Source organism: Amblyomma maculatum, chromosome 1 (assembly GCF_055883805.1).
Source record: "Amblyomma maculatum isolate TAMU_Amacu chromosome 1, ASM5588380v1, whole genome shotgun sequence".
Taxonomy (NCBI): Eukaryota; Metazoa; Arthropoda; class Arachnida; order Ixodida; family Ixodidae; genus Amblyomma; species Amblyomma maculatum.
The window spans coordinates 184,486,458-184,608,212 of NC_139344.1; the positions used below are offsets into that span (position 1 = coordinate 184,486,458).

Here is a 121,755-nt window from a genome sequence, read left to right on the forward strand (position 1 = left end):
CAGAAGAAAAGCCAAGCACTCACCCACACATGCGATCGATGTTCCGAGCTGCTCTCTTGTTGGCCGATTGTTGCTCCTGCTTGTTGCTTGAGATGCCACCTCCGATCACCAGATGTTGTGGCTTGTAGATTCTGATCCACCTCGAATCACCAGATGTTGTAGCTTGTAGATGCAGATCCCAACGCTGGTCACCAGTGTTGGGGCTTGTAGATTCAGATCCCACCGCTGATCACCAGTCGTTGTGCTTGTAGATTCAGATCCCACCGCTGCCACCAGTTGTCGTGACGCTGGGGCTATGGCGACCCGGCCTTCACTTGGTAGCGTGCAGAGACTCGGGGTTGAAGAAGGACTGAATCTTCGTAGTTGGTAAAATATGTACAAGCAGGTTTACTGGCACTTTGAGAAATCTTATTTACATGAATATTTACATGAAGAAGAAGGGTACATCAGCAAAATGACAAGCGTTAAGAGTTCATAGCGAGAAGCGACTGGATGAGCCGTTTACCCAGGGCCCAGAGCGACATTTCGTGCTCTGCAGCGTCCTTAAAAACCCCCTATGTCCAGCCCCTCTCTGAAGATGCTGACCAACCAAATCCGGGGCACGCCCCTCAGGTATCGGCATCCAATCGAACACATCACTGCACTGATGGTCTGAAGCACTGACTGGTCCGGCATTCATTCGTTGGGCGTGATCACTTGTTGGCGGGAAAAGCTTGGGAACGGCGAGGAGAGGAGGTACATTTCTATTCTTCAGCAAAGAAACCACAGGCTGGTTCTGACAAGGGGTTTTACTTCTCAGAAACCCGAGTGCACGTGGCGCCGCATAGGGCTCCCAACATGGTCCCTTTTCGACAATTGCAAATCTTTCCTGCATTCCCGGGAAATCACTTAATGGCCGTATGAGTCATGCTCCTTTCTTGTCCTGCACGCCAGCGGACATGTCACTCTGTCGTCTCCTTTGGATAGGAGGCATTCATCACTGGAGGATAGCACTTCTCGACTGGAAGGGTGAACAAAAGAAAGAAAGCACTTCCTGCTATTTCCCGCAGGGGGACGTTTCTTTGTGTTTTTCCAGACGTTCTCTTGACAGGGTCAATTTGGCATTTGCAGGTTATCCACAAAGCAAAACATGCTTACAAAACAGGATTCCTGGAAACAGGCTCACTTAGAGCCATTGGACCATCACCACATATTCACAAAACTTATCCATGCCCACAGGCGAACAATAGAGCGCGCAATTGCGGATGCTTGGTCGTAACAATACATTATGTCAGCAAATTTGGACAACCCTGCAGTGGCCACAGGATTGGAGGAGGTCAGTTTACATCCCCATTCCAAAGAAAGACAGTGACAAAGATTGTTCCAACTACCGCACGATCGCGCTTATTCCGCATGCTAGCAAGGTGATGTTGAAAACCCTCCAAGGTAGGCTGCAGCAGTATGTGGATCGGGAGCTTCCGGACGTGCAAGCTGGGTTTCGCAAGGGCAGAGGAACCAGAGACCAGATTGCCAACCTTGGCTGGATCATGGAAAAAGCAAGAGTTCCAGAAACCCATCTACTTCTGCTTTATTGATTTTGCGGAAGTGTTTGACTGCGTATAGAGCACAACAGATTGTGGCAAGCTCTCCAAGAGATGGGAGTTCCAATTCACCTCATCTGTCTCCTCAGGAACCTGTATGAAGGGCAAGAGGCCACTGTCAGAACTGGGCATGGTCTTACCGATTGGTTTCCGATTGAGAAAGGAGTGAGACAAGGCTGCATACTGTCGCCCTGCCTATTTAACCTATATGCTGAGTGCATCATGAGGAAGGCTGGTCTGGATGAGTCTTCAGCTGGAGTGGAGGTTGCTGGAAAACGTATCAACAACCTTAGATATGCGGATGATACCACTTTAATGGCAGAAAGCAAAGTGGAACTCAAGAGACTTCTGATGCGCGTACAAGAAGAGAGTGAGATGTTTGGGCTTAAACTGAACATTAAAAAGACAAAGATCATGGCGTCTTGCCCTATCAAGTCCTGTAGCATCAAGGGACAAGAAGTGGAAGCTGTGACAGATTTTCTCTTCTTGGGCTCCAAGATTACCCCGGAAAGAGACTGCAGCCATGAAATTAGGAGACGCCTGCTTCTGGGAAAGAGATCCATGGCTAGCCTTGACCGCCTAGTAAAGAGCAGACACGTTAAACTGCCAACCAAGATCCGTGTAACTCGTGCTATGGTATTTCCAGTTGTGATGTATGGATGCGAGAGTTGGACTGTGAAGAAGGCTGACTGCCGAAGAATTGACGCATTTGAACTGTGGTGCTGGCGGAGACTCGAGAGTTCCTTGGACTGCCAGAAGATCAAATCAGTCGATATTGTCGACCATAAACCCTGCCTGCTCATTGGGGGGTCAAATTCTAAAGTTTAAGCTCAGTTACTTTGGTCGTCTGATGAGAAGAGAAGAGTTGCTGGAGAAAGATTTGATGTTGGGAAAGGTTGAGGGTTACCGGAGAAGGGGTAGGCAGCGAACGCGATGGTTAGATGACATCCTCGAGGCGCTGCAGATGAAGTTATATTAGGAAGATAGTGAGAGACCGGAAAGCGTGGCGTGATATGGTCCATAGGGTCACGAAGAGTCGGACACGACTCAACTGAAGTGGGAATATGCTTGAAATTAAAGTTTAGTAGCACTGGGCCTGTATTCCGAGTTAGCGTCGTCATCAAGTGTCGTTATGTCACGTGACCTCAAGTCATCTGACTGGTCGAAACGCCGGAATGTGTTGCCACTACAGAACCAGAAGAGGTGGCATCATGTTCCGGCGTTTCCACCAATCAGATGACCCGAGGTCGAGGAGATAGCGACCCTTTCGATAATAACGCATACTCGGAATACGGGCCCTGGTCCTATCAGGATCTCCCCCTCGGGAACCAGACATGAGTGCAAGCGGTAGCACTGCTGAGTGTTCTATCAGAATCTGCCAGCAGTACCACCCTAGGGGTCGCGATTCACCAAACACCTAGAAACAACATAGTGCGCTGATCCAAATGAGCGCAATTGTTTTTCTTCCGTTTTCTGGGGCTTGAAATAGACACGGCCTATGGGACCGCCATGGTGGAAGGCTCCGGAAAATTTCGGTCCCGTGGGGTTAGCATGCACAGACATCACACTGTACGCGGGGGACTTGTGCTTCGCCTCCATCGAAACCTTCTACGAAACAGCCCAGGGTGATAGTAAAGGCAAGGATATTCAGGCTTGAAACTTCGGCCAGTGAAAGGTACTTGTTGCGCTGAATACAATACCTGACATGTCATGGCACTAAACCCACGTTCTTTAAAGGTGTATCTAGACGACGGACCTGCTTTGGTCCGCGGACCGAGCGTCACGCGACGTTCTACTTCCTGGTTGAGGTCCGTGCTAGGGCCCGTACGAGTTTGCGTCGTTATCGAAAGTTTCGCTATCTCCCTGGCCTCGATTCATTTGATTGGTGGTAACGCCGGAACCGGATGTTTGGTTGCCACCAATTCCGCTTCCACCAATCAGATGACTCAAGGCCGGGGGATAGTGACACTTTCGATAAGGACGTACACGAATACGGACCCAGGTCCGCAGCAGGCGACAAATGGCTGGACATTTTTTTTCTCAGGCACACCAAACTGAGTCTATGAATAGAAGAGGCGCGTTTGTGCCCGATTGAAGCGCATGAGCTAGCCCACATCAACAAAGTGTACTTTGAGAGTTTTTTTAAGAGCACTAAGTAACATAGGCAGTGTCGACATGGCGGCGTGTCCAGAGTGGCGTCCGACGGAGTATTTATGCAGCACCGTCAAAAGGTACTGCAGCCCTGCTTCCCCGTCGCGTACTGCACGAGTCTTTTCAGCGGCGTGTTTAGTGAAAAATGTCCAAAAAGATAGGCTGCAGCTACCTTACAAAAGAAGAGACTTTCGCAAACGAACACGTATGCATTACGCAGAATGCCGCGAGCGCGGCAGACGCCTGCCCGCGCGCTAGATTGTTTCGCATCTAAGTCACAGCGAATGATGTTCGTACTCCATTAAAAAAAAAAAAAAAAAAGCACCCACTGTCACGAAGAAAAGATATGGTCAATTCTGAGAGACCTTGGAAGCGAAGCTAGCGTACAAAACCGGGTACACTGCACAGGCGGCTTGCCATGTATGAGTTAGTGATCCTCACGAAGCAGTCAAATCGGCTACACTAGAGAAAAACTTCCACTAGGTATGCCTGCAAAGAGATGTTCCTCGCTGCCGTACTGTTGGAGACAGGCGCTGTGGTAGCGACAATGCATCGGACGTTGCTTGAGCGCGCTATTGACGCCTGGCGGAAGCCACACACGCTATTGTAAAAACTTCGTATTTGTAAATGAACCTTCTTTATGCCGATCCCACATGGGGTTATGATTGCAGGCAGTGCAACAACCGCGAGCTGCTATCCGCGTAACCATGGTTAACCCGGCACCTTTATCTTCACCTTTGCGTCTAGAAGAAGAGAAGTGGAGCGCCGTCATATGTCGGCATCTCAAAAGTGCAGAGCCCAGGGGGTCTGCTTCTGAGCCACTTCGTGCAGCTTGTAATGCATGACGGGTTCCGAATCCCTTGATGGCAAAATTTTGTCCTACCCTTTCCAATGAGTAGGACCTCCACAAATACTGAATCAGAGCCACTACACGACTCGGAATCGGGCCTCCTGGGCTCTACACTTTTGCCAAAGCTGCAAGGCTGCATACTTGGTCAAGAATGGGAAGCAGTGTGCCACAAGCTTATCAAGAAACCGCGAGGTCAACAGTGCAATACTTCGGCCCAACAATTTCGACAATTTGGAGACCTGCAACGCGCAGGCATCGCACAGCACACGAGCGCGTTCTGCTTCGCCTCCATTGAAATGAGGGCGGGAATGAACCTGGGTCCACCAACTGTTAACCCGCAGATTCATGGCAGGAGGAAACAACTTTTAGCCTTGAATTTGTGCACAGCTGGATACGACAGCATACGAATAGTTAGCCACCATGTGCAATTTCACACACAGCAATCACACTTGCATTCTTTTTTTCTCCTGCTAGGATTCAACAGAATTTGTCCAGTCAAACTTCATTTCCATTTAACAAACTGCTGGTAAATTAAACTGCCAGAATGTACCAAATGTTGGCAGCAAGCACACTTTTCGCATCTTGCCCTTCTTCCTAATATTATGTGCAACCCTTCTATCTCCAATACAATTGTTTTAAAGAATGGCAGTCACAAACTTCCTATTGGAGAGTTTAAAAGGGTCAAATGGCATGTCCCACACGTTTCCAAACAAACAGGGCTATTAACCCTAAAACTTCCGCCAATAACCATGTGCACTCGCCTTGCTGGCCCTGACACACTAGTGACATGCAACATGCAAGATTAACCAATCACATTTTAAATAGTGAAAACCAAGAAAAGCTTTCTGAGCAGAAAAACCTAGATTACTCAACTGCAATTTAATAAAGGCAGGTACAAACCAGACAGGACTCTTGCAGGGTACGAATGTCCTCAATTTCACATGAGTTCTCAACTCTGCTATTCCACTACACCACAAGGGTGATGACTTGGTCCTGTTCAGCTTGTCAATGCCAGTCTCCGTTCACAATTTCATGAGCCAAGCGCAAATGTTTGCAGATAGCAAATTATATCCACATCACAATCGCTGAGATTGTTCTTTAGAAAAGTCTAAACAATTGTCAGCTGCCCATTGACTTTACAATGGCATCTGCATAGCTGTGGGAGGGGGGTGGGGGTTAAGCATAGGCAGAAGCTCGAGCTTGTCGGCACTTTTCAAGAAACTCTTTGGAACTGGCCTGGCAAGACACTTTGCCCACAAAAAGCATTTCACAACACTTGCAATCCCTGTGTAACACACACACACGCAAATAAAATAAATCAGACATGGGAAATGTTAAAACCTACAACCCGTGACCAGGAAAAAAAATGAAGGAAGAGTTTATTTGATGTTGCTTGCTTCATTCCTCCCACCATGTGAAGCCAGTATCACACTCCAGCCGGCAGATGCCCATTGCAATCAAAGCACACACCAAAATGAAATGAATCAAGTCATTCAGTGGCAGGGAAAACAAAATTTGCACTTGGAAAAATCAGTCACACGCAATTCTGAACACTGTGCTGCACAACAAGGCTAAGCATTTCAGGATGGCAGCCATGAAAATTGGGAGCAAAGGGGGAAGGGGGGGGGGGGGGGGGGGGGGCGAGGGGGAAGGGGCAGCCAGCAGCAAAAAAGGCAGCAGTACGTTCTGTGTGTACACAGCCATGCAGCGGATGCACTGTGGAAAAAAAGGAAGGGGAGTACCACACATGTATGGTTGCAAAACTCACAACAAAATCAGATGTGCACAAACTAATTGGGAGAGGAAGGAGAGGGGAAACTCATGACAGTAAAAAGGACAAGAACAAGAAAACAACAAAAAGTAATGAATGAGTCCTGCATCTAGGCTCTAGTTGCACTCTCGCATACCGCTTGAAACAGCTAGTTTTCTTGCTCCATATGGAGGTTGATCACATGTGCAAACACGAGACACAAAAGGGACATAACAGGTTTGGATTGACAGGGTAGCAGCAAATGGACGAAAACCAAAGGAAAGGTGGTGAGGCAGTTGATGGAAGAAAAAAGGGAGGGAAGTAATGGTGCCTAGCCCACACCCTGGTCCTGACAGACTACGGTATTTTTTCATCAGTTAGAGGGCTGCTTCTGGCTGCAGTCCGTACTGGGACTGGTCTGTTGACATGGGTGGTGGGAAGAAGGGAAGGAAGGAAGCCATCATAAATGGCGAATGCTGGGCGGCCGGCACAGGTGTGCCGGGTGCTCCCTTCCGCCTTCCCAGGCAGGCGCCCACTCTCCAGGGGCAGTCTGCTTTGGTGAACCCTGCCCCTATGTTGAGGTGGTACTGCCCAGGGCAGCTACGCTGGGAGACGTGACCGGCGATGTGGGCAGCACGCCAAGGGCATTGGAGCCTACAGGAGCCCCACCTGCAAATAAAAAAAAAAATAGGCTACTCAAGCCACTCCCACATAGACAAATGCACAGCGCTAAAAACACCATACTTATTTCAAAAGGATCTCAACACGAGCCAAGCTCATCTCCCAATAAAACAAGTCTTTTTCAAATTGCAACAATGCCAAGGGTAGGAAACTCCAGTTTAAACTGCTTCAGCATACCTAGTGCTGAAAGAACTGATGCTGTGTTGTGCATGCACGCACAGCACTCTCTCAATGTTGATTCCTCTTGGAACAAAAAGCCGTGAATGGTGAGGGCCATCTTCACAGACTGGCTGCGCACACTATACAGAAATTTAGTGGCACAGAACCGGACTGTTCTATGTTCATTAACAACTGTTCGGCACATTGTAACATCAGCTGACTGAAGGCGACCTGCATGGCATTTCTGACAAAAAAACTGCTGTGCTGCAGGCTATGGACCTCAAGGTTCTTAAAAATCTAAAGCCACTTTCTAAAGCAGATTCTTGTGTGTATGGTCAGCCGGAAGTTGCACAATGTCAACCTGCAGCACAGCAGACTTAGATGTTCAATGTGATAACTCCATTGTGCTGGACCCTGCCTATGCTGTTTTATCGGAGGGTGTTGAGCTTTGTGGACGTAGACAGCAGCATAAAGATATCGAGGCGTTTAATTGACCCCAAGATTATTGAGGGTTCATGCAGACAGCAGACACTGCACTACTCAAGCGGTGAGCACAGCTGATGGAGGAGTTTGACAGAGATGATGATCCATTGCCACCTCTGAGTGCACGTGAAGCAGCATCGGCACTCGATCTGGCTGCACGCTATTTCTCCACCAATGAGAATTCGGACGTTGTGCTGAAGATGTTGGGCAAGAAGCAGACGCTTGTCGAGTCGTGCCGAAAAAGGCGTAAACAAATGCCCATCACCGCCATCACCGATTAGTTTTCACTATGATACGCTTCAGCACACTACTGTTAATAAACAAATTTTTGAGACAGAAATAGTGCCTTATTTCATGACTAAGCTTGACGCTCATGCGGGTACATTTTGGCATTAGTTCTAGGAGCATAAACTCGCTGGTTATTTTTAATTCCTTCAGTGTTCAGACATACATAATTTTAATAGTGTAATCACCCACTAAAACTGTGTAGTAATGTGTAGTGTGCTATTATGATCCCAGATATGGCTGTTATGGATTCAGCCGTGGAGCTGGACGTGACGACAGCCTTTTTTAGCCTGCTCGTTCATTCAAACTTCTCAAACACTTCTCCGCTATGCTTTAGATGAATTCATGTCACAAGAATTACAGGAATCGGTGCACCAGAACAGGAGTTTAAGAAATGAATTTTCAAAATACAAGAAAATGAAAAATTGCCTCCAACTTAATTTTCCCGGTCTTTCGCTTTCCCATTTCGTTCACTCACTGACGACACACTGTGGGACTGACCAAAACAGCTACCGTATATTGCCGCATATAAGTCGACCCTTCTTTTTTAATGTCCTTCCAAAAGTTGGGGGGTCGACTTATAATCGGGGTCGACTTATATGCGGAGTCTTAAAGTAGGCTTATATGCAGGGTCAAAAGTAATTTCGACCGAGTCGCAGAAAATATCCCGCCCCGTGCGCTCGTAATTCCATAAAAGTTGTCAGGCACAATGCAAAAGTGGATCTGCTTATAAAAAAAAAAAAAAAAAATTAATCGAGATTTGCACCAAAGGTTTGTTTTAATGTGATAACTTATCGAGAAACCGTGGGTGTTCCACGGAAAAATGGCCAAAGCCGGGCGGGCTGGCAATTTCTGATACAAATGGAACAGCTACAAATCCAATCCAATCCAAAACGACCACACACGACCAGTCACATGAGCCGAGAAGCATTTTCGTGTGTTGTGTAACGTGTGCATTTCGCCATTTTTTCTCGTCGCACCGCCTGGACTCTAGCCGACGTGATAGCTAACAGCGGTGTATGTGGTTTGTGCCGCAACCTCGGCAACAGTACAACGCCGTTTTCAAGCAGCAAGTCATTCTCTACGCCGAGCTGGAAAACAATGTCGAAGCAGGGCGGAAGTTCGACGTCTCAAAAAAGTGCGTGAGAGGCTGGAGAAAACAAAATAAGCTTTTTGCGTGTCCTGCTACACGGTGTTCCTTTCGCGGCCCAAGGTCAGAACAATACCCTGCCGTTGAGGCGATTCGAGATTGGGTTCACGACCAGAGAAGCAAGAGACTGAGTGTTTGCTACAATGACACTGAAACAAAGGCATGTGCTGTCGCGGAGGAGATGTGCATCCTGCATACTGAGTTTAAAGTGTCTAAGAAATGGGCGACGAATTTCATGAAGAGGAACGGCCTAAGCCTAAAGCGATGAACGACCGTATGCCAACGGTTACCCGAAGCCTATGAAGAAAAACGGAGCGCCTTTCTGCGCTACGTGAGTGACCTGCGGGCAACACATTCATTCCTGCTTGGTCAATTGGCAACGGTGACCAGACTCCAGTCTGGTTTGATATGCCTAACAATAGGACCGCATCCGCAAAAGGGGAGCACCAGGTCAGCCTGCTGACATCGAACAACACGCACAACCGTTTCACGGTCATGTTATGCTGTACGGCAGATGGGCACAAGTTACCACCATTCCTTCTGTTCAAGAGGAAAACAATTCCGACGAAGGAAACGTTCCCGCCAAAAGTCACCGTGCGGGTGAATGACAAGAGATTTTTTAATGATGAAATGGTCCTCGAATGGTTTCCTCTCGTGTGGTGCAGGCGTCCGGGGGCACTGCTGAAGCCCCGCAGCATGCTCATCCTGGACTCTTTCCGCAGCCACATAACCAACCGTGTGAAAAAAGCGGTAGCGGACGTGGCATGAGACCTGCTCATCATTCCAGGCGGATTGAAACCTATTCTTCAGCCACTAAATGTGGCTCTGAACAAGCCATTCAAAGACCGCATCAGTGCATTCTGTCCTTTTAAATGTCTAAACATTTGGCTTTAGCTCAACCACCACGATCTCCTTTTCCCAGGGCACAGCCAAGCACGACTTGATGTGAGCAGGCCGCGCCAACATGTGCCCGGGACCTCATTGTGTTGAAACTGACCATTATCAGTCTGTTACAGTTGCCCCTGCAGCATCAAGTGAAAGCAAATGAAGCAAAGCAGGAATCTCACCTGAAGATACAGGAGGAGGTGAGCCACTGTGAGCTGTCCTGCGATCCATGAACTTTTGTTGCTGCTCTTTTGAAACAGGGTCTGTAATGTACAAACCGCGTGACAGATAATTACTACAGCTATTGCTAGGGATGTAATGAAAGAAAGCCAGAAAGCTCAGATTCTAGAGACAGCACACTGAATAAACAACAAGAAAGCACCTTGAAAAATTGTGTGCCGCAAAATGAAAAACTTGGAACAGGCTACAGTTGAAGATGACCATAAAAATACTGGCATATTCTCATAGGTCATTCCCTATAGTAACGATAACAGAACTTGCGGCCTTGGCAAGACTGCTTTAAATTGGCAAAAAAAAAAAGTACCGTCTGTGGCAATGTTTATATCTTTCGAATGTTTCAATCGTGTTGGCCATCCCAAACGATTCTTTTTTTCATCACGGCCAACAATGTCTTGGGGAATGCTAGCCCATGTGTCCGCGATCCAACTGCACAGCATAGCTATAGAGTCTACTTCCAGCTAATTTGGCGACAGCATCGTAAGCACTTACTCCATTCTAATGTGCACATGGTTTGCGCTGCAAAAAAAATAAAATGCAACACCCTTGAACTCTAACACACACCAGATTTTCAAACATGTAAAAAACAAATCTTCCTCTCACTTGGAACAAACAACCTTTAATGCAAATGCTCTAATGTTACGTCACGAAGCAAACAGCACCCCCATATTCTGGAAGATGCCAGTCAATTTTCAAAGCAAGAATCGAAGGCTTTGAATTTGAACTGTCCACATTAGGCATTTCTGCTTTTACCAGCAGCATAGTTCTAACTCTCAACACCTATGCCAACTCACTGCTGTAGCATGAAGTCTGAAAGCTCTTCTTTTTCTGAAAACCAGCCCTTCATCAGCTCGTTAAAACCCTTTAGAGTCAATTTATTCCACCAATTGCACACAAACGTTTCAGAAATCTGCAACACACCTGAGTCAGCAAAATTTTAACTTGCCTCCTATCAACCCGGGTTCGGAAAGAACCCAGTGTGCCTTCACAACCAGTGACACCATGTTGGCTATAGTCCTAGTCAGTGCATTGATGGCAGGATACTTCAGATCACAAAAACTATCGGTACCTATGACTGCGGCAGGCCAGGTAGACAACATCGGTGCGCAAATACCAAGTCATAATTTTGTGATGCCGATGAAATGGGTGTTGCTGGCATCAGTCCATTTTTGTACTAGATTCCAACACAATCATATTCAGGTAATTTTCTTAAGGCAAAAAAGGTGTGCGTTAGAAACGAGTCAATACAGCACTACAGGGTAAAAAACGTCCTTGAAACACATGAAAGCTAATGGCCAGTAGTTTCGAACCAAAGTTGTAGATATGAAAGTTGGACTGGCATTTTCTCACCTGTGCAGCAGAAATAAAGCCACCATCGATTCATATGCACTCCTAGTCATATCCCCAGCTGTGTCATAGACACAGTTGCTCAACCCATAACCTCATACATAGGCCCAACCTTATACAGTCGATGTAGCAGCATTTTATGTTGTGCCAATGCTATCTGCAACTATGATTACTTTCTTTAAAAAGCAGTTTTCATGGTGGTCTCAAAATCGCAAGAGGTGGAAACGTCCTGCTGCCAATAGCATCAGTGTTGCGAGGCTGCCATGGTAAGATGACAACTGCAGCAACAGATCAACACCATCACTAAATAGTCCAAAATAATAGCGGCATGTGAATTTCGGAACATTAAATTAGCCAACCAGACATCCTCTTATTTGAACGAATCAAATAAGAGAATTTCCACCCAACAAGTTATGTTCTCAATTTTTAAAATACATTTTCCAAAACAGTAGAGACTACTTACAATGTAACCGCATACTGTGTGGGACTGGTATAACAGGGCTTTGGCAGGCCACCGCTCTGCCCCTCATGAAACTCAATGTAGAGTCGACCGCTCATGAGGTCGCGTGGAGTGAAATACCAGGGATGCAACAGCTCAAGTAGGATTTGTACCATTTTTTTGGAACAGCAAAACCTCAGTTTTGGAGCAGTAAAATCTGTTTGAATATTTGGAGCAGTTCAGAGGAAAAAAGAAGTGCACTTTGGAGCATTAATTCAAATTTTGGAGCCGTTAAAAAAGGAAAAAAACCTTACTGTCAGCACAAAAAATGGAAATGTGAATGTGTTCCAAAGGAAGTCTAGCAATGACCACCTATCACCAGCACTGTGTGCACCTATTTTTGTAAATAAGAGTTTTGCATTGCAAGGCATGCTATCACACTAGAAAAAAAAAAAAAAGGTCAGCCATAAAACAGAGGAGGTTAATTTTTCAAATGGGAAAAGCTAGAGAATATGCATTTCTTTTTTTTTTTTTTTTGCATCTACCGCAGTTTGACAATCTCAAACAGCCAAATAACGTTTTACTGCCCGTGAAACCCAGAGCTCGTGTCCTGCGAGGGCAGCTCCAGAAGAGCCCAATTCGAAGCGGTGACTGCGATAAGCCTCTGCCCCCAAACCAGCACAGTAGGTACAAAAACAAACAAAAAAAAATCTTACAAAAGCATACACAGTAAAAAAAAAAAAAGAAAAGAGACCAAAAGAAAAGAAAAACAGCGACCAAATGGCAAAAGGGAAAATGCCGAAAGCAGATAAGAAAGCAAGTTGTAAGAAAATTGACCATCGAGTGCATCTTGGGCCCATGATTTGCGTTTTCTCAGGGCTGGTGATGACTGTGTGGTTTTGGCTGGATACTTTAAGGGGAGGTGGGTGATGACTGGGATATTAGGTCATACAGTTCCTGCACAGAGCAGACATTATAGTATTTTGATGTTACAGCATCCATAAATGTTAATTTTGGCAGTCTTGGGCTCCACTGCAGTATTATGAAATTCAATAAGGCTGCTGCGTGTTTCCCGACCTGCTGACATTCGAAATAAATATCACATGTACCACCTCAAGTTATATTAGCACAAACACAGAAGCCCTAACTGACGCACCTCCTACACTATCTGACGACGGGAAAGCGAGTATATCAACGAGACAACCTCCAAGGGCCGCATAAAAGGCGGCTTCAATGCGCACTATGATGATCGGTTCGTGGAGATAGGCAGAGTCCTATTTTCGCTCATGGAACGGTCGTCAGTTTCGTATTTTCTAAAGAAATAATAGTAAAATGTGGCTTTTGCCACCTCGTTCGGATCTCTCTTCGATCACGTGGTGCGATTCAGACTCCGCCATTGGCTATGGGCAGCCGGTTTGTGAGGCAAACCTTATTTGCAGGATATCAGGGTGCTCTTTCGCTGTCGTGCTTTGCAAGCGTTCGGCCGTGGTCACTTCTGCACATTTTTTTGTGCCTCATGGTCAGCCTTAGAAAGTGTTATGTGCATGTTCAAAAGTTGCTCACAAAGTTTAAATTCAAGGAGGTGGAATTTAGCACCAAGGACGTCTTGTGATAAAACGTTCAGAGCAGAGCCCGCCCAGCTTTTCCTGAACCGCCAGGAAAAGCTGAAGAAGAGTAACCCGTTTGAATGCCAGGTTTCACATAGGTCGTGATTAGTAGATTGCGCCTGCGCTGTCATGTACGAAATTCCACTGTCATGCAATAAGGTATACATAGGTCAAATGAGTCTGTGCATAAATATTCGTCTGCGTGAACACCTCAATTCACTGTCGGACACATGATATTCTCACTTGAAAGATCATTGTAGGGCTTGTGGGAAAGAAGGAAAGCAGAAAAACAAAAGTTGTCACCCCTTGGTTTCAAAAACAAAGATTTTGTTTCGCCATAGGGACAAAACGACGAGAGAAATTACTGAGGCATATTACATTAGTAAGAAGCAGTCGCACCGTGTCAGCCAGCCTTCAATGGTGCTTATCGAAAAAGAGGTTTCTTTCCTGGATAATGTTTGGTGATAATTTATAATTTGTAAAAAACGGGCCGTTGGGGAGAAGGGGAGGGGGGGCTTGTATGTTTGGTCTTGCTTGATAGGGTTTTCCACGTGGCTGATGAAGGAAGAAGATATCTCTTGAATTTGCCTGGTCAAGGGTTTCGTTCTTTGTAACATCATGTGACATATTTTTTGTATAAGAATCCGCTTTCTTCCTAATAAAAAATTATTTGCGAGTCAGCGCTCGTCTGTTGTGCATCTCTTCTTGTGTGTTTCATCTTTTCGCACTGTTCATATATCGAACTTAATTTCACCGGTCGTTCGACATATCGAACTCCGCACCACGCACTGGAAAGTGTGCCTCCCCCTTTGCCGCGTGACGTTTTCAAGCCAGCCACACGCAGAAGGAATGAGAGGGGACAGTTCGGCGATGGCTGGTCTGGGCAGCGCCGTGCCCATTCCCTGAAGGCGCGTGCATCTGCAGTAATCGTTTCCCCCGCGCCAACACATGAGGTTTGCAAGCCATAAGCGTGGGTGTGCCCATCCTTTGGCGGAGCTATCTATCTCCCGTAGCGCTACGCATGCGCCAAGCCACTCAGCCCGTTTTCAGACAGACCGCTTTCTCCAGGGTGTGTTGAACCCTCTGCGCGCCGCCGCCTCTGACTATGGCGCCTGCGGACATTAAAAAGCCACAGCTGTTTTTTTTTTTGTTTTTTTTTTTGTGAGTCATCCTTTATCGTTGCGCTGTTCGGACGTTAAGAGGCGGCAGGATTTTTTTTTTTTTTTTGCGGGAGTCGTTTATCCTTGCATGTATGAATCAACGAAAGCACGCGGTCAGCAGCTGCGATCATGACGCCCCCGCCCAGGGTGATAAATCAAACCAGGCTTATGCAATCAAGCCATCACGGGCACTCTGCCAAGTAGCTTCCCACCCACCACAGGAGCTATAAAAAGATAAACACCCACGTTATCGCTGCGCAGCATCTTGGCACGCTGCCAAGAAATGAGCTCTGGATGAGACCTCCAAACCAAGTGACGCGCGCCATGGACATGCAAGCGAAAACGCTGGCGATTTCTGCCCCCAATTTCTGCCGCCACGGACACAGAAACCTTGTTTCGAGCTACCGCCCTGGCTCGAGCAGCAGCGAGAGGGACGCAGTTCCAACGAGTTTGAAACTTTTCGCTCTGTCGCTGCCGCTTGTCGCAGGGATCGCTTGCATGTGAGCGAGCTGGCCTTAACGCATTTGTTTTTTTAATTCTCGGTGCAAAAGTGGAGGGTGGGTTCATTATGCGAGTGGGTTGATTACGCGACAAATACGGTATCGTTTTTTCGCATCGTAAGTGCCATCACAAGCCAATTTCTGTATATCGAATTATCGATATATCGAACTATTTCGCAATCCCCCCCCGAGTTCGATATATCCGGGTTAGACTGTATACAAGCACAGAGCGACGCTACGAACGGGAGCTCACGTGACTGTGAAGGCAGCGGTAGCCACTCATGCAATTGGTGCGAGCTATGATAAGCTTGCGCGGTTATGCACTTTTAGGGAGAGTTCTATGTCTCTGAATGCCAAATTTTACGCAATTTCATCTGCATCTTGTAAGATAAAGGATGAAGAGGTTTCAACTTAATGCATTTTTCAGCGAATTTTCAAGATTGTGCACACAGCTTTTTGTGCTTGTACTTTCCATACCGCAATAAAATTTGGCACATGCGTTCTTTAGAATGTATAGTTTGCAGATATCTATTCAGAACTGCAGTATCTCTCGTGCAATTTATAAACATTTGCTAGAACAATAATGGTTCCCTAATATAGAAGGGTAACACCTTTACTCTTTTTTTTAACACAAGTAATTTTCACTACCAAATTTGGGCTAGTTATTTGCATTCTACACTTCGAAGCTACAAAATGAGCTTTAAAGGGGTCATGACAGCTAACATTTGAGCATAAACTGCATTTCACTCCACGTACGTTACATGATAAATCCTCGAAATTTGAGCTCATTTGATGCAGCAGATAAGTTTGAAATCAATTAATATTAACATCAAAAGCAGCTTCCTGGTCTGGAAACCACTGGGTGCTGACGCCACAACCAGACATCATCCGCATGTCGTCTGCTATTCACGGTGTCGGCTGCACTCTTGCATGCACGCTGTGGAGAATGGTCACCGAGAGCTTTTTTTGTTTTTCTAGAGAAAAAATATTTTATTTGCATATATTCTTTTTCTTTAGCAGCCTCCACTATAATATGTGGCCTTATGATCCTCGGACTTGCTTTAGGCTTCGTCTAGAGAATGTCGAGGAGGCCGAAATTGATGGCCTCATGCTGTATTTAAGCATGTTCAACGTTTCCTTCCGCTGTGTGTGCCGCAAAAAGGAGGAGGGGTTTGGGCTGCAGCGTTTGTCCCAAAGCAACTCAGGCTATGAGAGACGGCGCAGTGGAAGGCTCCGGTAATTTCGACCACCTGGGGTTCTTTAACGTGCACTGACATCACACAGCACACGGGCGCCTTGCTTTTCGCCTCCATCGAAAAGCGACCGCCGTAACCACTGCGCCACCCCGGTGGGGTGAAAAGGAGGAGGGGTCAGCACTGTGTTATTGTTTGCTGAGCTATTGCCCGTCGCTCTTTCGGTCCAAAAACTAAGAGGAAATCCCAAACAAGCATACGTTGACGCAAGAGCCTACCTTGCGACATTGAGGAGCAGACAAAACTTGAACAAAGCGGTACCCCTTGACTTGCTGCTACAGTTAAACCTCTATGTAACGAACCTCCATGTAGCGAATTCGATATCACGAATTTTTTAATTCCCCAAAGCCGCCCCCACTGAAGTGAATGTATTTGAAAACTCCATGTAACGAACATGTCGCGACGGTAGACCTTGATATAATGAACTCACAGCACCGACTGTTTCTTAGCTAGTGCAGAGTTAGTGGAAATTTGGCAGAACATTACAAGCAACGAATGACCGCAGTTGATACAGCACGCCGTATTTCAGTGCCAGCACCAACGCCGCATCCCCGTGGCAGACACAGCAGTCTCCGCTGCTTTCAGAAAATAGAACAACAGAAAAAAGACACGGGGCAAGCAGCACGCATACATCGCTACCATGCGGTTGCTCACGGGCGACGGTAGAGGAAACAGCAGAGCGCGCTGGTGACACGAGGCGGAATGTTTCCTTGGGCAACAGTGGTAGGCGAGCACGCACGGCATGCATGGCACGCGGGGCGACGGTGCCACTGCGCCATAGAATTAATACAACTAAGACCAATGTGCGCGCTCTCCCCCAGTCTGATTCCTCTTCCACCCCCTTTCCCGCTCCCTCGTAGACGCGTCGCGCAAGCCGCAGAGAAGGTGGAGGTGGCTGCCGCAGGCTTAACTGTAAATGCGCGTGTAAGTCAAACTTAATTATTTTCGGCTGGTAAAGCATTTTTCCAGAACTATGTTCAGTCTGGCCACGGTGTGAGCACGAAAGCATGCGCCAGACTGCTTCAGTGCTGTAATCACAAAACTCAAACGCGACTCGAATGCGCTTCCCTGCCCGCACCGAACAAGAGCCTCCTATCTTCCACCTCCTCCGTTGCCGCGCGCGCGACTGCAGCAGACTTTCGAGCCTAACCTTGCGTTTAACTAGTGCTTACCCAGCAAATGACTCATGACAGCTTCAACGTAAATATACACCACTTAGTATTTAGTGTGTGAGCCCTAAACTCCCGCAGGAATGCGCCGATTCGCAGATTACTGTTGCGCCCCAGCGTGTTTGTTATGCTGGATGTATACTGCTCATTCGCATGAGATAAAATGCAAGCTAAGCTAGCAATACCAAAACTATACACCGAGGAGAGCCGCGTCCCCATAGCCTTGGCTGCATAGCCACAGAAAGCTGTCCCAAAAGTGCAAAGGCCAAAGCATCAAAGACAATATGGTAGCATGAGAGCGCTGTTCCTGCAGGCTCAACATAAATAGGAGAAATGAACAACGGCTTCACACTGCCTACGGGCATGAGGGGCGCTGCATCTGACGAACACAGCATAAGAGCAAGAACGCAACAACAGACAGCCACTGCAACAGCTTCTCCACAGTGCAATGGCGTAAGGGAAAAAAAAAAAGCACCTGGGAAAACAACAGTAAACGATCCTAGCTCGCCACTGCCATCAACAAACCAATTGTGCTGCAAAATTGCTTCTGCACTAAAGACAATGTAAATGCAAACTGAATTCTGCGAGAACTAAAAAAGGAGCTGTGAACACCTTGTACTAAGAAAGGAGAATAGGCATTTTTATAAGTAAAAACTGTCAATAAATGCCTGTGCACCTCCTTAAACAGCTAATGCAATTTTTTCCGCCCTTTTAAGGATGTATCAAGACTTTACACTACTTTTTCCCAAAACTGAGAAAACATGAGGCTGTGCCTAACTTTCCAGCAAACGCACACACATACAAAACAGCTCTAGAATAAAAAAAAGGAATGCTCATTACAGAAATAAGGGTGCTCCATGGCTTCTCGGGCAGTTAGGCGCTCCTGGTGGTCATAGCGGAGAAGTTTATCAAGGAAGTCTAGAGCCTCTGGAGTCACCAAATGCTGGTTTTCACTATGCACAAAACGTTCCCACCGCTTGCGAGAATGCCTGCAATGCCAGCAAGAGAAGTCATTAGGGACATCAAACAACTCTGTCCTCCAACAGTCAAAAAGAGCACATTAACCAGACCCACCTTCCTAGAATGTCATTGAAACGAGGATCAAGCTCTGCTTGGTATTTCTCGAGGTACTCAAAAAGCTCTTCTGTGCCCAGTACTTTGGCGATGCGCACCAATTGGTCATAGTTGTCATGACCATGAAAGAAGGGCTCTCTGCGAAAGATCATTGAAGCCAGCATGCAGCCGAGACTCCACATATCTAGGGAGTAGTCATACATCTGGTAGTCCACCAGCAGCTCCGGACCCTGGAAGGTTATATTGTGTATTAAACAAGTGAAAACACTGGCTTGACCATTTTGCATTTGCAAAATAAGAAAACTTCCCATTCCAAAAACAGAAACTTCAAAACTCAACAATTCAAGTTCTAAAGTAGGCACAACAATAATTTTACCTTTACTCCCTTCATTTACATCACGAAAAACCAATAGCAGCCATTTTTGCAAGCTTTCTGCAGCGAAGTTCCTTAGACAGAAGGAATATATGCTAACTCAATTTGAAAAATCTTTTGCCCTTGGAGTTTTTGTTGACTTCTCAACCACATACTTCTAGTGCATTACAATATTTGTGGACAGACTCGCATGGTTCTCAAATCTTATTTATCCCATAGAAAAGAGGTTTACTGCGACAATGCTCACTATGAAATCAAACCTGTACTTCGCGGTGTTCCATGGGACAGTAGAGAAATTTAGCTTACCGTGATCCGCGATACGCCACCGTGACCCTCTACCGCGCGTGGGCGGGATGCACAAGCTGATTGGTCTCAACGCGGCAAGTCTATGTGCAGACATCCAGTATGTAGAGCCATCTATCGGCATCAAGGGGATCCGAACATGCGCAGTAGAACACGCGGTGGCGGATCACGGTAAGCTAAAACTCTCTAGTATATTCATATTTAATCAATAGACCATTTTACCAAAAGCAAACAAAGATAAGGGCGGGGGGGGGGGAATACTCTAACCACATTTGTTGTGCCGGTTACACTTCATAACTGAACATCGCTTAATTTTAAACCAGCCAAAAGACAACACAGAGAACACAGTGCAAGCAACGAAGACGAAGCTGGCACGATAACAAACTTACCCAGTCGCCAACCTTGTTACTTCATCAAGTTTAACTAAAAGATTCTCACTATTTCGACTTCATAGAGTCAGAGAGGGAGCCCACTTTGATGTGCTCAAGCACAGCTAGTTTGGAGTTCACATCAATGAGTAGCACATTTCCACTCCCTACCTTGTGCATATGCCATGTGCTTTTGATCCTGTGTCTTCAGGAAGGATAGTCTGCACTGAAAGATAGCCTCTTCCCCCTTCAGATTCCTTACTGGACGGCCTTATGACAGTGGCTTAAGCTACGCTGGGGCTTCCTTAATTTCAACATATTGGCAGTAAGTCCTCTATAGCTTTCCAACACTATTGAGAACACTTTTAGTGATTGGCACTTAAGTAGCACTACTCCCATAGTAGTTCAAATATGCATTTGTCTAGCATAAGCACGAAAGCCTCTATGATAAAATACCTGCTTGTTTTTACAGCAGAACCATTAGAACAACTCGTGTAGTGCTTTGCACCCAGACAAGTTTCCTAAAGGCTTGTGGTAGCTGAGAGAAAGTGCTATGTCACATGCACAGACCACTTCTTTGGCAATAGATTCCTGCCAATCAGTTCATTTGAAATGAGGCTCCATGCTCTCCTATTTTATGAAAAATGTATTAGGTTCAGCGAGAGATACCACTGCCCCTGGTGTGCTGCCATCATGTTTACTAGGGAGGCCCCTATACCGTGTACGCGCAACTCACAACATGCCATCATCATGCTGTGCTTCTCGCAGTCTAATAAAATTGCATCGAATCGCATTTTTCATAGGAAATGCCATAATTAATGACCCACCACTGTTTCACTAAATTTGATGGCAAAACATCGAGGCAGCCCACTTGGAGCAGTTTTGGAGCAAAATTGAGTTACGGAGCAAAATGAAGCAGGAAAAGCAGTTTGCAGCAAATGGAGCAGCACTTCCGCCCCGAATCTGTTGTCATTTAAAGGCTTAAATCCTTTAATCAATGTCATTCTTTGTGGTAATATTGCCAGAACAGCAATATGTGATCGTGGACCGCACAAACAGTCATAGAAGTTGGCGGCTGATTGCCCTGGCGTATATCGGAAGCACGCAATGACAGTCTGAGTGTGGCTGCAATGGTTCTGCTCCACCGCTTTCCAGTAATCTCGATTTAAGGGGAGACGCAGGCCTTAAACGGCCGGAAATTGTCAAAAAAATCAACTTTGAAAAAAACTAATTTTCAAAACATTTACCCTTGAATTCAGTTGAAAAATGCGATAAAATCTGCTTTAAAAACATCACAGCAGCCATGAAATGGCCCCCTGAAAAGAAGAAATTAGCTGAAAGTTCCCGCGCGTGCCGCAGGCGTTGCAGCCGGCCAATCGCCACCATCTTGGACTTTGTTTGAAGCTGGCTTCTTTGTGCGCAGTCCGCGCTATCCCAAAATAATGTCGCTGAAGCGGAGCAGCTGCGCGCGCAAGTCTTCTGAAGGTTGTTTATGGTCTCTGGTTGGCTTTCACGTGGCGCGCTGTTCTGCACCTCTCATTGGCTCGCATGACCAGCGTTTTGTTTTTTTTTTGTTTTTTTTTTTTTTGTTTTTTTCGTGCGCTATCGTGGTTGCCGCTTTTTGCGCGTCTGCGTTAGTGCTCGTGTTTCTCGACGCATCTCTTTGTGCAGTATTTTTTTTTTTCCCGTGATCGAGATGCCGGAAAACAGTAGATTGTAACCATGCATACGAGCCCTTGGAAGCCGCAAGAAACGAGCGTGGCACAAAAATTAGAAGGCGCCGGCTACAAGCGTGCCATAGGGACCTCTGTTACAGCTGGTGCCAGACTTGTTAGATGTGCAGGGAACATTAACCATGACGACACCACGGGTTCAAATTACAGCGCAAATTGCATCCCGGATCACGGTACGCTTTGTGTTGATGCCACTATACAGCCGGCGTTACTGTGTTAAGCGGTCGGCGCAAAGTTGGGAAATTCATTGGCCAAACACGAGTTTCACCTCAGGTCAGTGCGGAATGCGATGCCGGTACTAAGTTCTCGATTGTGGACATGAAAGTGTTAAACAACTTTACCGCGCACACTAAGCGTGGAACCTGTGTGAAGATCGCAAAGACGTGAGCGGTCAACCACTCATCATCACAACAGACCTTTTCAGGGCCACCCAACTATTTGCCAAAGGGGCTCGGGCCTCCTTGGCTCCAGACCGCTAGTTCCCTTAAGGGGGGACACGGCTCTTTGGCACCGAAAATCGGCCTGAAAATCGGATTTTCAATTTTTTCATTTTCGTATTCCTCGCACCATTCCGCATCTGCACGCAAATTTTCATCCTTATACCCCGCTTATTTATGAAGTTATAGCGATTAAAAAATGCAGTACCACACCCACTGCCCATTAAATTGTGGACAAACGACACCCAATTTCGATCGCCCGGCGCATGAGAACTACGCGCTCCACCGCGGCGATTTTGGTCGGAAAGCAACCCTGTGCGCTCCGCCTTCCCCATAAAAAACAAGCAAAAAGATAGCATGCAGCGCGCGCTACTATTGGCCGGTTAAGGCACGTGATCAAAATGGCGTCGTTTGGTTGGTTCCAGCAAGCTAGCCCTGAAATGCGGACTCCCAGTGACGCCATTTTGTCTTTCTGCCGACCACGCTAGTGCAACGCGAGAGTCATGCCAGGCGCGAAGAAGTACCGCTCTTTGCACAAGTTCGGGCGAAAGCAACCAAAGAAACGCGTTAAGAATGCGACTTCGTTGCATACTGTGCAAGAAGCAAGTGCCAGTGCTGCGGGATTGTGTGACGATCACGTTGCGGGCGGCGACGCTTCTCCGATTCCGCTGGACAACGGCGCCGTTCTTCGTGCCGACTGCAGTCGTGTACGTATTGATACCGCGCCTGTCACTAACAGTGACATAACTCAAGTGAGTGCCCGTGAGCAGGCTGCGCTTGATAGACTGGTATCGACGCCGGCGACGGCACGAAAGACCGCGCTGTTCGCCGATGCAAGTGGTGCGTCCGCAGAGTCAGATGCGGACGGAACAGCCTCCTATGCGGTAATTGACCTCAGCATTGTGAATATCCTTCTGGATGCCGTGCGGTGCAAAACGTGTCGTGGATGCGTGCGTTTAATTACCAGCGACCGGAGCTATGGCCTCGCCGTAAAACTGATCGTGCTGTGCGACAACTGCAGTGAGATTGCGGCCGAGTGGAACTCGCGGAGGATTGACGGCGAGAAAAGGTGCAATCCTTTTGAGCTGAATATTCTGGCTAGTCGAGCAATGCTGTCGACCGGTAACGGCCAGACAGCAATGAACGATATCTTTTCGGCGATGGGGTTGTCGCGGCGTGGGATGCACAACAAGACGTTTCAACGGCATCTGAAGAACACACTGCAACCCGCTGCTACCCGAGCCGCCACGACCGCTATGGCACAAGCCGCGCAGGCAGTGGCGAAGGTCTACGATGACTTGTGTTTTGGGCATAGGGGGAACATTGCCGTGTGCTACGACGGCACATGGATGACGCGCGGACACTCATCACATATAGGCGTCGGTGCCGTGGTGGAACTCTTCACTGGTTACGTGCTTGATTATGTGGTGTTGTCAAACTTTTGTCTGGGCTGCGAAATTGGTCCTAAGCCAAACACTGACGGCTACGAACTTTGGAAATCACGCCACCAGTGCCAAAAAAACACCAACTCCAAGGCTGGTCAAATGGAGGTAGAGGCTGGCAAAATTCTGTTTGAAAGATCTCTGCAGCGCCACAACATGCGCTACACAACCATGCTATGCGATGGGGACAGTCGCACGTTCAGTGCTCTTAAAGATGCTGCAATCTATGGCTACATTGAAATAGTCAAAGAGGACTGCATAAATCACGTGCACAAGCGTATGGGAGCAGCTTTGCGCAACCTCTTGCAGAGACACAAGGGTGCAGGGAAGCAAAGTCTTGGCGGCAGAGGAAGGCTGACAGCTGATCTAGTTGACAAGCTGGCAATATATTATGGCCGAGCGCTTCGATCAAATGTAGGTGATGTGGATGCCATGCAGCGAGCTGTGATGGCGACATATTACCACATCACATCTACTGATGACTGCCCCAAACACAGTTTGTGTCCTACCGGTGAGAAGTCATGGTGCCGCCACAACGCTGCAAAGGCAAAGAGGAGCCTGCACCAAAGCACAATTACAGTCTGCCAAGAGATGTGGCTGATGCTCTTTTGCCTGTTTATAGTCGTTTATCAGAGAAGAGCCTGCTGCAGAGGTGCATTCGGGGGAAGACCCAGAACTCGAACGAAAGCTTCCACTCGGTCATCTGGACCTTGATCCACAAAGAGCGGCACTCATCACTGTTTGCTGTGGAAGCAGCCACAGCAGAAGCTGTGCTGCGCTTCAATGCCGGCTGCAAGCATACAGCAGCAGCAATTCTGCAAGAATGCAGTACAAATGTGACAGCAACTGGGTCCAGGAGAGCTGAAGAAAAGGACTTGCACCGTAGCGTACGTTCTGCAAAGAAGCGGGCGGCTTCGCTTGGCGTTGCTAAAACAGAAAAAAGAAAACACCGCGACAGCATGCACCCCGACTATGCTCCTGGTGCATTTTAATAGCATGAGGTCTTTGGGGTTGCCCTTCCTGATTAAATGCCGTGAGGCTTGAGTGCTTCCGACAATCCCCCAATTTTGGTAGTGTTGCATTTTTTAAAGATCAATATCTCTGGTCCTGTTCTTGCTATTGCTTTAAAAAATTTTTTTCTAGAAAGGGAATCCTGCGAGTCTCATGAAACCAAGGTAAATGCAGTGACGACAAAAGAAAATTTGCTGAGAAGGTTATGTTGTCTTCGGTACCCAAATGGAATTTTCCTTTCAAGCGTTTCCTATTGCGTAACTTTGGCTCAAATTGGCATAGGCCATTAATTTTCGCTTCAGATCACTTTCCACCTGTTTCTGATCTTGTTGACATATCAATCATTGACATAATTTACACCTACATGCTGTGAAGTGTTTTTCCTCGTTTTCTCAAAACTGCAATTTTGAGGGTGCTGCAATTTTGGAGGAGAGATATCTCTTAGTCTATTTGTGCTATAGCTCTCATTCTTGTCTTGTTAGAAAGAGAAAACCTTCGACAGTGCCGTAGGACAAAAATATGTACAGTTATTATGCGGCAACATTTACAGAATTAATTATCAATCTTAGGTGCCAACCTGGGCTTTTATTCATAAAAGTTTGACTTATTGTAACTTTGGTTCAAATTCTTCTACCACGTTAATTCATGACTAGCGGCACTCTATGATCCTTCTAGATCACTCTGGCAGGGCTATTCTCCTCATGCCATAAAGTGTTTAGTAATTAACTCACCTCCAAACGAAGAACATGAATTAGGGATTATTTTGAAAGCTATTTCATCTACAAGAAAACTAATCAGATATTTGAAATCAGCATGCAAAAGTACATTAATGGTGCGAGTTTCAGTCAGATCCACCCATAAATAAGGAAAAAAGTTTTAAGAGGGGTGTCCCCCCTTAAGAAACCATTTTCAGGGCTCGAAATACTGTCCTTGGGTCTGACACCCTAGCCTCTCGTCACTAGCTCTCGTCGGTTAAAAACGTCAACCCATAACTTCATGAAAATATTTTTTTTTTTTTTACAATTTCATCGTGTATACATCTTCAACATTTAAAGAAAAATGTTTCCTTGGATGGAAAGAGACACTTTTTGTTTTGCAGGGGAACAGATTTTTTTGCCCATATGACTAGCCTTACGGAACTTTTCATTACGTTCTTGAGGCACAATTTTAACAAGCCTTATACTGTTGAATTCAGGAAGAACTTAACAATGAAGCTATGCTATTTTTAAGTTGCTAGGTTGAACGTATCAAATTTTGGGAAGAGTAATGTCAATTATATTTTAACATTATGGGACATCAGCATAATTGGACATTTTTATATGAGAATGCACCTCAATGACAATATAAATATAGCATAACACCACATGGCAGGTCTTTGGCTATAGCTACATTTTAATCGAAACCAAATAATATTGAGGGAAAGTGAATGACCATAAGATATTAGCTAATTAGGCGTCAGCTATGCCTTCATAGTATGACAACTAATTGAGACATAGGGAAACAAATTATATTTTTGAAAGCAGCAGGAAGAAATGCATCTACACAACGAATTTTGTTACAATATCTCTAATAATAAGATATTTTGTTTTAAGACCAGTGTCCCCCCTTAAATGACAGATTCACGAATATGCTCTATTGCACTTTCTCCATCCCCATCTGTGCCAACAACACTGTGGACCCTTTGCGTCAACGTCAGAAGAGTGCGTAGTAAAATTTTTCTTTTTCAATACAGTGCAGTCCAGTTATAACGATACTGAAAAAACCGGAAAATTCGACCGTTTAACCTATTATCATTATATCTGGACCGGCAAGAAAAAAAAAAGGGAAAACAAAGATAAAAAGAACACCCCACATATTTCCCCATGCATGTAGGCTTGCCTACTTACCAACTCATCTGGCTGCACAACACTGATCATCGTAAAGAGCACTAAACACTTTATTACAGGATGTATCAATAGCCATAAAAATAAATTAAGCCTACTTAAAAAAAATAATCAGAAATTCACACTCGCTTGAGTGGCATCTATAATCTGAAAATTGCTGTGAACATCGCTTCCAGTAGCGCGTACGCTGCGGCCGTCCTTTTTACGTGCACAAAACCGATGAGTGACTGGATAAACTGCAGGACATCACTAGACTTGATGATCGTTAAAATCGTAGAGTGCAAATGCCCATATTTTTTCACGAGGCTTCCAACCTTGAAACCCTGCTAGAAATCCTGATGAATCTGCTGTTTTATCTCGAGAGCTATTGCTTCCATGGATGCACAATCGGAGATGGCAATGATTATACAGCCGCACCCTTTGCACGGCTACAGAAAGTGATTGCGATGGCGATAGTGCTCATTTCCTAACCACACGCAATGGCCCTCACGGATTTCTCCCCACCATTCCGCTCTCACCGTTTATGTCCAGATTTCACATCAGTATCTTCTTAATATTTTATTTTTTTTATCAAACGTTTTTCAGGGTAGAGATCTACCGGGCAGCGATAAAGCTATCGTATCTGATATACTGCCCATAATCGATTGTTATACCTGGTTTATTTTTATATAGGTGCAATGAGAAAACTGATAATGCCCAATAATTTTATCTTTATAAGCGATATATCATTATATCTGGTATCGTTATAACTGGACTGCACTGTAACGAGCAGACTGTCAAAACCAAACCTTCCTTGAGGATCGCTGGCCTGTACAGTGTTAGTACAGGAGTGATAACTGCAAGACCAGCAAGTTTCTGCTCATAGCCAGCTGCCACTGGTGCGGCTCGTTGCTTGCTTGTATAGTGGCTCCGCTACTAAAGCGTTACCGAAATTAATCATCTTTCTTTTACTATGAGAGAATGGGATTGGCAGTAATACTGCTTTCACATGGGCACGGCTGAACTTTTAACTCCCTTCAACCAAGGTAGTCTATCTCAATGGAGATATGTGCAGTGTCAAATGGCAGTCATTTAGGAAAGGAAGTTTAAGGAAGTTCCTAGCGTAAGGAGTTCCGATCATCTCCCTCAAGCAGGTAAAGGGAGTACTCTCGTTCCCCGTGAGCTTCAGTGCAAGTTTAAAAATAAAAAAAAACATGCATTAATTTTGTGTTTATAACTAATTTTAGCACTGTAACAATGCAAAGCATGGAAAAAAGAAAACGCAGATATCCAGGCATGCACGCAAGAATTTCGCAAGCACATTGTTGCCAGCAGAACGGACAAACCCACTATGCTAGTAAAAGTAACAGCGCATTCTTTTCCATGAATGAAGAATACATTTATATTTTAAATAATTCAAACTGTTGAAAAGAAAGCAGCTAAAAATAATTTTATGTTTTAGCTTGATTATTTTATATGCATACACAAAACGAACAGCACCTAATGGGACCCCAGACATGTGACAGAAGTATAAGACATTTCCACAAGAAACCATTTACTCCTGCGCTGAACAATTTAGGCTAAGTGACGACTGGGGAGTAGCGCGCGGCCAGAGTCGTCATCCTCCGCACTAGTGTGGGGTACATGAAAACGTAAATGTGGCGTTTTTGAAATATAGTTCAGCATGAAAAATAAGTCGTTGAAGCAGGCCACCTCGATCGTATGCGTCTAGCACTCTGGCACTAGTGCACCAGACTCCTACATGTCTCGGTCAACTACGTAAACTGAGGTAGCCAAGCTCAGTTCACAACAGAAGTCAGCGGTATAAATGCGGTGAATGCCCTTGCAACAAGGTATTATAGGTGCCTTTCGAGTCTCACTTGCGTTGAAGCCGAATCGCTGGAACCAGTATTGAACCAGGGCCCTACTACTCAGCAGTTAAGCACCCCAATTATACTCAGCCACCGCGGCGGGTCCACATGATATGATTTAAGGGGGAACGCGACCTTTGAAAACCGAAAAATCGCGAAACAGTCGATTTTTGGAAGGTTATATATTCTGGTAGTATGTCTTATAAACTACCATTTCTGTAATTATCAATGCCCAACTCGCCGTAGAAATACTTGAAATTAATTATTTAACAAGCAGCGGCAGCCGCGGAGCAGCGAGCAAGCGCCGAAAATTCCCAAACTTCACGCGCGCGCCATTCCTTTCCCGCCGAACTAAGCGCCGCCATCTTGGTCTTGTTTTGTTTGTGAATTCTTGTGCTTTCTTCTGCCACCCTCGGCGGCGGCAACGGTGGCGCGGTCGAGGCGTGGCTTGCTACCGATTGAGAGCCTCGTGGCGGCTTTCAAGTTTCCCGCGCTCGAATTCAAGGCTGTGATTGGGCAAAGCGCGCGCTCCGCGAGAACGCGGGGGATCGGGCGACTACTATTGGCTGCTGCGGCCGCTGACGCGTCGGTCTCCGCCTCCCCGCGTCGTCTGCTATGGCTCTAAGCTTGCTGTCGTTGTTGGCTGTCTTTGTACTTCGTACGTTCTGTTCGCCTTTCGCCATTTTTGCGATCGCCGGATTTACGATATCTCGTCGTGCCCTCTGAACGGTTTCGTGCAACGTGTTAAACGTTGCGTGGTCACTCACAATGCCTCGAGGTGCGACACGCATTCAGTGCAGACTTGGCTAATGGCTCTTTTCTTTTTTTTCGTTTCGGCGCTTATGCCGCGGAAGATAACCCGGGAAGTCGCTTGTCGTGTTTGGGCCGCTCCTCGTTCCTCCGGCGAGATGCCACGATAGATACACCGGGAAACCACTTGCTGCGTCTATACCACCCATCATGCTAGGGCGAAATGCCGCGGGGGAATCTGGAATGCCGATTGTCGCGGCCTGCAGAGCACAGGATCGACAGATCTCAGCATGTGGAAAGTGGTCTGCGGCACCAAGGCGTTCGCTGTAGCCGATCGGCTAGTCGCACAGATGTTCGCTGTAGCCGAGATCGACGGAGCGCCATAGTCCTAATGTATATTTTGACGGTCGCACCGGACTTGTTCGTGATAATTGCGAGTGTTCGTCTTAAGTGGGGCCGTTATAAGTGGGCTCGACCTTACCTGAATAAATTTTTGAGGGCAAGGCAAGCCCATGTATTCAAAATATTATGTCTGGAATTTGTCATAATTAATTTGGTTAATCACCATAGGTCTAATTGATAACAAAAAAATCCAATTCTATGCTATTTTTCAGCAAGAAAATTTAGAAAAAGGGCTTTGTCTTGCCCTGAGGAACCTATCTAGGAATCAGCATGACAAATTGCACAATGCCAGTGCCTTTCACAATTTCTCCAGGCTTGATATAAAGGACCTATTCGAACCAGTTTGATATGCTTCTGTAACTTGAGAACTAGCGTGCACAATTCTATGAAACTTAGTGGTTTTTCATTTGTTAATGTCATGCGCCTGTCTTGAAAATTTTATCATGATAACTTGAGAAACAAAAGAGTTATTGTTCTCTCAACCTTTGAGAGCCGTTTTCTCAGAATCAATTTTTTGCACGGTGTGGCTGCTAGGGAAAGTCATAGCTCAAGAACCGCTTATTGGATTTTCATGAGGTTTTTTTTGTTATATACCTAAGTAAAATTCTGAGGGCAAGACAATGTTTTTTTTTTAAATACTTTATGTGTAATTAGGGGCAGTCAATTAAAATATTGTTAAGTCAGGCATAAATTTGAATACTAAATTTGGGGCTGTATTAAAATTTTTCAGAGAGGAAATTTGGAAAAAGGAAATTGTCTTGCCCTGGGGAAGCTATCCAGGAATGACCATAACAAATTTCACACTGCTAGCACATTTTGCAAATTCTCCAGGCCCGCCCCTAGGGATCTATGTAAACTATCTTGATATACTCCTCTAACTTGAGAACCGATGAGCCCAGCTCCATGAAACTTGGTAGTTCTTTAAATGTATGTACTATGAGCATACCCTGAAAATTTCATTCAAATACCTAAAGAAATAAAAAAGTTGGTGTTCAAGGGTAGCCTCCCCCCTTAACCTCAAATCGAATATGAAGGCAGTGCAATATTAAATACAAACAGGCGATGTCTAGAGAAAATACACGACATAAAATGGGCCGGATGGCACGGTAAATCAGTGTGGCAACGAATGGAAAGCACCTTTTCGTAGTAAACCTGCATTCCGTAGTCGCCCACACAGTTCCTTTGTTATACACTTATGTCCACAGTTAAAACTGACTCACTGCTAGGAGGCCCTCTAGCCAATGACACTGACAGATTCTCACAATAGGTTTAATCCCCTCGCACCTGCTACTGTGACATTGCTGGGGGTGATAGATGAAAGGGGATTAAACAAGCTCAACGGTGACGTGAAAATTAGTGAGTGCCATTAGCTGGAAGGCATGCTCTATGGGGCACCTGCCGCTTCATTCTCAAGTAATATATGACCATAGTACAGTAAAACAGTGCTAATTTGAACTTCAAAGCAGTGAAAAGACAAAAATAAAGTTATACAAATACTGAAACATCCAAGTGTTAATTTACTGAAACGAACAAGAAAAGAAAGACACAACAAAATACAACTGGGCCAATGGTAATTTCCAGTTTGAAAAAATAGCCGGTAAAATTTACGCTGCGAAATAAGGGACCACAGAAATTTTATGAATTATCCAAGATTTCGAAATAACAGATTGGATTACCAAGGCCTCTAAGGTCACACAAATGCCGCATCTCAAACTAAGAGAGTTGCACCTACTGTAACAATGCCTACAATCATAAGTGCTGTAAATCCAATAACTTACAATAACAAGTCCAATACACAAGCCATAGAATTAACTGAAAACTTGCAACAAAAAAAATGGCACTTTCGAGTAAGTCACCACGGTCAGTTCACATGTTCACGAATGTTAAAATATGAAATGAGAACAAAATTGACTCAGGGTAAAGCTCGGCAAGGCACAATAGAACTTTAAATGCAGAGGAATGGCCCTACCTTGAAGTACCGGGATGCCACACGGACATTGTACTCTTGGCCAGGATGATAGAACTCGGCAAGACCCCAGTCTATCAAGCGTAGACGCCGGCATTCATGGTCAATCATTACATTGTGCGGTTTCACATCACGATGCATGATGCCCATAGAATGAGAGTAGTCCAATGCCTTGAGCAGCTCATACAAGTAGTAGCGAATGTCGTAGTCTGTCAGTGTCTGATACAGCTGCTGCAGAGCCAAAAAAATGAAGGGATAATGTTAGCCTCCCCCCACCAAAAATAAAGTCAGGAAACTCAAGGTAAACATCCACATGGTGGATTAGGATAATGCAGCATACGATGTTAAAGGGACTACGAAATGCCTAAAATGAGGCAAAGCAAACCGGTCGAGAGATAGCTACTCCTTCACAGCTTTCATGATGGTTGGCGAGAGGCATCTCTTGTGGTGCATAACAAATGGAGTGTGAGCATGGACTGACCATTTCAAGAGATCACTACAAAGTTTGGATACCGGATTATATGTGAGCACGAATTACTCGTCCGTGAATCTTAAGAACTGAGATTACCAAAAGGGTAGTGTAGTGTGTGTGTGTGTGCATGTTTTTTTTAAGTCTTTTCGCACATTATTTAGGAAGTTCCAATGCGCAAAATGTGCACAAGTTTGATCTCGTGTGTATGCATCGTCCGAGCCAGAATCGACGATGCAAAACATCAACAAAGCAGCTCGGTACATTCAGACCGGCAGCGCAGGTTCTCACCGATTTCCTCACTACACGCAAGAATCGCGCACAGGAGCACGAGAGCGGCTACACTAGAAAGGCAGCAAAGCGGCCACCGTGGCTCCGATGCCAAACAAACAAGGACTAAGAACGACCAGGGAGCAGCGCACAACCAGTGTGCAGTTGGCCGCAGCGCTCGCGGACGGCATCTCTGCGGTAACCTGGCGGCATCCAGTGCTGCACTTAACCGGTGCAAATTTGTGTACTTTCGCGATGAAGCTGAGGGTAGACATTTTTTGACACCACACAAATATCGATGCTGCAAAGACTAGACGGGACTACAGTACACTGTTGCTGCGCTGTCGGTCGGTACATGAAGGTTGACACTGCCTATTTTATGTGCGGCCCGTGAATTATGATCTGAAGCAGACGTGTACAATCGGTACGGTGTTGAATCGGATCAGCTCGTGCTCTTTTCGCACTCCGGCGCCGACGCACACTTTCAGTCAGACGCCCCCCCCTTCTTGGTTAACATCGCGAACCGAAGCGCCAAGCTCAGGGGTTCATGCATGCAGTGCATGCAGCACTCAAGCAGACGACTTTCGCAGCTACCGGAAGTGTGTCCGTGACGTAGTGGCCGTCGCGACTGCAGCCAATGGCAGCCTGTCACTTCCTGTGGTTGTGACGTATGTACTCACGGCAGAATAGTTCCAGATCTCACCACCACGTGAAAACCAAGCAGCTCACGAATTTCAAAAAACGCTGCTTTAAAAAAATTGCTGCCTTTGTTCCAAGGAGTTGTACTTTGAGCGAATGCTCCGAAGAATTTGTTCTACACATTCAAAACGTTTATCAGTGGTCTTTCTAGCCATTTTGTAGTCCCTTTAAGCACTTCTCAAACACAATGTAGTTTGGGCAATGCAAAATTAACTAATTCTGACCCAAGGGGTGCATGAAGCACTGCTATTTTCTTGTCAAAGAACTACAGCACCTTCAACACTTACACCAGTGGTTCTCATATGGGGGCCCGTGGCCCCTGAGATGTTGAAAAGTTTATGGAGCTTGAGGAAAACAGAGATGAAGGCAAAGTTTACCACCGTATGCTTTGAGGCATTCCGGTTTTTGTACTGCAAAAATGTTTTCCCTTCTCCACGAGATGACTAAAGCATTTGCACTTTTTCTACAGTATATTCATGCGAGCATGCTTTTTCCAAGCTTGAATACTTGAAAACCAAGTAGAAAATCACGATGAATGTGGCTACAGATATGGAGCTCTGTTTAAATATGAAAGCACCATATGTTGATAAGCAGTCCGGACCGAAGTAGCGAGACGCTTGTCTGACCATTCTTTGCCAGGCAGCAACAAAAGACACCCGTTTACATGTTGTGCTATTTATGCACTCCCATCATTACAAAGGGCCCTTGACGCATCCATGGTCAAGAACCAATGACCTAGAAAATCGCAGCGCTTATACTACACTGCACTAACAATCGAAACAAAAATCAAAACAGTGACTCTTCCTGAATGTAGAACAAATACGCTTTGCCAGTTTTCAAATTAAATCCAGGGCAATATTTTTTAAGTGATTCCATCGATCTTTCATACCTTGCTAGAACACTACAGTCATACTTGCTAGAACACTACAGTCAAAAACTGGACACAGAAATTTAGGAGTCGGCAGTATTTCCTTACATGCCGTTTTCAAGAGGACTAAACAAAAATGCAGATATACACAACAAAAATTAAATATACAGTCAAACCTCGACATAACGAAGTCATACTTGCAGGCTAAAATTTCATTAAATCACGAATTTCATTCTGTCGAGGTTCCCATGTTCTAGCTGCTCAAATAAAGTAACAGGTTAGTGGAACACTGCTAGCAGACGGGAACTTGTAAATAATGAATTCAGGAAATAAGCAAGAACGTCTAGCAATAACAGCGCTAACAAGGATACCGGATGTTTTGTATATCAGGAGGATAATAAATAGGCGATAGCAAACGGATGCAAATGCATCGTTTTTCTTCATGTGAGCAAAGAGCGGGCGCATCGCACACGCAGGTAGAGCTACCTTTGCGGGGCAATCTTGTTTAGGCCTCATGTACCGGTACCGTATTTACACACGTAATAAACTTGCTTTTCACTTTTGCCACCTCCCACCCAAAAAAAGAAAGCACTTGTCATTAGCGCGTCCTCCTTTGCACGTGCCGTCGCAGTCTTTTCCTGACAGGAGGCCGATTCTGCGCAGGGAGAACTTTACGTGTGCTATTAGCTGCAGTGGTGGGGTGAATGAAAGGAGGGGATTCAACCTAGAAATTAACTTGCACAGTTACCAGCCCACAACACATTACATATGTTTGTTTAGGATTGTTGCAAGTAATGTGTAGGCATGTCAGCTTATGCATCATGCGCACACCAGTCTGCCTTTGTGTAGTTTTTAGCTAACTGAAGCGATGAAATAATAACCAGAAGCTCACCTTGAAATCTGTGTTGTTGACATGTTCAAAGATCAGGGCAGGTGTCCTCGACTGTCATAAGAAAAAACAAACGGGACAGGGAATGTAAAACCAGGTAAGCAATAAGGCAGGCAAACATTTGAGATGCTTTCTAGGTACATATAGGCAAATCCACTTATAGAGCAATTAAAATAAAGATTACTTAAATGCGGGCTCGACCTCGCTTGAGGCTCAATTGCCAGTTTCCGCGTGTGCTAGTCCCTTGGCATCCTGCGTGCGTGCGCAATGGATGACATAGCTATATACTTGTCCACAAAGCTGTGGTCAGATAAAGGAGAACAAAGTTTTAATTAAGCTTGTATTTTTATATATGTTACAAACGAATCACTATGCTCATCATGCGTGCAGTGCCATCTCTCGTGTAGCGATTTAACTTCTCAATCGGAATTGAGTCTGTACATGTAGCCCAGTGCATCGCGACCGAGCTTGAAGCTCCAATCACAATAGTTACCGATCGCAATCCGAAGTGCCCGTGTGACAGAGGTATAAGGCATATTTTGCACAGCCTTTTTATCATCATCCCTGTGCATCATCAACGTGCAAGAATTGAAGTCTCAACATGCCACCATTATCATTCCATGGTTGAGAGCTTCACAAACCTACGTGTCACTGGCATTCCGAATGAAGCCCGCTTTCCCGAAGAAATTCGACGCGAAACCCGATGATCTTGCAGGACTGAAGAAATAGTGACGGCAGAAAGCAAAGCGTTCACATTATGCGTGAGGTTCGGCTAGTGTGATAGCAGCAGCTAGTGTGACAAAGTTGGTTTCTGGTGACCAGATTTACTTGTTATAACCAGTAATTTGCTAAGCAGCATTGTTATAACCAGTTTATTTTACTATAGAAAACATCAAGAGCTGACTGTTCCAAGTTGGTCCACTGTTATAAGTGTGGTTGACTGTATACTAAACATTTTCCAAAAAACAATAACGTTTTGAACACCATGTATGGTGGACTAAGCCAAGAAACTGAAATTTTTATTTTCCTTGCAAGGTACAAGGCATAAAGAAAAACTGGATTAAATCTGCAAACTTCTTTCCACAAATGCAATGCATTTTCAGACAGCATCAGCAACTGTTTTGATCGCAGGAAGAAATGGCGCAGGGACAACAAAAAGCAAAAAGAGCAAATAATGGCACTGCACCTGTACTCTTTCCGTTTGTCTTGTGACCCTCATTTGTTCTCTTCCCTGAGTTACCCCTCAGCTTTCTTCCCATGACCTAGGCCACCACATGGCAACCAAATTACACCAAAACTCTTTAAAGCACTAGCCAAGTATTCTGCTTCAGCAGCACACTGTCCGCGTTCTAAGTAACGAAAATCAAAAAAGCCAACTCACAACAAGGTCTTTAACGACAGCTTGCAATGTGACAATGTTTGGCCCCCCACGAAGATTTTCCAAGATCTTGATCTCTCTCTTTATCTTTTTCTTCTTCACAGGCTGCAATTTCAAGAAGCAGGATAAGCAACAACAACAAAAAAAAAAAAAAAAGTTTAAAAAGATGCACTTCGTTTTTAATCCTTGTACAGTACTAAAGCTCAAGTATTACGGAACCGGAAAGAAAGTTCAAATTACCTTATGATCAAATTACTGAATGGTATTAGAAAACTGGAAAAGAACTACCTGTAGTATGGTAAATATGCTTGACAATAGACTACAATAAGCACCTGCTACTATTTTGACCAGAACAGTGCAACAATGACTATTTTTGCCTTTCCATCGTTGTTTTACTGCATGCACAATGTCAACAGCGTCAAGTCAGAACTGCTCATAAATTGTATGGGCACCCTACAGGGCATGTCGTAGTAGACAGGATACCCCACTCACAAGCAGCTTGCGTCGTGCATGAGGAAGCTTCATCACACAATGTACTCAATGACACTTAACAAACATATATTTTCAAAGCAAATGAAGCACCGGAAAAGTGCAACGGCGGCAATGAGCTTCCGATAGCCACCGTCACTGCAGGCTGGTGCAAAAGGTGCGAAGCTGGTAAAGGCAAAACCGAAACTATGTCTTATTCTTGGAGGTGAGGCTGTCCATTTTTTGCCGCACCTTCTGCTGTGCGCACATCAGGGGTGGGCAGTCTCATGTAGTTCAGGTTTGAGTATCGCTATTTTGACGATGACTTACCATAGGACCTTTTTTTTTTATCTCACCAGTGTAGCGAAACTCCAATACCTCCAATAAAGTTTTACTGCACTAGTGCAGCTGGTGTAGATAAAACGAATGGTGGGGCTTAACACGATCAAAACCTAGTCTGTCGAACGTAAGCTCAGTTTTGCATTGTTGGCAATGTCAATAGCTATCCAACGATATACTGCATAATCATAGCCTCATATATTATCCATGTCCGATCATAGGTGCCGAGATTGAAGGATGTCGACTAATGCACTCGAGACCATGGCAGCAAAATAAAATGTTCCATCAGCATGCCTGCACTGCGGCACGATAGTAGCTGCTAGTGTGTGCCACGGGGAACAGATATTTCTAGGATGGCTATGCTTTGTGCAGACTCTGCTTTCATTCCTACAGAGAAGCGGTGCGCGTGCTGAAATTTTGCGACCACTGTCAGCAATAAAACATTCGAACGCTGAAATACGCCTGTTTTACATATTTCAATATGTAATTCTAAGCAAGTAGAAGCTTTCGGTCAGTTTCTTGTTGCCTAAATTACACAATTTTCTCACACAGAGACACAAGTCGCTTGCTCGAGCAGCTTTGGAAGACACCACAGGAGACTTCAATGGTAGGTTGCCTCGCCAGATAGAGCAGTTAAGCAACTAATGTCGCCAACACTTCCTGGCTGCACGATGAAAGGGTTATGGTGATGTGCAGGACTGACTAGCCCATTCTCTTACATTGCAACTCTCTTGAATATGTTGTACACTTGGCTACACTAATATTTATCCGCTCACTGGTAGAAATGCTTTACACATTGCTCTATGCACACTGCAAGGATAAGGTATTGTTCCCCAGCGGAATAAGTGCAGGGCTATAAATGAACGCCCCCAGCCTAAAAAGAGTTGTTCAAAACACGCTGACATACATATACATGTATAGAAGTTAAGTACATACATATATATATATATATATATATATATATATTAGGGGGGTTCAAAGCTGCTGAACCGAATGTGGAGCAAAAGCTTTGGCTGTGGATGACCGAGCGTTGCATAGAACACAACTAGCATTCAGTTGAACGCATGCATCAAAGTTCACCAGTATTCTAGGCAGAATCCACTTTCATGCCTTGCACATGCGATGCAGGCAGACGCTTTCCAGCACCACTCAGCTCTCCGAAGCGGCGCACGCATATGCAGTGCGGAAACTACCCTTCTCCTCTCCACGCCGGTGCGCGCATCTGCTGGGATGTCGCTACCATCTTGCTCCTCTCTCTAGCAAAGCGCAGTGGCGGAACGCCTGTAGAATAGTGAGGCTTTTTGCCATGGTAATGGCACATGCGCAGTAGTGACCTCCATCCAGCTCCGTGAAATGCACTTCTGCTAGCCTAGTGCAGCTTTCGCTACAAAAAAAACTCCTGTACTGGTGCTGCTCCTTGCGGTCGTGCCATGTATAGAAAACTAACTGAATGCGCCTCACAGCACTGTCGAATCATTTGTTCTATCGCGCATTGAGCAGCCTCAGTGGGTGGCTCATTAATCAAAAAACCTTTCTGATTAATGAGCCGCCAAATGAAGGGTGATGGTGTGTGTATTTCACACCTTTAATATATCGTTCAGCACATTTCAAAGCATATTTGCCTTTCTACTGAGCAGAAACAAAGAAGACCATGTCCTCTCATTGTGCTTCACATGATGCATACGCATGCACTGTACCACATAGCGTACAGTATGCGATCATAAGAAGCAACCACTGAATGCATCAGACCTAAACGGCCTGGTGTAAGACTTGCATAAATACCACTTACAATAGCTTATTGAACTCAACGTGCACTATGCTCATGCTTTCTAGCCATAGCAGAAATGGCGAGCATGCCCAGAAACTTCCCGCTGGTAATCCATGCAAGTCGCTCAAAAGCACGCTAAGAAACTTTGCCTTATGTGAGAACAATACCTAGTGCTCAGTATAATAGCACATCTTGCACAATGGTAGTATTGGTTAGGTGCGCACAACAGTAAAACTGCACACACAAAACTGAATTTTTCAAAGTACTAGTTGCATTAAAATGCCACATAAAAACAAGAACAACTTACCTTTAATATTTTAACTACACATTTCTCGTTGTTAGTGATGTTAATGGCCTCAAACACCTCACTGTACTTCCCACGCCCAAGCTTGCGGACAAGCTGGTAGTCGTCTTGAACTCTGAAAGTGAAATAAGCTTTATGAGACAAACAATAACGAATTCCATGTACTGCCTGTGCACAGAGTAGGACAAGGTTCTATGAAGTACTACAGTTGTGCACTATCGATGTGGAAAGTTTGCAAGATTATTTATAAAGTGAAAAATATGTATTAAGCGTGAAGAAAGATGAAAGAAATATTACTGACACAAAAAGAAGGCTCTGAGATTGAGGTCTGCTACTCAGCACTGTGCTGCGTGCTGAAGCGGAAACAAAAAAATGTTGCCATCTGGGAGTATGATGAAACAGCGTCAATGGCCCCCGTTTGCCTGCTACTCTTGTAGACCCTCATTTGTGCCCATTTACTCTGCTGCTTGCTTAATAAGTTACCCTTTACTTGTGTAAAGGATAACCCTTACATACTCATAAGCATGGAGCCACAAGGTATGTACCACATTATGTGAATGACTAGCAGACAAATTCCCACTATGTGGCCTAGGGGCAGCATATTTAATCCAGGATCCACAGTCCTGGGAGGCTGGATTCCAAATTCAACCTCCCAACTCAAAGGCGAAGCACGAGTTCCCAACTCTGCCATGTCAAGTGCTTTCATGACGTCACACAAACCATCAACCACCCAGTCCACAGTCATGCCACCTGCCAGTTATGACCATGAACTTTTCGTTCATGCCGATGCCAACAACACTGACACTGGATTTCTTGAGGAATGGGGCCTTTGAGGCTATCCCAATAGAAATGCAGTGCTGCAATAAGGAACCATAACACAGCTTCCCATGGAATGACAGTACCTTCCTTTTCACAGCTATTAGAACCACATTAACTGCCATTATATGTCAGTACAAAGACAACTAACGGCAGCCAAGTTATGTTTGCTGAACTACCAGACGCTACTGAAGGAGCTTTCTTCACAGGCGCTAGTAGAATGTAGGAAATAAATGACACCTTGATCTCATACCAAGCCAGCTGCAAATAATGAGATCACCACTGGTCTATTCCAACTTTCACATTGCCAATAACTGGCGCTGTACAGTCAAAATGCCAGAATTAAATATCTGGCTGGGGCAGTGAAGGTTTCATTACCATCATCCTCCACATAGGTGACAAAAATATGCAGTATTGACCGGTGCCTTAAAGTTAACAGAAATGCATAATGGTAGCTTTTTTTCGTCTTTCATTTAGAGGAACCAGCAGACAAAGGCACCAGGTGTACAAAATTTAAAGACGAAAAGCCACTCTTTCAAACGGCACAAAGATCACGATGAGTGTTGTCGTCAGCATACTTTTTTTGAAAATACACCCTTTTAGCTTAAACACCACCTCAAAATGAACCTACCAACTTGTTATAGCTTAGTTTCATAGCTGATGAAATAAATACAGTTGTCCAAAACCTGACCTCTTAGCAATTTTTCTGTCTCTAAGACCATAGTCTCTCATAGTCTCTGTTTATGGGGAGCAAATAAGTAAGTGCATGGGGATAGGGTGTTTGAGGCTGAAAAGATGTTTTCAGAAATAGAGTTCGAAATTTGCAGCCCATACTTCACCTATCAATAGAGTTTTGCATTTCTCAACGAAATATTAGCTGTGCTCTGATTAATTATTGTTTTCTTTTGTCATATTTTCAAACAAATTTTCAACTGTTATGAGACTACTTAAGCATCAGGTGCAGATAGTCATTTTTGTTAGAATGCAGCCGAGTAATGGATTAAAGTATGCAATTTGAGGAAAATTTCCCAATTTAGGTTAAATTTATTTTTTTTACACTCTAAGCTGCTCACTAGCTGCAACTACCAACTCTACGAACACAACATAATAAATATTGGCTCAATCTGAACATTCCTCGTGCTTTGCATTATCAAGCCACATGTCAATAGTTTTTCTGCCAAGTGCTTCTTTGGCTTTTCAAACAAAAGAATTTAAATATGCAACAGCCTGAGAAATAACTGACATAATTAAAGGTAAGCTAAAAAAATCAATGACAGTATAGCTTCATTACGCCTCAGCCTAAAATAAGTTGCTACCCCCTGGGACTCTGCACTGACATTGCAGAGCACACGACCGCCTAACTTTTCATCTCCATTGAAAAGCAGCTACCGTGGCCAGGATTTAGTCCCGTAAGCCAAGGATGCGAGATCAAATCCTGGCTGTGGCACTCAAAGTTTCCAGAGCCCGCCACTGTGGCAGCCCTCGTAGCCCGAGTTGCTTTGGGGCATTAAGCCCTAAAAACCAAGCTTAAACCCATCTCTATCCTCTCTGAGGTAAGGAGATAACCCTCATATTTGTACACAGAGGTGCCACAGAGGTGTGCTGTGTACACAGAGGTGCCAGTTTTGGTACCCTGAAGCATGGAATATACAAACTGCAAAAGACAAATACTAATACATCTATAAGCAAGCTGGCCGTAATTTGCAAATAGATGGCAGTGCCATATGAAACGCTGTTTGCAACAAGAATCACAGCAGGACTTCTGGGAGCATTATGTATAATAAATAGCACCATTAATAATTATACTCCTCTACTATTCACAAGTCCATTTCCAAACACGCCAAGAGGCCCTCGAGGTCTGCTTTTTGTTTCAGAAGCCAACCACCACACATAAAGAGTGAAGTTCCTTATTTTAGAGCGCAGCTCTTTGGCGTCCGTTCCTGGGTTTCGCGTCGGCGTCGTCCTCGTAACCAGCTCCGCCCCCCTTTCATCCCCCCAGCGCTAGCAGCGACCAACTGATACCGCTGGATGCCGCTGACGCCGCTAGAGAGTCAAGATAACGTGACTGCATAGAACACCGTCGCCGCCATGCAGAAAGAGGAGGGGAGGGTCCCCTCCCCCCCTTTTCCTGTGTGGCGGATAGGGTGCTCTTCAGTTGCCGACGCGCCGGTTATTTCACGTAGGCCCCGGCACGTCGACGAATATGTGACCACCTTCCCACGGCTAGACCTGGTTCTTGGCGCTGCGGAAGCGAGGGTATCATATTGTTTGCGTCGGCATCGGCGGCGTTTTCCCTGAAACCAACTCCGCAGCTGGGGTTGACTCACTATCGGCGTCAGCAGCATCAGTCAGTCGCTGCTATCTCTTCCCTCCTCCCTTTATCGCGTTGTCCGCTTGCTGCGCGCGCTTCTGCCCCCATCGTTTGCCGCTGGGTGTACACGCCGCCCCCCTCCCCCCTCTTCCTGCGAGTCTCCGGTTGTCAAAGCGCCGGCTCGAACTTAATTCCTTTCTTCGCTCCTCCTCCAATGCAACCCCTGTGCGGTGGCAATCAGAGAGCCAGATCGGTGGCGGCGGATCTGTATATGTGCACCGCCCGAGCCGAAATTGCCGCTGCCGTTCGCCACTGCGAAATTATCTGCCAGTTCTTTGAGCCATGCTGACAAAGACAAACAGGAATTTCTTCACACTTATGCGGGAGAACATCCCGTTCCTCTCGCTCGTAACGCGTCCCACGGCTGTGACAACCTCGCGAGGCACTTGTATAAATCTCGTCTTTGAGAATCAAGCATTGGTGTACCAAGTCGAACATATATCAGTCTATTTCTCCGACCACAAAGCTTCCTTCATGGCTGTCAAGAACTGTTAGTGGAGTCTTTGTTAAAGGAATATGTGTGAAAAATAAAAAAAAAATTCTGTGATAGCGCATACATGTGTTGCTCGATTTCTTTGCCTCAATCTATCGAAAAAGTGAAACAGCTTATTTTCTGCGCTCAAATTTCGCATTAGGAAGTAACGTAATCGTCGGTAATTTTTTTTTTTATACATAGCTGCTTAAGGGAAAAAAAAAAAAAAACAAAAATTCTTGCATACAACAGCCCTTTCCAAGTACACTGACATTTTGCTTGCTTGACTAACTAAAGTAGATACATACTTGTTTGATGGTGACTTCAAAAAATACATGATATATCAAATTTACTTCTCAGCAGATATCAACACAACTATCCATACAACAAATGACAGCACTGTATGCATGAGCAGCCAAATAGTTTCACCAACTGTACCTTAGGCAGTCTGTGTAGAAGAATACACCAAGTGCTCAAATATGGGTGCACAGTGACAATCCTGGCTGCTCATCTCTGATACTTGTTCAAGCATTTGCTACTAGTATTCTGACTATTTCAGCCAGAGCAGGCATCGGAAACCTGGCACTAAGATTCGAAACATTATGAATGGCAAGAATGAGCCACTGTGATCTATTTTTAACCTCTTATACAAGAGCGGAATGCAATTGTGTCACTAGCTTTAAATGCTTGAAAACGGAAAATAGTGCACATATGTGCCACGTTTTCTGCATGTTGAATTCTACCGAACTATTAGACGACCTATTAGAACCATTCAGTGCATTTGTTTTTATATGTTCAGAAGTGCAGGAGTATATTTCGAAGAGGGCCATTTTGGCAGCAAGAAATTTGGGATACCGATGCCTAGCAAATTTAAGGTCTTTTTACGAAGTGTTTAACCTTTTTCTATAAACCAAATGGTCAAAATAACTTTGATGGAAGTGATGCCATTGTTTCTCGTGCCAGAATAAAATTTCTTCCATTTGCATGCACGCGAGATATGCATGCAACTTATGACACAAAGAGGGTGAAACTGCAATACTGTATACAACAGACAAAATTTTAACGAATTCTTTAACCATACCCCCATTCAACAACATGTGACTCATAGTCCCAGTAGTCTCTGGGTCTGTGGGAGTTGACATCTGGATACACGCGTGACCTGCTGGGCAAAGGCATTTGGCGGCCCCTGCTGCTTCCAAACTGCTTTCTTCGTGGCCCTGAACTGTTGCACAAGCTGCCTTTGCCTCCCCAAACCTGAAACAGAAAGTAACACACCTTTAGTGCACATTGCTATGGCTCCAAGTAAATGAGAACAGCCACCAGAAGCAACAATAAAAGTATGAAAAGGCCAGTATACAAGGTGAGTGGCAGACAGCATTTCAAGATTAATTTTGAGGCTCAATTTCCTAATAGTTAAGCCAGCTTAGCTCCAAATGTTGCACTCAGACTAGAACAGAAACTTTCTGAAATAATCAAAAATCATTTTGCTGCTGTCCAGTGATGCCATTTTCATGCTTAAGTACAACATGAAGGGGTCTATGACTATTACCCAGAAAAAGGGAGCAGTAGCTTCAAATAGAAAGGAGTATCAAACTTTAAGTAGAGAGGAGGAGAACAATGATTCTAGATCCTCCTCCTGCCATGTTTATCAAATAAAAAGTAATTGAGAGCAAAACATGATGGTATGGTAATGAGGTTCAACAAACTAAGGCACTAGGGTCTCCTAAGAGGCCCTGCAGTTGGGGGCTCAGGGTTTATTTCAACCAACTAGCAGTGACACCACACAGCACATTGCTTTTCTGCATTTTGCCTCTGTTGAAATATTGCACAGCAGCCAGGATTCAATCTCAACCTTGAGATTAGCAGCCATATTCACAGAGCCATTATGGCAGCTTGCTACTAAGTATGAATTTGCACCTAGACTTTTAACCATCGAAGCTGCATTCTGGAGCAGGCAATATATAAATACTCATATTATGGTATCAGTGCATGCTCCCCAAAAGCTCAATTAGTCCAGAACCTCGCCCCTCCCCCTCCAACCAGTGCTCCACAAAAACTATGGATTAGAAGTTTTTGGTTTTGACAAAAAAAAATGCAACAAAAGTACATCACATTAACTTCCTATCATAAAAGATTCACTCCTGTGTTGTGGTTTGCTACTGGCTTCAAGACAGCCTTGGTAGAGTGGTACAAAGCACCTAGTCAAAGCATTAGTGATGCTTGAGTTGCCTCTTGTTTCCCAGCCCAGACAATGCAGTGGAAGTGCCTTGCTGACTGTGAAAGCACACGTGAAAAGCACATTGTGAGCTAGTCGAGCTCACTGAGCACTTGGCTACAGAATCAAAAATGATTTTGTGCCGGAAGAGGTAACATATTAGAAGGCAGCGGTCGTACAATCTGAAAGTTCAATAAAAAAAAATCTGGAGTCCCGTAGGCAAATCAGGAGGTTTGGTAGATATGCAAACCACATAAAAGTCCCAGCTTTTGGAACTGTAACAAGCAACCATCAACTAACAACCAGGCATAAATGGCACAAAATTGCCATGAGCAGACTTAACAACAATTAAGCAGAAGTTGCATTCCTGCTGCCTGTAAGCTTGTAGACAACAATGCACAATCCCCTCGTTTAATGAAAAGTGCAATTAAAACACGACAACAGTTTTTCAAACCAAACTTCCATTTACTGCCTCACAACCTGATCGTTTTACTCTGACACTCATTTTCTGTTATGGCAGTACAGCCTCCATCGGCAAGGATAGCTTTTAATACGTCCACTCACATGCAAATTATGCGACATCAGCTGCTCATATGAAAATAATGCCATGATAAACTCCCTTTTGACCACACAAGGACATCATAACTTATCAAAATACCGAAGTATTGAAGTGCAACAAAAGCATTAAGGCCATCGATAGCAACACACCGCTGTGACCTTCTATTGCATACAAACTGCAACAAAAAAATTGACACCTGCATCAATCAGCAGGTGACAGCAAAATAAATGGGGCATTTGCCACATCCTACACAATAGACAGCTAAGACAACAAGGAAAGAATGTAAAATATAGGCATTTAAAATTTTCTAAAGGAGCCTTAAGATACATATTTGAGCAACAAAATTATGCGACATCAGCTGCTCATATGAAGATAGTTTAACTATCAATGAGGTAAAAGCGTCTGACTGCAGTAGGCAATTTCCTCTGGAGTCGAGGGCACTGATACAAGCAAAAATGTATGCAAAAAAAAAAAAAAGAAAACACTGTGGGCCTTAGGTTTTTCACGTGTTGTAATTTTCCAATTCAAGTGAGAAGGAAATGAAGTGGAGAAAATTACTGCAGCCGTGCCCGGCCAAGCACACTAAAAAATCCAAATTACATATGAAATACATCCTGACACTCGTGACACCATAACATTCTGCTTTCATGGTAGTCACATTCGGTTTCTTCTCGTAGCACCATCCTCAGGTTTTATATTCTTCAGCCCTCATCATAGCCTCCCCCTTCCAGGGTAGCCACCATCCAGGTTCTTCCCATGGCACCCCGATTCCGACTACATATTCCTTCACTTTTACCGCACAGCCCAAACCACTAGGCCACCTGCAGACTCTCACCCTCACCATAAGTGAGGGAGGAGAATTTCCACCTCTCCATTCTACCACCTGCTAGCAATGCTACCTGCTATGGCTGGCAGGTGGCATGTCCCGCCAAAGTGAATAACTACACCAATGACTACAAGCAATCCAGGAATGGGGGTCAAACAGCAGACCTCTAAAATTTGATTTCGCACTTCCTTTACCCTCTTCTTTTGTATCAAAACAGTGGAAAAAAACATAATCCTAAAATTTCCTTTCTGCAAGGTTATATGAACTTTCCCTTTTGTTTACTAAACTAAAATCAGCCTTTGTTGTAGACATCTCTCCACCATGCTGCAAATCTCCTTATATGACTGCAGATGTGAATTTCAAGAGGGTATAGCATGGACCGATCTATGCACCCACTCAACATATGCTTCGCTGACAAAGTAACAGGCAGTCCCAATAGGTCAAAATTTTCTCATTTAAACCTTTTTTTTTTACTTACTGCATTAATGCCACTGAAATATGTTTGCAGCCTTATCCTTTCTCCATGCATGAAGCCACGAGTCAAGAAGAGATCTATAAAAGGCATTTCCTATTCAGGATATTAGTAGTTTTCTGATCTGTTACATTCTAGGTTACATTACTAAGGCAACTTCTTATGCTACTATCATAAGGAAAGACTGAGCATATCAGCTCAATCAATATGCTGAAAAGCTTAAATGACATCCCGTAAAGGCTGGCATGAAGTCAAAGCAGAATATGCAGCAAGCATCATTAAGAACTCCGAATTAATTTTGACATCCAAGGATTAGAGAATGTGCACTGATATGGCATGGTCTTTCTGCATTTTATCTCCCATGCAACCGCGACTCAGATTGGGCCCACAAACCCAAGCTAAGCAAATGAGTGCCAGACTTGTTGAGTCACCACAACAGGCAACTCAATAAATTCAGCTTAAGAGCAAAGCCAAAGAAGCACAAAGCTGATCAAATTAACTTACCTAAAGAATATTCAAAATTAGATCTGCAGTATGGCACCCAGCCTTTGCTTCAGCCTTGAGGATTCCATAGCTTATCACCCCAAGGAAGCAATGACACCATTAGCTGAAGGCCCAACTTTACATGCCCTGAGCATCATGGAGGTTGCACTGCCTGTCGTCAGCACCACAAAACTCAGACGGAGCTTCCAGCAGCCTATATCCTCGCATTAAAACGCAGCTAAACGTTGTGGCACATGAAAATCTCAATCATTGAAATATTTTGCTTCACGTCAAACGAAAAAAAAAAAAAATACTTTTGAAGTATTCGACCAGCTACTAAAGGCTCTTCAGAATGCGCTTCTGCAAGGTTTCTGGCCGCTATTACAAACAAGGGTGAAGACAACAATGGATTGCCTTTATTCAGAGAAAAGTAAAAGCTACATGCATCTCATTACTTTCTTTAATATTTAATGCATCGCTTTATGGCGATGCTGTGGCATATCAATACCCATGTTATGTGTACCAGTCAAGCATCATCAGTGCATTTTGAGTGCTGCCTTCATAGTTGTATGTGAAAGGAAGTTTACATATTTCTTTTACTCATCATAACCAATAAGTGCCCACCTTTACCACAGTGCTAATTTGCCAGAGTGAACACAACATGAATGGCATCCTGTACCACACATGGCTTTGGACAGTTTGTAAACTCTGCACCCAGCGTGCCCACGAAGCATTGCTATTGTGTTCCTAGATTTTGCGCAGGTGGCTCTCCAGTTTTCAATTACAGAATATCATATGCTGCGTGTATTGCAAAATGGGCATGCTGCAGCTCTTAATTTCCAAATTATGTTATTTTTAGCCAGCATGAAGTTGAAATATTAGTACACGTGTAACAGATTTGTAATGGTTTGACGCTAACATGAAACACGTGTCCAGACTGTGGCTTTCACTAAAGGCCACCTCCTCATTTGTAATTGGCAAGTATTTGGTTGGAAAGTTCTTAATTTTGATATTTAACCCTTTCGCTATCACAAACATACTGGTACGATTTCGCAGATAGCAATCATAATCAAAAATAAATCGCTATGCTCGTTTCCTGAAACCAAGCCAACACTGGGGGTGCGTCACGGCCAGAAGCGCCAGACAGCGAAAGGGTTAATTCACCTGGGATCATTTACTCAACACTTGCAGCTTGTTTACTGGCACACGTCTGCTTTGCTTGCTCAAAAATTTAGTAAAAACAGTTCTCCATGAAGCCAACAAAACAGAGCAGACTCTGCAGCCATCATTTCAGTAATGGCGAGAAATCAAATGACCCGAGGAGCCCAGCATATTTACCCACAGTATTTTTAGCAGTTCACAGATGCTTTAAGCCACGAACATATGAGAAGCATCAAATGCAATTTTATCTTTGTTTTTAGCCTTCTTGCTTTTCATTTCAACCTGGGTAATGCAAGTCAGGCATGGTACAAAGTTTTCAAATGAAGCTTCTCGCCAGTTGAAGAATGAGGCCAAAAAATGGTGAAAAACAAACAAACCAACAAAATAAACTAAAATGAAAATTTAATGCATAGGTTGAAGAGGTAAATAACACTTACTGAATGCACTAGGAGTTCTTATTGTTTAAGACCAAGTGAGGCTTGCATTATGTTCCTACTACATGTGTAGGTATTTCGAAAAAGCAAGATTAACAGAGTTCCTGACAACACAAGGAGGTACCTTTTACAGCAGACAATTGGTTGCCACATTAGCTTCTTACATTTACATTTAAAAGTAGCAATGGATAATCCGACAACAATGATGAGTGCAATTTTCATGCGTCGCACTGGCAAGCCAATTATATGAAGAGCTCTCGACAATACAGGTCTCTAACACTACATTTGGAACAGTGCTCGATAGGCAATCTGTTTGAAACAAAATTTTGCATGTCCAGTTTGTTCTCCTGAAATGCAACTGGTGCCTGTTTCACTTGCCCGACCAAGCAGCTATCGAGAGAGGCATGCAACTGTCCCGCCTGTAAACAGACAGACGACTGTGCTGCACTCTACTTAGCAATAATTTGCACCATCTTTATTCAATCCAACAAGGTTTCAAAACGTCGTTCAAGTAGCAAGCACCAAGAACATAACAGGGCTGTTCAATGCCCATTTTCAGCAGCTACCAGGAACCTTAGAGGGCCAAACACGAGGTTATCAGCGAAGGTAGGAAATGTCAGAATACAGACAGGTATTGAACCACCCAAGAGGTATTGGAATAAAATTACCTTCTGCCAGATGGAACTATAAAATACGAGATTGTGAGCTAGGCCAACACTTTGCACATAAATATATCACCCTGTGCATGGCTCAATCTCAGCAATAAAAAGCGATCCTGGCATTAATTGCTGGACTCACTGGACTCCCCAAACGATGGCAGTGATGAAGTAATGCTAGACCTCCACAGCTGAAATATACTATTGGGGACAGCCAGAGCAGGCTAAACTGCCCCACTCTGCCATCCAGCAATGACTCATCTGGTTCGAGATCAAGGAGGAGCATATGCGTGCAAGTGTTGGCACCTGTGTGAGTTGCCGAGGCACCTCCTGCAAGGTGCCACTACATGGGCATCGGCTGCTTGTAATCTAATTCATAACTGTGAATGAAGGGCAAAGTAACTGGGAACCTGAATAGTGTTAGCGGTGGCCCAGCATGTGCATTTTCATTTCAGCATTTCCAACTCCAATAAGTGGCTGCAGAGGAAGGATGAACGCGTTACTAGGACGGATATGTCATCGACTGTCTTTCTGCTCCCAGAAATGATACATTACATCTGCCCTGCTGCAATTTTTGCTTTTAGATTTCGGCATGCATTAATTTTATGGGAGTCTTTTTCTCAATTATGCAGTGAGGTGTGCTGTGTTGTGTACATGGGCAAATAATCAGACTATATGTACTAGAGCAATGTACAGATCTAGTACCATCTCCCTCGTTGGAAGCCTGGGAAGCTGTTCTCGCCAGCCGGGACCCGGATGTCCAGTCCCGGACCTCGGCAAGAGTGCAAGAGGTCGCTGACAGACTTAAACTGCCAGCCACCTGGAGCAGCTGAATGCGACCCAAGGCAAAAACCATCCAACGCTGGCAAATAAAGTTTTCTCTCTCTCCTCTACAGAAAGTTTTAATTAAGGGTGTACAAATAGCAAGCCCATACGATGTGCCACATAGGAGGTTTGCGCATGGGGATGTGTTGTCCCAACAAGTCGCGAGTGGTAGCCAGGACCGCATTTTAAAAATTATATGCTCCATGCAAAGCTTTCACATTTGACTCATTCTCATAAGAATTTTTCGCATTAGAATATTATGTCATATACCCTGAAAAATGACCTATCGTTGCTGATGACAGTGAACAAGGTAGCACCACATCTCAGTCGAGAGGGACGACAGTTACAAGGGCGGCCGTAAGGCAAGGAGGCAGCTGGGGTTTGCTGGACATCGCTGAACCTTGCTGCATCACCCAGTATGTTTCAGCATCATGAACGCCGCTGCACGAATGGACCCTAACGCAGCTCTCAACGCACAGACCAAATGTGACAACATGCCCTCTAACACCCAAGGGCATACTAATTTTTTAAACAGCTATCAAAGAAAAAAAACTATGCCGTACATGATTCAAATCATGTCTTATCTGAGAACTAACACATAAGATTGTATTTGATTCGTTTAGAATATTTTTGAACATGGACTATTTGATACAGTATTCAAAAATTTTTAATAATCGCACAAGCCTAGTTTTAGTGCACAGTGGTTATCACTTCAACAAAGAATTAAATACACTGCAGTGTCATACATGAAAAAAAAAGATTAAAGCACTTTCATCAGTTATTTGAAGGGTGCATTGATTTTGATCGAAAGCACAGTAGAGAACACAAAGGACAAACCTTGAAGCAAATGACTGAAAGTAGAAATACAAGGCACTTAATTTACCGAGTAGTGGCAGAATACAAAAACAATAGCACAGTTTCATTGCGAGATTTGTTTTACAATTGTCAATGCCAAATTCAAATTACAAATCCTCACTTCTTTGACACTTAAGTTTTTAATGTTTGCACTACGAGACAAGATCTTTTTATTTCCACAGTAATCTTGCAACCAGTTTTGGTTGGTCGTCCCTTTTATCATGCCATCATAATGCCCTGCAGAGAAATCTATCATTACTACATTTAAAAATATAAGCACAAAATCAGATAACAGCCTTCAGCAAATCAATCAGCCACCAGAAACCTTTTATAGGTAACCTAGTTACAAAAACAATGGTATACCACAAATATATTAACCACAGCAAGAGTACAAGAGTAAACCTTTCCAACAAGCTGTTAACTTTGCAGGCATGAAACCACATATTTAAAAAAATTCCAGCTGATTTAGCTAAGCTGGCCAACTTGTCAAGTATGTGCAAAAGCATGTCGCGTTTAATTTTGCTTCTGGATCTAGGGCTTCAAGGTCAGGCTTCAGGCAAAAATAGTGAAATCAGTATGAGGGAGTCTTAGTGACAGCACACTATAAACTTTTGGGGTTCAGTGCGTTTGATCTGCTGCGCACGAATGGAAGTTAATGAAGATGACAAGCACAGCGCGAGTGAGCAACAGTTACACATGCACGGTAATCAGCTGCAGCCATAGCCATGAGGTTCCGTACTCGCTTCCCATGAGGAAGTCCTGGGTTTGAATTTGCTCACACAGATTTTTCCTTCTTTTTTCCTGGGAACGTGAAAGGTCGAGGCTTTCCGGATATATTGCGGTTTCCCAATTTACCCTGTTAAGTATTGTTCTCGAACTAAAAAAAGATCTAACACCCCAAAGTTGTACCATCCAACAGTGACCTTATACCTAAAGGTTGCACTTTTCACAGTTAAAATAGAAAACTTTCTTTTTAAATCCGTTTTAACTGAAAAAGATCAGAATCCTTCAGATGTATACTATGGCTTGCTGCTGCTGGCTATTGAGAAAAAGTTGCGATCATTCAGAAGAGAGAATTGACAAAGTGCAGAACAGGAGAGCAAGCCAGCCAAGACCGTTGGACCAAGCACTGAAGTGTGTTTTGAGGCACTGCTCTGCTACTTTAGACAGACATACGGAGCACACTAAGATGCTCTGCCTTAGAGTCTACTAGCTAATTACTTCTGCTGACAGGCTGTCATCACCTTACTACAGCCTTTAGTTGGCTAAAAGAATTTACGTGGCATGTAAGTATACTGACGTCTGTGACCGAGCAAGACCTCGAAATCATGCAATTAGAGTGACAGAAATGTAATGGCCCAGCTAGTACAGCAGTTCTGTAGTGGCATTTCTATTGCTACCATCTTGCTCCTGAATTTCAGCAATATAAGACCTTGGTTCGGGCTAAGTCAGTTTTAGAGCACTACCTGGAAGGCTTCCACTCCACCAAAAGCCCACTGAGACTATTTTGGTCCCTCTGATCTTGAAAGAAATAAACTAAATATGGCTACAGCCAGGTTTCGATCCTACAGCAGCATGAACAAAGTTTAACTAGCCACTGCCCAAGAGCACTACACTGCCACTGCAACCACTCACCTCCTGTGCCAGTCGAGTTGCACACTGTTAGTCTTCAACTTGCATCCATGTGAAATGGTTTAAGGTTAATGGGGTTTAACATCCCAACGTGACTCAGGCTATGAGCACTGCCCTTACATGTTGAGCGGTCAAAAATTTCATAACAGAAAAAGGCCTCAAATCACAGATTTCGCTGCACTTTGCCTGTATCCTGACCTTGAAACCCTGGCCTCCAACTAAAAGCAAAACAAAACCCTACATTCCATTCTAGTGCATATATATTACATTTAGCCAACTTAGCTAAATTGGCTCAAATATTTTTCTTTTCTATCGAAAACAGCATTCCTATGAAGCAATTGCTATTATTAGTCTGTTCCATGATTGAACTGAGCATTGTGGCAATCAAAAGCAACTAATACACGAGCATTTATCACTATCAGAAAAAGCATTTGCCAAATGAAAGCGACGACAAAGAAAGGCGTGGTTACACTTGCCTAAAAGAAGAAAGTCTACGTGCGCATTGATGCAAGCTGTTGTACCCAGTTTTATTTATTTTAGATCAGTTTCTGCACAACCCAGGATTTATACATAAGCTTTGTTTTTATCTTATAGCTTGATCACTAAACCTCCCATTACTTTCTTTTACAACAATAGTATTTCATATACCAATTATTACTCTTTTAAACATCGCTAAATGTACATTAATTACTTGTGCATAAACTGCCCTTGCTAGAAGACAACTCAAGATAAGCTAAACTTACTATTGACTTATGGCTTGTGGGGTTTAACGTCTAAAAGCGACTTAGGCTACAAGAGACAGCGTCAATTTCTCCGTAAATTTCAACCACCTGTGGTTCTTTAACGTGCACTGACATGACTGACGTGTGAAAGGTTGCCACAGATATCAGCCAAACATTCTCCCTAGCAAATAATATTCACTGAAAAATAAAAACTAACAGTGCTTATGAACACAGACCTTATGAAACTTGTCCAGTCGACTGTTCTTAAATTCATTTCCATGACAGTTCTATGCACCAAACAAGAATCGAATCTGAATGCAATTATTATAGACTCCACCAACAATAAAAACTTCAAGCCTCGTGCTTAGTAGCAAGACAGTACAGCACAATCAGAAAAGCTATTTGGAGAGGAGGATTATCTTCAAAGGTTCCATCAGTAGCCTGCACCAATAGTTCATAATGCGCTTGAAACCCCCTGATATTGAAATGTGCTGAATCATGTATTATTAAGCTTTCCTCAAAATAATTCAGATCCAGCACCTTGACGGGCACACTGTTTCCAAGAGCTCAAGCAGCACAGTTCATCTCACAAGCAGCTTGCAGCACTGTTACACCTACAGCTCTCTCATCCAGCCAAGGCACAAAAACTCAAATACTTTAGCAGTGCTGAACCATTTTTCAAACAATTGTTGCTGTAATTGAAAAGTTCTGCGTTTTTGCTAGGAAATGACAGTGAGCGTTTCATTCACTGGTTAAGTTAGCAGAGAGTCTACGAAAACTGCGCTGCAAAGTGGCGCACTGCCATTCACTAACACTGGATCTGCAGTCAGCCAATCTTAAGGGAATATGCGGGGCTAAATGGTCAACCTTCGAACTTTTGTCCCAATTTCGACAAAATTTTCAGGGATCGCTCATCTTCTTCCTATTAGAGTATATTCTGTTCCATCACCTTAGCACGAATAGAATAGAAAGTTGTAGCTGCCACAAAAAATAATTGTGTCATCTTTGGAAAACTATAATTTCAAAACTAATGAAGATGTACTAACAGTTTCTGCTTAGATAGCTCCTAGGTAGTTTGTTGTGCAGGATAAGGGCAATTGTGGGAAGCTTAAAATTTTTCTAAAGATCTGAGCACTTTAAAAATGAACTTCATTTTTCTGTTGTCATTACACGTCACATATATTTGATACTTTTTTCTCTTCAAGAATAAGAATTCGAAAAGTACCTTATCTTGTTACCAACAAAATTTTAGTCCAGAAACCACTTTGAAACCTGCCTTTGGCAAGAGTGTTTGGAAATTGTAGCTTTTCTAACGGTTGCGCTCTTGCATTAAGCGCGAACTGAGAAAAATGGGTTCAAAAATTTCTGAACATGCTATTCAAATTTATTGCCTAAATAAATGAATCAGAGTAGTGCATATATTGTGCCATCCTTTTTTTAACACGACGCTGCTCTGCAGCAACTGCTTCGAGTTGTCTTTTTTTTTTTTTTAGCTTTAGAGCTGTCTAACGACCTTGCCTGCGCTTGTGAAATGCTTTCCTTGGCCTTTTCGTCTAGGCTCCATATTCTATCTCCAGCTTGTCGAGCACTTTAGTTAGCTAGCCTCCCCGTGGTGCAAAACGGCACTGGAAGGATATGTGCTGCGTTTTAGTCAATCCAAGCTTCGATTTCAGTTCACCAGCCAATCTGCTGTTGCCTAAAATCTGCCTATTCTTTCTGTTCCTTTTTAGCTATCTCATATTCTTTTGATAGCAGATCTTTTTTGTTTAGAGAGCACGAAGAACAAGCAAGAAACAAGTGGAGAAGGCAACTGCGTCTTGAAATCAACGTTCATATGCGCTGTCGGTGGTGAGCGCATCCATCTCGCAAAAATATTAATTTAAATTTTTCTACTGATCAGATCACCAAACTTGGTGACAAGTTTCTTTAATACATGCGCAATCCAAAACAACAAAACTTTTATGAACACATTTTCCAGGTGAAAATTCTGATTTTAGCCCCGCATGCCCCCTTAACAAAAGTATGGTTTAGTCTCCTGCATGAAGCTTTTTCTTTCTCAGTGATGGAGCCACCAGTTGTAGGATGACAAGCACAGAGAAATGGAATTTTTCAGTGTACACCGTTCTAACTGGCCAAATCACCATAGGGTCCACAGTGCTGGAAACTACTCATGACAGAGCACAGGTGCTCATTTGACGTTTAATGCAGCCATCGCATCATGAACTAGTTCAAGAGGGACAAGGCTCTTGGTACTTCATTTATATTTGAAAAAAAAAAATGCAATTAAAATGTACAGCGTTCTTTACGTTCATTTCAAATATGCAACCACATTTCTGTTATTAGTTTTGATATTAGACATTTTCACTTTGCAAAAAAGAATCAATGATAGAAAACTATCATTAACATGTGACTAGGCTGTATACAGTACAAAAAATACTGTGCAGTGAGTACTCTTTAGATTATGTCGATATTAGTTACTTTATAACTTGTTGAAGTTCAATGCAGAGGGAGTGCTTGACTAGCTTTTTAATTTACAGTGCAGAAAAAAATTTCTAAGCACAAATGAGAAACTGGTTCCCAATATTGTATACTGTGATGACATCAGAATTATCTCTCTAGACACGAAAATATCCTCCTTGTAAACTGGAAAATAAAAAAAATTATTCTAATAAAACAGAGACAACAGTTATTCAGCTCGTTTGCACACTAAAAGCTGGAGTGAACGACCCAGGGAGTGAGAAAATTGGAGAGTATGTAAGAGTAGGCTATACATTTTCAAATTGTCATTTTCACAAACTTGATTTCTTTGAGGCTTTTCGAGCCCTCAAAAGCCCTGTTGCCCCCCACTCCGGTCCCCTAAACGGGTTCTCAAATTAGGTTCTGCAAAAACCTTTATTCATTGCAATACTTTCGTGTTCCTTGAACACTTATATCCTTATGCGACCCCTTCAATCCCCACTCACTTTCCTCTCTCAAACTGTCTTGGAATTGGTCACACTGAAATTCCTTATAGCAGACTTACTAACTGCAGAGCCAGTCACTCATTGAATCACCGTTTTATTTTTTAGATTGTGAACCTCCATCCTCATTTCTGCATGCACGCCAGGAATGAAAGAAAGGCAGCAGCTAAAACACTGGTATAACACGGGTATCTTCAAAGCACTATGAAAGCCACTGGAGTTCCTTGACAGGAAAGCAGGACAGTGCCAACCCAAATGGCAAATCAAACTGCCTTAACGCTTTCCTGTCCGCGCCTATTCCCATAGATAGCCCGTTATCGATGGTTTCACGATTCGAATTTTCCCGCTTTCGAAGCCCTCTTTGACAAGTGGCGGCATTCAGTGGGTAATAGAACAATCCTTTTTTCATTTTCGCTTTCAGTTTTATTTTTTTGTCGCGTTGCGTCCGTTCTTGTAGTTTCAGAGTGACATAACCAACGCTCTTTGCTTGCAAAGCGGCATCGACGCGCTCTGCTGCTACTCGGAAGCGGCCAGTTTCCACGGATACTGGTGCATCTGAGGACTCGTCTGTGGATGCTAACAGCAACAGTGATGACTCGGAAGATGAATTGAGCTCTTCAGCTCTTCAGACTTCAGCACTGACAACGAAACTGCGTCATACCGACCAGGAATGTCAACGGCCATGCTCCGGTAAGCTTTGTTTCCTCTTTCGAAAAGTTCAGTTTCTTACTGCGCGCTGATGGGTAGAAGTGTTCTGAAGGTCACAACTGTTATCTGCAGGGTGTCAACGTCATTCGGGTGGGACTACTTGCCACCTGCAGCGCAGAGAGTCCTGTTTTCTCCTAGGAGACTGCCAAGGGTCGACTTCGGCATTGCGCGCCACAGCACCGCACGGCGCTACTGCAGAGCCATCTATTTCTTTCTGCTATACTTCACCACGGAGATCATCAAGGAGATATGCATAAACACGAGCAAATATGCGTGGATGCATATTTTGGAAAAACCTTCCGACGGCGAAAAAGACTGATCTTGGCGAGATGTCACTCCAGAAGAGATGAAAAAAAATATATATAAAAAATTGGCCGAGCAAGTGCTTGGATTTGGTGAGCCACAACCTGGAGATCCCGATGCTCGCTCTGTTTCCACCTCATGATCAACTTCAGGGGCTGCAGCACAAGCCCCAAAAAATAGATTTGCACAAGAACTGAAAATTGTGCTATGAAGAAAGAAAGGTGGAACAAAAAACAAATGTTTTCTGTGAGACATGTGCAGCAAACCTGTTTCACGGCAACAAGGAACTGTTTCGCGCAGTGGCATGATATGGTCTAATATTGTGTTTCCTAACTTGAGAAATACTGTACTTAGAAAGCTAGAATTTGCAGCATTGTTACCTCGGTCCCTGTTTTAAAAAGCGTATATCTCAATTTCTGTTTTATTTGTGTGAAGAAATTTTGCTGTTTTTATGAATTTTATTTTAACTCTTTTATTTTAATTTCTTTTCCAATAATTTTTTTTTTCATCACTTGTGCAATAAAGATGTTAATCGTGACTAATACCATTGCGAAGAGAATTTCCTTCTCTACAATTTGCTACCATGCATACATTCCCGTAGCAAACAAGCTTATGTAAAAAAAAAAAAAGATTTATGACACCATTCAAAAACCCCTACTTTTTTTTAAAGTGCTAGTGCTAAGTGTTAAGTGCTAGTAAACAGGAAAAAAAAATTATCTCTATTTCTACAATCAGGTGCCAAAATAACCAAAAAGTATACTTATAACACAGGAAATAATACTAGATGGGAAGATTATCAGTCTTGAAGAATGGAACGAAGCCTGCCCATCCATCCCTCCCAAATGGACCAATGATACTGTGTGGTATGCACTCTTCAGTGTTTGAGGCACCACCAAGATCACATGTCCCACACAGCACCTTAGCAAAGAATGTATCAAAGCTAACCCACACTGCCAAGTGATGAAAGCCACACAGCAGCTGTGCAAAAAAAAGAAAAAGTGGTATGAAAAACACATTTAACAAAAATAGGAGCTTAGCACTGTGCTAACAAACAGCAAACCAGAAATAAGTACCAGAACAATGCACACACACACCACACAGGTGGCTGTGTGAGTAGGGTCATTAGACACATACCATACACAAAGGAGTGCATTCCCAGTCTGCTATAACAATTAATGTTTCAACAAATGACTTCATCATTATTACGGAAACAGCAGTGACCTTCCAATGCCAACAATGAACATAAGACTCAAGCAAGGCTTCCTGTTTGTCACCAAGGCTTGTACCAAAGCTTAGCCCCAAGAGCTGTCAGTTATCTGGGAGATGGCAGCAATAAGCTATGCTACCTTCTTCCATGAGCACTAAATATGAGGCAACAAGATGCTACAGTATAAACACAATTCACAAACGAGACATACCAATCTGGAGAAGCAGCAGGTTAGTGGAGATCTTGGGGCAAGCGTTCCTGTAGGGTAGACAATAAGCAGGGTAAGCAAGGGTGTTGAGCAAGCATGTTTCATAATGGCAAATCGTTCAGCGAAGACAATTCTGCAAGTTAAGCCGCATGCAACGCACGCTGGGCACACAAGAACAAAGGTAAAATTGAAATGCCGATGGGGCGGGGAGGAGATCACTGTTAGATTACACACTGGACTACAGTGAATGAGCACGCCGGTAAACGATGGAGCACATCAAGCAAGGAGTTTTGAGCAACAACGGCGTGCCACGGTGAGCACAGCAAAAAGAAAAAAAAAAAAGACCTGAAACAAAATTTGGTAGTAGATTCAACGCTACATCAGTGCTGTTCTCGATGGGAGAAATCTGAAAACGTGATCGGCATGAAATGCGCACAGTGACACCACAACCGGCACTCACAATGTGTGGCACAATAACCACCAAATTTTTTTTGTTTTCACTATGAGGCCGGCGCTATGAACAAATTAATAACCAGATTTCGGTGACTTAACTTGATTTTACGCAAGGAAATCTGAAAACGTAACCGGCATGAAATGCACCCAATGACACCACAACCGGCACTCACAATGCGTGGCCAAATAACCTCCCAAGTTTTTTTCCTTGTTTTTTTTTTTTTTTTTCACTAAAAGACCGGCGCTTTGAACAAATTAATAACCAGATTTCAGTGACTTATCAACTTGATTTCACGCTAGACGTTTACACACAAAGAAAACTACACTACTCAACACTGACCTCTGCCATTTTTAACTAAGTCCGTTCACATAAGCACAAGACAAAAACAACGCATGCAAAAAACCACAACAAAAGTTAATGCACTTCAGCCCCGACTGTGAAGGTTAACAACGCTGAATGAATCGCCGCTAAGCGAGGCTTAGAAAATGACTAAAAAGCACATGCTAACTTACGGACGTTAGGGCTAGAAGGCTGGTTCTAGACAGCGTCCCTGGGCACCTCGACGACACTTGCGAGGCGTAAAACGCCAATTCAGCGCATAAATACACACTCAGCGACAACGCGAGAACTGGAGCCACGCGGACCATTCGAGGAATATTTCCGAATGTCTGTAAAAATGTCGCCCTTGCACTTTAAAGACGTCACACAGGACACCGGCTTTGGTGTGGCATCGGACGCCGGACTACGAAATCTGGATTTATTCGATAATCTACACAGAGGGCTGCGCTTCACAACAGTTGACTAGGACACATCGGAACATAAAACCTAAAACGTACCGTCTAGTGCGTGAACTGTTTCGCGTACGACGACATAACAGCGCACGGAGTAGTAGTACTTCTTTGTAAAATTGACTGTTAAGACGATGGGAAGCCGCACAGCATTGCAATATGGCGGACAGCCCGCCGAGATCAAATCGAGGCCAAAGAACATGAAACGGCCCGAAGCGCCGCCTAATCGTTGTTTGAACAAACCGTAAATGCACGTAAATGCAAGTGACCAGTCTTGAGTCATTTGATTCCTCTATTTTTCCACACCAGCTGCAGATCATCTTTCTCAAATTACTTTTGACGAGATCCAAAGGGACAATGCGTAAATACAAGCAATTACGAACTTACTGGTGCTGCCATTTTCACTGGTAGTCAACCAGGCGCGGCAAATACAAATTGACTGAGCGCAAATTCAAAAACTAATCCCCTTGATCAAATTGCCTGGGAGTCCTACATCCGCAGCCCAAATGTGGATGAACAAAAGATCGTCCTAAGCCGGGAGGAGGAGGCTTACTCCAAGACCTTCTCTGCGGCCACGGCGCAGGAAAGCCGGCAAGGATACCCTCCCCCTGGCTGAGCCCCTGCCCCGAGGTCCATATGTCGGTATAAATAAAGTCTTCTCACTCACAATCGCTAACGTGAGACCTCTACTAGCCTTCCTTCCTTCGTGTCAGCTAGACCATATCTAGCCTCAATATCCTTTCTTGTCCATTATTATCATATCAAACTATCACTGAACTACCTCGATGTATTCACATGCGTGGTTCAGACTAAACGAGCGTCTGAAGGCACTTTGCTGAACCACGCTAGCAAAACAAACTTCGCTCGCAACAAAGCCAAGACGAAAGTACCCGCAAAATATTTCTGCGATTGGCTGCCTCATGAGCTGCTTCCCAGCGATGAACGAAATTTTCTACCAACCCAGAGCCTGAGCGACGCAATGAGCTGCAGTCTTCGGCGGCCCACAGCTTATGGCGCAGTCATCGCTTGGAGTACGTGTATCAACGAATTATTGCCGCATGCAGTTAACGCTTTAAAGTCAGACATGAAGCGACAGCGTTAAAGGCTCCAATCTGTGGCTCCTCTTGCGGATCCTCATTCGTTCGCTTATATGCGCCTGCTACTTGCTTAACGGTATAACCCCCTAATTGCCTCACAAATACTCATTAACATACGGTCGCAAGGTGCCACGTTATATAACAGATCACCCGGGCATATAAATATTAAACCCCGCTTTAACCAAGCCGTACGAGGGTGCCTGCGTGACCTAGGAGTAGAGCCCCTGGCTCAGAATCCAGAGGTACCAGAGGTTGGTTCCTACCTGTTTTCCCCCTTGGAGCGGAGTGGGACAGTCTGTCTCCCGTTAGCGATGTGTGCAGTTCGCTTGCTGGGCGTTCCTTTCCGCTCCCTCCTCGAGGCACGGTGGTGACCCGTTCAGGCTGTAGGGAATAGAAGCGGAGTACAAGAACAAGCGACCAGCGTGGCATGCTTCTAGAACGGATTTGTCTGGGTCATGCTTGCGCACGTAGCACACGCGCCCCAACTTCATTATTTTCTTTGAGCCGGCACCAAGGCTGCCTGTGAGCGTCGACCTTAAAACATCCACGACACAGCGTAGGAGGGCGGTGCAGAGCCCCCGCCCAAAAGGAACGACGAAACGAACACTCTGTGGAGGGACTGTTAAGGCTTCTTTGATGGCGGGCACATCAGCGGATAGGCCTTCGACATCTGTGGGAAGCTCCTTGGGAGAAATCTCGATGTAGGCGGGTTTGAGACTGTCCAAGGTGACCTTTAAAGACCTGGTGAATGCCTCTGATTCCAGCACGGCCGCCAGTCGCCCGATTCTTTCTTGGACATCAAATAGAGACGCGAGACAAGGTGCCGACCGAAAGTGGTATATGCCCAGCTGGAGCATGCGGTCGAATTCCCGCTTAGCTATTGCCAAATGCTCACCGAAGGGGAGACGCGGACGAGCTGTGACGGGTGGACAGCATGTGACGACAGTGTGGTGGGTCAAGCTTTTTTTGTGGCTGTCTAAGATTGTAGGGCTTCGTATAAATCTGAGATCTTGGCGTACGGGCATGGTTGAATCAGGGTGCGGATCCCAGGAGTAGCGACAGGCGACATCATGCCTAAAATGAAAAGGCGCATCTTGATGTCGATGGGACGATGCTGCGCATGCTCCAAGTCGAAGTGGGTCAAAAAGTCAGAAATGAGGATGGGCTGCTTTATGTCGGCTAGCACGAAAATGCACCGCAACATGCGCCGCAGTCTAATGTCGAGAGTACAAGAACGCAAGCCGTACATAGTGATGGATGTAGAAATCGCCGCACGGAGCGTAGGTCGTGATCTCAGCCCCTGTGTCCACAAGGGAACGCAGTCCGACATACGCACCATTGCAGCCGACGTTGCTGTTTCCCACAAGGTGCGTCGTACTGATGAGGAGAAGGGAAAGACGCCGATCATTAAGTTCTTCACTGGTGAACAGATGCCAAGGTGCGCTATCCGACAGCGTAGTGAGTTCCAAAATTTCCTGCTTGGGATGCTGGCATACGACGAATTGCTGGCTGGAAAAGAAATGATGAAACCGCGATGTTTCAGAGGTGATGTGATGAGGATAGAAGATTATTCCCAACTGGACGAAACATACCTGCGTGTTCTTGTGCCAGAACGATGGCTGCGAGATCCCTTGGGCGCGAGGTAAAGTCAGGCGGGAGATCGCCTGAACTCGACAGGTTGTTGGGGAGGGTCATTTCTTAGGCCGGCGTAATCACGTCGGGAATCGCAGAGGAGAAGCAGAACAAGAGACCAACGTGTCAGGCTTTAGAACGGGGCTGCCCGTGCCATGCTTGCGCGCAGAGCACGTGCAGCTGAACGTTATTCTTCTTTTCTTTCAGCTCTGATCGCCGAACTTAAAACCTCCGCGGTGCAACGTAGAAGGGCGCTACAAGGTGTTCGCGAGGCTCAACGTGCATATACAGCCCACCCTCCTATAACGCTTGGTTTCCGCATGGAACAGGAGAATACGAGCAAGCGGCCACCCGCACAGACCCCGATGACAATTCTAATTTATTCGTGCTCATGCATTTCTCGAAGTGCGCTGGTAGTACATGATGATGATGGCGGTGGTGTATTGTTGACCGGCCCCTTTACAACGGGTGGACGCAAACGACATGCCCTAGCCTGAATAAATAAATATTACAAAAAAATAAAATACCAAAGGAAAGAAAACAGAACAGTACAAGAAGGGCGGTGCTGGCATCTGTTCATTTCTTCATGAAACACGATGGCCAAACAACCCACGAAACACATAACTTCTAATAAACTTCTTTAAACAGCTCTGGAAGGCTACAAATATCTTGTTCTAGAACAAAACCTCTCGCAGACGTCGACGGAAGGAAGTTTCCTGGAAAACTTCGTTAGCACGTCTATACTAAGACGCCTTTTCAAAGACGTCTCATATATGTTTTTTTGGAGTCATCAATTAGATATTTTTCCAAAGACCGAGATCTCAGCGATGTTTATTCAGAAACGTTTCACAAATACTATTGTACAGGGTCTTGAATATTTGGGGGCTGTAATTTTAAAAAAATCCTATGCAAAATATACTACCCCATTCGAGCTGAAATAACGTTCACAAAGTAGCAAAATATAGTCTACGTTATCTGATAAATTATTCAGCATCGGTACTTGCCTAGATTTTCCGAAATCGAGAAAAAACTGCTCTCGGTGGCGTGCACAATTTTCGCAGAAGAAAGTCGAAAAGCTATTTTGACATGATGCGTCATCTGTCGAGCATTGAGACAAGCTCCATCCCGGCTGTTGGCGCGCTTGCCTCGCTGCCCGACAGATGACGCACCATGTCAAAACAGCTTTTCGACTCTCTTCTGCGAAAATTGTGCACGCCGCCGAGAGCCGTTTTTTCTCGATTTCGGAAAATCTGGGCAAGTACCGATGTTGAATCACTTATCAGATAACGTAGACGATATTTTGCTACTTTGTGAACGTTATTTCAGCTCGAATGGGGCAGTAGATTTTGCATAGGAATTTTTTAAATCCCAGCCCCCAAATATTCAAAACGCTGTAGAAAGGGTTTAGTAACTTCTAAAAGTCCACAAAAAAATACTCCATGTTTCCCCTGTTCAGAATGTTGAATCCCTATTCAAAGAATGTTCACGAATCAAAGCGAACATTTTCTACGCATGGTTTATTGCAGCCACGGAATTAAGCAATAATTACGGCACATAAATTGTTAGACAGCTTTGCATTACTGCAATGTCTCAACTTGATTATTTGATAATCAGAAACAGAAGGTAAGAGACCGCTTTAAAATAACCTCGAACTTTGAAACTGCGGTTCGTTCTAGCGGGAACCAAAGCCCCGTCATTTACGGTCCAGCTAACCTACCGCTCGTAAGGCTGCACTGGGTTGCACACCGGTCCTGAAAGACGAGGGGAGGCACGCGAATGACAACACTTTTTTATGCTGCGAATGCCTCTTCATTCCAGCTTGCCTGGCCAACACCAGAAAACCACCGTATTGCCGCTCGTACGGCCGCACTGGGGTAGCATACGGGTCCTGAAAGAAGACGGGAGGCACGCGAATGACATGCTTCTACTCTGGCTTGCTTGGGAGCACGAGAAAATCACCACACTGCCGGAAAATGCATAGCAAAGAATGTTTGTTGCTTGGGCAAGAGAACAGTCAGCAGGAGAGCCGATCGTACGCTCAAACATCGTTCCGCACGCTGAAGCCTGCTGCTTGGTGGCGCTCTGCTCGATGCCGATGCAATTTAGGATTTGTCAAGATTGGTTTATTATTTAAGGTTTTATTTTTATTGTTTCTTTGCAAAGCATAAGGTTAAATTGAAAACAAAATAAAATAAACTCGTAATTGTTTTTGTAATAGTTGGGTTTTGTAGGCAGGCATTGCTTTATTAGCAATTTGGCAATGCAGTCACTAGCGACTGTTTGCTACCCGCGCTCACCAATCGTTCAACTCATCTTTCCTCGTCTTTCGACATGCTCAACGGGTGCTCAACGTGCTCTCGCTTGATGGTGTGTGTTCGGTGTGCTGTCTTTGTTTCCCGCGCTTGGACATTTACGCTGATTTTGCAGCTTTCCCGCGCTGTATTTTACAACCACTGCTGTGCTGTGATATGGAGCTCATATTTCTCAACAGTAAGTAACTTTCCACCTCTCTTGTACGGTGAATGCAGCGCGCCGAAGTTGAACCGCAGATGCGTCTGACTAGCGCGCTAGAAACACGGGTAGATAGCAATGCGTGTTTGTCTTTCTATCTGTCCCTGTTTCTAGCGCTGTTTTAACGTACTGTCCAACCAACTCGCCCAACAAGCAACTTAGCTGTATTGTATTGGCTTTGTTAACTTCACTGTTGCGTGCTAAGTATGTGCGGTAGCAAATGTAGAACTGAAGTAATATATCTTGAGGAGTTATTTTGTTGCTAATGGTCGTGTTGAAGATGTGGAATTATACGAGTATTTTTGAAAAAGTTCCGGCACTTCACTGGCATCAGGTGTAGAATATTCGTGTTTTCTTCCAATAAATAGTTGGAAGTTGTGCGCATATGGTGTCTTATTCGTTTTTGTTGTCATCTTTGCACCGTAGCGTTTTCAAATCAGTAACCTCAGCTCACTAAGTTTTTCTGTGTATGTACAGGGTGAATAAAACTTTCTTCTCTTAAAACACACTAGAAAAGATTGTTCTTTAAGTTCACGGTAGGTTAGTGCCCGAAGCATAAGGCGACTGCCTCGACCTCGTTTTGTGGTGCGAGCTATAAGGGATTTTTTTTTTCATGCATGGCCTACTAGGTGAATGATTTCAATGGCGTTCATGGTAGGTCCGGGTATTTTGAATAGATGGTAGTGGTATCACCGTATTTTGGTGTTTCCTTTCTCCGTGCATATTTTTCTTTTCTTAAAAACTCCCCAAAACTCAGGCACGTAGCTCAACTGCCACTGCCTTTGGCTCGTTTGATTATTTCGAGCTTTTTTTGTCTTTGCAGGTTGCTGGAATCTTGTTTGGCTTAAAGACCCCTGGAAAAGGCAGAACCTGGAGCTTACAATATGTCATTGAATTTAGCTCATCAGCCAATGCCTTCAGTGTGCATTATAGTTCTATATATCTATGCAAGTTATAAAAAAAAAATATTTTTATGCAGAACCTTCTGGGCGGATGGTTCCAGTGAGTTTACACCAGTGCATTTGCATGCATGCCTGTAACTTACCTGTTTTTTGCCAGTGCAGGTTGTTTGGAATTTACTTTTGCAGAAGAACCTTCACAAAAGGCTTCTCAAATCCATATTGTCAACAAGTTTATTTGCTGATTGCTTTTACTTTTGTAGATGGAGTGCAATAAAAATTCGGACTGGAGAAGCATGTGTTCTTCATACATTCAGCATGTGCATTCACTATTGAGTGTAGTGACTTGTACTTTGTGCTCATTGTTCTCAATTCTGCATGTGAGATCACACAATAGTCTGCTTTGAGAGCATTTCTTTTCTAAATTTTAAATTACAGTTAACTGGGGAGAGGGTGAATTGTTGAAGGCTTGCATTTTCTACAGCACTATAAGAAACAGCTAGAGATGGCACATAATCGGTGGGGTGGTAAAGGAGTAAAATTGAAAATTCTATAAAAAATTTAAATTTTAATTCTCTTCAGCCCAACTGATTTTGCGCCATCTCTAGCTGTGTCTTATTGTGTTGTACAAAGTGCAAGCCTTCATCAATTCGCCTTCTCCCCAGTTAACTGTGTCATTTCATTAAATTTAGAAAAAAAAAATGCTCTCAAAGCAGAGCACTTTGACCTCACTTGCAGAATTGAGGACAATGAGCACAAACTGCAAATCGTTACACATCTAAAACAAAAATAGAAACGTTCTAGCCAAGAGGGTTTAAAAATGTCTACTAGCACAGCTATAGCAGAGCTACAGCTAGAAGCAATGTCTAGAACAAGTATAAAAATTTTCTAGGCGAGAAGTTTTCAAGACTTCTACTGGCGTAGCGTTAGCAGAGCTAAATCGGACCTACAGGAAGGCTTGTAGCTCTTGGGTCTACAGAACGACTCACATGAGTCTTCTTTTAGAAGTGCCCATTTCTTGGCCTAGACATATTCTAGATGTCAATTAGCTCTTTTTGTGTTTCGTGGGAATGACACCTCCCACCTCAAACGAGCTACCCGAGTAGCCGGCTACTCCCAGCTTGGCCATATTTTGACAGCCTGAAAAAGTACGAGGACGAAAAAGGACAATGGCGAGAAAGGGACGAAGAAACAGCTCGCGCTGAAAACTAGAAAGCGGACTCAGCTGGCTTCGAACGCTCCTCCTACGGGCAGTAGCTCCTAACGTCTTGCTGAAAGTGGGGGGTGCGCGTTCATCGATACCCTGAAGACGGATCTCCAGCTTGAACTGAGCTGGAGTCGTAATCTTGTTGGCCTGCCGCTATATGGTCTCGCGATGTGGTGGTGGTGAAAAACATTTATTGGTATGAAGGTCAAAAGTAAAGAAAATTAAATAGCAGATCTGTGGGTGGCTTCGAGCACCTGGTTCTGGCGTCCAGGCCGGGCCTAGTCGCGACTTCCTCTGCCCAGGTCGCCAGCCGAAGTTGGAGATCCGGCGGCTCTGTGCTAGACAAATCAGGCTCCTACTGCTGCAGACTGGTAAGGTGCCAAGAGGCAAGGGGAAATTGTGCCTTGCAGGAGCGCAGGTAATGAGCGTGTGATGGCTAAATTGCCTGTGCCGGAACTTGGGTCGGGTTTCGCGTGTGTTCCGGGAACCACCGACCTCTCCACAATTTTACCTGCTCGCGTCGCCTTTTGTCCGAAAACCGGATCGAGAAGGGTCGCTGGACGACACCCTGGAATGCGGGGAAGACGCCCTAATGACGGCTACACGTGCGCTGTTGCGGGAATGGCGAGGGTTCCGGGAACGGGAACAAAGGACCCGAGGTGACAAGAAAAGCAACAGAAGGACGGTGGGGCAGAGATGAACGAGAGACCCTCTAGAGTTGGTCAACCCAGCCTCGTCTCCCGATGGATCTTGGATCTGCAAAAGTGCCGAATTCCTATTAAAAACTGGCGAGCTGAATCCATGAGAGAGGTCCCTCAAGCGCTAGCTGTCCTAGATGATGCGGCCGAACGTATATCCATGAGGCTGACGTGCCCTTGCACTGTACCGGCCTTGTCGCAAATTGTTTGCTGGGCAAAGCTGCAAACTTCACTAAAGAGGCAATAATTTTGCCCCGAAATAAGAACATTGCTACATATATGTGCGCTGTGGAGGAACCAAAAGACGAAAAAGTGCTTGCGGTCTCAGATCATTGCCAGGTATTGACAGATGATGAGATCACGTCTGTCTTTGATGTGTCTCACATACCTGAGGAGGATTTGGCCCAACTGAGGAAGGTAATTAAGGCATACACTGAAGTGTTTTCTCGAGGCAACTTTGACCTCGGGCAATGTGGGGCAATCAAACACCACATAGACACACGGGGCGCATCTCCTGTGTATCAGAGGGCCTACCGCATTCCGTATGCGCAGCGCGAGGAGATGGTCAAGCAAGTGCAGGATAATCTGAAAGCCGGAATCATAGAGCATTCCAAGTCCCCGTGGGGTTCGCCTGCACTATTGGTTGAAAAGCCAGATGGGTCATTCCGCTTTGTAGTTGATCACAGGAAGCTAAACAGTGTCACCAGAGGGGACCTGTATCCCCTGCCAGATATCCAAGAGACCTTGTCACAGTTGGGATCGGCCAAGTACTTCTCGGTTGTGGACTTGGCCTTTGGCAAATTGAGATGGATCCTTCTGATAAGGAAAAAACGGCGTTTAACACGACCAGTGGTCATTATTTGTGGTAGACGTAGCCGTATAAAAAGAAAAACTTTATTTATACATCAGGTAATGGCGCCCGTTTTCGCTCTGCTTGGCGCGGTCGCCCATGCCGGGGTCTCCCAGCGGTCCGCCTGGTTAGCTTGCCGCTTGGGGCGCTGTCGTCAGTGGCGCCCACAGCACCCCCCCTTTCTTGAAAGGTTTGATCTCACAGGTCCAGACGTTCTGGTCGCTTACAAACACATCCACTTCTTGTGGTGCTCGTGTCCTGCAACGGCTGCAGGTGTCTTGCTGTACGTCTTGCTTGTCCTCTGTCGGTTTGTACAACGTAGGACGTTGGTTCTGATGTTGGCTGTGTTACCACGCCGTGTGATGCAGCTCCAGCGAGGATGCGCACCGCTGTGCCTGGTGGTAAGCGCTCTCGGCTCCGTACCTTGTGCCGGGTGTCGTATGATCGTTTTGCGCGAGCTCTGTAGGCTTCATTATTTTGCCTGAATTCGCTGTCGTCCCACTTCGGGGCTAGCAGCTTCGAAGTGGTTGGTACTGCGGTGCTCAGACGACGACCCATTAAGAGTTCTCCTGGTGAAAACCCTTCCACGCTGGGTGTGGCCCTGTAGGCAAGCAGCGCTTCGTGTATATTGGAAGACTTCCTCAAAAGCTGCTTTGCTGTCTGCACAGCCCACTCAGCCATACCGTTGCTCTGCGGGTAGTAAGGGCTTGAGGTTGTGTGTGAGTCTGCCCAGTGATGGACTAGTTCTTTGAACTTTGTAGAAGTCAACAGCGGCCCGTTGTCTGTGCGTATTGTCCGTAGAACACCGTACCGTGCAAACATTGGCTCCAAGACTAGGGCTATGTTTTTTGTAGCTGTCCTCGGCAGCTGTTCTAGTTCGAAAAATCGGGAGTAGTAGTCTACTACTACAACATACTCTTTTCCCTCCAGTGTGAAATTATCCATGCCGACTGTTTCCCAATGGTGTGCTGGCAATGGGGTTAGAAGCAGGGGTTCTGTTTCTGGCTTTCTGTGCTCTCTGCAAGTTGGACACTTTTCCACGTAGTTTTTCAATATGCTTGCCTATGCCTGGCCACCATGTGCATTCTCTTGCCTTCGCTCGGCACCTCGTTGTGCCCAAGTGGCCTGCATTGAGTTTTTCCAGAACCTCTACTCTGCTGTCTGGCGGGATGATTATTTTGTCGCCTTTGAATAGCAGACCATAAACGAGCGAAATCTCACTCGCCACCTCGACGTACCTTTTCAGGTCAGGTGACAGCCCGTGAACAGTTAGCCATGATGTAGTGAAGAAGGTAGCCACCCTGGAAAGTGTTTCGTCTGACTGGATGCTTGCCCTGATTCTGTCCAGCATTTGGTTTGAAGCAGGGAGCTGTTCAAGTGCTAATTCTTCAAACTCGCGTACTGCACTCTCGAGAGTTCTTTCTTTGTCTGCTGGTTTCCCAGATGGCTTCCGGGACAGAGGGTCAGCTGTGTACAGCTTTTTGCCGGGAGTGTGGGACATGGTGTAGTCGTACTCCAAAAGGCGCATCCTGAAACGTTGAAGGCGAGGACTCAGCTCGTCAAGTCGTTTAGTCGTCAGCAGCGGTATTAACGGCTCGTGGTCCGTTTCCTCGTGAAAGGATGATCCCAGCAGGTATTTGCGGAAATGTTCGCACGCCCATGTGATTGACAGTGCCTCCTTTTCGATTTGGGCATATCTTTGTTCTGTATCCGCAAGGGTGTGTGATGCATATGCTATAAGTAGGAGCTTTTCGTGCGACTGCTGTAGAAGTACAGCCCCAAGACCGTATGAGGAAGCATCCACAGACACTGTGTGAAGCGGCTGAGCATCGTAGTGAGTAAGAATCGGCGTCCTGCTTAAAGCTTGCTTGAGTTTGTCAAACCTCTGCTGCTGAGCTGGGCCCCAGTGCCAGTCGGCGTCTTGGTGGAGCAAGTCTTTGAGAGGCTTCGTAAAGTCTGCTAACTCTGGAAGAAATTTCGCTAGGTGGTTTGGAGAGCCCAACAAAGACCTGACTTCTGACAAATCACATGGTGGGTCGAGCTGGACTATGGTCCTGACCTTTTCCGGGTCGGCGCTGACTCCTGTTGAGTTTACGACGTGTCCTAAGAATGTTACTTCTGTTTGTCGAAAGGAGCACTTGTCGACGTTGAGGGTAACACCTGCATCTTTTAGCTTCCTCAGCACCAGCAGTAGCTTTGTGTCATGTTCCTCAGTTGTCTTCCCTGAGACAATGATGTCATCTTGTAGACAACTCACACCATCTAGTCCTTCGAGCACACGGAGCATTTCTCGTTGGTAGAACTCTGGCGCTGTGGAGATTCCGAAGGGAAGCCTCAGGAACTGGAACCTGCCAACTGGTGTGATGAAGGTTGTGTATTCGCGAGAGTCCTTGGACAGTGGCACCTGCAAGTACCCTGCTCGTGCATTTAGGCGGCTGAAAACTTGCACCTGCTAATTTTGCAAGACACTCGTCCACCGTAGGCATGAGCACACGTTCGCGTATTATTTGTTGGTTGAGTTGACCATAGCCCACGCAGATGCGCCGCTCAATGTTCTTTTTTCGTGGGACAACCATTGGAAAACACCACTCGGTTGCTCGCTCGATCTTCTGGATGACTCCCAAGTCTTCCATCCTTTCTAGTTCTTTCTTCACAAGTGGAAGCAGTGGAAGAGACACGCGCTTAGGATAACTGACTGCGTATGGCTCAGCATCCGTTTTGACTTTGATGCGGTACTCAGTCTTTATGACTCCAAGCCCAGACGTATGCTTTGGGTATGACGCCAAGAAGTTGGGGACATCGGTTGATTGTGCGAGGGTTTCGTCTAGCTCAAGAGGGCGCTGTAGAATCTCAAGTGATTTTATAGCTGGTCGACTGAGCAGCGGTTCTTTTAATTCTTTGATGATGAAAACTGCTTGGACTTTAGTGTTGCGCCAGGTGACTGTTGCATCGATGTAGCCAACAGTGGCTATCGCTGTCTGGCCTGAGCCTACTTGATGGGTCCCATGACGGTACTGTCGTACTGGTCGTATGCGATTGTAGTCACATCCGCGCCGGTGTCGACCTTGAAGGTAAAATACAAGTTGTTCACGGTAGCAGTAATCCTCCACGGCGTGTTCACTTCCACTTTGATCTCGCCTAGATATAGCTCTCCGAGATCTTTTGGTCGTTGTCGGATACTCGGGGTCTCCTCCTTCGGCTTAGACATGCAGACACGGGCGTAGTGGCCTTTTTTCCCACACTGGTTGCACGTCTTGTCTATCGCGGGACACTGTGTCTTCGTGTGGTCACACACACCACCACACCACTTGCAGCGTTCGTCTCCCGCCTTGTGTGTACGTTGAGGGCGCGACTTGAAAGGCACCTTCGCTTCGTTCCGGCGAGTTTTGACGTTTGTCTGGCCGCGAACTTCTCCCATGTCGAGAGCTGGCTGTTCGATGGAGCGAATTTTCTTGTGTTGAAGTTTCACGCTCTCTGAATTGCGGGCAGCTGTGATTGCTTTTTCGAGAGTGAGTTCTGTGTCAAGCTGCAGGCTCTCGCTGAGGTTTACGTCTCGCAAGCCTACCACGAGCCTGTCCCGAATCAGTTCGTTTTTGAGAGTTCCATAATCGCATCTTTCGGCCATCTTGAACAGTTCAGTCGCAAATGCGTCGACGTTTTCATGCTGCTCTTGTTTCCGAGAGTTAAATCGCGCTCTCTCATAGATGACATTCTTTCGAGGTAGGAAATGCTTTTCAAAAGCACTCACCACGGCGGAGTATGATGCCATCTGTTCGTCTGACAGTTTCAAAGCAGCGAGCACGCCCGCCGCTTCTTCGCCCATGGCGTAGAGTAATGTGTTGATTTGCGCCGTCTCGTCCTGTCCTGTCAGACCGGAGATGAGTCGGTAGCGTTCCCACCTGCGGTGCCATCGTGTCCAATCTTCGGGCTTGCGGAAATCGAGCTTTGTCGGCAGTTCCACGGCGAGCGGGTTGAACGTCATTCTCGGAGTGCCGCTCGCGTGCTCTTCGTTCGCGCCGCGAGTGTCTGGCATGACGCTGCGACCGCTTACGTTGGGCTCGCTGTCCTTCTGGGTGTCACACTGCGTTGGTTATCCCGCCGCTGCCACCATGTGGTAGACGTAGCCGATATAACAAGCAAAACTGTTTATTTATACATCAGGTAATGGCGCCGGTTTTCGCTCTGCTTGGCGCGGTCGCCCCTGCCGGTCTCCCGGCGGTCCGCCTGGTTAGCTTGCCGCTTGGGGCGCTATCGTCAGTGGCGCCCACAACATTATCAATGGACGAGAGTGCCCATGGGATTAGTAAACAGTCCTGCTGTCTGGCAGTGAACCGCCGACGTTGTGGTCGATGGGTTGACTGGCCACACATGTCACGTGTACATGGATGACATAATCATCTATAGTTCTATGATCGAGCAGCACATGATAGATATTGAGGCAGTGCTGAGGAGACTGAAAGGCGCCGGGCTGAAGTTGAAGCCGAGAAAGTGCCAATTTTTGAAGGTGAAAGTAAAGTACCTCGGGCATGTAGTGTGTGCCAACGGCGTGCAACCAGATGAGGAGAAAGTTGAGGCTGTTCTTCGCTTTCCCAACCCAAGCGGTGTTAGACAGGTGCGAGAGTTTCTGGGCTTAGTAGGGTATTATCGACGTCACATCGCAAACTTTGCGCAAATGGCTAAGCCACTGACATTGCTAACAGCAAAGCACACACATTTCGAATGGACGGCTGAGGCACAAGCTGCTTTCGAGAATCTGAAAAGAATTAGTTCGTTGAAGCGCCAATACTGAAGTACCCTGACTTTAGGAAGGAGTTTATCTTTCAAGCCGATGCGTCACAGAGCACGCGGTTCAAGCAGTCCTGTCGCAAAGGTTAGAACAAAATGAACATCCGGTGGCTTTCGCAAGTCGTCAGCTAAATAAGGCGGAACAAAATTATAGCGCAACAGAAAAAGAATGCTTGGCTGTTGTATGGGCGGTCCACCACTTTCGCTGTTACTTGTATGGTCGCAAGTTTAAAATAGTGACAGACTGTCAACCGCTTAAGTGACTTATGAACATCAGGGTTCCTAGCTCGCGATTGGCACGCTGGAACCTTCAGCTTCAAGGCTATGACTTTGAAATAGAGCATAGAGCGGGAAAAGTGCACGCAAACGCGGATGCCTTGAGTCGGGTGCGCTCAGAACCAGTCTCTGAAGTGGGGACCACAGCTTTTATTTCAGTTATTGCTCAGGAAACGCTTAAACAGGAGCAGCAGAAGGATGCGAAACTTCAAGAATTGAGGGATAAACTAGCTGACGATCCGGAATATTGAAGGGGATACGCATTGAGCGCACCTGGCTTGCTCTTAAAGATGTGTCCGCACCCGACGCAAAGGCCAGACGCGGCTACCAGAGAAAGATACATTGTACTGCGCAGCCTGGTTAGAGACGTGTTACGTGCATACCATGACGCACCATACTCTGGTCATTTCGGGGCCGAGAAAATGAGACAGAAAATTGAATTGAAGTACTAACCTTGTACTAAAATGTACTAACCTTCCCCGCACCGCCAAGTGCTGCTGTCTACGACCTTGCCAGAAAATTCCAGCAGTTCACATCTTTCACCCTCAGCATTACCTTGTTCAGACAATTCACAAAGTTTCGAATACAAATATGCTGTAAGCCTGAAAAAACCTGAAAAACGTACGTTCACGTTGAAGCCTGCATAGCATTTATTTCTAGACGAAAATGTAATTAACACTTATTAACGGTGAAGACAAATCCCCTTGTCGAACGTTGGCTCCGCTTGGGAACTGAGGCTCCCCCTCTACCCTTGTTCAGTGCTCTTTGATACTGCTTAGCCATCTTCGTTCTCTCGCTCTACCCTAACACTCATTAAAATATCCGTAGCCGCAATTCACAATAGTTTCAATGCAAATATGATTCGCTCGTTATGCGCGTCCTTATAGCTTGGGTTGCTTTGTGACGTTAATTCCTATAAACCAACCAACCTTATTATGCTATGTTATCGGATTGTCAGTTTGCTGGAATGCGCAAAATATTCACTGATATTCCTATCTATCACACAACATCAGGAATATTTATTTCGTGCTCAAGTACACAACATTCAGGTTGATTAACAGTTACATCGCTGTGAAAATAGTCAAAGCTCCATTTAACGAAAACCGATTTAACGAAACTCCCGATCAAACAAATATATGTCGATTCCCCCTCCGAAGCGCATAAGATCGAATGCTTTGACAAACACGAAATAACGAAATCCATTTCATGATCATCCCAATTTAACGAAGCTTTCTAAAGAAATAAAAAATAAAGGTGACAAAGTTTTATTTTTTGGTCCGTTTTGTAGATAACGCCCTAAAGCTTATTGACTGTGAGCCAACGGTAACATCACAGAGTGCCTTATTTTTGCCAAACTGTGCCGTGCAAATTGAGATTTATATTTTTGAATTCACCAGCAGGCGAGTGAAGTGGTGGACGCCCTTTATGTTCCGCTACAGTTTTCTGGAGCCCACCAGGGGGCTAAAGATGTGTTGAACGCACTTCAAGCTTAAGAGGAATTCGTGGGGTCGTTGCTTACAAAGCGCAAGAAAGCAGATTTGGCAGCCGCTTCTTTGCTGGGAGATAAATTTGTAGTCCCCTGTGGCTCTTCTTGTTGAGGTAACAAGCGGCGCCACGCGCTAGTGGTATAGGGGGTATTCACTGGCGCGCTGTGCGCGGTGCACTGTGGGTAACTGAGGCGCAGTCAGCCATTTTTGTGTCCACCGAACGAGCAGGGCGAACGTATGTATCAAATACTGCCGTGCGGTTCCACGAGTGGTGGCATCCGCCGCTATGGTTTATTTAGCTATCGTAAACAGTTGTAGCCGTGCACAGTGCAAGCAACGGAAGCTGAAGAGCTGCGCGAACGACCTCGACATTTTCCGGTTCTGAAAATACAGATGAACGACTCCGCCCAAACGAAAGAACTCACCGAGATGCGACGTCATGCACGTATGGCTCGCACGGCTCAACCGCGCAAGTAGTACCACGAAAAATGCGAAATATATGTCGAAAATCGGCTGGGCTGGAACCTTTCGGATGTTATCTGGCAGCGAGCTGTTGCCACAATCCGGGCATGGTTGCTTTTCTCGCACTCGCAAGTCATATTCCAGGTAAAATGCAGTGCGCCGCCAACACCTCCTCGTCGTATTTTGTGACAATCCAAGCCTTCAGAGGGCTCGACAAACTCTGGCGTACCCGACTCATTTGATCAGAAGTCGGACGATCGCATCGTCTGTGTCGTCTGCGAAGCAGTATTCGCTGAAGGAACGTAGGCGGGCAAAGTTGTTTTGCGGAAGGTTTAAAGAGCTTTATAAAGTTATTTAGAAATAATGAGCGAAACTTAGTTTGGCAAAAAACAGCACGGTATTTGAAGAGATTTTTGCTGCAAAAAATCATTTCGAGTCTGCAACGCAACGAGGGGGGGCCACCGGGGCCATCGCTGTGGCAGCGGTTTCGTTTGCTTCGTTACCGCCACAGACGATGGAAACATCCGACTTCTTCTGATCGAATGAGGCAAGTACACCAAACAAGTTCCGTACAAAAAATACTGACTACAAAAAGCTATTTCTGTGCTAATTTAAGCTAGAAGGACTCAGCGGTTTAGCTGGGATAAGTATTGTACGGCACGAATGCAACTGCACAAAGCGCGAGTTCGTCTGCTTAAACCGCGGCTCAGCCGCTTGTAACGTAGTTGTGTTCTTCGAGTGGTCTGTAGCCTTTCAGTTGGTTTCTTGTGACGAAGTTCGTTCGTATAGCGCAAGGAACACATGAATGTTGCACATATTTATGCGCGGCCGCCGGTCGACGCTTACCGTACAGTTGCGCTCATCGACTGCAAATGGGTCGGTGCCGATTTTTTTTTTTTTTTTACAGGTCTCTGTCTGCATCAAGCAGACGACAGATAATTCGAACTGTTACTCATGATGCCGAGTGAGTTTTGATTAAAAACGTGCTAGCATAAGGTAGAGCGGCACAGCAAACGGACGCATACCAGCTAACCTAAGCCGCCGACCATACTAGTCAGAACAGGACGCAAAGATGGCGTCGACTGCATACTGACGTCAGCTGTGACGTCACGTGAATACCCCCTATAGGTTGTTCCCGCGGACCGCAATTTCATTTTCGGAGCAATTATGTGTTGCCAAAATGATGCCATGGTAGGTTTCTGGATTCCGCTACACAGTATAATCGAATATATTGAATTAAGTAATGGAAAAAGGCCTCACCCAATTGCACAAAACTCTCGATTTAACGAAATAATTTCTGGCTCCCCCAACTTCATTAAATCGAGTTACATGGCCTGCACAACATTAAAGCAAGAGAAATGGCAAATCAAAAGAGAAAGCCCAGCATACCGATCGTCTCGCAGGATGCGGAAGGTTTTTTCGGGCTTTTTGCACGTATGCTGAAATTGTTGCAACGCGACATACAGCAGAAGTTGCCGATTCCTGGCATTACCTGAAAAATTTACATTGGAAGTATTTGCCACTATGATGCACATTATACTGAAACTGTAAACAGGCGAAGCACAAGAAAGCTGTAAAGGAATGAAGTTACTACGACGAGTTTGGTTTGGTTTGTGGGGTTTAACGTCCCAAGGCGACTCAGGCTAGGAGAGACGCCGTAGTGGAGGACTCTGGAAATTTCGACCACCTAGGGTTCTTTAACGTGCACTGACATCGCACAGCACACGGGAGCCTTGCTTTTCGCCTCCCGAGGCCGAGATTCGATCTCGCATCCTTGAGAACAGTAGTCGAGCGCCATAACCACTGCGCCACCCCGGCTGGGTGAAATTACTATAAGTGTTAATATGCTTTTCCGAACCTCGCGTGCTGAGAATTTTTACCCCATATACTATAGACCAACACCGTGTTTACAAACAAAGGAAGCGCTCGCGGCGTTGCAGCCGACTGGGGGGGAAAAATAGGGTTAGCGCCCATAGGAATACATGGAACCGAAAGATTTCAAAGCAGTTTTCTCTTTTCGCGGGGCACCTATGATGTCGTTATTCGACACAGAACAACCATGAACATCCTAGAATAGATCGTTAAAATATGAAATCTCATTAGCGAGGCGAACTATTTTTAAAACACCGCGAAACGTATGGGGGTGCGAGTTGGGAGGGCGACCCATAGAAACACGTGTAAGCAAAACTTACCGCAACATTTTTCTCGTTTCGCAGAGCACCAGAAGTGGTGGCCGGTCGTTAAACGTTGGCCAGCGCTTTGAAGAAGTGTGTGACAAAGTATGCTGTGTCATTGCGGAGGCACTCGACTTTTAAAACTCCTCAAAAAATTTATGTTGGGAATCCGGACACCCCCAAAAGGCTCATGCGAATCGCGCAGTTTTGTTTACAGTCTGCTATGTTGCTGCATGATAATACTGTTGCTCAAATGATACATCCTAGACAGAATTACGTTTAAAAAACAAATGTCAAATGCCATACGACAATATGACGTACCGAACGTGAATCGCGCATTGCAGCAGACGACGGCGCCGCAGGCGATACCCGCCGCCTCCAGCTCCGCAGCGTCTGCTAGGGACAGCTCCGGTGGTGCATTGCCGTCTGCAACTGTGCGCGGTCAGTTTATCGTGCTGTGAACGATCCCAGAAGTTGTCAGACTTGCAGTACTTGCAAGGGAATGTAGGGTGCCATGCAACGTCATGTCGGGACTTGATACAAGACGTTCACCAAAAAATGAGAAGGGTTCGACGCTGCTGAACCGAGTAAAATGTTGCGGTAAGTTGTGTTTACATGTGTTTCTATGGGTCACTCTCCCAACTCGCACCCGCGTACGTTTCGCGGTATTTTAAAAATACTTCGCCTCGTTAATGAGATTTCATATTTTCATGATCTGTTCTAGGATGCTCACGGTTGCTCTGTGCCGAACAACGAGATCATAGGTGGTGAAAATAGAAAATACAGGGGGTAATGCATGGCTTCAGAAGCGGAAAAGACGGAATTATCGGCGCGCCACGTCCTGGATTTAAAGCTTTTTAGGAAGACCTTAGCGTTGCCTATCTCCTGGACATTTTTTAAAGCGCATTCCTACGTTGTCACTGCGCGTGTGCAATGCCCGTTTTCACTGGCGCGGATGACTCGAGTCTTCAGCTCACAAGTTTGATTTTTCAGCCTATTGTGCACCACGTTTTCCCTGGCCGTTTTAAAAATCGCGGTCCAGCATACTTACTAAGCGAGAACGCTTGTCTTCAACATTCTTTCAAAGTTGACAACATTTTACTGGAGCAACAAATATCACCCAAAAGGAGTTGTGCATTCGTGGGGGCCACAAAAAACGCCAGACCCTGTAAATCTCAACGTGAAACCACGCAAAACAAACCGCTGGGCAAAGCAAGTAAAATAAATTAATTGTGGTTTAACTCTGGTTAACCCTAGTTGAATTTCGATAGCAAACAGGCCCTGTCACGCCCTATCAGTGTAAGGTGCTACATTATTGGGGACACTTCAGCTCATCCTTTCAGAGTATGACGTGAGAGCGTGTTACCAGTCTTCGTCTTCTTCTGCTCCTCCTCCTCCTCCCCGGCTGTTCAAAGTCAAGCGTGGCCTCCGCCGGGACTAAGCGATGGCTCGAAACCTGGCGCAGTATTGCTATTGCAATAAAGCTTCAGACGTGGCAGCGCTCTTGTCTAACTGAGCACAGATCGGCGAATACGTGCTTGCATCATGTAGGCCTGCCCGTACCAACTGCGCCAGCCGGCGTGCTTAATCAAACTGCTTGAAGTGCAGCGTAGTTTAGTAAGAAGAAAACATTTCTTACTTTGCCGTTGTTGGAAACTGCCGGAGTGCCATGAACTGGTCCAGAACAGCCAGCTGGCCATAAAGAGTGCGCGCCCGCGCCTGTTCATGAGCTATGAAATTCAAGGCACCGGTCGGCGTGATCAGTCTAAACTGCTTGAAGTGCAGCGTAGTTCTGCAAAGAAAAACGTTTCTCACCTTGCCGTCGGCATAAACTGCATTAGTTCCGCTTTAAAGGCCAAGACAGACATAAAAAAAAATGCGGTCCGTGCTTACGAACTGAAGACGCCGCCGGCGACGCCGACCGTCTACTCGGGCAATTTGCTTTCGTTTGCTCCAACGGTACCCGTGGGCCGCGCGTGTGACAATTAGGCGCCACCGCGCTTGTTGTTGTTGCCGTTGAAAGCATTTATTCTCCAAAGGAGAAAGTGGATGGATATACAGAAAGGTGGTGTCGTCAGCTCAGGACCCTAGCGGCTATGGCTGCCGCCCTCCTGAGAGACAAGCTGACTCTGATCCTCCAGGGTTGAGCTGAGCAGGGTCGCCTCCCACTTTTCCTTTGGTTTAGTTATGCATAGCTTGAAGGGTTTGTCTCCGGTACAGCCCCAATTAGTGTGGTATAGCGGAGTGTTTCCGCACCGAGGCCACGGCTCCTCGCATTCGCCTGGAAAAATCTAGCTGTATAGCGGAAAAAATTTGGCAAGGTGTTGGCTTGAAGGTTCCTCCGGTCCCTGGTCTGCTGGGCCGTTAGTTTGCAGTGTGGGGGTGGGAAGGATTGTCGTTGTTGTCTTAATGAGTGAAGTCATTCTCCACACGGCTGGGTGCCTGTGGCCTTGTCAAGCTGCCCAAGAGGCATCATTTACTGTAGGCATCCTGCCACGATGTACTTTGCGGTGGTGAAATGAAGTTATTATTATTATTATTATTATTATTATTATTATTATTATTATTATTATTATTATTATTATTATTATTATTATTATTATTATTATTATTATTATTATTATTATTATTATTATTATTATATAGACTGTATAGAGGGGGATGAGATCTGAGAGAATAGCCGCTCGGTTTGTGAACCCTCAAGCTAGGCAAGTCGTACGCTGCCTCGGACCCTCTAAACCTTCATGAGCTGGCTTACAGGTAATCTGGCATTTCCGATCTGGACTGAAAGTCGGGCGAGTTGGATATAGTTCGTTTTGGAAATACTCAGCGCACACGGGCGAGGACAAAGACGAGTGGACACATGAGGGTGTTTCCGATCAGATTTGGGGTTTTCGTTCTGGTAGAGAACTTTTGACGCTTGTCTAGGTATTTGCCCTGCAAGGAATAACCTGCACGCTGCCTATGAGTCGGTGACTACATCCAAGTGTGTGTCGGATTTTTTACCATGCTGAATGTCCAGCTTAATGGCTACCGCTTCTGATACAGTAGGGTTGGATGTCGGCATTGCAGCACTAATTGTGATATCTCGGGATTCATGATCAAGGACAACTGATACTGAGTATGGAGAGCGGGCATAGCTGGATGCGTCAACGTAAATAGCACTTCGGGTTTTGAGGTGTGTGCACTATATGTGGTCAGTGCAGGCTTTTTGGCGACTTTCGTCTGTTTCTCTTCGCATGTTTTTTGGCAGTGCGGACACATTATACGTGGATCCTATCGCGAAGGGTTGGTGGAAATTCTTCGGTATCTTAGAGTTTGGCTGTGTCAGCCGGCGCGCCTATTCTTTCTAGAATTTTCCTGCCCGCTGGTGTAATGTAAAGGCGTTCTTTTTGGGCTAGAAGTACCGTTTCCTGGATCTCCTTGAAGGTGTTGTGGAAGTGCCTCTAGGTAGTTGTTGACCGTGAAAGAGGGCAGACCGATGGCCTGTTTATATGCCATCCGACAGATAGCATTCACCTTGTCTTTCTCTTTCTTGATCATTTTGATGTATGAGAGTCCGTACGTTAGCCGGCTGATAATGAGGGCCTGTGCCAGTCTAATGGTCTCTTCCTCTCTCATACATTTGCGATTGGTAATAACTCGCTTCATCATTCTAGCGATCTGTTGGATGGTTGTCTTAAGTTTTCGAGGGCAAATATAACTCTCCATTCGCTTTGAGCCAAAGCCTGAGAATTCTTATCTTTTCCACCTCTTTGATGCAAGTGCCATTCACGGTAATTTTGAGAGGTTCCGGAGATTGATAGGCATACCCGTAAATGCGCATGTTCTCCGACTTCTCCGGGGAGCCGCTCAGCTCGCATTTGCCTGCCTGGGCTTCGATGCAGGTAGCGGCTTTTTGTGGTGCGTTCTCTTTGTCTGTCAGTGACCCCTTTGTGACTGTGAGATCGTCCGATATCAAGGGCTCGCGCCATCGCTATCATAACAATGTTGAAGATGAGGGGATATAATGAGCCCTGGGGCGTGCTTTGTTTGGCATGTGTAGTGTCCTTGTACGATTCTCTCCCAATCAAACTGTCGCCGTGCCATGCGACCGTGCTGGTGGCGCCACCTTTCGGAGGCGCTGAAGCTGGCGGTATTAGTCGCACGTCTTTTCCTGCATGGACCAGATTTCACCCAATGTCCGCTCTTTACTAATGTCTTTTATTGCAATAGCAATACTGCGCTAGATTTCGGCCCGTCGCGTCGTCCCGGAAAGGCCACCGTTTGACCTTGAACAGTCGCGAAAAAGAAGAGGAAGAAGAAGAACGCTCCGTCACCAACACCTAATGGTATGTGCCAGTGGGTATGTGCCATAAGTTATTTGGACAACAACAACAACAGCTAATGTTTTCGCTGCACATTCGGTTCAGAAGCATTGAACCCTTCTCATTTATATGTGGGCTGGTAGCTTATGCTCTCGCGTCATGCTCTTAAAGGGTGAGCTTAAGTATCCCCAATAATGTAGCACCTTACATTGATAGGGCGTGATAGGGGAATAATGTAGCAGGAAAAAGAAGCGTCCGCTCTTGCTATCGCAATTCAACTGGGGTTAATCAGAGTTAAACCACAACTATTTTTTTCTATGTGTTCAATGCGAAAATGGTGGTGCTTTCCGGATCAAAGCACGACGTCATCCTTAGCTTGACTTTTTGAAAATGTGTGGTGCCAATGCAATTTCACTAAGGGGTGAAGAGCAGTATCATATTGTGTAGGGCTGCGCTCGTAGGACAGGGAAGAGTTGACTGCCCACTTTAAAGGGGTAGGGATACCAAATTTTTGTTCTGTGCTTTTGCGTTGTAAATAGTGCGTAGCGATTCTGTACGCATAGAGCGTGGTGTTAGAAGCTCTAAATCGCATTAATAATTAATTATCGTTTTAATAGTATGCAGCAGTTTCAATTCGTAGTTGCCAGGTTTTTACTTGACGTCAAGAAACAGAAGACATAACATTTAAATGTCACGTGGGCCAAAAACTCGTAACGTCAAGGAGCAGGCGTGTCGTCTGCTCTCTTTGCAGCGTGACTCCGCCATATGCTCTCATGGTACTCCATCACACTGCGGAAAGAGTTGGTCAACTGTATCTAGTCCAGGATCGTCGTCTAGCTGTGGAAAACGGGAGGATGGTGTCGAGGGTGTGTCGAGGAGACCGGGCGTAGAGGAAAAAGCAGCGACTGTAACTTGTTGTTTCCTGTTGGGCGGTATTGTATGCGTATGTTTTAAATGGTAGCACAGAGTCCCAGTTCTCGTGGTCGGCGGCGACGTACATTGAAAACATGTTTTTGAGTATCCGGTTGGCTAGTTCGGTCAACCCACTTGTTTGCGGATGATAAGGGGTAGAACGTCGGAAATGCGTTTGGCACAAACAAAAGTTCTTCGACAACATCAGCGGTGAACTGACGGCCGCGGTCGCTGATCAACACTCGGGGAGGCCCTCGGCGCAGTATAACAGAGTGCAGCAGGAAGAGGGTGACTTGGTGTGCAGTAGCCGATGGAAGAGCTGCCGTCTCACAGTAACGAGTGTGGTAATCAGTGCTGATGGCGATCCAGCGGTTGCAAGAATGAGACTTGGGAAAGGGTCCCAAGAGGTCTAACCCGACCTTTTCAAAGGGGGATTTTGAAGGCGTAACAGGATGAAGGCGTTTGTGGGGCGTTTGCGACTCGCACACTGAGCACAGCCAGCCACATACTTCTCAGTGGTTTCACACATCCGTGGTCAGTAGAAACGTTCTTGGATGCGATAGAGCGCCCGCGCAGATCCCAGGTGTCCCGAAGTGGGGTCGCTGAAGGGCACCACCAGAAGGTAGCGGAGACCAGTGGCAGAATAGTCCTTTGTGTACAAAATACCACCCCGTATACAATAGGGACTGAAAGCTGTAGGGTTTCCTGCAGCGGTAAAGAATGGTTGGAGATTCGTGTCCTTCCTCTGCTCAGTGCGGAACGTAGGGGTATCGGGGAATGGAGGTAAAACCGCAGCGATGTAATGACCAAAATTGTCGGCGTCACATTCTGTCGTGGGAAGCGGTAAACGTGAAAGACAGTCCGCGTCAGCGGGCCGGCGTCCACTCTTGTACGAAACTATGTAATCGAACTCTTGTAAACGGATTGCCCACCGTGCAAGACGGCCAGATGCGTCACGGAGGTTTATCAGCCAGCACAGGGAATGATGATCAGTAACCACTGTGAAAGGTCGCCCGTATAGATAACAGCGAAACCACTGAACGGCGAAAACTACAGCGAGGTATTCCTGCTCAGTGATTGTGTAATTGCGTTTAGGTTTGCTCAAGGAATTAACGACTGGCGTAAGCGATAACATGTTCCTTGTGGCCGTAACGCTTAATCAGCACAGCACCAATGATAACACCACTGGTGTCCGTGTGCAGTTCCGTTGGAGAAGAAGGGCTGAAATGCCGGAGAATCGGATGCGATTTTAGTAAAAACTTGAGCTGGCGAAAAGAAGAGTCACACTCTGATGTCCACTCGAAGGGAGCGTCTGTGTGAAGAAAGCACGTGAGCGGGTTAGCTATGTCATCAAAACGAGGAATGAAGCGGCGAAAATATGAACACAGTCCTAGGAAACTTCGGAGTTCCTTCACGTTCTGAGGTGTTGGTAACGATGCAACGGCCGCGGTCTTTTGAGGGTCAGGTCTGACGCCTTCACGATCGACGAGGTGTCGTACCAAAATCTGACGCTCACCGAAGCAACACTTCTTCGAATTAAGTACTGGACCGGCGTTTTTGAAGCAGTCCAGCACGAGAGCGAGGCGTTCATTATGCTCATTGAATGTTCGGCCAAGAATGATGACATCATCGAGGCAGCACATACATATTTGCGATTTTAGCACACGTAGGATAGCGTCTATAAATCTCTCGAAAGTTGCAGGGGCATTGCAGAGTCCGAAAGGCATTACATTAAATTTCAACAGGCCATCGGGTGTGATAAAAGCCGTTTTCTCCTTGTCGTCAGGGTGCGTAGGGATCTGCCAATATCCCGATCGCAGATCGACGGATGAAAAGTATGATGCGGAGAACAGACAATCTATGGCGTCATCGATCCGGGGAAGGGGATACACGTCTTTCATTGTTGCAGCATTAAGGTGGCGATAGTCGACGCAAAAGCGCCATGTACTATTTTTCTTCTTGGCCCAGGGACTGCATGACTCTTGAATAACAGCCTTTTCCAGCATATCCCGAATCTGCGAACTGATGACCTGGCGTTCTGTTGGCGAAACTCTGTACGGCTTCTGTCGACTTGGGTGGGAGTAGCCTGTGTCAATGCAATGCCGGGTACGTGTCACGGGAATGCACCGTGAACCACTGGGCTCCGAAAAATCAAATATGGAGGAATACTTGACCAGTAAGGCATCCAAAGCGCCACGCTGATCTCTGGTTAGAGAGCGGCTGATCGTCCGATGCAGTTGTGAGTCAGGGGCTGGAGCGGAAGCTACTTCGCCAGGTGCATCAGTAACCAAAGCCACTGACGGAGCGTCGTCTTGGCTGCACGTCGCAATCTTCATATTCACAGGCAAAACTACAAGTTGCGAAGAACAATTGATGGCTCACAGCCGTGAGCAGCCCTTGACCACTGACAGTAGGCAATGGGGAACCAGAATTTATTTTTTTTGCACAGTTAGAATGAAGCGGTGCTACCGTAGCGTCGAAGGTGTCGGAGGCACGGCTGGGGCCCAAAACTGGGACGCACACCATAGACAGGGCTGGCACATTGGTATCCTCTGTTACGCAGAACACATCATCACGCACATGTGGCTCCTCTAAAAGTCCAGAAGGAAGGGAACCATCAACACAGAGTTCCCAGAGCGGCAGTCGACTGTAGCGCCACACATTCCCAAAAACTCAATACCTAGAATTACGTCATGCGTGCATCGCGGGAGCACTGCAAACTCCGTTGCGAATACCGTTCCATCCAGGGACATCAAAGCATTATACATTCCCAGGGTACATAACACCTCACCACCCGCGCCATGAAGATTCACATTTCTGTCCCAAACAAACATAACTTTGCGTCCTAACCGCTTCTTAAACGATAAACGCATTATTGAAATGGTTGCCCCGTATCCACTAAAGCCATTGTCGCCACATCATCCACAAGCACATAGACCGTGTTCTTCAACATAACAACAGATGGAGGAATTTCTACAGGCAGCGCAGTCTCCGGTGGTCTGACCTCCAGCGGCCGCGCTGACTAGTTTCAAGCAAAGGCGGTGGAGACCGCCGCCGTGGCTGTGGTGACGGAGAGCGGGGCGCAGAAGAGGCAGGGGGTGGTGAGAAACTTCAGTCGGAAGCAGGAGAGCGGCTGCGGGGTTCATCGGTCTGGAGATATTCATACGAAGATGGGGGCCATTGCCAAGGAGAGTCGCAGAAGCGGTTACGTGGCGGAGCATGTTGCACAGGCCGATCGTAACGGGTGAGTGGGCGGCTGCGGCAGTATCGACGAGCTATGTGCCCCTCAATACCGCAGCGGTGGCACACGGGGGTTGGGCAACGAAAACCTTGTTCCCTGGAGGATTCCGAGGAGGCAGGGCGCATTTGGTAGCGAAACTCATCTTCAAGCCTTCGGGTTGGACGCCGGAAATAGCGAGCAGGTGGCGGTTGAGGATGGTACTCATAGTGGGGATCGTAGTGCGACGAGAAGTTAGCCGAGCGTGAGTCGTAGCGAGGCAGATGACCAGGGCTATCGAACCTTGTCGTCGGGCTGTTGGAGCAAGCGTCGGCGTGTGCCGTATTGATAGAATTCAGAACTGGCATCGAGGGGAGCAAGGAGGGAGCCCCTGGAGAGCCGACAACGTCAGAGGGCAAGGATGGCGGACACCGTGTAGGGGGCTCCAACCGCTGCAGTTCCTCGCGAACTTGCCGGATTGTCGACGACAAGTCTATGAAGCTGTCTTTAATGCTCGCCATAGATGGAATGTTGGCGAGCCGCCCAAATTTTGGCGTTATGCGACGAGTCTTCAATGTCTCGAATGTGCGAACGTGCCGAATTACATCACAGACGTCTTTCAGGTCATCTTTGGCAATTAGAAAATTATAAACATAATCTGCGACGCCCTTCAGAAGATGTCCTACTTTATCTTCCTCATTCATATTAGCGCTTGCTGTTTTGTACAGCTTCAGGACCTCCTCTATGTAAGTTGTGCATGTTTCCACCGGTAGCTGATCTCTGTGCGCGAGCGCTTGTTCATCCCGCTTCCTTCGCGCAAGGCAGTCTCCAAAGCACTGGCGCAATTCGGTAACGAAACGGTCCCAGGTGGTAAGAGAGTTCTCGTGGTTTTCGAACCAAACAAGAGCGGTGTGTGTGAGGAAGAAAACCACGTTTGCAAGCTTAGCGGTGGCGCCCCATCGATTGTAGCGGCTCGTCCGTTGGTAGTGGGTCAACCACTCGTCGACGTCCTCGCCTGCCGCTCCTGCGAAAGTCCAAGGCTCCCGATAGTGATGCAGGGGACCGTTCGCTGCGTCCGCAGGCCGGTCTTCAGCCATGGATCACCGCGTCACCACGGGCTGCTTACGGGTCATTGGCCGATTGCATGGCGCTGGTTTGCGGTTCCAGGCCCGCTAGGCGACAACTCCGGCGAGGCTCCAGTTGTATCGGTGCTGAGTGTAGTGCCAGGGATCGTAACCCAGCACCTCCACCACAATGTCACGCCCTTAGCGTCGCGACCGAGACGTTCCAGCCGGTTCAGTACGCCAGGTACACACGGCCACACACACACACACACACACACACACACACACACACACACACACACACACACACACACACACACACACACACACACACACACACACACACACACACACACACACACACACACACACACACACACACACACACACACACACACACACACACACACACACACACACACACACATATATATATATATATATATATATATATATATATATATATATATATATATATATATATAGATATATATATATAAAGGTTACCATACCGCAGTAGATCTTTTGTTGGGGCACACGACTAGTGAGCCGGGGGACGATCCCAGACACGGAGGCCGCGTTTGAACGGAGGCAAGAAGATAGGTGGCCATGTACTGCGCGATTTCAGCGCATGTTAAAGAACCCGCCGGATCTCTCCCCTACAACGTCCGTCGAGTTGCTTTAGGATGGTAAACCTCGTAACAAACAAAAAAGACTGTTAGTTGTGCAAGGGTGCGAGTAAAAGACACGGAAAAGCACATATATTTTTTTTTTCCTATAGTATACAGGCGTTTTGCGCATCTGCCACGTTGCGCCACTAATTTGCTTTTGGACGTTAGATTTCGCCAAAAAAAAAGGATGCAACGGCAACTATCCCTACGAGTATGACATCCATACTCTGCACATATTTTAGGGTGCATGTTATTCACATGGAAAACCAGCCTGAAGGGTGCCATCATTTCATACTATGGACGTTTTGCTCATCTTCCATGCTCTGCTAATGCGGAAACGCGTCATAAATTGTATTACATATAAAACTTCAAGAAATAAAGTTTTTCCAGTGGTTTTATGACCACAGCAGGCTGTCGCGACGCCTGTGGGCAGCAATGTAAAGTGGTAAATTGCGAACTCCAGGATGGTTGATCATGCACTGGCATCTGGCGATAAAATTAAATGAACGCAGCAACAAAAATGCGTGTAGCGATGACTATCTTATAGGTAAATTAGGAGATGAAACAGTTTTGTTTTATTTGTAGTTTTTTGTTGTTGTTGTTGATTTTTTTTTTTTTTTTTTTTTTTGCCGCTCATAGCTGGCTCCTCTATCTCCTATAGTAGACTCTGAAACTCATATCGCTATGCGGGCCGCATTGATACAATATCGTCCCTTGCGAACCAGGAACCATAGAATATCAAACAGATCATAAAGAACACATAGAAAATCAATAAATAAAGAAAAATGAACAGAAACATTTCGGAAATACTCTCCCGTTTGTGGAAAAGAACGGCAGCCCGTGCTCCACTCCGCCTTCTCAGGACGGCTCGGAGAGAGGTACTGCACGGATACAAGTGCTATTACCAGAGTGACTTATGCCCAAAGGAAAAAAAAAAATCAGACTTGGAGATGAAAGAAAGGCCGGGTTGTATTGCGCTTTGCTCTATAATGTATAGCTAACGCCCGTCCGGAGCGAACAAGTGGGCAATGCCTCTTCTCCTTTCCATGAAGAAATTTTTACCGTCTGTAGACGAGGCATTTTAATTTTAGCTGATTTTATTTGGAAAACGAATCTGGTGGCAAGCCGACCCACGAAGCTGGCACATGCTTTTAGAAAAAAGATTGACATTTTTGGAGCCAGCGAGCCGGATCGCGCAGCTCCATTGGCCGCATGCGGCCTGCGGTGTGTGTTTGAGACGCTGTATTGCCTTCGTGAAACATGGCAGTTTGTCGTCTGGTGAAACCAAGGAATTCTGGTACCCATGCGTGTATCGAGTGTCCTTATTAACTGCCTACAGATCGTTATTTTAAACACCGCCAGGGATACGACGGCGTGGTCTGTGCAGGTGGATCGAACAGCCAGGTAGACATTATCTGCGTAATAGAGCTCAGGGATTCAACGATTAATTAATTAAAATTGAGTAATCACCTTTTTTACTGTTGATTTCAGTGACCAATAATATAAGTATAAACTGAAGGCCATCAACGTAAAACCTGAGTCCATGATAGTTTATTTTTTTTTTTTTTTTTATCGGCATGCAGTTGGCAATATTCAGCGTCAAAAATGTGCAGTTTTTAGCTCGGGAATTTGGCTTTCCTCAATACCTTTTTTTTTTTTTTCAAGTGGCATCACTCGCATTTCTAATACAGCGCGTATGGAATATGTCTGCCAATTTTATACCGCAGAAGCAGTTAACGTCGTTTCCGCCACAATACTACGCCCAGCGACGCCATTTAAGAATGTGCATTGCTAGAAGCCAACTTTACGAGCTAAAAAAGAAAGCGTAATTTTGACGTTAAGCGTTTCGAAATGCCTCAGCGATAAAGAAAATTAAAAACCTGCAGGTTCAGCTTGTATTTTGACGGCCTGTATAATTCTTCATCGCTATATTGGCCATTGAAATCAAACGTACAGAAATTTGATTCGATGATTTTAGCGAATGAATCATTTCAACCCTGAGGTGTGTTACGTACTAATCGGGGACAAAAGTCTCTAGACCGTACGTGTAAAGATTTTGAACTAGAATCGCGATGTAAACGAATTATCATCTTATTTCTATAGCCCTAATACACATGAACGAGCTAAATTACAACTTTCACATCGACAAGTATGGTCCGAGACTCGTGGTCGATGCGAAAGTTGTGCGCTTTGATTGAAGCTTGTGTGGTCCACAAAATTTTGTTCCTGATAGCACATGATGTCCGCCTTGCTGTTCAATCCACCTGCACAAACTTTAATGACGTACCTTGCAGGGTTTAAAATATCTATTAAGAGTTTAAAAAGAACACGCGGTATAGGGACCAAACTTGTCCGCACTCATGGACTGTACCGCCTGTAGAAACAGTAGCGGGGCTGACTAGAGACTCTCGAACGATCAACCAATTAGTTAGCCTTATATATAGGTAGGATCTGGGCGCCTCAAAATGCGAGAGGTGCTCGAGAGTGGCCACAATTGCGGCCGGTGACGTCGCAAGCAACAGACCGAAATCGCGCCGGAGAGAGGGTCCAAGCAGCGCAAAGAAAACTGAGCAACGAGCGGCGGGTGTCTCCCACACGGTCCTCCACACCTGAGCGGCCCCGAGCAGAAGACCGCGACGCAGTTCCAGGCGGCGACGTCGCCTCCAACTTCCTTGTGCTCAAGTAAAAAGATTTGCGCGAGTGACACTGTGTCTTTCGGGGCATAAAAGAGGAGCGTCGCCAGTGAACGGGCACACGCACAACGCATCCCGCGGCGCCACCAACGGAACCATGGCCAAGACACTACTGGTGAGCGCTTCCGACTGACTCCGGCAGTAGTCCTTGCTCGAGCGGCGAATCCATACGACGAAAAGAGCATAAACGCTAGAGAAGTCTTATAGGGAACTTAGAACTGGAAGTTGCAGGGAAAACCTGTGTAATTCTAGCTTCGCCGTCCCTGTGCTCCTCCCTGACGGCGAGTGCAACGCGTTAGCGAAGAACTGGAATTAAGGCCTCAACTTCTGGTGTTGTTTAGTTCTAGAGACAACATATGTTCTGTATTATTTGCATGTTGCCGGCCACCATAACATGCCAGAATGCATCCAAACGCTGCATCCGTGTCGTTTCACATATTCACGTATGTAAGCGCTCATTTACATTCTTAATATAACGAACAAACATTTCGTAGCTGACCGCACTCGTGTATATTAATTGACACAGAAGCACTGCGATACGGCTGAAGAAGGCAAAGAAGAGCGAGTGGAGACGACTCGGTATCTTCTGGTATCTCGCAGTGTGTGCACAAGTGCCGTGCCAATATCCATCAGTACGAAGCGGACGCATTGCCCTTTTGAAGCGAGACATTTAGATTCGCAGGTGTACAGCAGAGCACGCGCTGTCGCGTTTAATCATTACGTCAAGCGAAAAGCTCAGCTGAGTTTTCCGCACATTGAGCAACAGACTACTTTGTGGGTGTTTTTATTTTAGGATAGCCCGAAATTTGGCATCGTTATTTGGCTTTTTAGAATCATCGCCATGTGCTCCATCTGCGAATGAAAAGCGCTAACGAGGGACGGGTGAAATGTGTGCCCGGCCGTTGTTTTCATTTGCTCCCTATTTGTTTGAGGATGTAAAACTAACTATATAACCTTCCCTCCCTCCCTCTCTCTTTCTGCCCCTGATAGAGCAGGTCTCAACGAAGGCGGCAGCTAATGCTATACAAATTTATCTTAAACATAGGGCGGGTGAAGAAATAAGAGTCTTCAATAACAAGTTGTCGGACGTAGTGGATGACAGTAATATTAAAAGCATTGAATCAATGCTAAACACTTTCTAATTGATAACTGTGATGGTTAAATTTTCCCTTAGCATAGTCGCTAAGGCCAAAGGTGAGTCTGTAGCCGCGGCGAATGCGATAAGTCGAGCCTATATATTTGGAATAACTGGTTGTGTCGGACATTTTGTGTACCAAGTATAGGAAAGTCTCGCGGTATACCCATCTCACACCTCGCCGGTCTTCGCTATATCAGCCAACGTGCCGCGCCTTTGCAAGTGTCACTGATCCCAACGGTATTTTTCGATCACATTTCGCGCACGGGGACGGTGTCCCAGTGGCAGTGTCCTCAAACTCGAGGACAGACTCGCCGTCTCTTGTCACAACGTTGCCATCAAGAAAAGCCTGCACTTTCTGACTGAGCGCGTGTAAACTGTCGTTGCAGTTCTTAGTCCCGCGTAATACAGTCTTGAGGCAAGAAGATCAGCTTTGTAAGATTTGGTAAGTTGACTTTCCTTAATACAGACCCGTGTGTTCAAAGCACGCTGCGCTTTAGTTTTAGGCGGTCCATGTTGCGTCGGTGAGGCCCTCTTCGTCTCCAGTGGGGTTCGCTGAAGGAGCTCCTGGTAACCTTCCTGGAAGGTCGATGGCTTTATTCTTGCTAACCTCCAGGAAGGATCCATTGGTGCAGCTCCCGATAACCTCCCAGGTTTCAGTACCGCAAACATATAGAAGGAAGACGGCAGGCACCAGGCCTCGTCTAACGGCGTTTATTCCCACTCCCCGAATGCCAATAAGGCTCTCAGTCGTTGTTGTCGTGCCCTTAGATAATGGCATGTACCCAAGAGGGGAATCGGCCACACATGTATCCATCAGAAATAGGTATTGGGCACGAGGACATACCGTGGCGCTACCTCTCGGCAGCCCCGCGTGGCGCACTAAGTGGGATAACGCGCGTTGAACTGCTGCTGTGCGATCGTTTCCTATGCAGTTTAGTTACGCGCTAATGCTGCATTCACATATTTATTCAAACTTCTGTTTGGGCCTGTTTGTGCTTACATTGAGGTATTAGGCCCACTCACTCAGCAAGACAGCGCTTCATCGAGTCAGCTAGCTGACGAAGTGTGGGCCCGGCCGATAAGTTTATTTGGACGAGAACGCAGACCGGCCAGTGTTGTTGCCATTATGGAAGAAATTGAAGTTTCCACACAACCAGTCAGCAGCAAACTGCCAGCGAATCTCAATTATAATGATTATTTGGAAGAGGAAACAGAGCTGCCAGGCGCCTGACAGATGCTGAGCGCCTTCAAAACACGCCGGCGGAAGCGGTGCCGTTCACCTGCTCCCTTGAACATATAGTACAACAGACAAGTTAGAGTGCGGGAAAGACGTGGTTTAATTTTTATACCAGGTGTGAATAAGCGCTTCCCACGCAGCAAATTCTGGCGCACGACGTCTTTGTCACTCATATGGTTCGGGCCCGCATATTTGTTTTCCCCGCTAAGAATAGCTTTGCTGACGCATACCTCAGCATATCACAACATGTAATGCTCTACTCCCCATTTATTCCCGTACTCTGACATCTTAAATTACCTCAGTACTATAGACGCGGCCTGAGACTACTCATCATGCATACCGCTGCCCGTCGCTACATAATCTTTAACTCATTTCAGTGAAACTTCCGTGTCAACACCTCCATTAATTCAGAAGAATGAGACCTGTCTTTCGCACGATCCTTCCTTGTTCTGGGATCGCCCTGCTCTGTGGAGGCAGCATATTTTCCATCTTGTCAGCAATAGGCCTTCGTTGCCTTCACAAGTGATAAGAGCAAACTAAAACGCGCGCGCTGTTACTTCTGCCGCTACTCACCGAAATATTTAGCGCGAATTCCATGGAGGAAATGTTGCTCCCTGGATTGTCTGCTGCACACATGAGAATGACCACTCGCTTCTTTGCCCATTTAAATCTTGAATAAAAAAGATTCGGTGAGCTTATTTTTCAGGTAGCAATGGGAGGCTGCGTCGGGTTCTGTCGCGTACGTCCGGATACAGAGTATGAGAGAGATGTATTCAAAGAACGACACAAGCGATCTGCAGCATATGTAAGCACCTGTACAAAACACTGCAGGCGGGCACAGTAAGGGGGAAAGTAGTCGGGGCCAAGCGCATGTAAGCGATGCAGGAGAGTCAGTTAGGGATAAGAGTAGATGGAGAATACCTCAGTAATCTGCGATTTGCTGATGACATTGCCTTGCTAAGTAACTCGGAGATGAACAGGGAGAGTAGAAAGCAAGTAAACTTCAGTAACCTCAGCAACGATGCAAGATCAAAACGTACAGTGCTGGTACTCGTTAGCAAAACTACAGAAAAAAACACGATTATTAGCGTTTAAAACGCCTAAATTGAACTGAGCGTCTGCTCCAGCGACAGTAAGAGGAGTCACGTGATCCCACTTGCGCCCCTCGGTCGACGCTAGCGCTGTTCGCTCCAGTGGTGGCGCTTGCGCCCAATAATGCTGCATGATATGAACCCCTTTTCGCGCGCATGTAGTTCCAAATCTCGTCTTCCTTCACCTCGTTCCGCTTGCAAACCCATACGCGAACTTTCAACAGCCGGCTCGGCTACGCAGCTTTGGGCACCGGCTGGCAGCGCTTTGCAAGGATATCACCCAAGGCGACACTGTCTATCCGCATTTCCACAGGAAGTATGGCAGGGTTGGGAAGAGTTGGTGATGAAGGTTAGTGGAGAATATTTTGGCAATCTGTAATTCACTTATCACATTGCCCGAACAAGTAACTTAAGAGACAAATTGCAGAACAGGATCATGTGCCTCAGAACGGTAAGTCTAAAAGTTAACATGTTAAAAACTAAAGACTGTTGAACAATACAGCAGTTATTGTGCAATAGTCTCGGAGGAGAACAGCAATTTACAATAGACAGCGAAGTGTCGAAAGGGGTAAGGCACATTTGCTTAATGCAACTTGTGCGTGCAGGACTGAGCCATGAGAGTGAAAAAGTTGAAGAGTAAGAATGAGGTTGAGTGCACTTGACAAGTACTCTCAAATCATTAATGAAAGCTAATCAATATCCCATGAGAGGAAAATGTGTACAAATGCTGTATCTTATCGGTGCTCACATATGGTGCAGAAACGTGGAGACTAACGAAAGGGGTTCAACTTAACTTGAGGACCACTTAGAAAGCTATGGAAAGGAAGATTATAATGTAAGTTTACGAAATAGGAAGACAGCAGTGTGGGTAGGGGAACTAATGCAAAATAGGGACATATTTATCGAAATCAGGGAGAAAATATGGGCATACGCGTCTCATTTTTTCTCCATGCAACATAAGGGTTAGACACCAGATTTCAAGGGAAGGCAAGCATGGCTGGGAGCGACAGAAAGTTCAGTGGGCGGACGAGATTCGGAAGATTGAGAGGACGAAATAGATGTAGCTGGTACAGGACTGAGCTAATTCAAGGGGATACCTTTGTAACGCAGTGGGCGTATATTTAGGTTACGTTCATGATAGAAACCGAGTGGCGATGTGAATGTGTGCTTAAGGGTGTGCTTCAGGCTGTGCTCATTTACTAGGCCACATTTATGACATGCGATGAACCCAGCCTGATTAAAGCGGCAGCCTTCGCGTCGCATACTTCTTTCGTCTCGTTGCCGGAGGCGTTTCGAAAACCTACTGTACCTTCGTTGTAATGAACTCTTCCTCCGTTCATATATTGTGCTGGAAACAAGAGTAGGCATTTTAAAATTGGCAGTGGCTATAATTTCAAAACGCTGTCCACTGTGACGAGATGCAGGAGGGGGGTTTTGAAGGAAAAACAAACAGTAAACATATATTTGACGTTTAGGCCACAAGGGAGGGGGGGGGGGGGGGAGGGCTTGTTGGCAATGACGTCATATCAGACGGTTCTTCCTTGAATAAGTTAGACTAACCGCCGAAAGTATCATGCATATTTTGGGTTATGACTACTCTAGTAAGGATTGCGCGCGTTTGACGTTGTCAGTATTGCAAAGGATACGATATGAAAGCCATGATACTGTTTGTTTTTCTTTTGCAACGATGCTTGCCTTTTCTCGGCCAATCTCATGATCCTGCGTATCTGCGTGCTCTCATAAAGCGTTATTACGAGTATTTTCGTTCTGCAAATCCCGAGAGTGTTGTTGCATGCGATTCTGTTTGCTCGACGTTTCGCCGATACAGGCGCCGTTAACAGGAAGTGGCGTAGAGGACTCTTGGAAGTTGTTTCTTTCGACGACTATTCCTTTAACTTTATCAACTGCTGTCACATTTTTCTGGCAGGGGCATGAGCTACTTTATTCTCGTAAAGCACAGGCGAGACATTCACTAGTTTTTTGAACATGCGGAGCAGCCACCCGTTTCTTTGAGGGAAGAGGAGAGTCCGGTTGCAAAATCTCTTAATTGGGCTAGATGGTATGGGGGACAGGACTAGTATTTGTCCTGTCCCTCTGACTTCTGTGTGCGTCTTCCATGTGCGCTAGCCACTATGTGAGAGTCTGGTTGTTGTTCTGTTGACTTTATGAAGGCTCTTGGTAACCATGCACATCAGCGAGATCTTTCCGTACCTGTGCTGCGTCCGCAGCGACATCATTAGTGCTTTTGCATATGCTTTTGGCACTCCGCGTTAAAGTGATAACATCCCTCTTGTGAGCGCCAGGACGGACCGAACGGAAGTGTGTGAGCGACCTGTGCGCGTATCCTTTCTACGCACGCCGGGCAACAATGTTCGGCTCTCTTGTGTCCAAGAAAAGTCATCCACTTCCTCTAACGTGAACCGAGCTGTTCAAATGTGTCGAAAGCTCGCTCGCCACGTGGCATGAATGGCGCAAAAGCAATCGTCGATGTAGCAGAGCTTTAGTTGCCGCGGGAAAATGGCCGCTTTTCATCGGAAGATATGTTTTACCAGTACAAAAATACTGCAGCACACGTTGCAGCATGCAAGATTGCTCATAATGGAATCCTCTTTTCATGCACATAAGTTACAAAGCAAAAACAGTTGAATCCCGCTATAACGAAAATCACGGTGCACGAAAAAAAAATCGTTCTCGCGGAACTTCGTTATCGCAAAAATTTGACGTGAAACGCAGAAAGAATTGCCCAAGCAGCAGCAAAGGCGTTTAATGCCAAAAATCTGTAAGCTTAGTTTGCTTACGCTTCACGGCGAGCAACGCCGTCACGCGATTTTCGCACTCGGTCAGCAAACCCATTGCAACATCGTCGTCTCGGACAGCAACGAAATTCCTGATGACATCAAAAGCGTCCATCACCTGTACGGCGGTTGCCGCAGCCGGCGCTTCCTGTACGTCGTCGTCTTCTTCATCGGAAGAGTCCTTATCATTCCGGGCAGCTTTTATGATCTGCTCATCACTCACATCTTCGTGAACAACAACACAAGCGTCAGCGCCGATGTATTCGTCGAGCTCGAGATTAGGCGGCACGGTTCCTATTTCTCCCAGCGTTTTCCAGGCGGCCGCGATCCCCGGAGCCGGTGACGCCTCTTCGTCGTCGTCTGTAACGTCTGGTGTTAGGCCAGCAGAGTGTACGGGTCGACCTTCGGCAAATCCGGCGTGCCTGAAACAGTTCACAATTACTGAGCGCCCCAGTGTGCTCCAGGCAGCAGACATAATCTGCAGTGCCACGTACAAGTCCACCTTCGTGTCTCGGCCGGTTTCAGTGTTAAAAAGCAGCCGCTGAATTAACCTCCCGCGGTAAGCGCGCTTCAGGCTAAGAATCACGCCCTGATCGAGAGACTGTAAGACAGACGTGCAATTGGGAGGGAAAAACCTCAGCTCCGTGTTAGTGAGCTTGACTTCGTCGGAGTGATGCGCTGAACAATTGTCCAAAAGCAAGCAAACTTTACGGCCCTGCCGCTTCATGTCGCGGTCGAATGCCATCATCCACTCGGTGAAAATAGCGCGGGTCATCCATGACTTGTTGTTCGCCTTGTACTGCACAGGTAGGCTACGAGTTCCCTTAAAACAGCGCGGCTTGGCACTTTTGCCTATGACTAACGGCGGACGCTTGTCCGAGCCATCCATGTTTGTGCTAAGCAGCACTGTGATGCGTTTTTTGCTGTGTTTGCTGCCGTGACAGCGCTGCCCCTTGAAGTCGAGCGTCCTAGCCGGCAACATCTCGTAGAATAGCCCGGTCTCGTCGGCGTTGTAAATGTCTGCAGGCGCGAAGTTGCTTAAAATTCCGGCCATGTTACTCGCCTTCCAAGCAGCTGCTCCGTCCACGTCTGCTGACATTGACTCGCCGCACAACACTTTTCCAACGATGTTATGGCGGGCCTTGAAACGGTTTAGCCAGCCAATGCTGGCTTTAAAATCATCAATGCCAAGTAGGCATGCATAGTTCAAGGCTTTCTGCTGGACGATGCTTCCGGACAGGGGGACGTTGCTGGCTCGTGCTTCCACAAACCACGCATGCACTGCTTTGTCCAACTCTTCATGGAGGGGCCGCGTCACCTTTTTGTGCTTCGAGGATGTGCCTGAAGCAAGTGCCATTCTCACGCTGTCCTTATTGCCTAGAATCGTTGACAGCGAACTTGCAGGAATTCCGAAGTCTTCAGCAATTGCCGCTTTCTTCCTTCCGCTTTCTGCTTGGGCGATTATTTGAGCTTTTTGCTCAAGGGAAAGAGTTTTGCGTTTTTTCACTTGCGTTGCCATCGTGTCCTGCGGATGAAAACTCGTCGTTGTCGAAGAGAAAGGCAGCGAGTGAACAACGCGACCACGACACAAAGCCAAAATGGCGGAACTGCAATCACGTGATTTCATGCTTAATGTGGCTTTGGATTTGACTTGGACTTCTCGCCAATAAAACTAGTTTCGGTTTCGATTTTGAACGCGAAAATTTCGTTGAAGCGGAAACGCTCTGCAAAAATGGTTCGTTGTGCAGAGAAATTTAGGCCATTAATTCTTATAGGATACTCGCGGGGAATAAAAAATTATTCGTTGTCGCGGAAATTTCGTTGTGGCGGTATTCGTTGTGGCGGGATTCAACTGTATTAGGGAACACACAACAAAATTGGAAAATTGCCATTTTTGTGGCGAGTTGATAAAAGTAAGACAGAAAAGGCATGACATCCGCAGACGCATTATTAACAAAGAAAATTAAGAATATACATCTTGAAGATCAATGACCCAGAAACACTGAGTAAAAAAAAAATATTGCAAGGAAGAGGGGTTTATTGGGGGTTGTTCGGAGAACTGAAGACGGCGACCGGTGACGCAAGACGATCGTGGAGCGAAGCACAATCTCGTCCGAACAAGACAGTCCGAGCTTTTAGTGCGCGCGGCAGCTGATCGGCCAGGAACCCAGCAGTGTTCATCGTCGTTTGTGTTGGCGCTGTATCATCTTCTTCCTTACACTATCTGTACATCGCCGTTCTTGAAGCTACATGAACAAAAAAGGAAAAAAAAACCTACAGGTAAAAACAGACTTATTCCTTGTGCCTTGCTGTGAAGTTGCTGGTTTTAATGAGGCACCAAACCAAAACTACTGCATATTGGCTGTAAAGACCGGATATACATGTTGGACATGCTGCGGAACTTCAGCAATGTGTTTTCGTGGAATAAAACCACCCGTACTGAGAGTCAAAGCTCACTGGTGAATAGCTGGCGTCATTTTCGGGCAATTATCCCCACTTAACAGCGTCAGATAACAAAGCCGACAATATGCTTCGTTGACTTGCTGAAAGTCTATTTCAGAAATATTTGATGTTAATGCTACATTACCACGAGCCACGAGTGGTAGGGTTTTTATTTATTTTTTTTTCAAGAGCGGCCACCACGCCCTCTTTCGCTACAATACACGTAAATTAGTCCTCAGAAAGGTCCATCAAAATAATAACGTCGCCATAGCGGCAAAATTTAAACAAGTTCTATAATACAGTGCCTAGACTAACCACTGATTGCGCTAGATGCACGAGAAACGATTCCCACATGTCAAAATCGGCGATTTAAAGCAACAATCACCGTTGATCGGTTTGAGTAGGCCTGGTAGCGAAAGAGTTAGGAGATGTCAAAGTAGGCCTGACGTTGCACTGCTTCCGTATTTAGATTAGCAGCTGTCAGCGCAACACATGGGGCCCGTCGTTTGTAGAAGTTGCCTCCATAAACCAAGTAGGTGCAGGCAGAAAGCAGGGCGCAATTCCGGTGCTTCTATTGGAGATCTCTTCGTTAAAAATTCATGGGTCTCGAGCGCAGTTGTGAACTCGTTGGCAGATATAAGCAGGCACACTCGTGAGCCTTGAAGGACATCATCACGTCACCTGCTTTCCTCAGTCAGGGTGCTGCGTGCGGGTTTTCTCGAGGAAGACACATAAGTCGCAAACCTGTCAACTTTTTCTCTGCTTGTTGATAGGGGGATTCCTGGATAAACAAGCAGCGAAAAAACTTAGTGCAAGAATTTAGAGGAGCTGTGTAGGGGACACCGCGTGAAATCCGTGATGTGACGCATAGGATCGCCTGACTTATGTTTTCTGGCAGATCACAAAATGTGGGCGCGGAATTATTACGGCATAGCTTGCAGCAGGAGTATATGGCTCAGAGAAACGTCCTGGATCACCCCTTGGCATGCTTCTACGATTTCCTTTCTAGCTTGAGTGTTTGGCCCTTCTTGAGGTGGACGTATACATGGTTGCTTATGAGCGACAATTTGCATTAATATGGCCACTCCTATTTGAAAGGCCAGTATTTTCCCAGCAAGTTCTATGTGCTGCCACATATATGGCTTGAATGGAAAAGGCTGCATTTTCTGGTCTGCACAGGCAGTGCCACAAAATGCGCAATCTTGGCATCATCAATGGGACATGAATGGAGTAGCCAGTGTACCCGTGAACCATTGGATGAACATTGGTATCGACAATATGCGACATGAATGCAGCAGCCAGTGCACCTGCAAAGGCTTACCATAGTTATGATATTGGCATTAACAATGGGTCATCAACGGAACAGCTGGTATTAAACAGATATTGGTAATACCGCGATGGTATAATGCTGGACAGTATTGGCAAGAATCATGGTGCATCAATGGAAAGTTGAATATCATGCCTATATTGGTGGCTCCAGCTTGGGTGAACACTGGACCGGTCTTGGAACGAAAGATGGACCAAGAATGGAGAATGTAGTAAAATGCCAAACTGCCAATATCAATCCAATATTGATGCCATTCTTTTCCAGTGATGAACCATTCTTGGACCAATGCTGGTGTGCTGCTTGGGTACAGTACGCTTCACGGTCTTCCAGAAGAGAAAGCACCTTGCGATCACATACAAACTTGTCGAAATTAATGGTCCTGTTGCCTTTGTCTGCTGGCAAAATTACAATGTTCATATGTAGTGGAGCGTACTCGCAGCGGCATGTTCTTCATGAGAAAAAGCGGTGGGGTCCGCGATGAGTCACGTTGAGGACACACATTCCCCGTGTGCGGGCCTCTTCGCCAACGCTGTTCTCAATCATGGCATTTTCCAGCACATCATCGTCTTTCAATCCAGAACAAGTCCTGTTACCAAGGCTCAAGACAGCCCCCTGGGCTTGTAGGAAGGACAGGACTCGCAAAGCCTACAGCTAGCGCTGCACTACGAGCACGCCGGCCGTCGGCAGATCGCTACAAGAAACGCGTCACTAGCGTCAGTTCTCTGCATACTTGGTTTGGTGTGTAGAGTTAACATCGCAAAGGGACTCGAGAGATGCCGTAGTGGACGACTCTGGAAAATTTGACCACCTGGGGCTCTGCATTCTTGCTTCTAGCTAACACACACACACACACACACACAAACACACACACACACACACACACACACACACACACACACACACACACACACACACACACACACACACACACACACACACACACACACACACACACACACACACACACACACACACACACACACACACACACACACACACACACACACACACACACACACACACACACACATATATATATATATAGCATAAAATTATAGGGGAAATGAGGGGCTCGTTATGATACATGAAGAAAAGCAGCCAACAGCTATTGGTCAGTAGTAAAATAAAAAAGAAATTAAAGAAAAATCTCCCCCGTTTTCCTCGGCCTCGTCGACTATTGGCTTCGTTCCTTCATGTCACATAACGAGCCCCTGATTTCATCCACAGCACACACACTGTGCAGCAGGTGCATAACACTACTGATGAGGCAAGTAGTGGCAGGGTGAAGGCGAGCGTGACTGCCGAAGTGGAGGAGGTGGTGAATTACGACGGCGGGTAACGTAATCCTAAATCTACTAAGGCTAGCTTGAGTTGCTTCGGGACGTTAAACTCCACAAACCAAACCATAAATCTACTAAGGCTGTTCGCCGAGCCTTGGAAGGGGGCTATGTAGAAAGGCTCCGCAACCCTAGGGACCGATATGGGCACTGCCGGCAGATGTGACCGACCTCGCCGCAGTGCTAACAAAGGGAATGTCAGTCCCGTGCACGCAAAATATCAATCTTTTTCGGCACCTGTCGTCGAGCCTGCCAGTAGGGAACCGGTCGCTCGGCGTGCACTGCGACTACCGAAGGGTATATGCGGTAGCGCGCAAGGAAGCGGTGCAGGACGGCGCGACATGTCCGCGTACGTCAGTGACGACGACCAAGGAGCTCTCAGTAGTGATCGCTCTATACTTGAGCGACGCATGGTCCGAGCGGCTGCTGAACTTCCTCCGTACTGACACCGGTCAGAGGAAAAACCCCCTCAAGTATCTGTTGCTCCTCACGGACCACAGGCCGAAATTGGGTTTAGTACGCTGCTGGAGCGCTCTGCATGGCCACAGCCTCGGTGAGAGATTCGGCAACGATTTTCGGCGGACTCCGCACAATACCGCAGGAAAACTGCTCTTTCACACCTCTTCTAAGCTGTCTTAGCTTTTTATCTTCGTTCATTTCGGTCATGTTCGGGTCCGCTCGGGTACAGAGGCGCGTCATATATTCATCATAAATCGCCATGTTCTCATTTGGTTGCTAGGACGCGAGAGGTCAGGACGCGAGAGCTCTTTACTTGTTGCCGTCGGCAAAGCTATGGCGCGGTCTCCTGAGGGAGGAGTCCCAATTCTGTGAACAAGCCGCGGAGCCTGCGGCTTACACGATGACATCCATAGCGTTAAAGGGCACGCGTTCCGCAGAAAATCCGGCGTTGCGAGCGAAAAATCACCGGCGTGACGCTTCAAGGTGTTTGTTGGTATAGCTATAGAATAGGAATTAACGTTCCAGTGCTCTCGGACGCCGAGTCAGGCACGGTAGGTATCGCAGGCAGTTCATTGGAGTTGGGCTTTATATGGAGCTTGCATGAAGCAATGTATGCTGGGTAATTCGCCAAGCTGTCGTTGGCAGAAAACGACGCGCAGCGCATCCAGGCTTCAGTGAATTGACCCAATGCCTTAATTGTTTTCGATGGTCCAACAAGCAAACACGTGGCTTACTTTTCGCAAATTCCTGAGGAACGTATGCGTCGACGCTGTGCGCGAAAGATCGGGCGCGCGCTATTAAAAGGCAAACCATTGCAGCGCGGACCTGTTCGCGCGATAGTATATACGCGCGGACGACAACGCTATGGGTCTAGAGTTGTGTCCGCCCGTCGACATCTCCGGCATTTATGATTTCTAATTCTGGAGACTATAATTTGCAAACTACTTGCCCGAATCGGCGTTGTTCTCGCGTCTGTTGGCCGTGCGAGCCATTCGCGTCGGCGTCGCCCGGATAGCTCATTTTATCTTCTCGCACTCGTGCAGGCGTATTTTTGGATTGTGAAGAACCCGCAGTTGCCTGTCTGATTGCGCCAGCATCGTCTGCGTGCCTTACACAACCATGTAAACGCGGCTGTGCTGCACTGCGGTTCTGCGTCGTCTGCTGAAACCTACATGGCGGTTTACCCAGCATGCATTGCTTCATGCAAGCCCCCTATACATCAGATGGTAACCTGCGCTACCGCGTCATACCCGTAAAGGCGAGGCTTGAGTGTTGAGGGACGAAATTTCATGACCGACCACACAACAGCGAGGCACTCTTTTCCGTAGTTGAATAATAAACTTCGGAACGGTACAACAGTGCGACTAGCGTAAGCAATTATGCGTTCTGTACCGTTCTGCCACTGAACAAGGGCCGCACCGAGGCCAACGTTACTAGCATCCGTGTGCAGTTCCGTGTCGGCCTTTTCGTTGAAGTGGCAAAGTATGGCGTATATTAGAGACGGGACTTGAGTTCTGTGAAGGAGTTTTCCTGGTCGTGTCCTCAAAAGCACGGTTCGGAGCCTTTTGTCACGCGGGTCAGAGGCTCAGACATCTTGGAGAATTTGTGAACAAACCTCCGATACAGTACGCGCAGAGGCCAAGCATTCGACACAAGTTCCGTTTATCCGTTGGATGCAGCTACGGCAGCCATTTTTTCTAGGTCTGGGCTAGCGTCTCGAGCGCTTACAATATGGCCTAGAAACTTCAGCATATGAAACACATTGTGGCATTTTTTCGAGTTTGACAGAGAGACCGCCAGATCGGACGGCCTCGAAAACAGCGCGAAAACGTTTCAGGTGCTCGTCGAGCTTGTCCAAGAAAATCAGAACGTCGTCGAGATATACGAGACATGATCGACTGTCCGTTCAGGCCAGAGAGCACGGTGTCCATAATTCACATCATTCATTGGAATGTGGCAGGGGCCGAGCACAGGCCAAATGAGAGCACCTTAAACTTATGCAAACCGTTTGGCGTAATAAAGGCGGTCTTCTCTCGGTCCCGTTCGACAACCTTTATTTGCCGATACCCGCTGAGGAGGTCAAGTGACGGAAAGTGGCACGGCGAGAGCGGTCGAGGGAGTCATCAATGCGTGGCAAGGGGAAGACATCCTTTTTCGTGACGTTGTTGAGGCGTTTGCAATTCACGCAGGACCGTTAGGTTTTATCATTCTTCGTAACGAGGACAACAGGCGAAGCCCAGGGGCTTGTCGACGGTGGATGACGTCGTCCTGGAACATTTTTGTTACTTCTCGGCTGATGGCATCACGTTCTTTTGAAGACACCCAGTAAGGACGCTGACATAAGGGTCATTGGTCGTCCGCAACTAATTCGGTGCTTCGTTAGCACAGTGTCTGTCAGACTTTAGAGGCTGATGCAAGACAGTCGCGGAAGGAACAGATGATTCTCCACGCAGCATTTCTGACTGGATAAGAGGTGCGGGTTCACATTGGTCTTAATGGCTGTTGGCGTCGCATCGTCGAGGTCCGACGTGTTTTATAAAGCGCATCGGCCTGCACACTCTCCAAGTTCTTCAAAATAAGTGACCATCGTGTTCGCCGTCAAATGTTGGGGTTCACACGGAACGTTTGTCACTAGGATTGCGGCTCGCCGCACTGACTAGTTCGGCAAGGCCCCGATCTGCACAAACTTGTCGAATGCGAAGCAGTGACATGTTCGCTTCAGCAATGCAATGCATGCCGGTGCTGTGATCCCACTTGATTGTGACGAACTTGCTCGCGCGCAAGGGGATCGTTATGTGGCCGTCACATACGCGCAACATTGCTTTCCGAAAGCCCGTGTTGCTATCAATGGCTCGCTTGGTTCCAAACGATGCCATGAGCTCCCGAAGATCGATAACCACACCATACCCTTAAAGAAAATCCATGCCGAGAATCAGGTCTTCTGAGCCCTGTTGTAATAAGGCTAAGGTGCCAATGAAAGTAAAACCGTGGATCTCTATGCGGCACGCGCCATGCGGCGTCATCACATGGCCACCGGCGGTGCGCATAATTGGTCCAGACCAAGGCGTCGGAACATTACAGAGTGTCATGGCTAGCTGGCTACTCATGATTGAAAATATCTGCGCCGATATTCACTAGTGCGGTCACGTCACAATTCTGTTGGCGGTTACATAAATTTCAGCGGAAACCATGGGTTCGCAGCACGTCAGTAAGTTCACCGGATCGGGTCGTCGCCGGTCGGGCCATCACGTCAAATTGTCGGGTGGAAGCTGTTTAATCTGAACAGTAGCGACATCCTCACCACCCGGAGGTCACCGTGTGTAGTTTTCCCGGTGATGAACGTGCCTCTGAAATTGCCCAGAGGAAGAGAACCGACTAGGTGAATCAAAGCGCCTCGGGGATGATGATGGCGATTTTCATTGCGGTGACGTCGGATGCAGCTCGTGAGCGGCCAGGTAATCCTCAATGTCCTGCGGTCTGTCGCCATAGCGGGGTCGAGGCACGTGCGGTGAAAAACCTCTCAAACCTATCATCCGGCATGGGCAATTGCCAGGCCACCCGCAGTGATAACAAAGCGGCCGTCCGTTGGGTGTACGCCACAAGTGCGTTTTGCTGATAGCGGAACGCAGGTCTTGCTGTAGCTTGACGCGGCGCAGGTCTTGTTGCTGCTCAATGAGGCTCAGGTAGCGGGGAGGTGGTCCGGTAAGTGGGCGGAATGCATGCAGCTGGGGACAGGTCGGCGTAGGATATCGCTATAAATCATGATGCATGGTTCCGGTAATGGTGCTGGTGATGGCTGTATTACCGTTCGAAAGATTTCATGATCTAAGACGCCCCCCGTAGAATAAATCTTTGCAGATGGAGCATCCAAGTGGAGGATTTTCAGCTTTTCGCGCACAGTGCTCCTCACAAGCTCTCGCAAAGCTTCGGATGCGCAGTAGCGTGTGGCCGCTACGCTTGCCTGACGGCTGGATTTGGCACGCCGTTCCTACACTGAACACTCTATGCTTGCAGCTTCTTTGGCGAAATCAGCGACAGTTCTCGGTGGATCGTGAATGAAGCCAGCAAACAGCTGTTCCTTCACCCCACGCATGAGGTGCCGCACCTTCGTTGCCTCGGGCATGGTAGCGTCGGCCTGATTTAAAAGTCGCGTCATGTCTTCGACAAACATGACCACGCTCTCATTGGATTGCTGAGACCTCGAACGGATGGCAACCTCTGCATTTTTCTTTCATGCGCTGGAGCAGATTTTTGCGAGCAACTCACGGCGAAAAGCTGTCCAGTTAGCAAAGTACGCCTCGTGGTTCTCAAACCATGTCTTGGCCGAGTCTTGCAGCGCGAAGTACACGTTCATTAGCTTCCGCTCGTCCTCCCATTGGTTCAAGGCGGTCACATGGTCAAAACTGGCCAACCACTCTTACACATCCACAAACCGGTCACAGTGAAATGATGGCGGTTATCGAGGTGCGAGAAGGATGAATGGTGGAGCGTTGCTGGAGTGCTGACTTGTCTGGCTTTTCGAAGTGGATGTGTCGTCCGCGCGTCGGTGAGCAGACACTGATGTTTTTTTAGAGAACGTACATGCGATGTTACCCGGCTTGTTCCACCGAATGTCATCGACAAAAGTGGCAAGCAGCAGGACAACCCAGCTGGTTGTTGTTGTTGTTCGTCTCTTGAAAAATCAAACATTTTAATGAGGCGAAGCTCGTGTGATGAAGAAGAAGGTCGGCCACGTGCCAATATATAGTTCGGCCACATGGTGGTGCTAGAAGAGAGACAGTGGTGTGGCAATATGCAATGCGGATGGGGTGCTTCTTACGTCTTGAGAATACCGCGCTCTGCAGTCAGTGGATAGGTCACCAGAGCAGCGGCAATGATGGGACGTATGACACTGGACTGTTGCCCTTGATCCTTATCAGCTGAATGAAGCGTTGGTAGACAAAAACATATTTTCTTCCCGAGCTGAAGGATTCAACAGCGGAACACGTCAGACTAGAGCACTGCAAGGCACTGATATTGCGCTCCGTGCCCGGCCCGACACCATCGTTTGAAGCCCGGCCGAGCCCAGCCCGGGCCCATGGCTTCAAGCACGGACCCGGCGCGAGCCCGCGCTGACATGAAGCAGGCCCAAACCTGGCTCGCGCTTAAGACTCGGTCCGGCCTAGGCCCGGCAGTCAGTCTGCACGGACGCTTTAAAATGTACAATTAAGGCGAAAAAAAGCGCTTAACGCTTTTTTATTCCATCATAAATGACCTAGTCTTGATTGACATGCCAACGGTATATAATAGAGTCCTCATCCAGAGTAACGCGGAACAAGAAATTCTAAGCCCATAGAAGGAAGATTTTTAAAAGACTGCATCAAGTATTCCTTTTTTATCGAAAGAGCGCAGGACTGCACTACCAAGGCTCTTATTTGGGCTTGTTGGTTGCTAGAGCCGGATGTAGTGGCTATCGCACTGTCCACCTACCTTCTATAGGCGTCCTCCATGTCCGAAGCGAGATTGTAATAAACTTACCAGTAATACTGTGTATGCTAAGAGCTGTAATTCTCTCTGTTGTCTTAATTGCTGGAATAGCGATGGTAGGTATGCTGTTCACATTTTTTTCCTTTGGTCATGAGTGTATTTTATGAGTAATGATTTAGTTTGCTACTATGAGTGTACTTTTGATCTAAGCGACGCACTCATCTTAGCCCTGAATAGGACTGATAGTATTGTCAAATTAAATAATGTTGCCTAAATGGCGCATAATAAGAAATCAAAATGGGATAAATATATGACAATATGTTCATCTGAGCAGAGGAGGGCACTCTTAAAGTACCGGCAGAAGCAAATGCTTGGTCAAGAAATTTCTGGCATGTCATTTAGTTAAAACTATTGTGCTCATGCATGCACGTTTGAAAGGTATTTATTGCAGAGATTTTAAATTTGCCTCCTTATTATCAATTAACTCTTGATCAAGCGCGACGAAAGAAAAAAAATATACAGATTCTTGTGCAACAATATTCCATTGAAGAACTCATGCCCGCTCTTAGCATCTTTATGGAGACGGAAAAAAATGCCTGTTTATTGTGCATAAATATATATTTAAATACTAGACGATTTCTAATGCAACATGCTCTTATATTAATGACGCTTCTCGTAGCGTAGATATTATTTCTTTTTCGGGCAAGGAGGTAGGGGGCGAAGTGAGGACGGCTGCCTGCCGAGCAGTCGATTAAAGGTCCTTCTCCAGTGGCTTTTATGAAGCTTCAAATATCAGTCGTTGGCGGCAGAACGAAACCGAAATAATACAAGGATGCCTTCTGCCAGAACTGGCTGAGTATGCTCACTGATTGCTGAAAAATCCCAAGCTAGCGGTGTTGTGTACTTTAGTAAGCGCGTGCTCATGTAAACGAGCCGTGTGTCACGCTTTGTAGCGCTCCATAAGATCTGCACTGTAATAGATCACGCCTAAGGGTTTCGCGCATTTTCTTTTTAACTTTTTTTTTTTCTTGTGTTGTTGGATGCCGAGAGGCGTCCACAACCAAGTTACTAGGAGAGACCACTGAGTGCAGCTGATTAAACTCGATCTACAACTGAGCTTCCTCTCATTCAGCATTGACAATGTACAATTAGTGGTTATTCATAAACCACTTCAATGATTTTAGCACCGGGATTTGTTCATTTCTGAAAGTAGCCGTATACAGCTAGCCCTAGCCCGATCTGGACCTGCCACTTTAAGCCCGTACCCGGCCCAAGCCTGCAACGTCAAGCCCGAGCCCTGCCCGGCAAAAAAAAGAAGCAATTTTTAGGCACGGCCCTGCCCTCAGACCGGGCTGGGCACGGGCTTTCGGAACGGCCCGAGCCCGTGCAGTGCTCTACGTCAGACCCTTAATTTTTTCCCACATTGGTGTTTGCCGCATGGAAGTAGAGCCCTTTCGGCCTGGACGGCGCCTCTACTAAAAAAAAAAAAAGAAAAAAAAACAGCTCGTGACTGCAAGGAGGCACGAGTTCTTGTGTGTGTTCAAGTGTGTGTACTCATATAGGGGGTGGAACCAATGAAGAGGCTAGCGACCAATTGGATGCTAGTCAAGCAGTTGGGTTCCGTAGCGAAGTATCTAGAGATTATCAAATGTAAACCGCCAACTTGCGGGTTTGAGTGTGCTTCATATTTTTTACTTTTGGTCTCTTTGGTCTCTTACGTGCTCGTATGTATTCTGGATTAAACTTTCAAGTTTGCTACTTCTGAAGGCTGTCCTTCGTCATCTGCTTACCTCACCTCCTTGCACTGAAGTCGTCGGTTTTTTTCCCGTTCACATAAGGCCAAAGAAAATGATGTCCAAAGTTGAGGCCCAGAGGTAGGGCACCACAATCACGGGTGCGAGTAAGAGGATCGTTTAGCTTTTGTTAAAAAACTTTTAATGCTTTTACTTCAATGAGAGCTAGGAAAACTAGCGGGATACATCTGCCACCCGCCAAATTACCTTTCTTACACTTATGCCCCCGTTGACTTGAAACGATTCCATGACGGACGCAAGAAAATTATTTACGCTGGACTCCACGGCACATATTTGCTACCTTTTGTCGGCATGGTACGAAATTATCTCTCTTTCTGACGGGGCTCGAAGGCGAAGACAGAAACAATTGGGTGGAAAAGGACGATGGTGCACCTCGCGGAATGGAGACGAGGAAAACGCATTTCCTACTTCTGTACTTTGGGGCAGTAGCATTAGTAGTATAGTAAACGACCTTGTTTCGAAAAAGAGGAGTTAGGACATAGGGGTGGGTTGATGGTGCAACTCGCGCATTGTCGGCAGGGATGTCGCGACTGTCAAGCCGCGCAACTCGAGGGGCCACCGAAGTGTCGAGAGTCGTTAGCGGCGCCTTCAAAAGGCGGATATGTTTGGGATCTCGACGAGACACTCCTCTATCTATGTTTATCAGCCAGTACCTCTTCCAATGTGCCTAACTACTACAACTACTACATTTTACTTACGACATCTTCATTCCGCCAGCATGGTGTAAGTTGTGCCATGCATTCAGACCGAAATATCCCCGCAGCAGTGGTGCAGTGGTCAGGGCGCTCGTGCCCGAGGATGCGGGATCGAACCCCGGCCACGGCGGCCGCTTTTCGATTGAGGCGAAAAGCAAAGATCCCGCGTGCTGTGCGATGTCAGTGCACGTTAAAGAACCTCTGATTGTCGACTATTCAGGAATATTCCACTACGGCGTCTGTTAGGTTGCGAGCCTCCGGCCGTCCCGGTTCCCCCTCCTCCCCTTGCTCGCTGACTTGGTCTCCCTCTTTTATAGGCCGTCGCCGAAGCGCTGGGTCTTTTGTGTCGAGGTGTGCGACTCGGACGAAGACAAGAGAGCCCTTCTGCGTCCGGCGGGACAACCCGCTGTGTTTCTGAGAATTGTGTTTTATGGCCCACGGCCGGTCTCGAAGGAGAGCGCGTTTCTCTCCCTCGAGACCGGCCGTGTATGGCCCTCGAAGATGCGGCACGCGGATGCCCCAGAAATGGAGACGGGATGGGGACCGCTACTATGGCTACTGCTCCTTGGACCGCACGGGTGGCTCCTGCTGCGCGATGCTTTTGTTCGTTGATTGCTTTTCCGTGTCGGTCCGCGGGACTGTGGCCATGTGTTTAGGCATCCCACAGTTTCGAGGAAACGCGCGGGTCTGGAAAATAAAAACAACTTCGTGTGCCCCGACACGCCATTGGCCTATTTGAGTTTGACTAAATTCCCGGATTGGCTACCAAAAGTAGGACTGTGATTGATGCGTAGGAGGTGCCCCAGAAACCTGGGAAAACTGATTTAAGGGGATGTTTTGGCGCGAAATGGGGAGAGCGCGCCGGGTCTCGGCCGCCTCTGGATTGTCATCGTTTTAACCGCCCTGTACGTCTGACTTTGGCTGTCTTAAATAAACGGCTTATATATATTCAAGAAGTCTCCGACTTGCAACGTGTCGCCGGACGAGCGGACGAAGGAGCTTGGCGCTCTTCGTTCGACTGACGCCCTATACAATCACCAACGTCATATTGATCACGTCGACGGGCAACACCCCCCGTTCGCAATTTAACTGCGTCTCTCATAGCCTGAGTCGCTTTGGGACGTTAAAACGCATACACCAAACCATAAACCAATCAGACCGAAATGTTGCATATTAACAGAACATATTTAGTCGCGAAACAGCCATTTGGAGCTTAGTGACGGTAGGCGTCGTTAGATTAGGTATGATATGGAGCACGGACTTACTAGCCGAACTGAAACCCAGCTTGTGTGAGGGATTCGCACCGACGACCTTAGACCCTCAAAACCGTAATAGGGGGCGACCTTCGGAGGGCCGTGGTGGCCAAACCAGTGGTCACAGAGGGACGCTATACTTCGTCGCTTCGTACTGAACCCCTTGGCACTCGAATTTAGAAGCAAAATTCGGATATAATGAATTAAGCCCACCGGACGTAACGAAAGCGTGTGCCTAAATGAGTGTATTCTGGACATCAGGCGGTTGTGGAGGGATAGCCGAGGCGTATAACGGAGGGCTCCGCGCCGATCGCGCTCACACACTCGGCGATGGACGCGAAGGAGAGACCCGGAAAGTGTATGGCGACGATATACCGCTGCCACCTAGTTGCTTCTGACGATCCAGAGCAACGGAGGGCCCACAAGAATGCTTTGAGCGTGGACCGGGAAGCTACGCAGACTGAACCATTGCTAACGCCCTTGAGTATAGAACACCTGCAAAGGTGGTGGTGGTATCAAAATTGTTGCGGAACCATTCTTCGGACAGCGCTTGCGTTGGTGTCACACCAATTTCCTTCCTATTTATTATTTATCTACTACTCAAATTTCTATAGAAAACTGAACAGACGAGATATGTACCACCAAATATTTGCTTTCCAACAAAGGTTCCGGCCGGAAAACGGAGAAGTATGCTAGCTGTTTTCTTCATGAATGTGTTTCGGTAAATGGCTCGTGACAGGTAATTTCTTCATAGTTTTTCTATGTGTCAGTCGCTTCCAACTATCCCGTTTCATTGCAGACTCTCGCCTGTTTCTACGCACCGGATCTCGTGGGAAGCCAAACTCTGTCAAACCCTTTTGCGTCAATCCGGTAAAAAAAAGAACGAAACAGCTGGCAGTCCTCGCGTGCTCTAACTCACAAGTGCAATGGCATCCCTATTTGACGTATTCACTATATCGTGGGCACAAAATCTGCAAAACAGCTCGACCACGAAGTACACACCGCAACCGTCCGCTGCCGTTACCTTGTACCAATATGGCGGCCGGGCGGCGCGGTGCTGTGCAAAGGCTTTCATCATCCTGGACGGCGGCGCTGCTATAGAAGTACTCCACTCTCAAGGATTGGCTACACGCAACATAAACACCTAAGAAATTGGAAGATTAAACAACCATTTCCATAGCTCAGTGAAAGAGAAGCTGACGCGAAATTCGCAGGTCGTAGGTTCAGATCCCAAGGGCAGCACGCTGTTGTTTTTCTCCTACCTTCTAGTTAATTATCTCGATAGTCAAATAGCACTTCCCATCGAAAAAAAAAAAAAATACATCACCTATGTTTACTTTATCTCAGTCGATGTTGGCTGCCTTCTTATGCATTTTTGTTATTTGTCCCTCCCCTCTTCAATGTATCATGTACAATAAGGGCGTAAGAAACAAATAAATAACGAAACCCTCATTTTTCTGTTTCTCTCCATTTATAGTTAAGCATGGGCTTCGAATATGACGGCCTGAACGTAAAATGGTTATCACGCAGCTCCTCCCCCACCCCCTTCCTGCTAGATCACTTTGTATGTGACACTCGTGGTAACACAGGACGTTCCACGAACGTCCGCCACTGGGGAGGGTGACGCTGGCGAACACTCTCAAACTTCTCTCAAAGATATGCGCGACATAAATACCCAAGAAAATGGAAGACTAAACAGCCGTCGCTCAGTTGTAGAGCACCGAACACGAAATTAGAATTTCGTGGGTTCGAATCCCATGGCCGGCACGTGATAGTTTTTAAGCGAGTTTTTAGCGAGATAGTTCCACTGACACACCGTCGGCGTCGTAGTAGTTGTAGGAGCTGTAGGCACCGCGTGCCAGAAAACATCTTATCGTGATAATTTGTGGTCGAAATCATTGTAATTAATCAGTGCATTGTAAATCATTGTATCGTGATAAAAATCAGTGCAATTAATTGATGAATTAAAGAAATGAAAACTGAAAAATTGAAAAAGGGGGTTCAACGGTGTCAAAATGCTCAGAATGAAAAGCCAATGCTTAAAGAACAGCTGTCAGCAGCCATTGTGCCCAGCAGCCAGGAATTGCGCTAGAAAGGTAAATTTGGTCTGACCAGCACAGTTGAAACCAGCAGACATTTTCACCTAAGAAGCTGACGCGGAAGTCGCGCGGCTATTGCAGGATGGACTGCCGGCACTGGTGGCCAGCCTTCTGCTCCTGCTGAGCGGCCATACGGCGGAGGCAGCCCCCGGCTATGGCGGCTACGGGGGCCACGTCAGCATCAAGGTGTACCGCGGCCCGTCTCACGGCCACGGCTACCACTCCTTCGCGCCTTTCGGCTATCACGTACATCTGCCGCCCGACAACCACGGCTACCACGGATAAGCTCCACTCCGACCGCAGAGGAGATCCAGCTTTGTAACCACAATCGATGGCTTCCACTATGACCTTGATTAAAGCAAGCACACCGGTATTTCGCTTCTTAACATACATGTAAAATTTCTCCATCCCCCCCCCCCCCCCTTAAGAAAAAAAAAGAAAAGCTTTTGTGTTTTGAACTGTTCCACATTATAATCAACTTATATCTGAAATAAAGGACAACTATCAAAATGGGCAACCCGTTCGCCTACAATTGCTGCCGCAGCTCTGGTCTGCGTTATCTTCCCGGAATGTTGCGTGACTGAGCGTAGTCGTGACACCATACAGCCGTCCTTTATAATTTACAGCTTTGCAATACATAACGCGAGGATGCATGCTACCTGATTTGCTCGATGCCCTTTGCAGAGCGACCATGGCTGGCAGAGCACTACCCGGGTAGCACAGATACATTACCGTACTTTATTTTTTTTCTGTGTGTTTTGAACCTTATTTATTGAACCTAGTAAATGAGCTGTTGCTTAATTTCCGTAACTGTGATTGTTAAAATGTGGAGAAGTCGTTTTGAATGTCCCCTCTACACATATATGTAAATTAGCAGTTAAGGTTGGCTGTTAAGCTGCCCCATGATACTGCAACTGACAATGAAGCTATGGCTGCACTGCATCTCTCATTATCTATGTTCATTTTTGTGACTTTAAACCACATATGGGATACCATATACCAAACAATATGTAGAGGTTTATAGAGGAAGCAAACTTCAAAGACACAATGTGCTTTGAGCAGCCAAGGCCATAAAGAATACTGGGAAGGTAATTTTTGTCAAAATCTTTTGTTGCACACCAAGAAATAAAACGTTCCCCAAGACGTTGTGCCCAAAATGTGACCGAGCAACCTCCTGGCTCTTGTCTACACTTCGGCTAATGTTGCCCATAGTCCGGACCAAATTTCGGAATTACTATCTTAGAAATGGCAAGCTGGTAAGTAATTACGCACTCAATCGCATGCGACTGCGTGCATTACTTGCACTCAGATTGTCGCTGAAATCTTCAAAACATGTTTTATTCGGAAAATTAAAAAGTGCCGAGTAGGTTCTGTTGTAAGCCAGGCAGTGGTGAGGCCTGAACATAAATATTCTTTTGTCAAATGTGAAGTGCTTTCTACTGTTAAAAGGTGCGTTAGTGCCAGAGCAGTCATTCCGTGTAGATTTCGTCCGGTCTTTATTTCCTGTACCATTGCCCCACGCTTGACTTTGTAGAAGCCTCGGCGGGGTTTCGTGTCGCCAGATTGCCATTTCTATAGGATAGCCAATTCCATTATACGCTACAACTCTGAAAAAAATAGTTCTTGTGACCCATTTGTATATTAATTGCGCTCTATAATATATTCAAATATATTTTCTAACAATTACATTATACAGTCAAAGGTGAAAATAGAGCACCAACAACCAGTTCGCCAGCCTGAACGTACATACGCACTTTGTCCTTTTCGTAGCTCAACAAAGGAGCAACAACAACGCCAACTACCGATAGCGCTGACACACGTACATTACCCCTCCTCAAGAAAAAAATTACCCCGACTCTAAACGAAAGGAAAGATGACACGTGACGCAAGGACAATGCACAACAAAGGCAGCAAAAAAGTGAACTCACAAACACTGCACGCACAAAACCAGGCGACCATCAACAAATTCTTCCTCCAGAAATTTTGTTCGGGGAGGGGGGGGGGGGGGGGGGGGGGGGGCTCACGTTGCAGCTCGTCCTCCTCCATATAGAATTTGTCGATGGATCAAATATGATTAATTCCAGCCAATGCCAATAGCCATTGTGTATTAGGTGCTGCAAACGAATTCTTGAATGCCACGCAGTACGCACTGCCAAGACAAATGTTAAATATTAACTTTATTATAAAAGAACATATATGTATGTGACAAACATTGTGGCAGAAACAACTGACATCAATGCTTCCCTGATTCTGTCTGTTGAATAAGTACAGAAAATATTAAACAAAATCTAGAACTATATCAGTTCGAAACCAGCAAAGCAGTACATACCGCTGATATGAAAACGTAAAGGCCAAGAAATGAACACTTTGACGGGAAATGCTTTATTGAATCTGTCATCCAAGACGCTTGTTTGCATTTTTGTACACGTCCAACGGCCAATGACGCTGTCCTTTTTTCCATTTATTGCACAGGAACACCTGTCCCCGGTCGTATACTGTGGGTAATTTAAGTGAAATTATAGTCGCAACGGAGAGCGCACAGAAAAAGCAGGAGAGTTCCGAAACATATGTACATACAAATGCGAAGATATAATGGAATATTATAAATGAGATGATACAACTTGATAAGGGCAAAAAATTATCACTGGAAACAAACTTCACTATATGTATGCACAAAACCTCGCAACATGACATTTAAATATACGTACAAGTCTCCAATATATCTATGCAACTGAGCAAAGTCACTGCATATGATGCGTCAAAAAAGGCACATAAACATGTTGCGCAATCACAGATAGTAAAGTTTAAGCCCAGAAAGACAGACGATCTAAGCAAGAACAAAGCTATGATCGCCACGCTTCGGTCGCGACAGCACCATATGGGTAGAATAATAGAGGAAGAATGGAAAAATCAATACATTAAATGTAGATTTTAACTGCCTGCACAGCGACAACAGTTCTGTACCCAAAATTAAAGAAGGGTATTGCTTTGGTTAAAAAAAAGTTGCAAAAAGCAGGACAGGTGTGTTTAGAAAAAGTTTTATTACACATTAGACATTCAGATTAGACAATCACATGGGCGCCGACAAATGACCGAAACAGGAAATGCACATGATTAAGAACAAAGGAAAGTGCACATAAAATACAGCCTAACGAATAAATACATCACAAATCAGTATTTACACCTTCCTGCGGGACACCTTCCTGCCCAGCATCAACTTCGGTACTCGTCCGGTGCCCTAGGCAAGTAAATGTTTCATTGGTGAATTATTTATCTATGCCTCGCAGGCCTCGAAGAGCATGAGGTGAGGGGGCATAACATATAAAGGAAAGCAGACTATAGGTCACTATGAACGCGGTACAAGGCCTCTACATGAAAGGAGCACAGCGTTGGTAAGAAAGTAAGGGGTAGCAATTTCGGACCGAAAGAACTAAACATGCAGACGAAATTCAGCAACAAATGCAACGTTTTGAAAAAGTGATAATCACCAGAAAACAACTTTAAACAATACTAAACAGATAGATTATGGTGAAGTATATAAATTTTTGTAGAACAAATCTATTAGTGGCGCTAAGCACAATCTTTACAAAATATTTATGCACTCTATCACAACGTTCGCAGCCCTAGTTGTTTTTAAAACACCGGTTATTCGAACGCAAAGACAGCAAATGGTCTGAATGCGCCGCGTGATGGTGGGGGCAACACAAGAAAAACGCATGCGCTCTGGCTGACCTTGTCAGCCCCCAGGTAGCGAGAACAAGTCTCAATGTGTCGTCTTGCATAGAAGTCAAAGTAGAAAAAATAACTAAGAACGTAGTTACCTTTAGTAGTGCCTTGACATGGACGCTTTGGCACAGGTGAAAAAAACGTTGAAATTCTTTTCTGTGACATGACGGACAGTGACCACGGTGCTTCACCTCATTCGGCCTCGCTGCGTGCTGGGGGCGCCCTTGGTTCGCCTGAGATGTCTCTCGCCGGGCCGATGTTCCCCGGGTCCTGGCTCGGAAGCCGAGAAGAAGGAGAAGGAGCAGGAGCAGCCAGGGAGTAGAAGTGAAGAAGAAACGTTTTATACGACTTATTAAATGATCTGACGAAAAGGAGTTTCGGTGGAGACAATCTGCCGTTTAAATATGGTAGGTTATCCCCAATTCCCTAGCTGGGGAAACAAAGTTTAATCTGTACAGTCCAATCAGCGGGGCACAAGCATGGACTTGAGATGCCGCCCACTGCCGAGGGTGGTTCTTGAGCCTCCTCTCACATCTTTCAGTGGCGAGGGCTAGCTTCTCCGATGTCGATGACAATTTTGTGCATGCTGGCGGTGGAAACCCTTCACTAAGGTAAAGTAACCAGAGAAGTCGTCAGGTCATTTCCCCTGGCGTTACTTCTCAGAAGTTCCCCCGCCTGCTTCGAGAAGTCGGCGAGCAGGGTCAATGCTGATCGGCGACGCGCCTCCGAACCTTTAAACAAAGGATCAGGTTCCCGCGGTCGTCACCGCGGGTTGCCAATAGGATTAAGGTCTGAAAGAGCAGCTCCTCTCCGTCTCCATCGCGAAATGAGAGGGGGGGGCTTGGGCGCCGCAGTAGGAGACAAAGGATCACTCCGCCGCCGTCGGCGCCGCTTCGGTGCCTTTGGTCACGGTCGCTCACCGGCGCCCGCAAGGTCACTTTCTGTTTTAAGGGGGATTAAGGTCTGAAAGGGCAGCCGTCTCCGTCTCCATCCCGAAAAAGGGGGTGGTGGGGAGGGGGCTTAGGCGCCTCATCAGGAGACAAACGGTCACTCCGCCGCCATCGGCGCCGCTTCGATGCCTTTTGGTCGCGTAGGGCGGCGTAGAGCGGTGTAGGAAAAAAAAAATGAGGTGCAATAAAAAAACCAAAACGCTCCTGGGCCAATGTTCAGCTCCTTCTCTTCGGCGCGTAGGAAGAAGCGTGAAAACGAAAAAAAAAAACACAAACAAAAAGCGCAACCACGGAGAGAGCATAGTGTACGGGGAGAAGGGCGAGGGAGTACCACTAAGAGCTGCTACAGCACGGTGAGGATTCGCAGAAGGCACGAGAAAAAAGAAAGCCCCAAAAGAGAGACACAGGGATTTTGAGGAAGCGGGGAGTCGAAGGCGAGGGAAATGCCGCCTTTGAAACACTGAGCGGGAATGGAAACCTGTCTTGTTTCGTCGTCCACCCCCACCTCCGCAGCCGGCGCGAGTTGACGCGACGAGCCCGCTCGCTATCTAAACGCCCTTGAAACTTAGTGCTCGGAAATGGTTCCTGGCTTTACGTGACTCCGTCTGCATGGGTGTTGCTACGAAATGTAGCCCCCAAGTTCGTAATGTTCGTGCCGAAATGTATTTTCGAACGAACCGGAAAAAGATATTGCAGACAAAACCCAGAATGCTTTCGACCGCCGGTGGTTGTTTTGGTCGGCGGTGCATGACAGCTCGAAAACATTTCGGGGGGGGGGGGCTGAAGCCCCATAAGCCCCCCCCCCCCCCCCCCCCCCTGGCTACGCGCCTGGCCGGGAGGGATCGGAGGAGTAATATCGGGGACAAGGTCCCGCAACAAACCCCTCCGCTCATGTTTAAGCCGCGTGATGACAGAGTCCGGTATGATGAGGAAGACTGGAGAACAGTAAGGGTGGTCCGAGTTGGACTGGCCACCCTTACTCAACGCTATGCCGGCGGTCTTCGTCTAGCTGCGCGCCAGCACCTCGTGGGCCGTTCTGTTCCCGGTTCCTCGTGCGTGATGTCCAGGTGTCCAATGAACCCGTACCTTGACTTGTGAGGCCTCTTGCAGGTAGCGGCAGTGCTGTTGGATGCGATCTTGCACCGAGGTCTTGTAAGAACGGTTTTTCAGAGTTTTCATAGCCTCTTGACTGTCGGTGTAGATGCGGATGAAACGATCTGTTTTCTTTTATTTGGTTTTTGTGCACTATTGAAGGACCTCGTCAATGGCCGTTAACTCGAGTTTACTTGCGGACCAGTACCTGCGACCAATTTGTGGCTAGTAGCGTGCAGCTGTGAACCTTCCTGGTAGTAGCCGGTGGTTGCAAACTTGATGCCGGTGTCATCGGCGTGGTATAGGATGGCGTGGGTATAAATGCGAAGACCACTGTGCTGGTCTTATATAATAATTACCTGGCGTTGACGGTGATCTCCTCCTGGCCCTTTGGTGTTGGTTCGAAGGGGTTTTGGATCCGTTACTAATGTTTCATTCCATGGTGCTGTAAGGTAGTCCAATATGGGCAAGTGAAGGTTTGCTCCGTCAAAGATTCGAGCAAGGAGGCGGGGCCCGTTGGGTGTATGTCGCAGGCGAGTTTCACAATTGGCTCGATGCGTAGCAATAAGTACATCTACTGGTTGGAGCTGAGTGAATCTGTGAAGCTCCGTGATGCGCGTGTGTACGGGTAGACACGTTATAACCCTAAAGGCAGAGGTATAAAGTAAGCCAAGTGTCTTGTAGTTTGCTGCGGTCAAGTCAAAGCAAGGTGCACTGTAGCGGAGCTTATCGAGCAGAATAGCGACACTGAGGCGACGCGTTTCCTCCGTGCCTGCGCCCCCACTCTTGCTACTGAGCCGTTTGATCAAGTGGAGCGTTGGCTTCCATTGAAATTTGAGCTGTTGGATCCAATCCTTAACAGTACCATGTTGATTGATGGGAACGCCAAGTATCCGGAGATTACCTTCCGGGAGTTGTTCGATGCTTTGACCACCGAAGGGAAGGTTGACGTCCACGCCGCCAGGCTATGTATGTACGACGATAAATTTTGTTTTTTTCAGTGGATGGACGCATGCATCTATAATGAAACTCGTTGTCGATGTATCTAGTGCCAGTTGCAGCGTCTCCGTTTGTTCTAGAGCCGTATTACGGTGCGTTGTCCAAAGCGTGATGTCGAAGGGGGTAGCTTTTCCGCGTGGTAGTTACTCTAATTATCACGAGATGGCGCCAGATTAGAAAACGTTAACATTAACTATCGAGAGATGGCGCCAGCGTCGCGGCAGCACAAGCGCCACCCCTGGTCTTGTGGCTGCGCACGGGAAAAAGTCATGGCTCTTCGCAGCGTTGCCATCTGGTGATATTCGCCACCAGATTTTAGAAATCTGGAGAATAATCAGAGCTCCTGGTGTCAAAGTCCACGAACTACTACACCAGACAAAATCTGGTGATATCTGGGGAAAACCCCTCACCAGAGCTGCTGATCCAAACATTTAGCACTAAGGGCGCAAGCGGCCGCTCAATCTCAAAAGAAGAAACCCTGGCGCTATTGAAGCGCAATAAAGGAGAATTGTTACGCATCTTTGGAGTCAGGAGGCCGTCTTCGATAGCAAACATTATGGGTCGAAGTTTTCAAGTACGAAAACGGCATGGGTGAAAAGCCCTGCAAGGAACTAGCATTGGATGCACTGCCTTGTCCTTCGTGCCCAGTGTCAAATGCAGCAGTGGAGTGGGTCTTCAGTGAAGTCACATCTGTGAAGACCAAGTACCGAAACAGGATGTCGCTGAAAACATTGGATGCCATTGTACGGATTCGCTCAAAATTGGCCTCCATGGCAGATGTGCCCATAAAGTCAATGTGTGTTCGCGTGAAATTCGTTATCACCGATGATATGCTGCGCAGGTTCCGCTCAGACATATATGACGCCCAAAGGGATGATTAGGGGCTGCATGACATGTTTTTATTAAGGGGAAAGCCTTTAATGCCTCATCGTTGTCAGCAGGAGCTGTTGGCAGAGGGTGTCACACTTTGTTGGGAGATAGTTAAAAATAAATAAATAAACCTTGTCTCCATCGGGAACCGAGCCTCCATCCCTTG

The 121,755-nt window shown here is 46.3% G+C and overlaps 1 protein-coding gene across 3 annotated transcripts; it reads right to left on the reverse strand.

Moving 5' to 3' along the window:
* Positions 1–5,441: 5,441 nt before the first annotated feature.
* Positions 5,442–60,047, reverse strand: CkIIalpha (casein kinase II subunit alpha). 3 transcript variants are annotated; one of them, XM_084589790.1, is made up of 11 exons: positions 59,906–60,039; positions 58,619–58,665; positions 43,471–43,643; positions 38,734–38,845; positions 35,855–35,956; positions 34,477–34,527; positions 31,282–31,509; positions 18,761–18,990; positions 18,527–18,675; positions 10,157–10,237; positions 5,442–7,000 (listed from the first exon to the last, which is right to left on the reverse strand). In XM_084589790.1, exons 3-11 carry the CDS (start codon positions 43,563–43,565, stop codon positions 6,903–6,905), a joined length of 1,146 nt encoding a protein of 381 aa, XP_084445916.1. In that variant the 5' UTR covers positions 43,566–43,643; positions 58,619–58,665; positions 59,906–60,039; the 3' UTR covers positions 5,442–6,902. The 3 variants fall into 3 exon arrangements, with proteins under 3 accessions (XP_084445916.1, XP_084445915.1, XP_084445917.1); XM_084589789.1 differs by lacking the exon at positions 59,906–60,039 and adding an exon at positions 59,582–59,673; XM_084589791.1 differs by lacking the exon at positions 58,619–58,665 and having other exon boundaries at positions 59,582–60,047.
* Between the last annotated feature and the right edge of the window lie 61,708 nt (positions 60,048–121,755).

What these genes read in the sequence shown, in the direction of transcription:
- CkIIalpha (XM_084589791.1), bottom strand. Translation starts at nt 59,716, where the DNA reads ATGGTCCGCGTGGCTCCAGTTCTCGCGTTGTCGCTGAGTGTGTATTTA. An exon ending in TTCAATGACATTCTAGGAAG is followed by an intron (nt 18,676 to 18,760) that starts GTGGGTCTGGTT and finishes CTGGCATTGCAG; the next exon opens with GCATTCTCGCAAGCGGTGGG. An exon ending in ACCTCCTCCTGTATCTTCAG is followed by an intron (nt 7,001 to 10,156) that starts GTGAGATTCCTG and finishes TTTTATTTGCAG; the next exon opens with GTGGGGCTCCTGTAGGCTCC.